General features: G+C 44.7%; 2 protein-coding genes across 2 annotated transcripts; both read right to left on the bottom strand.

The window, feature by feature from the left end:
* Positions 1 to 66,921: 66,921 nt before the first annotated feature.
* Positions 66,922 to 85,990, bottom strand: PLCXD2 (phosphatidylinositol specific phospholipase C X domain containing 2; the record flags this gene model as incomplete). Its single annotated transcript, XM_081997996.1, has 4 exons — positions 66,922 to 67,084; positions 69,792 to 70,033; positions 71,184 to 71,644; positions 85,846 to 85,990. 4 exons carry the CDS (start codon positions 85,988 to 85,990, stop codon positions 66,922 to 66,924), a joined length of 1,011 nt encoding a protein of 336 aa, XP_081854122.1.
* Positions 85,991 to 94,732: 8,742 nt separating this feature from the next.
* Positions 94,733 to 121,905, bottom strand: CD96 (CD96 molecule; the record flags this gene model as incomplete). The annotated part of the gene is made up of 14 exons (XM_082007344.1): positions 121,826 to 121,905; positions 118,442 to 118,867; positions 114,613 to 114,722; positions 112,904 to 113,126; positions 108,630 to 108,685; positions 106,257 to 106,347; positions 105,710 to 105,886; positions 104,444 to 104,497; positions 103,188 to 103,232; positions 102,199 to 102,273; positions 97,900 to 97,980; positions 97,169 to 97,258; positions 95,912 to 96,035; positions 94,733 to 94,841 (listed from the first exon to the last, which is right to left on the bottom strand). The coding sequence occupies exons 1-14, from the start codon at positions 121,881 to 121,883 to the stop codon at positions 94,733 to 94,735; spliced, it is 1,719 nt and encodes a 572-aa protein (XP_081863470.1). The 5' UTR covers positions 121,884 to 121,905.
* Positions 121,906 to 144,179: the final 22,274 nt, after the last annotated feature.

Genomic DNA, 144,179 nt, shown 5'->3' with positions numbered 1-144,179 from the left:
CAAACAATATAGCTGGCGTAGTAATAAATGCATATAAATATTCTAGACCAATATATAATTTTCACTCCTGAAGCCCAGGAAATACAGACCTTCTTCATCTAAAATTTCAGGAAGGGGGTTGAATGAAAAACAATTATGAATCCAAATTCATACTTATAGGAGCAGAAATTCTTACTGTACAAGAGCAGAAAGACCCTAAGGAAAAATTTCTCTTTTCCCATCCTACCTGACATGATAAACTTGCCTCTAGGTCACCCCTAACAAATTCAAGGAGAGTTTGCCATACACAGCAGGTAGGTAAGTCCCAGAAAATCTAAGCGGCTAGAAAAACTAATCAGAACAGCTTCAAAAATCATCTATTACCTTTTTCTTTTTATTGGGCCATCTCAGATTATGGTCCTTACCATTTTTTTTCGTGTCTGATGCATTTTCCCACTCAAGCAACCTTTGCCCACGATCTGCTTTCCTCTGTGCCGATTTCTTTCGCTGCCACTCTGCGCCTGCCAGTTCCTTTCCTCAATCAGTTCCCTCCAGTGCCCACTTATTCTGACGGTTTCTGCCTCTCTTATTTCCTTTGTCCATTCCTCCTCAATTTGTCTCCTTCCCGAGGTGCTTGCCCCATATTTGCAGACGTCCCCTCTAGCTCTTTAACGCTTCTTCATTTTCCAGCACTCCCGGGGCAGCGAGCATGCCCCCAGACTACATGTTTCTCATCACGCTTGCCTGGCAAACCACATCGTGACAGCGGCAGCTCAAGTGGCATCCGCCGCGGCTGCGGTGCCACCAAGCCGTGGGCCTGCATGCACCGAATACGGGGCAGCATTCATCAGCAAGTCCCAGGACTGCGCTCCCTCAAGCAAGGAATACAGCTACTATACCTGCTGTTACACCATTTAAAATAATTAAGGAAGTTAAATAAAATGGTTCACTTAAAAACTGATCCCAGCTGCACAAGATCCGAGTAAGAAGAAACAACCTGGTCACTTTTGCGGAGTTCACTCCTGTATCGCAGTCTCTGGAGGACCTTCTACAGGGGAAACTCCCCTTGGATTTCCGTGGCATCTTGGACGTGCCCCGCAGGTCTAAAACAAAACCTAAATGAACAGCATCTGTTCTGAACACCCGAAACAGGGCACTGCCTTAGAGCTGTTTAGTTAATTCAGTGGGAAGCAGTGTTTGCTACACTGGCAGTTACTGCACATCAGAATTAACTGTTTGTTTTAACAAATGAAAATGGAGAGAACGCACCCCACGTGCAGTGAACACAGCATTAATTCCTTCATAAATGATCAGCAGCACTTGCCCCCACCCACTTTCATTATTTCAGCTTTTCTCTGGATCTTCAGGTGGAAAAGACAGACAAGATCTTCCCATCCAAACCCCTTTAGTCCTGATCTGACTCCAGCCTCCAAGCAGACCTGTAATCTTTACCTCACCCATCCTCTGCTTCCTATCTAAAAACTAAATACTCCAGATTTTTCATTATGGACTTTGTTCCTTCCCAACAATGGTCAACTGGTGTCTTCGCATACTTTCAAGGAGCTGGTTGCTAATTGTATCTGATAAGCACAGACAGTAACCGATATGGAAAAAATTATGATGACTCCTGTCCTAGTTGCTGCCAAAGATAGCCATTCCCTCAGTGAAAAAATGGACACCCAAAAGAGTCAATTTAGCACCTGTCAAAATGGAAGGGAAATAAATTTCTTGCGTGAAGAATGAACTGCACAAAACGAACAACAAAAATGGTACTATGGGCTCTGGAAATGAGACGGTGTAACCATTCGACTGCCCTGAAAGTATTCCTTTCTCTGTTACTCTCTTCGTTCAGCCCCTCCCCTCGACAGCGAAGGTAAGCATTTTCTGACGACTTCATCTCCTTTCTCTCCTACATTGCTTCCTTCTGTTGTGGGGAAGCAAGCCCATCCTCGTCCATTTGGCACGACCATGCCTTACCTCCTCCCATCTCTCTTCCTTTCCCCATGTTAATGTCTTATTTTTGGGGACCTTGCCTATGAGAATACAGAGAAAGGAAAAACTGAGAAGTTCACCAAATGCGAGAGCTTGCAAAACGGCCTCTTTCATCTCTCTCTTCCCCCAAAAGACAGGGGACGTGCGGCACAAAGATGAAGTATTCACCACGTTCTGAGTGGCAACGTGTCCACCCAGCTGCCCTGGAGGGGCAGAGATGGAGGATGCGGGCAGGTGCAGAGCCGGGGCGAGCCGACAAGGCGACAAGTTGACCAGATGAGCATTGGGGCGGGGGGAAGGAGCTGGTGACAAGAGCTCTGTGTTTAAGATCACCCAAGCACCCGGAGGCGGGAGCAGAAAGCCCATCTCTTGAGCCTTTATGTAAGCACAGCCCGTCTATTTACACTTCTGCTCATGGGGAAATTCCTCAGGCAGCTTTGGGGCAGGAGGAGAAGGAGCGGGGTCTGTTAAGTTTCCAGCCCGTTCCTCCCTTTGCTGGTGGGCAGCAGGCAGCTTTCCGAGAAGGGTCCGGTGTCCAAACCGAATTCACCCCAGCGTGGCGGAGGGCCGCTGGCAGGGCTGCAGGGGGGTGACTTACCAGCGCTAAACCTGCCAGGGGAGACCAAGCCCCAAACCCTTCGGTCTCCGCAAACCCGTCAGACGTAAATGCCGGATTCCTGTCGCCAAACTCCAGCGATGCCGAGGCGGCGTCCGTCCCCAGAGCCGCGCTGGGAGAAGCACGGCCCCGCCGGGCACGGCAGCCTTCGCACAGCCGCGGGAGGCTTTAAACGCCACCAGCCTAACAAAGAAGCGCGGACAAAGAGCCCCGTCCTACGCCTTCTCCTCCGTCAGGTAGATTATTGACGATGGAAAACCAAATCGAGCCCAGCCCAGCCCCGCGGTTTCTCCCTTGCCTCCTCGCCCCCACGGACGCGCGGGGACGGACGCCCTCGCCGCCGGCCAGGGCAGAGGCTTTGTTCGCCGGCGGGGAAGCGGCAGCGCCCGACAGCACCCGGGGGGAAACACCCGGACAAAGAGGGAGACGCGGCCGGCGCCGAATGGGACGCGGGGGGAGCCCCGTACCTTTTAGCCGCAGGGTCTCTGCCGAGCCGGGCGGCAAGGGGGGGACCCCGCCGCCCCCACCCGTCAGAAACGCGAGGGGGCCAGGAAGGGTGGGTGATTGGCACAAACTCCCCTAAAAGTGGCCAAAACCCGGGGACAGCTGTGAGCAGCTGGGCCGGCGTCAGCCCGTGCTCTGCGCGCCCGGGAAGGACCCTCTCCCCAGTCCCGGCGGGCAGGAGCCGAGCCGCCGCGGCCCGGGAGCGTTGCACCCACCCCGCGGGACGGCGCTTCCCCCGGCCCCGCACTCACCGCCGCCGCCTCCTGCCGCCTCCCGCCGGCGCCGCCGCCCCCCGCGCATCCCGCCGCCGGGAGCCGCCCCTGCCCGGCAGCCAGCGCCGCCCCGCGCAGGGGCGCGCCCGCCCCGCCGACGGGGCTGGGGCGTGGGGCACCCCCGCGGGCGGAATGGTTTGCTCCCCTCAGGCCGGGGTCGGGGGAGCGGGGCGGCCGAAGGGGAGCCGGAAGGGGGGGGGCGGTAAAGGTGGACGGGCGAAAAAGAGGAAACACGCACACAGGTACCCATAGCGCGGGGGGGCCTCGGCTGAAGAGGCGGCGGGGTCTTGCCGGGGCTTCCCCATCCGTAAATACGAATGGCAGGCGGTTCCCCGCCCGCGACATTAGCTGAGCGAACAGGGCGGCGCTGGGAGGGAGCGGGCCCGGTTTCCCTTCCCTGGGGCTGGGGGTGCGTTTACCTGCGCCCTCCCTCCTCCTCCTCCTCCTCCTCCTCCCCGGGGGAGCCGTGTTGGAGAGAGGGCTGCCCTCCGCCCTCCCAGCTCCGGAGGGAAGCCGGGTTGCCCCCGTGCCCTGGTGGGGTGTCCCCGCCGCTCACCCCAGCGGCGGGGTCACACCCTGCCGGAAGCCCTTCCTGCAGTTTAGCCTTAGCTGATAAAGATACTCATGGGCACGTATGTGTGTGTACATATATATGTGTATACGCACACAGGCTCCCCAAAAAACGGCGTCCGGGCCCCACACATGGGCGAAGGATGCGCGCAGGTGGCAGCTAGCACCACCAGCATTTCGCCGTCCCAAAGTGAGGAGGGGGCCGGTGGGCCCGGCCAGGCCTCGCTGGCAGGGCTTTCCGACTGAAGCAAGCGTGCAAACCAACACCGTTTGTCTCGCCCCTCCTGTGTTTGGCGGGAGGCTGGGGGCACTGATCCAGACCCCTTCAGCCGTCCCCGTTTGGGCGGCTGCTTGGTGGCAGAGGCAGGGAGGCTCACCGCGGGGCTGCAGCCCTTACCGAGGAAAGCAAAAAGGGTGGCAAAAAGGGTGAAGAGCCCGCGGGGAGGTGTCGTCCCACCCCCGGGATCGGCGGGTGCTGGCAGGTAACGAACCTTCGCTTTCCGAGCGTACGGGTAGCGTCAGCGTGGTAAGGAGGACTCCCGCGATGAGAGACGCGAGTCAGCCCAAGGACTGTGCTCAGGGCAGCGAGCCAGAGTATCCTGCGTAGCGATCTTGTTTCGTGCTGTGTGGCCTCATCGCTCTACCTTTCCCCGTTCACTTCCCAAAGAGGAAATTCGGGGACTGCAGCACGTACCTGCTGTGCAGGGGCCCTGCGGGGTGAGTCGAAACCCACATGGCGCTCGGCAGGTGTAAACAGCTACCGCGATCGCCGACTGCTCCCCTCTGCCATGGGGAAACGGGGTTACGTTGTGACCTGGTCCCCGCCTTGCATATTGCAGGGGATATTTTACTTGGCTGAAACCGTTGCTTTACAACAATATGAACTTTGTAATAACTCATTAAAATCTGGAATCTGTATAGTAACACCCACACTACCAGGTATATTAAAAAAAAACCCAAACAAAAAAAGAAATGGCCTTGGCTGTCCTGGTGTCTACTGTAGTGTGCGTATAAAAAGACAGGCTTTTGAGACAAATTACCCCAATAGGCCAGAACCTGGATGAATTCTTCTTCTGTGATGCCTCCACAAACCTCCGAGTGCTATGTTTACTACTGGCATCAAACCTGGCTCTTCTGTTCTGTTCACTGAAGGAGCCAGAAGAAGTACATGCAGTTAATAAAATAAAGGCATATCCGTGTAAGGAATGCAGAGTTAAGGACGTGCCCACAGCTGGAAGAGGCGAGAATGACTTTTAACCCTGCCAGAGCCAAAAGCAGCCAGCCTTCCCTTCGTCTCACATGATCTTTCTTTTCCTTTTAAGTGGGAAAACTGTAAGTAATAGTCTGCAAAAATCTCCCTAGGGAAAATAAAGCCTAATGGTAGGGAAAGGAATAACTTTGCACTTGCGGTTAAACTGTTACTCTGAAGGACTTTCGATATGGCGGCTGAAATGTTCCTTTAGCTGGTTCTTACACGGTAGGTGAGGTGGCAGCAAAGCTGGGTCAGGCAGAGCATGTGTTTCCCCTCATACATGTATGCTGGGAGAATTTTATCTGAGTCAGTGTCATCTGTTTCTTGGCAGCAAAGGAGAGAAAAATAAGGAATAAAGCTTATTTCTAAAATAACAAGAGCTACTCAAAACCAGCCATAGCCGAGGCCCTAAAATAACTTGATAAGTTGGAATGTCTAACTGGCAAGAGTCTGGAAATTTAAAAACAAAAAAATACTCTCTTGGACATTTTATGAGTAGGAAATACTTCAAAACTGGCAAACTAGTGAAACTCCAAAAACTAAAGAGCTGAAAACTCCTGTTGGAACAAAAGCAACAATACTACTATTAAAGAAAGTCAGGAAAAAGGGTATGGAAACTTGCACGAGAGCTACAAGTCGCAGATGGGTTCAACCCAGCTTTAAACAGCTTTAGCTGTTTTCATGGCAGTTGCATGGCTACATCAACTGTACTGCATATCACAGAGGCTTTTAAAATTCTCCGCCCCTGAGCATGCAAGCATGCCCAATAAAAGTTTAGTTTCCATGGTAATTCATATAAGTAGAAATCAAATGTTGGAATGTTTGCAAAAAGTATGCTTTAATCAGGAGCATTGAAAATGGTAATAAAATACTGCCGTGCTGTGCTTCTGTAGGAGGGAAGGAGGGATCACTTTCAGCCGCTTCAGAACTGAAGTCACCTCTGCATTACCTGGTCCCTTACCTTTACAGATTTTATCCACACCAGGTGTGGACATGACTTCATTTCTGTCTAATGAGCCAGAGCCCACAGCTGGGAGCTGGTTCAGGCTTTATGCTACCTGCAGGAGGCGAGACAATACCCAGCCTGACAAAAGCAGTTGAGATAAAGCTACTCGTTGATGACGGGGTGTAGTTACACCCGGACTTTTCTGTGGTGGCAAAACTGGTCCAGTTTCTTCCCTTTCCTGCCTTAACTATTCATTTGGTTCCCAATCTATAGTTTGTGACATTCTTTGGTGGGCTGACGCAGTTATTTCTGAAAATCAGATGAAGAAAATGATCCAGGTGAAGCCTCTTCCTTCCCTGCACCTCTCCCCCTTCTGAAAAGGATCCAACAAGTACTTGCATTAGCGTGACCGATGCGAAGAGGAACAACATAGGTCTGAACAGCTGTGCTTGAGACCGAGCCTCTGTTCCTTGAACCTGCATCACCAATACACCAATGGATTAATAAATTGCACCCTTTTTGAACAAACATGTCACAACAAATGAAGTCGTAAGGATTCAGTGCTTTCCAGCATGTAACCAGAGCATTTTGAACCACTGCCTCAGTGAAGAAACCCAGCTGTCGCTTGCCATTGCAGAATAAAACTGCTATTATTTATAGCCTGAAAATAATAACAACAACGGTCACAACCACTGCTTCTGGTGAAACTTCAAAGCAAGCAGTGATTCTTCTGTTGTAACTTCCGGAAAGACATTTTGAGGCAGTGGATCAGGCTGGATTCTAGGTACTGAAAGAAACTTGATTTTTAAGGCTCATTGGGAATCTCTGCAAAATAAAAAGGCAACCTGGAGGATGTCTGCGTTCGCCAGTACCATTCCAGTGAAAAAATCACACCTAGTAGTTACACTGGTCGTCTGTGTTAAAAATTTAAAAATCTGTTAATGCAGCACGCAGTAAAGAGGTATATCAAACGATAATAAAATAATGTAAACTGAGGTTCAACCAGTGGAGTGTCCTTGTGCCTTGGCCTGAAACTTTCTTAAATTGTCACACGAGAGTTATCAAAAAGAAACTGCCTGGAGAAAACAAGTTACATGAGTAATCAAATCTCATGCTCCAGGGCACAAGTCAATTGCTGGAAGGGTCAAGAAAGGAATTTCCTCACTCTCTTCCTTTGCACAGTTGTACACAATTAACTAGGTTGTAATTGCAAGGCAAGAGAGCGGTTAGGTTTTACATTCCTCTGAATCATCAAGTGCTGGCTGCTTTTGCAGCTGAATTCAGAGCTTAAGGGACAGGTCTGGTAGGTGGGTTTTGTTGCGCTTCTGTGAGGCTTTGCCTAGACTGGCAGTGCAGTTGTGAGGTCTGCTCTTCCTCTGATGCCGACTGCCTAGCTCAGGGTATGGCTGCGTTGCAGAACTACCCTTAAAGCGAGGACTCGACTAATTTAGGCCGTTAGTTTTCTGTTAATACTAAGTAGTTACCTTAAAAATGTCTCTATCGAGAAACTGCACAACTCACAATGACTCATTTAAGTAGTAGCGATGCTGTAGCCATAGTGACCTAGAGACATAAACAAGACAAGGTTTGTTGGAAAGGTAACCATTTTTATTAAAGCAACTGGACCATTTAGTGCAATAAAAGATCATGCGATTTCTTCTTTAAATGGAACATTTTAGTAATCAAAAGGATTTTTGCTAACACAGGCCAGTCATTACACTCAAATCACAAGAGCACTACCCTATTAGCTTGTGTATGGCTATCTGTCTTTGCAGCTGATTAATTGCTTCCCTTTGCTGGAATCAGCATGCCTCTGAGGATGGGGGTGGCGTAGGGCTGAATTAGGTAACTCTGATACCACAGCTAAGCTCACTACGGTGTTACTGAAGTTTTCCTGTACACAAGTACATTTTTGATATACGATCTGTGAGCAAACATGTTGAAAACTGCAAGCACTAGGTCTACAGGCAAAGCCTTGGTCCCCGCTCCTCATAGATGCTACGTCAGTAGGCAAACAGCTGGCAGAAGACACGGTGCAAACGCCACAACCACGAATTGCACTGGTTTACGACTACAGTCACAGATTAGGGCAGCTAATAATTTTGTTCTCGGTGGTTGCATGCAAGGGTATCATCATCCTACAGCTGCCCCTTCCAGACTTCTCTTTTTCCCAGCAAGCAATAAGCTGATTCGTAAGGTCCCATATGCACCTTAGTTTGGGGCCTTATGATTTGCCTCTGTGGCCAAGCCAGGGAAATTTTCTGTTCTCCTTTGGTCTCCTTATTTATCAAATCTGGATGCAGAGACCTTTTATATAACTAACATTGCGGTGGGTCACGTCAGCGAGGTAGTACTTTCTTTAGCAAGAAATGAAATCTAAAAGCAATTTAAGCCGCTTGTCCAAGGTTACACAAGAAATCTCAGTGGGAGCAAGGTGTGGAATGTGAAAGAACCCAAGATACTACTTTAATTTTGCAGTTAGTCTGTTGTAAAGATAGATCTCTGTGTTGAAATAAATACTCATTTGGTTTCTACCTCCTGCAAAAAAAATATTCTTCCCCTTCACGTGAAAGTCAATTAATTAGTACAGAGTCAAAAGAGGTAAAACAATGAATTTCTACCAAAAGGAAAGATGGTTGACAAAACTTCATTCATTCTGTTTGGAGTCATTTAGGCTGGAATTGATGTAGTGGCTTTCATAAAGGAAAAAGCTCCGCCTAACAAAGTTGAGATAAAATATATCCTCTCAACCGATTCCTGAGGCTGCCTTTGCTGACAAGTTTTTGTATGTGCATCGAGAAGGGTTGTAGAGGTTTTTTCTCAGCAGGTGGCCTCCAAATGTGAAATTAAGTCCCATTAGCCACACAAAGGATGATACAATATAGCTACTACTTTCCTGAGCTTATAGGGGCAGAATAAGATGCAGAGATGTATTTTAGCCTCAGCTTTATAGGATTTTTCTCCAAATAGAGGTGGGATTAAAAGCAACTGAAAAATATAAGTTATAACCATTTTCTCCCTATGTAGCCCTTACTCGAAACTGCCTTACGTGCTTAGACAAAATAAACAAAACCCAGAGATAAACATCCTGAAGATGCACTAATGCCCAATGCCAAATCAACCTCAACCAAAACAGTCGTCAAGTGACAACCCACCATCTGACCTCCCCACCGCGCTTGCACCCCTTCAACAAAATCCTAAAAATATAGTCGGGTAGGGAAAAGGCTTGCAGAATCGAATACATTTGGCTCCTGTCAGGATGTGCAGGGGAAGATGGACCAGCATCTCCTTGCAGGTGTTTTAACTGATGTGCGCTGCAGGAATCTGGCTCCTGAGGCCAGGACAGCTTCTCTCCCAGGCAGCTTCTTGGCGTGCAAGGCACGGTACGGCACCTGCACCTCGTGTGTGCCCGCTGCCAGATTTATCCGTATCCCATTCTTCCCTTTTCCCCTTATGTCAGGACCATTTTGGGTTACCCTAGGGAATAACGGGGGAGCATCCTATCGGTAATGCTGCTTCCCTGTGCCCGCTGTTGGGTATGCCACCTTCCTCAGGGGGTCTGTCGGCATGCCGGTGAGAGGATCGGCCTCCGGCAGGCAGGGCAGGGGGTGAGCCGCGGGAGGCCCCCCGCGCCTGCGAGGAGGCTGCAGGCTGCTGGAAGAGCTGCCGGCGCAGGGAGCTTACTCTAAAGAAAGTAAAGCAGTTGGGTACTTGAGAGTCAAAGCTCCGCATCTCCCCGCCTGCGGTGGCCAGGACCCCTACCTAAAGCTGAAGCTTTACGGGGCAACACCTCAGCTAACGGTACGAGGTTAAACTGAAAAGCGACCAACCTCAGCTGTTCGGGGAACACGAGAAGTTTGGAAATGCTATTTTACAGGAGCTGGACCGTGTAAAGCCTGCTGGCTTACGCACGTATTCGTGTCCGTGTTGCTCACCCGAGAGCATCCCTCTCCATCCCTGCAGCCTGGGTAGCCTGTTGGCGAAGAAGCGCTAGACGTGCTCTTCACGTGGGCTTGCACCGCTGTGGCCATGACACCACGCGCTCCCAGTGAAATTCCCACTGACTGGTGTAGGATTAGGCCCACAGGAAGCAATAAAATATGCTTGCTGATCCCAGAGTATCACAGGAAATTAACATGCGACAATCTTTAACACATTGTTTTAATAAATTATAGTTTTTTACTGTAGTTTAAAGACCACTGTGAAATCTGAGATAGGAAGCTGGGGGTGGTCTCGCCGCTTTTTCATAATGCCTTGTTTGCACATTGCATTTTTTTTCCTTCCTCTTTGTACTACTGAAACCTTAAAACAGCCGGGGAGGCATCCCAGCGTTCGTGACCGACAGCCTTCTTCTTGGTTGCAAGCTCCCCAGACCGCCCTGTATACTAGAAGCCCATTCTAACCAAGAGGAGAAATGCACTTAGTGATACGCTTTGCTGACAGGACATAAATTAGGTAGCAATATGAAATGGGGACACAAAAATGGCCCCTCGGAGCCAAGCGACTAATGCATAAAGAGAGGAAAGGGCTGACAGCGGATCCTCATTAGACTTCGGAACAGTTTGTCATTAGCATGCTTTTTTAAACCTCAGAAGTTTAACGGGAGAAAAAAATGTTTCTTTATGCCTCAGATCTCCTCTTTGGTTAAGGAAAGTTTCAGGTTCCCCCTCCCCCCTTCATTTCTGGAGAGGCTGCCAAGTTTTCCCAGAGCTAAAAGCAACAACTTTTTGTTAAACGTTACTTCATGCTTCTGGTATTAATCTAATAGGAGGCTAGATGGGGAGGAGGGGGAAGCAGCAATGAAAGCTGATTTCCTGCCATGCAGTGGGAAATCCATAGAAAATTCAGGTCTAACACTAATTTTAACAGCTGGATGACTGCTTTGGCTTTTACTTGCCGTAGGAACATGCAACTCCATACTTTGTTGTTGTTGTTGTTATAAAAGGAAAACAGACGTCAAGCAAAAGGCAAAATGAAAAGAAGGCTTGCAATTGTAAATACCCTGATTAAACCATCCTATTCAAATATCAACACATTTTGCAAATTGCCTCTCATTTCTGTTAACATTTCTAATACGAATGTTCATGGAAACAGAAAATATACAAGGAAATCGTCTTGCTAATAAGCACTTCAACAAATATTTACTCAGGAAGTGCTCCAGCAACCACTTTGAAAGGAGACTTAGCGGGTTTGAGAATCACGCAATGGGGACATTGAAATAAAACTCCCTGATGGAGGTGAAAAAAAATCATAGCAAAAAGAGCAGATTGCGAACACTCAACATGTAAGTCAGAGACAAGAGTCCTGTAGCAGTTCATGGCCAGGTGTAACATACACCCGAGAACTGTTAGCAGCACCTCTCGCAAGCGTGCAGCATGCCGGCGGATATCTTCTTATGTTCGGCCTCCGTTCGCTGGCTAAGTTCTTTATTAGGAGGGGCTTGACTATTTAGTCTGAGAGTAATTGTTGGGAGTGTGATGGCCACAAGTGTAGTTCTTTATCTTCACTATTAAAAAAAAAAAAGGTTTTTTTTCCTCCTTTTATGCTTTTTGCTCAGCTTTTGCTCCACCTGTTTCTCACACGCCATATGGCTCAAATCACGACATATTGCAGAAGATTTTTTTACACTGATGCAAAGAAAGCTTAATACAGTACACATGCTGAAATGGAACCTTGTTTTATAGATAAAGCAGGGCTGTAGCTTGTTTGTGCATGCGGGGTATACCAGGAAGGATGCTTACCGCAGACTATCTTGGTTATAAAGCTTTACCTGCCCACTGATGCATGCCATCAGCAGAACACGGCAGCTGGTTTTTATGTCACGAGCTGCAGCCAGCTGTCAGACTGAAAGTGTTAATAACCATTTTCATCGGTCCCAGGCTTGCATTAAGCCAACTGGAAGACTCCAAGACTCTTGGGGGTGGTGATGGCAGAAAAATCCCAGAAGCTAACACACAAAACACAAAATAGAAGCTACGCTATGTGAGCCGGGAGGCTTCTCACGGGGCAGATAAACACAGGGCTGGAACATCTGATAGCTTGAAGTACCGATGGGCAGGAGAGACGGAAAATAAAAGCCTTGAAAACAAGTGAGAGAATGACAAAAGTTGATGTGGATATCACATTAGAAAGAAGTTTAAGGAGATGGAGCTTCTTAGGGGTGCAGTACTGCTGAAAAGGCAGAGGCATCTAAAAAGAAAACTGTTTCCAGTTTCTTTATTCTGTGTTCATAAAAATCAGGACATTATGCACAGTTTTTGAGTCAACAGGACCATTGCCATTGCTCCCTCTGTGCTCCAAAAATTCCAGCTGGTATCAGGTTTTCCTTGTAATGGAAACAAGCTGGCAGAACTTCAAAGACTTGATAACAGCTTATACAGAGAAAGGACAGCAATAGTTAGTTATACTTCACTATTAAAAATTGTTTGCACCTTTTTTTTTTTTTTAAGAAGTTGGATAGAATTTGGCAATGCTTAAAACGGTGCCACTTGTATCTGGTCACAACTCATGAAGAGAACGTAAAAATGCATCTGTACTGGAATTTGTTTGGGAAAGGCTATCCAGCAGCTCGACTTTCGTCAAATATGCCGTGGACAGGGGCTACAAGCACCATGATATCGCTCAGCTCAGTCGGACAGCTTTTAAATGACTGCAAAACTGAAATGGGAGTTTTGAAAAATAGGGATATATGAGTACCCTATTTATTTCATTATTTGAAGGCACAGAAATCACCCAACCCTGATAAACATTGTCTTAAGAGCACAAACACTCCAAAGAACATAGGAAGCAGAGTGAAAAAAAAAAGTTAAGTAAATAGAAATAAGCCTTTAATTTATAATTTGATATATCAAATTATCAATTTGCCTTTGGTGGACAAATTCAGGTCTCGGTCTTAATGTTGCATCTTTTCTTTTCTAATTTTTGACCACAGTGGGATTGTAGGTTCAGTTTCAGAACTGTCCCAACTTCCCATGTAGTGCCAAACCGCATCTGTACTGCGTTAAAGCAATGTGATCCGTGCCACTTCGCAGAGATTTGAGAATTGTGCTGGGGCTCACAGTAACCAGAGGCTGAGTATCTATATAAATGAGACATTTTTACTTCTCTGGAAAAAATGTTTCTCTCTCAAAAATATTACAGTCCCTCCTTTCTTTTCTTCCTCCTCCCCTTCTTCCCTGATCATATGCAACTGAAGAAACGGCCTTTGTTAGTTCTCTTTCTGGGCTGGCAAGAAGCCCAAAGATCCAGCTGACAAAAACCTCAAGTCAGCAAACCCAACGGGAGGAATGTCCCTTTCACAGCCCCCGTTTCACAGCCTCCCTCTCACGGAGCGTCTCGGCAGGGCCACACGGGAGAGCCTGGCGTGGCCCTTCCTTACGGGGCCACCCCTCCCCACCCCGTTCCCTGTGCTTAAGTAATTAGCGCTCGTTACCCACCCCGCGCCGCCCGCCGCTCGCACGCCGGGCGGGCGCGACGCCGTCGCTCCGGAGGGCAGCTCCCGCCAGCGGGCTCGCGGAGCGACTGCCGCGCGTGACGCGGCTCCCCGCGCCCGGGGGGGAGCGGCCTGCGGGGGCTGCCTCGGCCCAGGCAGCGCGCGCGCAGCGAAGGGCCCCCGGGCTAAAACACGCGCGTGCCGCCGCGAGCCCTAGCCCGCCGCCGGGCCACCGAGCGTGCGCCAGCATTGCGGGACGCGCGGGGGGTCGAGGGCTTCACAGGAGCTGCGGGTTCACGGCGGTCAGTAGTCAGGAAAACAGGCGCTGCAAACAAACTCAAGGGCCCGTCTCGCGCATTAGTTGGATAAGATGAATTTTAAAATTTTTTCTCCAACGGAATTCAGTGCTTTTGAAGGAAATAGAGAACACGGGAAATAAAGATTTTACCAGGCGGCACAGCGATCTGCACTATGGCTTTGCAGCACGGAAGTGGTGCGTCCTGCAATCAGAGCGCTCCATATAACATCAAAATAAGGCCTTATTTCTCACGCGGTTTTCTTTCCTGAGCCTTTCCTTAGCCAACGAAACACGCAAACACTGTTCCTTCTGTTCTTTCTCCTCCCCTTTCCTCAGCGGTCCTTTGGTATTTACCTCCTCTTATTTTGGATTTCCTGTCTGCACCCTAGGGAAAGGATTTTCCTGTGAGAAACAAATGTCACACTGCTGATCGGTTTTGGATGCCAATAGACCAAGTCTCTCATCTTCCATGTGAAGCAAAGCTCTCATCTACCTGCTCTCAGAATAGTACTGCCCGCAGATTTATTTTTGTTTTCCCTGGCCCATCTTATTTAGAACTAGCTTTAGAGAAATAGTTTTCTGGTCCCTAGCACAGCTGCTATTTCTATGTATTAAATTAAGATGAATGCAACTGTTCTGGGTAAATGAAGACCTAAACTGGACTAAATCTCAAAATTAAAACCAAACACCAAACATTTTGAAAATGTACCTGCATAGCACATATCTTTATGGTTACTGTATTTGATGTTTTGGTCTGGGAGGGTGAGAAAAGCAAGGGAGAACATTCCGTATCTCTTCTGCACCTGTACAGAGAGCAGGGCACAGCGACTCCACCAGAAGCATCCAGATATGGTGATATTAAACATATGCAACTGTTTCTGAAATTACAGAAGGTGCTTCTCCATGAGGGAAGAAATCTTCCTGGCGATTCAAACCTAATTATTCATGGAAATGAGAGACACCAGCAGGATATGGGAGGAAAAAAAGCTCTGCATCTGAGCAGCGAAAGTCCCGGGAGATGTGTCTGTTCAAATAGCTGGGACCCAAAGCTTGCTTCACCTCAAACACAGATTAGAGCTTTTGTCTTTCCCCAGCTTCCAAGGAGAGCGGTAAACCTTTAGCCTCTGGGCCACAGCCACGGCTGCCAAGCCCCCAGGCAGCTTGCTGACAGGCTTTGGAAGTGCTTGGCAAGGATGGAGGTGCCACCTCTCTTCTCTGGCCCTGCAGAGGCCCAAAGACACAACACAGTTGTGCCATAAAGGCAGAAAAGTAATTTCTGGAAGACCATCAGGGGATACGTTTATGCACATGCATGCTCCAGTAGAAGGTGTGCGTGCTATATTGAGCATACGTAATACCAGCAGAGTGCAAAAGCCTGGCTAAAGAACGTGGTGGGATATATTGCTCAGTGCTTTTTCCTTGAGTTTACTTCAGGGTGTTTGGTGCTTAGGATGTTGAAAACGCCTTAGATCTCTTTGCTCTCCTCTTGTGGTACGTTGTAGGAGAAGCTATATAGCCATGATTGCAACGGCCTGACTGACAACAGTCTGTGGCTTTGAATGGGTTGTACTATATATCTTCAAGCTGTTATAGGGCATTGGGGAGTGTTTTGTGGCTTGTGGTATATGCCGAATGGGTGATTTGTAGACCTTCTGGGTCTAACCAGCTATTACCCCTGTGCTTGTGAGGCACTGGATTGGATGACCCTGGTGGCTTATTCCACGTACGGTGTGCGGTATCTCACACTGCTCCCTATTTTGTAAGAAATAAATAATCGCCTTCGCTGAATTCTCACTTTGAAAGTTGACTGAAAACTTCTTTATTACATATGAAAGGATTTTTGCTTACAACAGTCTAGAGGTTCAACTCTGTGTAATGCATTCTGGAAAGCGCAGAAGAGCCAATACTCTGTCCAGTGCATCACCAGAGAGCTAGCTGGGGCTCAGAAGAACGCAGCAGAATTATGTACAGCCTTCCTTCAATTTTACCTTACGCCCATTCACTTTGCATTTTCTGCAATGTAAGCGTAAGAAGAATCTAAGTCTACACTTAGATCATTCATGGGACTAATAAAAGTCAGACCCAGTTGTACAGGAAATTACATGGAGCCTGCGGACACTTTAAAACCAGAGGAACTATCTGTGGAAGGCACTGTTTAGATGGTCTTGAACTTTGTCTCAGTTGTAGCCCAAACTCATAATGTTAGAAATCTCTTAAGGTCACGCTTATAAATAGACTGTCAAAAGTCTTTTTCAATTAAAGACATAAGGGGCAACCTTTCTGTCACAGCCAGACAACCCATTCACATGCTAAATCTAGTCAAGAAAGCAAACGTTTGTGCAAAAAAAATCTGGTCTCTTCTCAGCAATGAGACAGGTGAATAATGAAGTAAAGCTCATTCAAGAGAGCGAGCATGTGGGACACTGTAGTAATCGGAAAGATGGGTAAAGGTTAACTGTGGTCAAGCTGACCGTACAACAAAGAGAGAAAGCAAGCCTCCAAACCCAAGTGCAAGTCTCACTTTGCCAAATTCAACTCTGTAGCAAGTAAATATTCCTACATGGAAAGCTCCAGTAGAATCTACTTAGGCCAGGTGGGCCTGGTTTGTGTTTTATTCTGACCTGGCCTTTCCCTTCTAATTGATGTTCGTTTATATTTTCCACACTGAAATCTGAAGTTGCATTCCCTATAAAAGATTCACTTGCCTAACTACAGCAAGAAGCAGAGATACCTGCTGCTTTGCCATTGCAGTAATGAGGAGATCCATCAGAGAGTTGCCATGTTCTGAGCTGGTCAATGCTTCTGCATCATTTCTTTCTGGCAGATGGACAGATGTTGGAAGCCGGTACTGCATTTTTCTGATACAAAGCCTTCTGATTTCAGAGCAACTCCTTAAACACAAGTTCTCACATATCAGTAAGAACTTCAGAGCAGGTAACACCTTGCTTGCTTGGAGCTCCAGGTGCCTGACTTTTGAAAACTCAGCTTTTATTCAGTCAGGCAGTAAATATTTATTTTGCTGCGACATTCTTGATGTCTTTCTAGTTTCTCTTCCACATGAACAACATTCAGACACCTGCATGTTAACTCAGCCTGTTATCAAACCCTCCACCTACACAACACAATCTTAAACAGCTTTGTATGTACCCTCATTTTTGGGGTGGTGGCTCCTATTGTTTCAGCTATCTGTTCCATAAAGCTTAATTGCACTTTGTAGCTGACTCAAATGAAGGGTGGTTGTTACACCCACTACCTTCAGCGAGACTTTGTGCGACTGCTGGCATCACAAGATGTGCATTTTTAGTACCCAGGCAAGCCATTGCATTTATGTCCCTCAGAACTACTCAACAGGACACAAACCAATGACAAGAAGTTTTCTCAGACACACAAATCTCTTCCCATAAAACTTCTGGAGCTGCAGATCACCACCTTCTAGCCTCTTACAGTAAAGATGCCCTGTATTTAAATGCAGCAGCTCCCTTTTCCTTGACAAACGGTAGAATCTGAGTACTACAGGAAAACAGCCGGTTCCATTCGTCCTCCTGCCCTCTAAGTTACTCTCTTCTCCCCAGCTCATTCTCTTTTCCAGTTACATCTGCCAATGGGCTCTTCCCTTTGCTACAAGAGCTAGATTTTCCCTTACTGCGGATTCATAACTTTATGAAACACAACTCTATGCCTTTCAAAACTAACCTGTATCGTCAGCTAGCCTCAATCTGGTAAAACACAGTGTAGCCAGAATATCTTGGGGGTGGGGGGGGGAGGAAGGGAATTTTTACCTTTCAGTCAAAGCTGGTATTTTTGGCAATGAGAAGAGGCCGTTTTCGTTCTCTGGAGAGCTCTTGACAGTGGGACACCCACGTTCAAGTTCCTGCTGTGTTGGTCTGAGAAGGCCTGGAGTTTAAAACCTCTGCTCCAAGTTAGGCAGAATTACCGCTTTGAAGTGGGATGCATCCCGTATCAGGTCAGTGTCTGATACCACAAAACAAACGTTCACAGATTAAAACATCCCATTAGCATCCAACAGCAGACATTAACGCAATTGAGTTAAGAAGAAAAATACATATGTGAAAGAGAGTAACATTTCGGCCCGTCATCCTTTCACTCCAGCATGGAATAAACAAACTTCAAACCTCCGGCGCTGCCAAGGAGCAAGCGTCGTACTCCAGCAGTGACAGATCTGCAATGCTGGTAGCAACACAGTTCAGGCAGAAACCTTCAGGCTTCCGCTGTTCCTGTGGTATTTCCAGACTTTTGGATGATGCTTCAGACAGGAGCCTCCTAGGAACTGACTTGTGCTGACTCGGCGCTCCCCAGCTCGTTCAGGATTTTTTTAGTGCCTTTGCTCGCTGGGCAGGGGCCGGCGGGCGATGGAAGGAGGACCGCTGCCCCTTGCGGAGCTCCGCACAGCACAGCACGGCGCTCTCCTCCCCGGGCCACGCGCCCGCGTAGCGCGGCATACCCCCCACCGCAGTCCTGCCCTTTGCCGATCGTCCCCCTTCGCGCAGCTTCCGAACGCTCACCTCTAGATTGGGCCGGTTCCCAGGCCGAGGAACAACCCTCGTTTACCTAAAGACACCCTCCTGGCCTCGAACAGGGATGTCCTTTCTCTGACCCATTTTGACACAGGAAATTTATCAGCTTTGGAGCTTTTCCACTGAAAACAGAGAGGCTTGTGCGAACGCCGCTTGCCAAGACCTGCTGCAGAGAGCACACAAAGGAGCACAGTGTCACGGGAATAAATGAGCCGCTTCCTTGCACAAGCGCGGTGGTATTCTTCAGCCTGGCGGTCATGCCCTGGCAGGAACCTCACCTGGCACCTATTCTTGCCAACCAACAGGTCATAACCTGGAGGCAACACGCTGATGAGAACAGACACAAGCTCTTCACGGGAACAAAGAAAACTGAACGCATGGGCAGGCTTCGGAAATCCCATGGAAGTTTCATCCGATGAGTGACGAGCAGATTGTATAAATTGCTTAAGTATTTCTGGGAAGTACCAGGTCCCATAATTGCTCCATCCCAGGAAACTGCCTCATCGTTAGGCAGAACAGTCGTGCTACCTCTTGCTTTTCTCTCTGTGGCTTGATGAGTCTTCCTTCCTTTCCTGGCCAGATCACGACTCCACATCCACAGGTGAGGTGGAAAGTGTCTCTGTGCCAGTTCGTTCACTGGATAAGCCAATTATCCTGCACACGAGGTGTAAATTTGAGCTGCCTCAGGCAGGGGAAGGAAGCTCATGCTGAATCGGTACCCCTGGCTTCCCAGATGAGAGGTGGGCACCGCCACAACTCGGAAGAGAGCATCAAATCCCCCGTGCATAAAGAGACGACGCAGGTGCCTGAGCCAAAGCCATGAATCCTGATTTCAAATAATCCCTTATTTCAAAGTTGTGAGTATGCAGTCAGCCTGGGAAAGCACAGGAATTTTTGGCACATTTTTGTTCTTGCCAACAGCCTTTCCTTGGCCGTTTGCTCTCTCCAGCAGGCTATGAAGCCCCTTTTTGGGCACCCGGACCAGGACTGGGAATTGCAGTACAAGCCCTGAGTTTTTTAAAAGTTGGGCATCTCGCAGCTCAGTGTTCCCGTGCCTGAGCTGCTGCGGTCTGTAACGGCTTGTGCTGCAGCACAGACCTGCAAAGGGTTCGCCCAGGTGACTGCCAGCTGGGAATTTCCTGACTTTCAAGTGCTCAGCTCTCTTTTAACAAGATTTTAGAAACACAGCTTGATATGTTTCTGAAGGAAAGTTTAAAAGTCTGGAAATGATGTCATAGAAACTTCAGAACTTAGTGCGCACCTCTGATCCCTGGGTTTAATGGTAAAATATGCTCATGAGCCAATATCACATCTCTGCTTTAAAGCATGAGGTACTAATACTTCCCTCCAAAAAGGTTCAAAGAATTTGTATCAATCACAAGCACGTGCATTTCCCAACCTAAGCTCAGTAGCCTTTGGTGAAATGACCTGTAAAATTCAGCGTGAGGCAGTCGTCCATTTACTGAGTAGTTCATCCTTGGCTTTTGAAATTCATAACATCCTAAACAATCAAATGGAGCCCTTAATGTGTACATTTTAAAGTAGCCCTGAACGCATACCTTTGTACCTGCTCTTTCCATAACACTACAGTGCTCCTCAAGGAATGGCTGGCAAAGCATGGATCCTTACTACACTTTAAAAATTGGCAGTCTAGAAGAGAGCGTGCTTTTGCCATTCAGTCACAGAGGAGCTGGCAGAGGAGAGGAGGTAACAAAACCGGCTGTTCTACCTAACTGGCTCGTCAACACCTTGTCCCCATAATTAGCCATGCCCTCTGCAACCTCTTATTAGGCCAGCTGGCCTGCGAAATACCAGCATCTCCTCAGAGCGGAAATGTGGAGAGTCCCACTCAAGAAATGGCGTGAGCTCACCTTCCCAGCGACGTGGTAATCCTTGGTGTGAGCGACCCGCGCCCCTCGAGTCTAATCGTCACTCTCTGAAGGCTGGGGTCAGGGCGCAGGACCCCATCGATGAAGACACACTAAACCCTCTCTGGCTCAGAGCACACTGAGCTGGAAGGCAGAATAACCACGCAGACGGAGCCAAGTCACACTGATACTGTATGGAGTCTACTTGGAGGCTTGGCCTCAATTAGCATGTAAATGAAGTGATACACGCAGCCGCAGCTTGCCAGAAAACGAGACAGAATAATCTCCCCAATTTGGCAGCTCTCTAGAGCATTTAGTTTGTGAATGAAGAGCCAGGAGCACTTTGAAGCCAAGCTGGGTCCACAGCTTACAGCCAATTGACTTTACATGGTCTGGAGAAGTCGTGAAGCAGACCAGCGCTTTTCCTCCCCTTAAACTAAGTTGCTATTATAGGAAAGTGACTTTAAAGGTACTCATCACTGTTCCAGTAGACCGATAGCGTTTCACCTATTGCATCCACAGGCCCAGATGAGCCGTGGTATGGCCCTCCCGCTGCAGGCTTCTGGCCATTAACAGAGTGCTTGATTTTATTCCAAGTAAAGGAGAAGGAACTCAAAGTTCACAGGAAAAATGATACGGGGAAGATGTGACCACATGAGCTTAGACATAGACAGAAATTTTACTTACGGATCTTTACCAGAGTAAAGAATGAGGAGGCAAAAATAGAAACAAAGACTTTCAAAGCCGGCACACAAGAGCATGGAGGGAACCGGTAGTTGTATCTGTTTGTATAGCCTATGAAAGCCTTTTAAGGTATTTCAATTAAGACAGAGGGAAGAAGGCTTGTATTTTTTTTACAAATGCCTTTCACATTTATTAGGGTTTAGTTTTCCTTCTTTAAATATTTTCAATTGTCAGGGGCTCAGCTCAGACGCAAAAGCAAGGAAATCTAAGCACAAAGGCATGCAGATTTTTCCAAGAACAGTGCAGTCTTGCTCCTATAGCTGCGTAGTCTGGGGAGGATTGAATTTCTAGGGGAAAAAGCAAAACAGATTTAAACGTAGGTAAAATGTAAAAGTAAATTCCGTGCTAGGCTAGGATAGTCTTTTTCCTTCAGACATTTTAACTCTGGTTTAAATACACTGACTTGAAAAAAAAAATCCATTCTCCACTTACATTAGCAACTGCAGTCAAGCCTAGCTTGACTACGCATGTAGCTGTATCTTGTTTTCCATCCTGGGACAAATACTTCTCTTCATTAAAGGCTTGGAGTGACAAGAAAATCTTACGGGTCTCTCTTAGAAACCTCTTCGCTTCCCTCAGCTAGCTTGTACTTTCTTTGTGTACTGAGTTTGTCCTGTCCCCTCATTTTGAAGCGCCAGTTTAGTGCTTTCCTACCACGCCGTAGCAGCTGCCGCCTGGAACTGCACCGATGACTCGTTCTTTGCAAGTGCCCCGGGCCCGCTGCTCAGCTGGGGTGAGGTAGGTGCTGGGCTCCTGCCCCTTTCGCCTTGTAGGCATCTGAACACGTGCATTCCTGTAAAAATCCACAAAGTCACTACCTGGTCCTGGACTTGCTTTAGCAGTCAGGTAGATAGGATCCCATCTGCTGTTCACAACTAGGAAAGCCATGATCTGAATAACCACTTCTTCCTATGACATGAAATAGTCAAACAACCTTAATGAAAAGCAGGAATGACAGCCTGCTTGAGCAAGAGCTGGGAATTTTAACAACTTGGACCAAAGAAATGTGTGACATTCAACTTGATTCAGTGCAAAAAAAAAAAAAAAAAATTAATGTCACAAGACAAGAAACATCAAAATATAAATACTCCTTGAAAAGCCCCCCTTGTCCATTTCATTAATGCTACCCACCCCTAGGCAATCTGCTTTCCTGGTAAGCCATTTCTGGCACAGCTATTGTGTGAAGGGTGGTTTCTGATCTTGCGCTCTGGAAAATATCCCATTCAAGTTTCAACAGGGGAGAAGTATTTCATTGAGGAATTAACATTTGCTTAACCCACCCTTACAAAAAAAAGGAGCAAAGTGGTTCATCAAAAACGAACATAGCAGAATGAAATAATCCCATGACTCAGGGTTGAACCAGAGTTATGATGCAAATCTACTAGTGACTCCAACTTACATCTGTTCAAATTAAAGGGCAAAACTGCTCTAATCTTGTTAGGTCTTGCATATTCTGACAACACCACCTGAACTGGAACAGCAACATAATTTTCCAGTTGTCTCCACACTTTGCTTTCTTGTGGTCAGAACCTAAGAGTAGCTCTGACAAAAAGAGAGGGCTGCTTCCCAAAATTTTTGCTTTGTAAATACAGTTCTTATTCATGCTTCTAGGCACATAACATCACCTCCAGGATCATGAACCTTTTATGACCATGACCTATAGCTTGGAAATTACCGTTTATTATGAAATGAAGATGCTAGCGCTGTCCTGAACTCAGCCACAAAAGGTCCTACACAGATTCCTTCATTAAATCTTGTCTCTGTCTCTCTTCCCCACCACAAAAAGCAGAGCAACATAGCCCAGTAGAGCTGGAATAATGATAACCACGTGGAGATTTTGCTTGGTTTGTATTACCTCAGCACTGCAAGGCCCCAACTCTGTTCACAGGTGAGGAGCCTTCAGGGGACCAGCTCTGTTTGGCTGAACCTTCTGCATGCTCCGTAGTGAAATGAGACCATGCAACACGAGCACCCTTGTTTGGGCTTAAGCTACCTGTCTCAAGTGAGTTAAGTAGCAGGCTGCAGAGGAAGTCTGGTACTGAGCTACTGAAGCTCTTTATGGGCTCCGTTACTGAGCACGTGACTAATGACCTTCACCACACGAGACGTAGCCTGGGGACATGTGCGCCTCAAGGGTGTTACCCCATGGACAAGTGCCACACACGTCTTTCTCGTCTGACACAATTTCCAGCCTCTGGCTCACCCCAATTTTAATTGCTTCCCTTGCTGTCCAAGAGCAGGGGAGCGGCAGAGGCACGCTGGCAGGTCTCACACCACCTTCCCAGGGACCACCGTGGGGACAACCTGTCAGACGATCGCGTCGGTCATCCCCTTCCCCTGCTCCCCTCGACGGCTGCCGGTGCCGCGTCCAGCCCGGACAGCAGCTCCTGCCTCTGGTGCAGCTCCCAGTTCGGAAAGTGTGCGCGGTGAACGGTTTGCAAGCCTTAACAAAGCGCCCGCTGTGTTCAGCGAGCCTTCCGGTACCTGTAGCCTGTAGAAACGAGCGTCGGGAAAGGCCAGGAGCAAGGCTGATTCCTTGTCCAAAAGGACCCAATGCGCAAAACAAAGAGCTTGGAGAAGCTAACAATCTGCTGTGAGGTTCAGCATGAACTACAGAGACCAGCTGCAAAGTAGCTGTTGGCTTTCAGCTGTAAACAGACTGAGTTTTACAGCGGGTTTATATATTTCTATTTGGGTGAAGTTATTTATTCTACAGGAAAAATGCTATTTCTAAGGCCCCCGGAAAGGCTGGGGGGACAAGAAGAGAAAAGGAAGTCGTGCTTGTGTTGTTAGAAGAAGTTTCACTTCTAGACTCGGAAGGCAACTCTAAAATAAACATTTCACACAGCTATAAATTTGGAGAGTCTTCAAGAAAACCGTGCTTTTTTTTTTTTTTTTTTTTTTTTTTTTAAGATAGGATATTTAAAGCTACTTTCCTGCCTTTAAAAGCACACCCTGTTTTTTGTTTCCTGGCTGGGGGTGGGGAAAAAAAAAAATCCCACAGAGATACAGAAATAACAGCCCAAGGTAAATAAGAATAGTATGTGTTTTAGTATCTGCGTGAGGCAGCGAGGTAAATGGAACGAAAACTAGACTGAATATAAAGATGAGGAGAAGACAGACACAGACTGCCCAAGTCAAAGAATCTTTGAAGATTCAGGTTAAAAACTGTTAAGACAGGAAAATCTACCCGAAGCTGTAAATTCTGTGCAGACTTAATACAAACTGTCTACTTTAAATTATTAATTTCACGCAGTAAGTTGCCGTGTAAAGGTAAATTCCACACTGAAACCAGGGTGGCTCTAGCCAAAGGAGGCTTCTAAACAAAAACAAGCAATATGTGTCATCTTTATCTAGTGTAAAACAAGCAAATACTAAAGCTTGGCATTTCTCATGCTATCCTATTTTGTCCCTCAGAGAAGGCCAGCTTCTTCCATAGCTAAAAATGAAAAGCAGGCTAGTTTGTTTTCTGTAAAAACATTTCAAATGAAAAACAAAAGGTGAGGGTTTTTTTTTTTTTTATTCTCAGATTCCTCCAAAACATGAACAATGATGAAGTGGTCTGGAAACTTAATCATGAGTAACAGGCACCCAAGCAGCATCAAGACAGGAAAAAATTTCCAGAAGCTCTCAAGCCTGTAGGATCCAGAGAAACCAGCACAGCTTCACTGGAAGACCTTACTTATTCCTTCCAAAGATGAGTTTTGGGGCACGAGGAGCCGTAAGTTGTAAGTCTTAAGACTATGCCAGCCACTGATTTGTCGGTTACTTGGTTTCCTCTCCCACCATGACCTATTCTACAGACATTTGTTGTTTTGGGTTTTTTTTCCCTTCTTAATTTTTAATCAGATTCAACAGTAACACAATAGCATTGAGGTAATGATAATGGAAAAAATAGAGCATCCTTGGCTCAACGCATCCTAAGAAAGTGCCATCACCTCAGTCATTCAAAAACCCAGCCACCTATTCACAATGCAAGATGAACATGCCAATAAATGTGCATTCACCCCTCTGAAAGTTGTTACGAATCACCGCATTATCAACATATTATATGTTGCCCCCAGGTGAAATTACATCAAAATTAATATGATCAGCACATCTAGAGTTCACTCTACAAGATACCAGGCTCTCTGCTCAGTTTGCTGCAAATAGCTATCTGGACTTTAATGGGGAAGACCAAGGCACATTTCTTCCTCATACCAGAGTTTTTCATCATAATTGTAGAATTGAATTTGCAGTGTGCATATTTACAATTTTAAGTAGCACATTTTGGCTTCTCAAGATCCAATGACAGCCAGCGACCAGTACAGGTCCTATCAGCTTTTTGCTTTCAGATCCCAATTTTAACAAATGCCCCATTATTTTTGCTGCAGAGAACGGCAAGCAGGAGAGCCTCTGCCAAAGGCAGGAATGCTCATAGCACACCAGGCTCACAGAAGATCTCCACTTCGCATGTTCCCTGACTCAGTGCCACAAGAAGACGTCAAAACACAAAATCACAGAAGTACTGTGATTTTGAAATGAAGATGTAATGAGCTTCCCTGGTCAATAAAAACATTTCTCTATCTTTTTCTTTACTCAGGACTGTCATTTCTTCTGCACAATTAGATTGTTTCTTCAGAAGCTAAAGTCATCTGTGATGCATTTTCTGCCTTCAAAGCTCCCCGTGCAAAGGTAGGCATATAGCTTTGTTGTTGGAGGGACACAACTGGGGGCCTGGTGAGAAGAGCTCTACACCTTCTGCCTTGCAAGGTAAGGTTTTAATGTTGAATTTGTCCCTTTGATTTTGGGGAGTGGAGGGGGTGCGAGGTGATTTAGGAGATAGGATTTGCATTTAAAGAATTTAATATTCCTTTAAACATTACTTAAGCTAGTATTTACAAATCTAATGTTGTGGTTTTTTTCCTCTGATTCTTGACTTTATTCTCTCTCCTGTATTAATCATGACTGAAGTCTTTTTCTCATTTAACATACAATAGATACCATATATAAATTGCTTTACCCTGCTATTTCTGTCATTTGTGTATAACACGACATTTAATAATTTAAGCCCAGAGCATGCTCTGCACTCCTGCTTCATGAAATTTGATGCACAAAGAAAAGTCTTTTCTTGTTCAGTGTTAGCAACAAAAATGAGTATTAGCGTAATATAGTGACAAATTTATTTGCAGAAATACACAGGTTTGTGGGAACTAAAAGCACAAGTTCAGATCAAATTTGCTAAACCATTTTAGGCTAAAAACAAAGCGCACAAGGACCAACATGTTAGTTTTGCGTGCTCCTCTTGATGGGCTCCAAATGCACACTATTAGAAAGAAAAGCAAACCATGGAAATATTTTAGTTTCACTTTCTAGAAGGCAAATTAATGACATTTTAAGACTGCCTAGCTCATTCAGAGTCCGTTAGAGTCACGTTTCAGCAGGAGGCAGTTCCATTTTAGTATCTCCAGCAGCAAACCTCTCCGATTTTGGTTATTTTTGGGCAGGAACCACTCGGACAAACAGCGTCCCTGCCCACCACCCAAGCTGCTGTGCTGCCGCTCCGGAAGGGGCGAACAACCGAGCGGGGGTCCTTCCACAAAGGATTGGCCCCGGAGAGACACTAACCTCGACAGGGTACCTGCCGTGTGCGTGAGCTGACGTCCTACGGGCTTTACGTGAATTTCACATGTTATCTTTTTTCTCAGCACACCAGCTCAAGGCTCAGGAGGTATCCTGCTGTGTCTGGGGAACTTGGTAAAGTGATACGTGCAATCAGGGATTTACATGAAGCAAATAACTCCCATTTTCTAGGAACCATTGTAAGGACTGTAACTGAAGAAATGTTCAGTATTTTACCTTTCTTTGGGTGGGTTTTTTTTTGGGGTGTGTGTGTTTTTTTTCTTTTTTCTTTTTTTTAAAGAATTTCAGATTTTCTGTCTGTTTTTAACTAGCAGGTTGTTCTTTTAGACATTAAGCCAAAATGACACTTCACTATTACCATTTTAATTTGAAGTCTTCGTCCTCATTGGTTACTATTTCTAAGGCTCCATGCCGGCAACTAGGCTGTTAAAAACAAATTCAATTGATGGTATATTACACATCCATGTATCTCCAAATAAGCAGCTTTTCTTTCTTTTTCTTAAATGTAGCTTTCCACTTACTGTTAAATTTCAGAAAATATTTTAGCAGGATGTAACCAGTATCAATTAAAACATGGCTTTCTTTTCCACAGACTGCTCTACACTCTCTTTCAATTTGAAATGATGAACCAACAAACATAGATTTTAAGACTAATGTAAACCTTTTAAAAGCTTAATCTGAGGTGATTCATCGGAGAGAACTAGAATCTTTTATCAAAGTTGCAGAAAGTACCTGAGCAATATTCAGCTCACTTGCCTGAATAGCAGTGTAACTATGGGTTAGTTACTGATTTTGGAAGATTTCTTACAGATCTTCAGTCTGAGTAGGGAACTTAGACCTTAACAGTGTAAGGGAAAGGACTCAGAATAATTTCCTATCTCTGCACAAAATGTTTTCTTTTTCCCATTTAGTCTTTGGCAATTAACAAAATTTATTTTAATTCATCCCAAATGTCTTTGACATCTTGGTAGCAAGCCAAAAGCCTTTTCTTTGAACAGTTGTGCTCAAGTGTCACATCTGGAAAAGCTAACATTTTAAAGTCTTGCTACACTTCACTTTTAGTTTTTGATTTGTGATATACAAGAAACAATCTAGATTTGCAGAAAAAGGTTGTTAAAAGTCACCATTTAACCAAACTTCTAGTTATGATATCCAAACCAAACAAAAGTGAAAGCTAGGATTTTCTCTGAATTCAGTCAGAGCAAACAAGTCTTTTAAAAAAGGTTGGGATTTTCTTTGCATTATAAGAGTTGGAAGTAATGCTCCCATTGCTATGGTACCCACAGTGATGGTAATGAAATTGGAAGACTGACAGTTTCAATGTCAGTGGTGATATCAACAGAATTACTCCCCAAAATTAAAAGATGAAGAATTCATTTTTAAATATTCCAGTCAATATTTTCTAAAGTAACTGTGAGTTTGGATCTCTCTGATTCTGCATATGCAACACAAAGCATCTCAGAAGGCTTTGGTTTTCACACAGCATTGAGGACTTCCCCTCTGAAAACCCAGATCCTACATGGTCCCTTTTAAGACACCACTGGGAAGACAACGCCAATAGTCACTTTAGAAAATCATACCATGCAATTTCAGCCTGTGCCTTCAACAGGGACTTCGTTGTAGATCACCCATGATCCACATGCGGGTTTTGGTCACAATACTCAAAGTAAATTTTAAACAGCTGTTTTCATTGCCAAGGGAAGGATGGGGTCATTGCACCACCTGAGGGACCTACCACAGGAGGTTACATGCCAGGACCAGTCTCCTCATGTGCCCCCTTCAGTCTTTCATTTTTCACATCAGGGATATATAAGCAAATGGTGACACCAATAAACCTTTGGAGAAGGGACAAGAGAGTATCTGAGGGCTGTCATGAGAATCCTTTTTTGCTTCCTTTGTGAGCTGACAGATACCCATCCAACTGCCCCATGCCATAGGATGGGGCAGCTCTGGTCCAAGGGGAATTTTAATTCCCTCAATTTTAGGAATTGAGGAATTTTAATTTGAGGAATTTTAATTCCTCAACAGCATGAGGTGGCCACCTCTGCAGATCATTCTGTCACAGGTTGCCTGGGGCAGCAATGGCCTGAACTCTACGTGTGAGCCCCATGGGACTGCTGGCTGCTGTAAGAGTACTCACCCCTAGCCAGCTGCTACAACAGCTACTGACCACCCACCACTTCTAGGACATAGGGTATAGCCAAGTCCTTCACTAAAGCAACACACCTGCTTCAAGCTGCCTGCCTGAGGAAAGGCTTTCCCAGCCTTGCCCCACTATTTCGGTGGGCCCAGTGCCCTTGGCACTTGGCTGAATGATATAAAACCCCTGCAGACATCCAGCCAAGTCCTGGATTTTCTGCCCAGCTGACATTTGCCTTCAGGAGTATCGTGCTTGACCTTCACAGCATCCAATGTGTGTAGGGATTTATTGGGTGTCTCGCCCTCTCCCACCACCCGTCATAGCTGTCTACCTTCCCATCACTGCAGACACCTCTTGCGTGCCCACATCCTTCAGAATGCCAGAGGAGCCGCATGGCTGCGGAGAAGCTGGGCACGGACATGGGTGAGTGCATCCCTGCAGTGTCTTCTCCCAGCTCCAGGCCCCCAGGCCATCCCTATGCTGTAAGCCAGGATGGGAGGAGTTGTTCAGCTGCCTCCCTTTCGGTTCCCCATATATATATGGGGAATATACCAGGGCTGCCCATGTTCACTGACACCAACCAGGAGTCCAATATGGTCAGACACATTAAAAAAAAAAATCGGGAATATCTTCTAGAGGTGCAGAGAAGGTAAGGACACGGAATGGGATGACTTGGATGAAGGAAAATATGTTAGGAGTGTCAGTGTTTAAAGCCAGAATAAAGAATGAGATGTAAAATTGAAAACAGATCTTGTATAAGCTTAAGAACTGTTCCTATGCAAAAACCATCGGTCAGCAGAAATAGCCTAAGGAATGTTCCTATTGGTTCAAACCCTAAATCAGTCACAGGCTTTATGCAGGTGTATCTTAAATCCTTAATAAATTGAAAAGACTGCTTTTCTGACTGACTCTTTAATCATGACTAATACATGTGTTTTTAACCGATCAGAAGCAGCTGTCCCTAGCAGCTGGGAGGCACTGGGCAGAGGTTCTGCTATCACACAGCAGGCATCTCAGCTTTTGGTAGGTACCGGAGAAGCCCAAGCTAGACAGCATGAGCAGGCAATACCTCGCAGTACCAGACCAAATTCAGCCATACTGGAGTCCATCCTCACTCTTTTTCTTTAGGTTTTGCTTTAGTAATGAAGAACGATGACAGATTAAACATCCTCCTCCAGACTATTTACTCCCTGTGCCAGTCGCAGGGTTGTTTAAGCTCACAAACCAAATCATCTTGGAAAACCATCTTCAAATACTAACAAAGTAAAATAATCATGTACCTATGCCAAACGAGTCCACAAACACACACAATCCTTTCCAAGCAGAAGTAATGGCTTGCCAAAAAGATATAGTCCAGTTTAGGTAAGTTCTACTGCTTATTAGAGACAGGCACATGCGTAATTATCAAAACTGATGACATTGGAAAAATTGAGACTGCGATGTAATAACTTCTGGAGACCAGTGACTCTCTGAGGGATGGAAGATTACTTTTTTCGCCTATGCTACTAATCTTCTCCCTCAACCATATCATATACCCTCACGGAGAGACTGCTACCGCCTATATATCCCTTTACCTTATTTATCCTCTGCGGCTGCAGCAGTATTCAGCATGAGACTGAGGCACTTTAACCCATGTGCTCAATGGATCATCAGAATTTGTTTGCCAAATGATCCATTAAGACAAAGCATGGCTTTACAAGACGAAGAATCACATCCTTAATTGCTTTCTCTGAACAAGCAGAGGTAATTGCAAAGTATCTTGTATTGATGACTCCTCTACGCATAGGCCCAAAAGGAGGAATGAGTCTGAGATGTATTCAGCATGGGGCTAGAGAAAGTGGTGACTCTGCAAAGCTGCTTTTCTTATAAGAAAAAAAGATTACTCAACCAATGCTGACTGTTTAAGAAGCAAAAAAGAACTTCAAGGAGCAAATGAGCAATACATTCAGCTGAATATTGTTGCACTCCAGTGGGGAAGAGTGAAGTTTTTACTGTTAATTGTTTAACCATACAATTTGCCCCTCAAGTATAGCAAACCATTTGCATGGTCCATTCAGAGACAGAGCCATTTGCCTACCGCTGAGACACAGCAGGAGATTTATTATGCTCATGTACATCAGACATTTCCAAAACATTGTGCAAAGTTACACAAATATCCAAGGAGGTCTCAGCTAGGGTAAAGTTTAATTTTATTGCCTGATATTATAAAGCTGTATTTTCCTCCTCAGATCAGAACAGCCGTATTTTTCCTCCCCAGGTTAGCAGGACCTAACAGCAAAATTATTTTGACTTTCAAAGGCTAAGGGACTTGTATAATTATATACTCTGCTTAGTTTGTATTTCAAGTAATTAACCCTAAATTTTAAAAGCCAAACAAAACAAACTGTAGCTTCCCAAGAAGCAACAGTTAAAATTCTTGCAAAGTTTTGAGCCCGTGCCTCTTAGTTGCCTGTTCCACTCTTAAAGTCTCCTTCGGTAGTCATAGATCCGTTATTCGCGTGCCAAGAGAGATGTGCAAGACAGATGTCACTTGTTTCTTAACTTTTTTCAAGGGGTCAAGAAAAGCAAAGATTAGTTTGAGCTCTGGCACCAAGAGTGAGAGCTCACAGCTGAGGCTCTAGGGGTAGGTCCATGACATCTCCTCCATTTTCTACAAGCAGCCACAGATGACCAATGCTGCGGGACCTGAATGATCTTAATTAGGGTTTCCCAGACAAGCTGCATGCCAAATACTTCACATGTTACAGAAACACTGCCTCAACTGACGACCACCTCTTTCTGCTCACACACAAAGCTCAGATCCCAGAGCTGCTGCTGTTACCAGTGGCAATACTGGTGTATACTTTTGGGAACCATGCTTCTGAGCAAAGATCTAGCATCAGCGATGAGCAATTAGGAGATGGTGGAGAGCGGACGGGGTTCCAGCAGGAAGATAAAGGATCTATGTGGGAAGCAGTGCTTGCTGTTAACAGGCATGAGGGCTGTCTGGGGACACTGGTCAGGAGCTTCCACCAAAAGCTTCCACCAAAAGCTGTTGCACCACCCAACAGGTACGAGGACCTGTGCCAAAAAATGCATTTCTTGTGCTCAGTTGAGTTCACGTAATAGCAACAAAAAAGAAAAGAAGCCAGCAAAGCAATTGTGCGCACAGCCTTGCTTATGGCAGAGACCACTAGAGCGAAGTGCTGTACAGCAGTGCAGCAGGAGAGCTCCCCGCCTCGTGAACCCGAAGGCTTTAGCTTCCTGTGGAAAATGATACCCTGCAACAAACGCAAACCCCTGTGGCTAGTGGCAATTTCCTCAAACGCAGCAGCATGGGAGCAGAAGAGGAAGCTAAAAATAAAGCACGACTCTAAAAAAAAAAAAAAAAAAAAAAAAAAAAAAAAATTAAATCCATAGCTTAGCTTATGTTCATTTACCAGACCAGAATATTAATTGCTTATAAATATTTGGAGATTGCCAAGTATTTGTAAAAGTGTTTGTGGCTGCTAAAACATTGATCGATATTAACAAAATCGATCATGAAATTTAGAATGCCCAAGTGCATTTCCTTTTTTCTGCTAATGCTCTCTCCAGCATCTATCAGTCATGGAGTAGGGGAATAGAAATAGCATCATCGGGATTACTACACCAAGCCCACAGTAAGAATAGCAAATAATCAAAAAAATATTAAGCAAACTATATATACCATACAAAAATGACTAATGCCACATACATCTGGAAGAAATTAGAGTTAATTTGAAATAATGAACTAACCAAGCAGGGCCAACTTCATAGTCACTGTTATTTGTGGTGGCCAGCACTAGCAACAGTCAAAAGATACGTCCATATTTGTATGCTCCATTTTTTAGCTGTCACTGCAGGTCTGCATAATTAATTCTATCACATCCCCCATCATCCAGACATATTGCCTAATACTTAAATATAAATTGCTGCATTTCTTCTCATCCCTCACATCCAAACCACAGATATCTCCCGTATGCAGCATATTATTAAAACTTTGACAAAGGCACAAGTTAATAACTGGTTTCTGCACAGGAAAAACATTTTATGCTACAGAGGGATTTATTATCTGAAGTCAGGCAGGCTGCAAAGTTTGCTGATGAGAAACAACCCCTCTGCCATATTCAACTGTTTTGACAACGGTTAAATACAAGCGATAACACACTTGAAACACCTAGTCTGAAACAAGATAAGATGAATACTTCATATTAAAAGCTTTCTTGTACTAACGCCTGTTTTTGCATGTATTAGTGCCAATAGCAGAACAGCACTTGATACAGATGAAAGCAGAATTGGACTTGTGACCTTTAACGTGAGTCAGACGTGATTCATAGCTCAAGCTATGTCATTCCTATCTGGACTTGCTTATTTTATAATAAATAATGGACCCTTTAAATACTGCCTAGCTGGCATGGGATTCATAGCCCTGCAGTTACATGTTGGCAGTTCAAGCCTAGGACGGGGCATGAATGCAAAAAGCTGTTGCTGCTGAAGGGGGGGCTCAAAGGTACCCCAGAGCCCCACCTGAATCTACAGCGGGCCAAACACGGGGATCCCTCCACCTCTGCCGGCTTCCAGCCTGAAGCCACCCCGTTCCCTCCACTGCCCTTTTTGAGCAGCAAAACCACTGAATTGGGTAAAGGAGGCAGGCCAGAGGCTCAGAGCCTGCTTCAGCTCATGAGAGAAAATCCCTGCGCTCAGCAGCGAGACCTGCCCAGCGTGACGGCAGCTCTCCAGCATCCCTCCAGAATTTCCTCAAGGACCCAAGCAGACTGGAAAAAAAGCCCTAAACTATCTCAGTGCACAGATTTATGCTTGAAAAGATATTAATACGTCAATAATGCGATAGAAAAGGGCAATATGCAAGCAGAATGGAATCTCTTTGTAGGTAGCTTGCCAATAGTCCACACAATAGCTTGTGCGAAATGAATATTGAAAAGATAAAAATAAGTTTGTTTTCAAAGGCCAGTGGAAAGACTCTGAGAAAGACTAAGAGTAAAGACTATTAGTCTTCATAACTGTAATGTATCTGCTGTGTAGCATTTTATAGGCAGGTGGAAAACACCATTCTGTCTGCAGATAGACCAGCCACATATTAGCAGACCCCCAAACTAAAGCTGATTTTTTTTTTTTTTTTTTTTTGTACTGTGTGGATTTCTTTAAGTCTAGCTTCCAGGTTTAGCTAAAGCAATGTTTGTTTGTTTTTTCCTTTGATACGGACCATCGATCTCATGAATATTATAACATGTCCAAGACCAAGCAACTGCAAGCAAAGTCAAGTGCTTGCAAGTAGTCAGTTACAGCAAACAGAACTATGAATGTTGGTAGTTATGGGATTTGTCTCTCTAAAGACCATCACAGGATGCCAGTGCACTAAGATGAAACCACACTTAAAACCAAAACATTTCACACAGCTGCTTCCAGAGCTGGGCAGCGACTCTTCTGACTCTAGAAAGCTACCATAACTGGTTAGATAACCGTGGAAATTCAGTCTAGAAAAGTAAAGCGATTGAAGAAGCAACAGAAAATTTCACTTGGTATTTCAACGACAACCACCACTAGTTTTCAGCTGTTCTCATTTACACGTTTCTAGCCCAATATGTACAGTTTGGCAAATACCATGGCTCCTCCATGAAGCTCACAGCTCAAATGGCAGGAGAGGCTCAAGAGAAAGGTTATCCAACCCCAAAGTGAGCTTCCCAGCCTCATGGTGTGAAAAGCACCAGCATTAGATCAACAGCAAAGCACACCAGGTTTGCTTTGTTTTAATAGAAATTAGTTAGCACCAGAAACCTTTCGGGGCAGGGTAGGGGAAGGAGCTCCAAGTCAGTGCATTGCAAACTGAAGCCCACTGTCAGTAGTATTTTCTGTACTTCTGTAGACACACCTGTATCTGTTTCATTTAGACATTGTGTAAAACACTTTTTCGGGCAAAACTGACAGCTATATGTCAGTTCAGAGCAATACCATAAGGCAGCCCCATTTCTGTTCTACAGCAGAGAGAAGAGCTGGTAGTCTTTCCACATCACTGCTCCTACTCAGCTACAGCAGCATCACAACCCTGCCAAAGCAGACAGGGTATCTTGTCAACTATTTAAATATGAAACAAAGTCCTGTCAACTTCTCTCCTAATATAACCAGCAGGCCCACTCAAAATGGATGAGGTTAACAGGGGAAAAAGTAATCTGCAAATGCAGGTTAATTCACAGGCAGCTGCTCTCTGACTTTTGTGCCAACAAACAGATGTTCAGGTAAAGCCAAGATAAGACTGTGACCATATCTATGGCGTAAGTGGTTATGATCTGCACAAAGCCCGGCACTAGCTAAATGTTCATTTCCAAGTGTCTTGTTTTTCCCAAGAACTGATTTCCAATTCGTGGGGAAAGACTAACATGTAATTCATTTGGCCTTCGTAGCAGCTGTTGTCCATACTGCAGATCCATATTAAACCCGGCCGAGAATATTTTAACACTTCTATTTCATCACACTTAAGTCTCAGCCAGTAAATGGAAGAGGATTCTATTTCTGCCCTGCCTCAGAGACATGCAGAAGCATTGGTCTTGGTCTTTCTGCCTGTTTTCCCCTCCCTCATGCAAGCCAGATCGCTGAGCCTTTCCTTACAGCCCCCTAATTCAAACACTGGACAAGGGTAATCACATTTCACACTTCATGGTTTAAACTGTTCACCATATGGATTAGGAAAGAAACTGTGTCTCACTGCATATGCAACTATCACACAAGTTCATAGCTCTCTTAGTGGTTCCTTTGCTGTAGTCTCAAGAATTGGGTATTTGCCACAGCCGGACACATGAAGGCAGGACACGCACATCTTCTCCTTGCTGCTTTATTTTGCTGGCTCTGTATTTTTGAAACTTGTCCAGAGCAGAAATCATGAAGACAAGTTTTGTTGCTCTGAGCTGAGTGTACTTCGTTGATATTTAACATGTTGCACTTTCACATACTAATAATGACTTGCTAGGAAATTCCCTTGCTGTGCTGGTTAAAATGCACTGGAAGAGTGACTTTCATCATCTTCAGAGATATTCTCCTGTATTTAGTCTCTGGGGAAGATTTATCATTTCAGATTAAGACTTAACACAGTCCCCATTAAGACTTTTAGCCATTTGGGGTTTTTTTTGGTTGTTTGTTTTTGGTTGTTTGTTTTTAGTTTTGTTTTTAGCACAAATTCTGCATTTTAAAACTAGTTTTAGAGAAATCCAAAATTTTGTTTTAAGAATTTTTTTGCATATGTGTCTACCCAGGTGGCTGTCCTTAACAGCTTCGAGAGACCCACTAGGTAAAACACCTAGGGACCTTCTCAACAACTTCCACAGTTTTGGTGGGGAACATTACTGTGGTTTCCAGGGCCTCAATCCCCATTCAAGAGATGCTGCACCTCCAGCTGTCTGAAACAGGGCAGAAAATACAAATAATTATGCCTGGTTTCTGCCTGCCAACCCAGAAAGCAGATTTGGCAGGAACGTTTGGAGGCACACAGCAGCAGAGCAGAGAAGTGGAAGAGGAACAGGGATTTTGGCCCATTTCAAACAGCTGTGTATTCTTCAGTGCTTCGCCTAAGTGGTGCCCAAGCAGAGCTGCCATCTCTTCGGAGAACGTGTCCGAAGGGCGTCACTCAACTTCATACCCTGCATCTTCGGCCCCTATATCTCACCCCCTCCCCAGCAATTATCATTCATTTCATCTCACTTCAGAAACTCCAAAGACTCTTTTCTCCAGCTTCATCACCCCTTTTCCCGACAAACAGGCTCCTTCAGCCCTCTTTCCCATGGCTAGGCTTTGCGCTCCCTTTGGGAAGGCTGCGCATACGTTTCACACAATAGGCACCATCTCCATGACGCCGTGTGCTGTCTGCACAGGGAAGAACTGCAAGTTCGCCACATAAATCCTACCATGTAATCGATTTTCATGCCAACATTTGTGGGTCACAGCAAGCGCTCATGCTCTGGGGAGCCTTTCATAATCAAATGACTTCAGATTGCTCTGCTCTGAATAATCTACTCTGACAATGGTTATTGTTTATGCTTGAAGCACCAGTCAAAACTGGAGACCCACTGATGCCAGATAAATAGGCAGGTAAACACAGCCCCTGCCTGAAAGGACTTGCTGCATAATTTATGGCAACAAGCAGACAGAGCAAAGAAGAGGAGTCTGAGGTTGGGAATCGAAAGCATAGGGTTGAAGAAAGGCAGAAGAGAGTGCTGGCCAAAGTGCTGCATCAACGCAGGTTAAGGGTTCCCTCCGTGCCCCCCCGATTTGATCACAGAAGCACAAGACCGAGTGGGCCCTCATGAATTTGCGCCACATAGCCATGCCCCCAGGCAGGATCAGCTGCACCCACACCATCCCTGACAGACACGATCTACATGGTTTGAACAGAGATTCTGCAAACTGCCTATCCCAATGACTGTTACTCACCGCAAAATAATCTTGATGCCTGTTCTCACCACTGTGGACCAGAGAACAGATTGTTGCTTTTGTCTTTGCAAGCAATTCATTTATTTGAAAACTTTGATTTCTTTCAGCCTTACCTCCCTAAATTACACAACCCCATGCCTTCCTCTTCACAGTGTAGGGCCCTGGTCTTTCTTCTTGTTCTTTTCAAGCCCCTCCAGTTGGTTTTGCTGAAAAATTACTGCTATTATCTCCACATGGAGTAGCATCCCTTTGCATGTCCTGTCACCTCTGTCTGTCTAACCTTGTGGAATAACTGACTTTTTCGCTATAATATATTGTCTCAGTCACCGCCATTTTTGGATCTTTTTCTGCAGAACTGCAACCTATCCATTTGTTTCCCACCTTGTAACCAACTGACCAACTGTTCTGGTTTCATCTGGGATAGAGTTAATTTCCTTCACAGAAGCTAGCGTGAGGATATGTTTTGGATTTAGGATGAAAATAATGTTGATAACACACTGTTTTGGGTTGTTGCTGAGCAGACAAGGACAATCCAGCTTCTCACGCTACCCTGCCAGCGAGCAGGCTGGGGGTGCACGGGGAGCTGGGAGGGGGCACAGCCAGGACAGCTGGCCCAGGCTGGCCTAAGGGATATTCCATACCGTATGACGTCATGGGCAGTATATAAAGCTGGGGGGAAGAAAAAGGAAGTGGAGGACATTCAGAGCAACAGCGTTTGAATTCCCAAGTTGCCGTTCCACGGGACGGAGCCCTGCTGAGATGGCTGAGCACCTGCCTGCCGGCGGGAAGCAGCGAACAAATCCCTCGCTTTGCTTTGCTTGCGCGCGCGGCTTTTGCTTTACCCACTAAACTGAGTCTTTAGCTCAACCCGCCAGTTGACTCCCTTTGACCCTTCTGACTCTCTCCCCCATCCCAGCAGGGGCGAGTGAGGCAGCGGCTGCGTGGGGCTTCCTTGCTGGCTGGGGTTAAACCATGACACCAATTACTGCTTGTTACAATGTAGAAATTCACATTTGTCTTCCCTTGACTACAATCTATTTTCAAATAATTTTTCCAGTTTCTCTTAGTTCTTTTGAATTAGAAGCTTGTTGCCTAAAACTCCTGAGCCCCATCCCCTAGCCTGAATTTTCCATTATCAAATATATTTAAGCATGAATCACTGTTCCATCGTGCAAGTCATCAGAGAAAATACAAACTGACTTCAGGCATTTCTGATGCATTGCCTCATTTGGATGATGATCCCCTGACTACTACTCGAAGAGCTCTCTCCTCACCCACTGTTTTATTATATCATATTTCCCTCAACTTACCAAGAAAGACAATACCAATGTTTAGTTTGAAGGTTTGATTGATAAAAGACACATTGACAGTAGCTCTATCTTTTAAAGACTGATGTAAACTACTCTGGTGTTGAAAAGGGACTGTCAAAATGCTTCCCTCAGCAGAGGACTGGCAGAAAACTGGCAGATTAAAACATCTTCAGCGAGCATGGATTTACCAAGCGGAGGAGGGAGAGTGATAAGTGTCCCATGTTCCCTCTCTGAAGGTACAGCCACCTTTTGCCCTCTCTTCCAAAAACTGATCTCCTAATATCTATCCCCGAGTCCTCTCTGAAGCAAATCACGTTAGCCATTGCTCAGCTATTTCCCACTACTCCCTTGAAGAACAGGCCCTAAGATGTTCTTATAGAATCATAGAATGGTTTGGGTTGGAAGGGACCTTTGAAGATCATCTAGCCAACCCCCTTGCCATGGGCCAGGGCATCTTTCATTATATCAAGTTGCTCAAAGCTCTGTCCAACCTGATCTTGAACACTTGATGAGGCATCCACAAGTTCTTTGGGCAACCCGTTCCTGTGTCTCACAACCCTTACCAAAATCATCATTCTTCAAGAGGATCGGAGAGGTTTGCTTTGCTGCTGCATCAAACAAAACCTCCTTTTTTCCCCAGTTCAAGAGATTTGGCTGACAGCAAAACCCATGCTAGCTGCAGACCGAGGACATGCCTGCAGTGCTTACGAGGAGCAAGCCAGCCTCACAGGCAGCCACCGCTCCTTTGCATGCCAGATCCTGCTCCCTTTCACACACACGGCCAGGCTAGGTCTGGTGTTTGTGCTGGGTGGAACAAAATCATACTTTCGCTTGCTGTGCCCTGCAGAAGGCAGAGTAAAAGGAGAATCGCACCCATAAGCGTAAAGGCTTAGGGTCCAACCAGTTTCAACAAAGCCAGGATCCAAAAAGAACAGGAAAGGAACAGTGGCAAAAATACAGTGCAGCTTAACTTGAAAAACATCAGCTAACAGTATCAATAATCAACATGGTCTGCATATGCTTGGTTTTATTTCCCATTAATTTCCAAGGGGAATACAGTAGCATGATGAAAACACAGGTCTAAAAGGCCTGGATCTAAAATTAGTATTTGACACAAAAAAAAAAAATTCCATCACCTGAAGCTCAGAGAAATTCAAAATTTGGCTTTCCAAAACTGCTAAATTAAGCCCTTTTGCAACAAATTCTGTTCTACTGCTTGCAGTTGTACTGTTCTCTCCTACAGTCAAGCATGGCACTGCAGAAACTATTCCCTGTTGACTCTGAAAGCACCATTTCTCATTAGCATTGGTCAGTGGATCTTTCACTTTGAAGACTGAAGTGAGCACGGTCATTTGACTTGCATGAAAAACAATTATCTTTGCCTTCAAAAGGCATTTAAAGCTGGAAATCAAAAGAGGCACCTTGTCATAATGAAAACTTTTAGAATGTTACTCTCTCAATTATATTTAAAACCCGCTTACTGCAATTCCCTGTGGTTTTTTCCTTCACTTATAAACTTCAGTGTACTATAAATCTTACTATTTTGCTAAAGCCAAGAATTTAACACCGTTACATATTACTCCATAAAATAATACGGCTAACACATCACTTCCACAGTATAGGAAACAAACCATAAAGCAGTAACTTGGTCTTTATGAGAATCTTTCAAGACAGCACAGCTTTGCCACAGCTACAACCATTAGCAGCAAAACTGCCATTTACACTGTATTGCTGCTTTAGCAGGACTACCTGCCACAGCAAAATATTCCTATTTTGGCCGTCAACAGGAATATGCAAGCTCTGCTTGCTGAAGAACAGGCTTTACCCAGCTTCATAACTCAGCCGCCATGGTGTGGGGTACTTCAAGTTCACTCTTTTTGAGCATCATCCCAGCACGGTCACATCCTATCCCACCCTCACACAGGCTACGGGACACTTTGGAGCAGGTTTCTTCCCTGTAAGCACAAGGATGAGGCTTTGATCAGCCACAAGCAAGAGGAAGTGCCAACACCAGGATCATCACCCAACACTGAGTCACTCCACACAAACCACCAGAAGCTTGCAGGAGGTATTTTTCACCCCTCCCAAAGAGTCGCCCTCTCACTGAAAATCTGCAGTCACACATGCCACCTGAAAGGAACCACGGGCAACCCCCATGGCAGTAAGAAATGAATGCTCTGAAACCCAGCACTGCAATGAGATGCTTGAGAGTCAAGTTATGCAGGACCTCTAAATTGCACCTCTCCTTCGCAGGTCCAGTGAACAACCCCACCATCTAGTACTGGCAAAGCAGTACTAGGAAAAGTGTGCAGAAATGCGTTACTTTTTGCATCTGTGAAAAGCAACCTTGTAAAAGGCACGTTCTCTCCCCACCCCGCCCTTTCCCATTTTTTACACATTTACAGAATTTTTAAAGACAGAAGTAGCCTTAAATCTATCATCTTCCCCAGAAGACGGGACATAGAATCACTGTTAATAATATTCATCGAGTTAATAATGTGTTTAAATCAGAAGATTCTTTCAGAAAGACTGCAGACAGCAAGCAGTGGAGAGCCCAGTAGGGTCTCTGCAATAACCACTTCATACCCCACATCACTGGGGTGGGGATTTGCACATCTTGTCTTCACATTTGTTGCTAGAGGCACAATTTTTGCCCCCTGCCATGTTGCTGGTAGGGGCTCAGACAGATGAGCAGTCTTAGCTCTGTGTTCACAGTAGTTTGGGTATGTATTACCCTCAGCTTGCACGGAGGGGACAGTGCCCATCACTGCTGCCACACTCTACCATCTCCACTCGCCAACAAACGAGGCTCTGCTCAGCACATCATTGTCTGACCATCCCACTACAAACATTTTCCGTAAATATGAAATATGCTAAAAGAATCGAGCCTACCCCCAGTACAAAAGGTGGAAGTAACTGGCTGCTTCTCTCTCCCCTGACCGGTAGCAAGGTGGTGGTGGCAAGCGCATGGAGCCAGCAGCCACAGATAGCAGGGATAGCACCAGATTGACTACGCACACATAGCTGTTTGTTTTTTAATTGCTTCTTACGGCTTCTCTTTAGTTTCTTTTAATTGCGTCTTTTACAAATTGCTTCTTTTACCAAGCCTTATGGCATTTCCACATCTCTTCAAACACTGCCCATGCTCCTCTCTTACTAGATAGGGATCTCTCAGCTATACTAGAAGCAGTTCCCGAGGGAGAGGGGGCTGTGAAGCCCAAGGTAGGGACAGCAACCTCCCAAGGCAGCTTCCCCTGCAGCGGTGACATTCACAAGGGCTCCTCTGCAGGTATTCTCTGGTGCCCATGAAAGGTTGCAATCACCTCTCAGCTCTCTCTGGGGGACAGCAATGGCTCCTCCATCCTTTTGTTGGCTTTCATAAACCTTGGCAAAAGTTAATTACGCTGAGTACCTTCCTCCCTCTACCACACTTAAAGTTGGACAACAGATGCAAAGAGTTTTCAGGCAGACACATGCAGACATAGTAGCAGGTCTGACCAAACAGCTCTGCATCCTTAATAAATCATGTTATTTTTTACTTGTGTTAACCTCTTTTTGCTGCTAGTTTAGCCTTTCAAATTTCAGCGTTACTGGACTCTTCCATACAGCCTTGCCTATTTCTAGGTACAATGTAAGAATCAGTGCTTGATTCATATCACTTTGCAATGCTAAAACATGTTTAAAAATAACTGTGTACTAAAGCATTTCCTTTCACATGAAGGCTTAAGCCATTCCTCCCATTTTAAAATTAAACCTAGATTTCAGATCTAAGCAGTTCTAATTCACATTTACAAAAAGCTGGTACATGTAAAATATGCAACACTGGCTGTAACTGGCTACAGACTGGTGCCAGTTTAGAATATTTATGCAAGACGAGAATAGACAGAGGGAAATAGTTCTCAAACCCCACCGAAGAACATGCCCTTTCCCAGGCCCTATGTTTTGCTTAACGCTCAGTCCATAATCATTTTCCAATCTGCTGGAGGCCACTGGCCCCACTGCTAGGGACAGAGCCTCTGCTGACTCCTAAAGCAAGGTATGCTAGTCCTGCATTTCTCATTTCCACTCCTGCTTTGTCTCTCACACTTCATTTCCCCATCAGAAACACACTTTGAATCTTATAGTCTCATGGCTTTTCCCCCCGACCCTGGTATCCTCCTGGACCACTACAGCATAACCAAACACTAGTGTCCTCGCTATCCTATCTATGTTTGAGGACAATGAGCGTATCAAACAACAAAAAGGTGTCCACAAAGTGGTAATTTTAAAGTAAGTTCCCTGATGTCACAGGAAGCTATTGAGGAGAATCCTATTCACGTTCCTCCCTCTTCCAGCATTGCACCCCCGAGGTTCAGCCCTGGAAAAAGCTCTGCTCTTCCATTAAGGTTGCTGCTTCCCCCGCTTTCAGCAACATGATGTGAACAAAGCCCAAAATAACAGCTCCCCCCAGCGTGAGCTGCGCCATGAGGTCTGTACGCAGGTGCCCTGCAATAACAATAACTATCAACCTGTTCCAAATGTCATTTTTCACAGAAGAGTGGAAAAGGCATGTCATGGACCCACAGGGTCTCCCACGGGTGGTGTTTCAGTCTTCACAGCCACGTCCTTCCCTCTTCCTCTCTTCTGTGCCTTGGAAGGCAACAGAATCAACCCTACAAGACGTTGCAGAGCAGGTGGATCCACCAGCCAGCAATGGCAGACAGGGAGCCCAGGACATCCAAGCATTAGTACAGTCGCACTGACAAAAAGCTACTCCCACCGTCTGCCTCTCTGCGATCACTAACAGGGACACTGGTTTTGAGCCCACACAGCTTATCAGTGCTGCACCATTTTTTTTTCCTAGGTGCTGGGTGATGCTGGGCTGTTTACGTCTTCTCTGCCCGTCCCTTCTTCCCAGATGGTACAATAAGCTCTTGGTGAAGCACTGTGACTGGAGAGGGAGATGCTGTTTAAAGTTTAGAAGTTAACAGCCTAAATTAAATAATTAAAGACTAGTGTCCTGAAGGCTCTTAGCAGTTAGGTAGATATTTGAATTAAATACTTTATTGTAGATAAGCCAGTCAAAAATCAGTTCCTGTTCTCAAAAAACATTCTGATGTTTGGGTAGGTCTTAACAAGAATGAAAGGCTGAAAAATTCCCAATTTTAGGTTAAGACCAATAAAAACCTTTTAGATGCAATTTTCTGATTTCAGTAAAAGGTAACCATTGTCTTAAACATTCATTCTTCACTTTCAAATGCACCTTAAAATAGCAGATACAGTTTGGTTTAAGTATACTCCCTAATAAGCCAAACGAAGCATAATACCTTCAAAAAATATGATCGATTAGACACATTTCAGTTCAAAATAAGATATTCTGATTATATCCAGCTAAACTTAGAGGAAACTAACCACTCCAATATTTGCCAAGTATTTTCACCCCAAGATCCACAATTTCATAGGAAGTGTTTTAATTTTGGTAAAACTGCATTCTCTATCTCAGAGAAAACCTTTTCATCAAAGCTTTCCCAAGCATGTCAAACTGGAATGCTGGAGAAACCTTCCACCTGGGAAGGGCCTCATCTGTGGCCATCAGTGATGCCTCCCGCAGTGGATATGAGTGTTTGCTGGGAGCATTACAGTTTCATCCTTAAGCTGTCTGAATGCTCTTGGCAGACAGCTACTGGGTCTGCATCAATACAGCTGCTATCTGATAATCCGAATCCCACATTATTGTTTCGAAAGGAAAAGCATGCTTCCCTTCTTTCTTCTGATTTCCTGAAAAAAAGAACAAAAAAAAGCAACCCACAAAACCCCACTATTCCCTGATTCAAGAATCTGACACTCATTTATCCACGGAGTTGTTTCAAATTAACTATTCTGCTTGGAGTTAATATTCTACTTTACTATAGAATAAGGAGTTTGTTTTGTATGTTGGACATGATCTCATTCCCTAAGGCTGCTGCTCATCCTGCATGCCGCCCCTTCCACGTGACAGGCAGCAGCTCCCCCCTGTCCTCTCAAGACTACCTGAAGAGCAAGTGTTGGGTCCCAACTCAGATATTCCTCTCCCAAGTGTCATGCTTTGGCTGGTGTGGCCAACCACCATCAGCCGTGGCACGTTGCCTTGGGGAGATGGAGTCGCGCCCATCCTTCCAAGAGGAAGCCGGAAGGGTAGATGAGGTTATAAACAGTGACTAACTTGTAATTAGTGGCAGTACAATTACACATACAAAATACTGGTTTTGAGTGGGCTACACGGCTACTTCACAGCAACCCTCATACCTGACGAGCTTACGTGCCCAGCTCCAAGGCACTGTGCTTTATTAATACTTTAAAACAGACAGTAAAGGAGCCTCAGTGCTATAAAGGAGCACTGACAACACACCATTCAAACAACTTTCGACTTTGCACAGACACTTTAAACCATTCACCCACAACACAACGTGTCAAAGGCAGCACGGGTCAGATGCTGAATGGGAAGCACATTCCACCCCATAAATGTTTAAGCCACCAGTAATTAACTTATCGGAGGCCGTGAGGGCCCTTTGGTCTGCCGGTGCCTCCTCCAAACAGGCGGGCGGTAGGAGTGGGTTTGTTGGTATGCACCAAGCGTTTCGGGCATGAGTCCCAGCCTTGTCTCAACGTACCTCGGTACGTGGGCACGGCCAGCCGCCGCGGGGAAAGCCTCGCAAACCATCTCCATGCTCCGAGGACGTGGGCGGTGCTCGGAGTCAAAACAGAGGCAGCATGAAGAGCGATAACATTAGTGTTACAGAAATCCGATAACCACGTTACTGAAACTCACCGGAAAGCCCACGGTGGCTGCAGGAGCCGTTTCATTTCTGCGGCACGCTTTGCCCAAGCGAGAGGAATACCTTAGCTCCTGCTCAGGTCTTTCCCCTGTGAAAAGCCACAAGCCTGCTGCATCCCCATCTTTGCACAGATATATAGTTTCTCTGAGTGCATGAGAAGATACAGCTTATCCAAATCCTATTGCTTGTCTGTAGAGATGATGCAGAAGAAATACTCAAAATCACTGCCCTTGGGTACTGGCCCCAAGAAGTAAAACAAGCAACCATTTTAAGGGGACTTTGATGATACTCAACTCTCAGTTCTAAGTCATACAGCCAAGTGAAATCAGTCCCTAGCAGTCACCTTCTCCTAATACCAGCTCATCATCATGCAACAGTGGTGTAAAAACAGCACCAGCTGTGACCAAAAGTTGGAGCAAAACTTCCAGGACAAAGTCCCTAATCCTAGTGTGGAGCCTGAGCGGCCTTGAGCGTAAGTTGAGATAGTCCTGAACCACCTGAAACTCCAACCAAAGTCATCCACTCCTACAAATACTCAGGTACAAACCTGGGCACTGGAGGGGGAAAAAAAAAAAAAAAAAAAAGATAAAATCAATGGCCAGTAAAGTTCTGTTGTCCTCGGACATGCAAATACACGAGAGTAAGAATGCCAGCACTTGGCTTTATTGGAGCTCTTTGCTCTCTGTCTTTCAAAAACTTTTACAAAAAGACTGAGAAAGTAATTTGCACCAAAAATAATGGAGGGTTTTGTAACACTTCATGTGTTCAAAGGTCTGCTGACACTTTATTCCACACAACACTTAAGAGAACCAATACTGTCCTCCATCCCACCGCAGAGTACAAATCTTCACAGGAAGTCTGAAGGCAAGACTCCTTAACTTTAAAAATCCTTCTCTCATTTTAATGGAAACTATTTTGAACAAAGAGCAAGAAAACCCTCAAAGCAACTATCCAGGAAGAGTTTTCCTTTTCCATATGAAATTTTTATTTTTCAGTAAAGTCCTTGTCTGCAAGACTCTTCTCACAAAAAAATTTCTACCAGCTCTAATCAAAACATTTGTACAATCCAGGTGGTAATGTATAAGCATACGAAAATAAGACTGGCAAGTTTAAAATTACTTTCCCGAGAACAGACACCAAGACAGAGTTGCAGCCGTGGTGCAACGGACGCCCCATCTGCTTCTGTTCACGATGCAGCCGCGCTGACATGCGCCATATCGTCGGCACGCCTGCGAGCTCTTGTGGCTGTCAGGTTCCCAGCATCTCCAAAAAGCATTTTCACCACTTGCATAGTGAGCTCGTGAAGCAACTGAGCCTGAGATGTAATGTGTTCCTAACCCAAGCCTCACTGGGACCTACCCTCCCAGCCTTTCCTCCATGATTCACCTGAAGTCCCCCTTAATAGAACAGTTAAGCTTTTGCTGTGGGGTTTTTTTTTTTTTTCTTCTAAGAATTTTTTTGTGAGCAGAGAACCATCTATAAGGATTTTGGCCTGCAACTATTTCTAAGGAGCTAAATCTCTTTGTTAACTAGAATAAGGGTCTAGCTTATATTGTCCCATCAGCGGTGCCCAAGCAAGCAGTAGGAGCTGCTTCACTACCTACACCTTTTTCCTAACATCTGCTCTGGGCCTGAGGGCTCCCTGACAGCCTCTGGCCATACCCCCCTGCTTTGCTCCTGCAAGAATTCCCCAACCTCCTTGTTAGATTTTACAAAGTGGTTATACCGTTAATGCTTTATGCAACACATGCTTCTCCATTACTGTCCACCTTCAGCTTTTCAACTCAGCCCAAGCGTCAACAAGTTCCGTACCTAACAAAGCTCTCGCGGGCAATATTTTAGTCACAACACTTGTGAATAGCGAAATGAAGTGTGCAGCCAGCAGAGGTTTTTTAATCTGATACCGATGTCCCAAGAGCTACGTTTTATAAGGCACACTTCAATTGTATCACTTGACCAATATCAGACTAAGTCAATATTTATTCTCTAAAACTATGCATAGTATTTGGCCATCTTATGTTTTGTCTACTTGCATTTTTCAGATGGAGAGTAGTCATTCACAGGAAAGACTACTAAAAAAAGGAAAAATATTAACAAAAAAAGAAAAAACGATGACATACAGTCTAAGCTTACAAAAATCACTCAATTCTCATTCTCTGGCCTGCTTGGTTTCATTTCAAGTTGTTGTTTTAGACAACTCTAGCTATCTTGTACCCAAACTACATCTCACTGAAATCAAAACAAGCTTCATCACTGTCAGTGCTGGCACATCCCGCCGCTCCCCCCACCTTCCTATACAGTCGCTTGTCAAAGTCACAAAGCCTGATGCTGAAGGGCTGCTGCGCGCTCGCCTTCTTAACTTGAAGGACGTTGGGAGCCTGTAACTCTGCCAGAGAGCAGACTCGTTTGTTATTAACACGGCCCATATTTAGCCATGTGTCTCCAAAGTAAAAAAGCACATACTTGCATCTTAACAAAGCCCCATCTCCACACAGCCCAGTCCCCAGGGACTGCTGGATCCCATTTTGCATGGCCAAATAAGGTAAAACAAGAATTCGAAAAATGCAAACCTGGCCTGAAATCGCCCACAGCTTTGAGGAGCTATTTTTGGATTTGTTAACCTTTTGTTAAACAGAGGGTGCTGCAGGGCCTTCTTGTTACTGCTTTTCCCTGAATACCTAACTTCCAAAAACGTATTTTAGAACAGAAGTAGGCTTTAAGAAGATGAAGTAGCAGGAGGCCAGGGCTGAGCACAGCAATAGGAAGCAATGCTGAAGAAAAAAGTGCTAAAGCTTCACCCAAAATAAATACGGTGTGATTTGCAAACAGATACTGAAAGGACATTCTCCAGATTAGAGGCAAGCACTCTTCTGAAACGCACACAAGAGGGATTCCAGTAGGTTACATAACATACTGTAACATACCGAACGTGTCTCAGGATTTTACAGAATCACAGAAGCATTAAGGTTGGAAAAGACCTTCAAGATCATCAAGTCCAACCATTAATCCAGCGCCACCATGTCCCCTAAACCATGTCCTGAAGCGCCACATCCACATGTTTTTTGAACACTTCCAGAGATGGCGACTCCACCACCTCCCTGGGCAGCCTGTTCCAATGCCTGACTGTTCTCTCGGTGAAGAAATTTTTCCTAATATCCAGTCTAAACCTCCCCTGGCGCAACTTGAGGCCATTTCCTCTTGTCCTATCACTAGTTACTTGTGAGAAGAGACTAACACCCATGTTGCCACAACCCCAATTTTAACTCTGGCTTCTCCTTGAACTTCACTAGCTTCCTTCTGAAGGAGTGGCCAGAGATGTCTGTCTAATCAGACGAACTATTAGGCACTGAAAGTGGAAAAGATGGGATGAATATTCTGTGTCTACATGTGAAATATCTTCTTTGCAACGAGTTCCTGAGGAGGAACTCTGACTTGATTTTCCTCTGTGCCTCTTCAACCACAAATACATTACCTCTTGTCCTCCAGCACTCTTTGCTTCACGACCTGCCACATCTGAGAAGCATGCAGCTGTTTCATGGGAACCCAGAGGTTCAAGATCCCCATTATGAATGTGCATTGAAACTACAAGTATCTGAGACATGAGAAAAGCAAGCAGCTTCCTACCATTCCAGCTGAAGTACGTGTACACTGAAATTACTTAGCTTTACATACAGCAAGTGCGAGAAAACCACCATGGAGACTATTAATACACGGACCACATCTTTATTCAAGGGTGTGGAGAAAGCACAGATTCTTCAACAAGCTGGAATTGAAAGCAGAAACTCAGAAAAAATTGGGTTTTGCTATTTGTTCTAACTTGGGAGTTATGAGACATGATTAGGCATTTTGGGCATTGTGTGACTGAGAAGCTTCTCTCGGCTTCCCTAAGAAGTGAAGACATTGTCATGCCATGAAGCATTTTCTTTTTTTGATCATCAGTCTTCCATAAGGTGATTTTAATGCTGACTCAGCACCTCAGCCAAGTACTAGTTTTTGTGGTAGCACCACACCGCTTGAGTTACCTTGGCGCACTGCTTGCTATTTGCATGCAGATATTGAGGAAATACCCTGTATCCATGCAGAACAAGCAGTTGAAGGTCATTAGGGAGAAGAAGCAGTTATTCACTTCAAAAAACCCATGTTCTACATGAGATTAGCGACTGAAACTGTTAATGTGCTAACTAATTCCTTTAAGCAATCTCGTATTAACAGCACTCAGCCTACTTGCCCAAATTAAAGGTGAAAGAGCAGCTTTAAAGGTTCTTTTCCAGGAAATGATTCAAAAGAAAATTTAGCAAAGTGGAAAATCAACAAGTTTAAAAGTGAGAAAGACATACCTTTTGCCACATAGCATACAAGACACCAGGGACATAGATCAGGTTCAGTCCGGGTCACTGCGTTCAGATTCCTAAAACTGCAGACCTCATCATACTGTTTTGTACCTGAAGCCAAGACTGTGGCCTACAGAAAAGAATCAAACAGCTATATTGATGCAGCAGGACCGTCTAGGTTTCAAGTCAATAAAGGACTCAAGAGAAAACTCTAATCCAAACTCACTAATTTTGGAGAAATCAACATATGAGGAATTTGGAAATTCTTCTGCTATGGGCAAATGACATCATATATGTGGGCCTACTTGCAGGACTTCTGTTGGTCATGTCAACAGGAGAGCTTTGGAGTAGGCAAGAACAAATGGATTTTAAGAATCATGATGCAATTTTTTTTTTTTTTAAATAGTCAAATTGCGAAAACAGAGAGAGGCCTTGATTTATTTTGGGGTCTTCCTCAGCCAAAATACAGTTCTCATTTTGAAGACTGTAATGCTCTCGAGGTGAAAACTAGTATAATGATTTTAATAAACCTGTGAGCCTGAATATCACTCAGAGTTGGAGGCTCAGAGCTAACTTTGCAGCAGATTTCAGCCCTGTTCCACTCAGTATGGGATTAGGAAAGAGACATAGAAAACCCCCCATCCAGTCATGCATGATGGAGACACCTCCTTGCTTCCAAGCTGATGCTGGTATGAAGGTCCCAAGGGCAGTAGAGGCAGGCTCCTTAGAAACCCTCTCCCTGCTTCTGGGAGTGTCAGGTCTTGGCCTGCTGCATCTTTACCCAGCAGGGCCATAGCATGCCAAATTGGCCAGGACCCAACTCTCCTGCCCATGGCCAGCCTCCATGGCTGGGCTGCTGACCTGCAGAGAGCAGGACTCCATGGGGAGGCCTGAAAGCTACACCTCCGCCAGCTGGCTGGTGACCAAGGCAGCTCCTTCTCCAAGCCAAAGCAAGAAAATACAATGGAGGCTCTCACTGCAGAATGAAACTAAATGTAAAATTATAGAAGCTTCCTCTTGCTTTTTCACAAGGTTTTAAAAACTGAGCATAAAATGTGTACCTTTGCCTCTAATGTAGGGGAGCTCAGGGATGGAAATAAGGTTGAAGCTCATGGTTTTTTAGGTTTCAAATCACAGCAAACCAAAACCAAGGCAATTCTTGTGAACTGAAGGATCCAGAGGTGTTGGAAAGCTTTAGCCACGGTCACCTCATTCTTGGAAGCATTTGGGTTTTCTTTCAAACCAAGTCAAGCTAAGGAAGACAACCATGCCATAAATAAGGTCTCGTAACATAATGAACAGTTGTTTCCCTATTTAGTCTAACTCAGGATTTAAAAAAAAAGGTCCACGTGGAAACATGGATTCCATATATATAGACTTGGGAGACAGGGAAGGAAAAAGTGGTGGAACTTACCTGGATATCACCTCAGGCTCCAGGTCCAGGACAGAGCTGGCCAAGGTCTCCAGCAGAACTGGGCTCCACCAAGTTCAACCATGAACCGCTCTTCCAGAAGCAAGCTTGAAGCAGGAACAGAGGGTGGAAAGCATTTGGGCAAGAGGCAGCAGAAATTTCTTCCTACAGCTGGTCACATCTGGAACCTTCCCAGGTACATGCCACCAGCAGCCCCAAGGGATCTCCACTGAAAACTGCCAAGCCCAGTTCTTTGACTTACATTTCTCATACTACCACATCACTTCCACCCTCCCCTGGAAAACCACATCAAAACAGAACAAGACCAACCAAAAAAAAAAACTTACCCAAAAACCAAACCAATACTAGTCCTACTTCTGCTAGCTGGAGTGAACGGAATTAAATAGATCTTTGTGTATATTTTCTATCTGTTTTCTTCAGTACAGAATAAAATGCAACTTTATGTTTAAAATCTTCTATATAAATCCTGTTCTCATCAGGATGAAGGACTGGAGTAAGGACAAATTTTCAAATGGTGTACTGGAACCAGGGCTACACACATGCTTGAAGTTCAGGGTGTGCTTGTATGACAGGCTTGGGATGTAGATTGACAATCTGATGACTTCTTCCTCATAGTCAAGCAGGCTAATGCTCTGTGTGCTTGGCTAGGGCCTGGATCACAGCATCCAAGTGCAGGTCTTAAGTTACCCAGTCAAAGCAAACAAACTTAGGGTTTGGCTCCACACACTGCCCAGGCTGAACTTCATCTGGTTTTGCTTGCGGCCCACCTCCATTCCCTATTGCTCTCCAGGTTCAGCTCCACTCACAGGGCTTGTGCTCCTCTCCTTCACATGCCTGGCCACTTTCATCCTTGCATTGGGAGTTTCCAGTGAGTGCCCTGGGTAACTTCCCCACTGCCTGCCTTCTCGTGCAACTCATCACAGCAACACTCTCAAGAAGCAAAAGTGTTTGAAAGAAAACTATCCCCCTGTAGTTTTCTATCCATCCTTCACAAAGCAGCAATGTGGAGAAAGGAATCAATCCAGAGAAACTGGTAATGCTACCCAAGAGGTATCAAGGACAGGAAAGAAAAAAACCCAGGGAAACAGGGGAGACAAAAGAAAAAAAACAACCTACATCTAAAAGACTGTTTTGTTTAGTTTCTGAAAGCACGATTTTGGAAAAAAGATCTTTAGCTTTGGGCTGGGAGTACATATGGAGTTGGCCACTATATTTGTGCCCAAAGGGTACTCTGGGTCAGGGGTTCTCACAGCTGGGGAATATAGAGAGTTGGTGTGCCTGTGAGGGGGCCTGGAGACCGCACGACTGTTCTGAGGTTGGGAATTCAAAGCTCTATGACAAGGGACAAAATGAGGAAAAGCTGAGGATCGAAGAGGTTTGCTGGTCCAAGAAGTTTGGGAAACAGCGCTGCAGCTTGCAGCCATGCTCCTTCTGAGCAGCACACAGACATGCTTTAGTTTGCAGAGCTTCCCAAATGAATTGCAGTTACAAACATGCCAGTTTATAGGCAGAGGAAATCCTCCTTTTATGGTTTCCATATTCCCACTTGTTCCTCCTCCCTAGAAGTTTTTATCCTCTCAGTTGAGCCAAGCGTCAAATGATTTCAATGTGTGGTTATGCTCTGAGAAGGCAGGGACCCTGGGGAAGCAGACAGGGGTGGGGAATCCACAATCATCACCTTTGCTTTTCCCTGTGACGCAGTTGCAGGCTATTCCAACAAGACGAATTAAGTACTTTCAATTTACAGCAATTTTTAAATAAAAAAGTTGTTAAAATCAAAATAAGTATTTTCACATTGAACTGCAAAGCTTAAAGAAAGTAGTTCTTTGCTGGTCACCTTAATCTGTTTTACAAAGACATCTAAAAGGCATTTTATCAGCTGCTGAGTAGTATTTACTCATGAAACTGTTCTAATTGCTTTGGAATGTGCACCCTTGCTGCTGGAACAGCTCGATCCTGCTGATACACTGAGCAAAGTAATACTGGCTCATAGGACACGCCACTTCTATACAGCATTCAGTCTTCGTTCTCAAGGTAAACAGCATGACATTTAAAAAAAAGAGACCACATAAAAAATTATTTTTGTGGAGCTGCCCTACATGTTTACAAGAGCATCAACTCATCAGCAAAATAAATCACCACCATGACCGAAATCCCCACAGATCAGTAATTTAGTACAAAACCTATCTTGCAGCTGGATATTTCATGGCTGAATATTTATTCCTGGTGCTTACTAAATCAGTGCTGGAGTCAATATCCAGGATGAAAGTAGTGTGTCCTGGCCACAAGGAAGCCCTGCCATTAGCTTGCAGCCTTGCTCTCTCTTAGTAGTAAAACAATGGATGTCTTGGTAGATTGAAGGTAATCTTACTCAGTCTTGCCTTCATCTTCTAAAACTGAAGAACAGCTCTGGTCTGTATTACACATGCCCAGGCCCAGTAACAGCCTACCAAAAAAAATTGGTAATATCTGTATCTGCCTTTAAGAGAAAGCAATCGCAATACTGAGTCACAATCTGGAAGGTGCAGTGGTTTGAACAGCACTTTCTCTTTGCGTGTCCATATCTCCAAAGCCTGAGCTAACAAAGTCCTTGGAAAAAAGCAGCTTCAGACGAAACGAGGCCAGACTTGGGGATAAACAGCCCTGGCGACTGCTCAGAGCCCATGGGCCTGGCCATGACAGTCCTTCTTCAGTACTGAGTTGTCCAACACAAGATAAGCACTCTAGGGTGTGTGGTAGTTACCTTGAGTTACCTTCTGCAGGAAGCATCGCACATGCATCGAAGTCTGTGCGGACACAAGGGCTGTGGCTTTTTAAGAGCACGGTATTTCCTAAAAGGGCAGGTAGGATACGCATGTGGGAGTGGGCACATCTTGGAGAAGGGTGAGGCAGGGTTAGCGGCTCTCAGCCGAAAAGAGAGCGGGCTTTTCTTATTTCTGACTCATGCAACAAGAAAGCCTCTTGAGTTTTGTACCTGACATCCCCACCCAGGTCTCCTCTGATCCATGAGGGCACTGTTCGCAATTCTCTCTGCATCTCCTCTCCAGATCCAAGCTGTACAGGCAGTCCTCAGCCTCAACAGCAGCTTCCACTTTAGCTGCTGCACCTTTCCTCTCCTGCTGTCAATCACAGCCTGCCTCTCCTGCTGACCAAAGGAGCAGCTACATGCTCCACTCCTCTCCTGTCACCAGGGCAAGGGTAGATGTCTCCTGACCTCCTGCTTTCCCCTGCCTTCCCTCAACCATCCCACAGTTAACATTTCCTTTTGTTTTTTTCCCCTATAGCAAATTTCTTTTTTTCTTTTTTTAACAAGGGCTGGCTTGTTTTCTTATTGGAAAGCCTTTCGGCCATACGGCAGCATGAACTTCTCCCCGTTTTCTCCTGCTGTGAAGGGACCTGACCTACAGGAGAGAGCTTTGAGGCTGCAGAACAGATTTGCCCGCATGACCTTTTTAATCCTTGGCTTCCATTGCTTCAGTCAACACCGCAAGTGCCTTCTAGTATGACAATCACTATTTGTTGCTTAGGAATTAAACATTGACTAAACACATCATTCTGCATAGGCCATTGAACTGGAAGAATGTTTAGCAAACTCAGCAGCTAAAGCTTTATTAACCATCTCTGGTGACCGTCTCCTTGAGCAAGGCAAAGGCAACACTGGGGCTCAATCTCAAACCTTTTCCAAGGGCTCCTTCTGTAACCCACAATACTTTTAAAGCTCTAATATCCCCACAAAAAAGGTCTACCAGCTCATAGATGCTAACTTATCCATCCCACCATGATATAAAGTTTATAGTTCCACACTTCATGCCACTCCCAGTTCTCTCCAAACCAGTTTAGCACTGCCCACAGCACATCTACCGCTCTTTCTGCCACGCCAGTTAGTTTCAGTGCTGCACTCCAAGTTAAAAGGCAGATTGTTTTCCGTCCTTTAGCATGTCTGCAATGCTTCACAGTGCTCTAGAGCAGAGGTCAGCTCAAGGTGCGTTGAAACAGAGCAGCTAACAGACAGGAGAACAGCAAATGGGGTTTTACAAACAGCAGCAAACCCACTCATCCAGCAGGGTAACAGGAGTCCGAACTGCCCCTGGGGGAGGATGCCTCCTCCCCAAGTATCAAAACTAGGTTGAAATGTGTCATGGAGGAATTATATTCTGAATAGAAGTCTGGAAAGCCTGCTAAGGTACTGGCTTCTTGCTCTCAGGCACTTAAAAACGAGGAGGGAGAAAAGTGACATGAGAATTCCTTGAATTTTCTGCATTCTCCTCTTCCTTACTTGACACACAAAAGAGAAAAGCACAGGAGACAAGAACCCATAACATTTCTTTCAGACTCAATGCCAATATATCCTGCTCCCATCAAATTGGGAGGGAAAATTCTGATGGGTGTTAGGTTGTCTTTTGTGTTGTTATTTAAGAAAAACAAAGTAAGGTAGCAGCTCTACCACCTCGCTGGAACTGGACTCTGTCCCATTCAGTGGCATCTTGCCAATGCTAATAATTTAGTAGGATGGTTAAGTGCTTTTGAAACTAAAAGGCAGCTTTCAACACTAGTCCTAGACCAATCAGGTCTGGAAAAAAAAAAAAGCAGACTGAACACTGTCTCAATCTGGAGCCAGAAAGCCATTCCTAATCTCATTACATTCTCTTGGGGAACACAACTACACATACCAGCTACCTTAGATTTAGGAAAACAACAGCACCAGCATTAATGATGAGACTCACTGGGCAGAGCAGATATGTCCTGACCCATGGGAAACCAGGAAGACAAGGACAAGAGAGGTCTGAGCATGGGCTTCAGATTCCTCACTGGAGACACTATCTGATTGTCTTTCTTCGCTTGTTCTATCGCATACAGGAGTCTTCAAGGAGAGAAGAATAAGGTGTGGTGCCCTGAAATGTTACAGATGGTATCTCAAAGCATATGCTTGAGCCTAACTTTGACCCTGGGGGTCCACATTCCCCAGGGAGGTGTGTTGCACTCCTGCCTGCAGGAAGAGCCAGGTGGGACATGCACCCCTGCACTTTGCAGAAGGCATTCTTGAGTCCGTAGGTGGGAGTTCAGTTTCAGTCTGTTTAGCCTAGAGCCCGTGTTGGTCTACATATTTGCAGTCCTCAGTACTGTAGCAGCAGCAGCGTTCCTCAAGCTTTAATGAATGTAGTGTAACACCTCTGTGATCTGGGCAGGTATATAATGATCACCACTGTAATTTTCAGCATATTAGAAGGTAGTAATGGTTTTGGGTTTTTTTTTTTTAAATAAACATAATACAGTTTTTTCAGTTTTCCACTTTCAAAACTTTTCGTAGTTTTGGCAAGGCTTGAGACCCGCAAAGAAAATCCCACCTATTGGTTCCACAGGCACAAAGGGTGCATGAAGACTATTAAAGCCATACCGGCCCAAGCAAGGCAAGATCCCAGAACAGGAGAGGGCAACTGCACATCTCTAACAACAAAACACATGGTAGAGACCTGGGACATCACATTGGTGAGCCTCTGGATCTACCAGCCCATGCCTCTTGAGAGGTGGGGGCACAGCAGCGCATGCCTGTTTATTAAATATCACACTTCAGTGGGCATAAGGACAGTAAAAAGGATTTTCCTCCTCGTCTTTTCTAAATCATCCTAACCAACCACTCCCAGCCAGCGGGGCAGGAAAACAAGGATTTCAAGTTGACTGCTTGTTAGCCATCTACAGAAGCACACACATTTAGTGGGAGTTCTAATGTCCTCCAGAGGCTTGATTTTCAGCTTGTTTCCCTCATTCTCTGCTAAAAGCATTGCTGTAGCAGATTCTACAGCTTCTTCTGCTCCAAAGAGCCACAGTATAGTCATAGAGCAGAGAACAAATTCACTGGCCAATTCTTTCATTTCACTTTTGGGTAAACAGAATTTGGCTATAATTATGATCTTGAGAAGCCGGTTCCCTGGCGCATGTTATTAACACTGCCTGCATTATCCTTCAGGCTTGGAAAGGGAACAAACCTAGCCCCAAGACAGGAGGAAGGAACTAAATGCAGAAGGGAAATTAAGCTACGCAAAAGTTCCTTGTTCTTGGCAATAAATACAAGAAGAAAAGATTGTAATTGCTTAGTTTATTGCCATAAACAAGCAAATTTTCAGTAGTCTAGTTTTTAGTAATTTTTTCCAGGAGATGGCAGTCGAAGAACCATCCAAGAACGCAATCCTCCGTGTGCACAAAACCCCGGTGGCATGAAGACAGCACCACCACATCTCTTTCCAGATGTAGTACTATGAAAACAAACGATTACCTGGTAGGAGTTACTAGGATCCTCCAACTTACATTGGTTGTTGCTAGTGTAAACTATCCTTGCAGCAGCCTTGTTCTTCCTTTGCAGACATATTTCAGGAAACCTACACTGAGTTTTTGGATTATGTTCTGAATCTTAAAGTCTGGAAGGATATATCTGGTTTCAAGCGTTATTGTCAGCATCACGCCTGGCTGCACGGTGAACATATCCAGCATACGGGGAGGGGGGAGAGCCTTGAGAAATACCAGTTCATTGCTCTATAAACATGTTTGCAGTGTGCAACAAAGGAGGCAAAACCTGGTGAGACAGCTTATGTCATTCATCCTCAGACAATCCTGTTACTAAGGGCAGTTTTCAAGACAGATTTATTGAGGGACAGAAGAGGATTATCTTTGTGAGACGTGCTTTTTGTTTTGGCAATGACCAAAGCACATTTTCCAGCAATAACCACTATCACACAGGATAAGTTGACTGCCTCTAATGCTTCAGAGTTCAAATCACAATTCCTCTAAGAAATGCAAAGTTAGTGAAAAACTGTTGGCATTTGAGGTATTTGGGCTGAAATAGCGATTGTTATTTTTCTCCAGAGAAATGCCTGGCACATTGTATTTTATTTGCTGCCAGTGTAGTCTTTCAAAGGATGCAAGTTAAATCCAGCACTTTTGTAAACGTGCAACTGCATTTAACAGATCAGATGAACTTTGTACTGGATGTGACTCAGAGTGAAATTTGTGTAATAATTTGTTCTGTCTCAAAAAAGCCCCAAACCGAAAGAACTTTATTTTCCATTCCAAAGGGCAAGTTGCAGCACCATCTCTACTGCATACCTTTCCTCCTCCCTTTCCACTGCTCCAGCCTCTCTTTCTGAGGATGCTTTTTTGTTTGCTTCTTGCACACGTGATTTTTGGTTTCGCAATTTCAAGCTGGAAGAAAACCCAGGAATACTGAAACCCAACTCCTTTGCTCAGTTGCTCTGAACAAAAAGAAAAGTGAATGCTCAGTAGTACAAAGTTCAAGAGAAGTATTTTTACCATCTTTAATTCTCATGTACAGAGACCTCACCAAACAAACCATGTATGTTTTTCTCCACCCAGTCTGCCACATGATTACTTTGATGCAGGGAGGAACACCCCCTCAGGCAGTCTTTTATTTCCCTTTTCTTAAAGTGTATTTGCAAGAAGCAACATGATAGAAAACAACTCCGCTCTCAATTTCTTCTGTACTTTTCATTCCCAAATTTTCAACCCAAGAGGAACTGGTCTCAGAGTTACAAAAACATCTGAAGTGCCAAGGTGCTGTTCGCAGTACGAAGTGAAGGGCTGGGGGGACATCACTCAGCCTGCTGTTTGTCTGCCCCTCTGCAACCCAAACAGTATCTGCCACAAACAATCTCAAGACTTCCTCGTGATTATAACAGAGATGAAACACCGAAGGCATCTACAACTCTGATCAGACACAGAAATTACCCTTTCAAACCCAAGGATGAGATACCATCCGGGCTTTGCGCACACCAGTCAAGCTTTTGGCCATTTAAATGAAACCTGCAAGTCTTCGCATGAAGACCAACTCATTCGTTGTTCAGCATCTCCTGAGTCACTAGAACTCTTTCAAAGGTTCATCCAGCAGCTGTCTGCCTCAATTACAAAGGGGCAGTCTGTGCCGATACTGTGTCATACAGTTTCCACTTTATGCAACTACTGGCTAACTACCTTGATGCACTCGTGCCCACGGTACTGCCAGTGGCTTCCTTCCTTCCACCAAGAAACTGCTCACACAGATATGGCAGCACAAAGTCTCCCCTGTAGCCAATTCTGCCCCTAAATTAGAAGCCAGGCTGAGCAATGATACCTTGCAAACAAGGTTGTTTTTGTTTTCAGTAGTTTAAAAATAACAAACAAAAAAATCACAAAGCAGACAAGAGAAGCCTTCACCCCTCTGACGTACCACCTAGTTCACAACCGTACGCAATTTCAGCCCACAGGTAATTATGCTGAAAACTTTTTAATTCACAAACTGGGCAATGTAAGCAGTTCTTCCATGGGCACATGTTCTCACTGGTTGCTGAAAGTAATAGTACCTACTCACCGAGGGAGAGTTTTTGTTGAACCTACAGCTATAACCCTACACAGCTACACGCCTGACAGTAGCTTGTCCCTCAAGCAGACCCTGCATCATCCTGCAGTTATTCCCCCAAGGTATATTTATTTCTACTACAGATAAGAGATACCTGAGAAAGGACATAAAAAACCAACCAACCATTTTCTACTCTAAGCAACCTTTGCTTTTAATTTAAAGGTAATCTCTAAATTGAGGGACAGTAGATTCTAAGCACAATTATCTTAACAGCTTACCCATACAGCAAGTTACCTGTTAATGAACCTGGTCGCTCTCACTGTCTTCTCTGGAAGATTCCGCTTTTGACTTCAGGCAGTGGCACTGCTATCAGCCGAGCAGAGCAGGAACGAGCATAAAATTCTGGATCCCTGAGAAGAGCAGCTGGACTCACTAACGCGCAGTAGGTGAAAAATCACTTTTTTTTCCCCTGCATTCGCTCATCTGAGAGCTTGGCAAACTGGCCCCAATTACTACATTTATATTAGAGAGAGGGTTTTTGGTCCAATGCTTTTCTAGTCTAATGCAAATGACTGGTGTGTCAACCTAACTGATCAGAAGAATCGGTGACATTACTCAGCTCCAGAGCCTGCCAGCATTTTGCTCACCTTCCAGCTACATGTGGAACAGGAGCAGTTCACAGCAAAGAACACAGTTCAAGCTGACATTCTTTCAGACAGCATGGAAGTGTTTATGCTCAACAACTAAAGATCTGCACGCAGGTTCAGCAGTATCTCCTAAGAGGCAAATACTAAGCCACGTGCAATTCAGAAATGATTCTGTTTGAAGAGCTAATCACAGGTTTGTGGCAACAGCGAAACTCTGTATAAAGGGCATGCATAAATTTGTCACAGAACACGCATCTAGTTTTTGCAGTCTCATGCTTCATAAAACATATCTGCTTTGTGCATATACATGCACGTATATACACGCGTGCCCTTGTCAGCATTGCTGAAAGGCACACAGACTGAAAAAAAACCCCCATCAGACTGAAAAAAAACCCCCATCTATTAAACCCCCTAGGGAAGTAATATGATGAAATCACGCTCACTCTTGCACCCGAAGTCCCCTCTAAGGTATACAATCCCTGGCCTGGGGAAAGAATATCTGGGGGGGAAGTAACAAACCATCAGCATAAGCTGCCAGTGTGTAAAAATGTTATTTACATTAAACTTACACTACATTGGTATATATTGTGTAAAACATTAGTGGCACACTCCCTGCCCACAGCACATTTCAGACAGATTACTGAAAACATGGGCTAGCTATGTACATGACTCACTGCTGATCTAGTCTGGCTTGTAAACACTTACTTCAAGGTCTGAAACAACAGGTAGGGACAGTAGTGATTAGGCTCTGAACTCCCAGCTCTACCTTTAGGATTTAAAAATAAACCTACAAACACAGCACCCATCAGTTGCCAGTGTCTGAAAACACAAGGGAATCAGGGTCATCCATTCTCCCCTTCTCTCCACCCCTGGCACTCCCACATTCTCAAGACAGGCAGGCTGGAAGTAACCCAAAAGAAGGATGTTGCTGATCTCACTGAAACATCGAACATCAGCCCAGGCTCTGGGAATCATTACCAGTTTTTTGTTTCCTGATCAAGCGTTACCATGGAGCTTCATCACCTGTATTACAGCAGTAGAGGCTGCACCAAAGTTGTACTTGCCTTTCAAGGTACAACCGGATCCCTTGCATTGGCATGCTTTCATCCCGGTGTGTTCAGGCAGAGATACAGCTATGGATGCATGTGAGTGCATACAGTTTTCTAATCACTTTGCACTACTACCTCCACAGAGAAGTTTCTCAGCACATCCTCAAAATCAGCATGTTGTCCAGGTCCAACTACCCAGGGAACACAAGTGCAGCAAGATGCAGCACCTCAAAAAAACAACCTTTGATGACACCACTTCTGATGCAGAAAAGTAACTGAGCTCAACCGATGCTGATTGACTCACAATGTAATCATCGTGTATCAAACCAGTCAGCAGTACAGAACACGCAGTAGATGATTAACTCAAGTTTGTACATTTATTTTCAGGATTAAAACCCACAGTGATATAGATGCAGAGTAAAGCAGAAACAGATGTCAACCCCAAGTTTATCTGCAGTTCAGGTGAGGCATCCCTGTTTCACAAAACTGAATTGGACAGATACGTAGAGCACAAACTGCCAAGAGGAAGAAGAGAAACCACACAAAATATAAACTGAGAATTGGTAAATCCTCTTCACCTGGATCCCTCTGCCCCCTTCTACAGTATAAATAGCACAAATAAAAAAAAATCCAACTGCAAAATACATTTGACATTGAGAAAAATCAGAGCGCCACCAAAATTATTTTACATACGATGTACTGATGAATACTTTTTTCAGAATTAAGAATACACTGCAGTTCAATTTAATTGAGATACAGAAATTATCACAGGCCTAACAAAGGGTAAGAGAAGTCCTGTTTCAATGAAAACACACAGTAAATAAATATTCAGAAATATAAAATATAATCAGATTCAGCAAACAGTTCTAAAGCTGACATACCTATTCCAGTTCCTACAATTAAAAAAGTCAAAGCTTGTTTACATAAGACTTGTAGAGAAATAAATATGCTTACAGAAGTACACACAATTCTCCAAGACAGACACATTGAATAAGTGGGACTGATTTTTTTTTAAATACAAAAGAGACTTATTTAACAACCTAAACCAAACAACTAATAGGAATATCACTGAAGGGTGTGACTACATAAATCACTATACTTTTACCACGGTTAGACAAACATACATGTCCTTAGCATAAAATTTATTTGCTCTTCAACATATGCTCTGGCTCTTCTACCCATCTGTTGAGTCAAAAAATGAAGCTGGAATAAGAATTTGTCAGACACAGAAAAGCGAAAAATAAAATCTTGTTTTCCACAGATGAAAGGACTACATCTTGACCTGATCTGATTTTTGAATGAAGTGTCAGGTCAGTCCTGTTCTTCACATTGGATAATTCCCCTGTGCGTAAACAACCACTGAAAATTTGCCTGAAGTTTTATCCCACCAGTGGTCATCTGACCAAAGAATTTGCTTATTAGGGATTAGTAACAATATGCTGAAGTCTAGGTGAAAGTCTTAGTAAAATATGGACTTTGTATTAAATATTGTATATTCAAGTAAACCTCAAGTCACACATGCTCTGTCAGACTTCCATGGGTAAGCCAATTTTAAATCAAAATGGCCATGTCCTCTATCTATCTATAGAAGTTCTAAACCCTGGTCTGTAGATGATACAGCAATGAACTCTGACACCTGAGACAGGTACGCAAAGAAAATATTTCCAAAGGCTTAGCCAGATAGGAATAGACAAGCATCTTGGCAGACGCCCTACTTCTGTTTTGAGCCAAAATCCCTGCTCAAAAGTGCTTCTTCAGCTTTACAGCACAGGTGCTTTCTAAACTCCAACATATTAACTCAGTACCAACACAACAGAAAGCAGCATGTGTTAGGAGCAAAGATACCATTTTCCCATTATTGCTTTCTTCTCCAAAGAGTCTGTTTAGCAGAATAGGGGCCCTTTTGCAGTCAGCATTTCTGCTTTGAAGACTCCCAGACATCTCACTGACCACAGCACCCCTGAAACTTGCTGTCTCTGGCAGGATCCTCACCATCACAGCAAAGCACATGCTAAGTTGTTATCCCTTCAGTTCTCGAGATAAAGTTGGACAGCAGGAATGTGTCTTTCATTCTCAAGAAAATCAACATTATGACCCCAGAGCTCCACAGTTTTTAGATATATTAGGACAGTAGTTCCTAAAGAAGGAGCTGAGAGATTGTCAGTCTGCAAAATCTAGTGATACTTCCTCTTTGTTTTCACCTACAAGCACACAGTAAGATACTAAAAACTTATATATGCTTCCTAACAACCATCTTCCTACTGCTTCCCATCAGGAATACATACAGAGGTCCCCTGTGCCTCAGGTATGCCCTTGAATTGCACACAGCAGTGATCAGCACGAAGAGAATGGGCATACCAGCAGTGTGCTTGGCATTCAATGACTGCACATTAGGAAAAGCAACGACAGTCATAAAACAATGTATAAGTAAACTGAATCTGTAATAACAAACTATACAAGTAATTATTCAAGAATATGCAATTCAAGTACTTTGCCTCAAGCAGCTACTAGTTCCCTGGCTTATCCTCTCCCAGCACATACAGAATGGCCAAGTCCTCAGAACAATTCTTCTGGGGGAGTTTTCCACCTGGACTGTTTAATAGTGAACCCTGCTGCTTTGGGAATACACAAGCAAGACTACAACACTGTATTCAACAGCTGCAGGTCTACACCAACAGCAAGGAACCCCCAGCCTTCTCCTGCATTCATGCCTACCTTTATTTTCCTCAAGCTCATATATACATGACCTTGCAGGTTGTTAGATGCTCCATACTCGGCTGCAGCCCACTCAGAGGCCAGACTCTCAGCAGAGTTTCTCAGTAGGAGCTGCAGTCACTGTCACTCACCTGCTAGACCTGCTCCACTCTGCTGCCTGAAACCTGGCTAAACACTGCCACACCTTCGATGTGGTCACTGGATGCAAACTACTGCCCTACTTCCTTGATTCTCCCTTCCTGCCCAGCTCACCTTTTTATTTTTATAATGCTGGAAAATAGAGTCCGCAGCCCAAAGTCCAAGCCTAGACGAGCTCTGCTTTGCAAAGTGCAGGGGAATCTGGATATGTTGTGGTGCCATGTCAGAGATATGCCTACTATACAGGTAGCTTTGTTATGGGCTAGAATGTGTAACAGGAGAAAGGTAGTTCATGTTGCTTAGGATGGTTTAGGACTTAGCCTAAAACCAATTCTAAACACCAGCAGTAACATTGCCCAGAGTATCCACAGGAGATATCCTGTTGCAGGCAATGGTATCTGCCAATTGCCCAACCTGCTATTGAGACTGCCAGGCTCCTTACAGAGGCGTAAGACCAAGCACTGCTCTGAAGTGACACACGAGTCTTCAGACAGGCCAAACTTACAGAAATGGGCTTTTTCCCCATTTTGTAATTAATCCTAACAATATTTTCCATTTCTTCTCCCTCTGCTAACACTCTTAACACCTAGCATGCCTTTGTCCTATTTCAAGAGGCAAGAGCTAACTCCGAGTATCTTAGAGAATCTTCTGAGTTTGTACTTAAAATACCTAACCAAAGCCCTGAGTTACAACCATCACATCTATTCAAATAAATACAACACAAGGACTAACAATGCAGTCGTTACTGTGCACACACACTATAAATATTGGTTAAACCTGATAAATCTCTTTTGAGGTAGATATATACAGTACAAAATATATTAAGGGTCAAATGCAAACATCATACTCGCTTCACCTTCTCGCCTTGTCCTCAAGTTCCGCAGGAAGCCTTGCAAACTTATTATTTCTGCCTCACCAGCATTCAAACCAAGTTTTGTTCTGAGCTCTAATAAAATTTGCAGCTAAAAGACCACTAAAAACCAAGCTCATAATTTAACACTATGGTGGAGTTTCATTTGGGGCCATGAGAACAACAGTTAACACAAAATTCAGCTAACAAAAATCCAGATATTTTAAATAACTTTGCAAACAAAATAGTGCTGTTCAAAACAGGTTCCAACAGTTTCATGAACAAGAAAAAAACCCAACCAAAATAAAAACCTTCTGCTGGGGGTTTTCAAAGGAAGTTTTAAAGTAAGAATTTGAGTTTTAGTTCCCAAAAACTGATTTTCATTACTTGCCCCCATCACTGAAACACAAGAGGAAAAGAGAAAGATGGCTTGAGACAGACACTCCCAACCACCAACTCCCTTAGAAAAAGGATTCAGTTAAAGAAAAAAAAAAAATCAAGGAACTCTAATGAAAACCATGCAACAAACAGATAAATCTATCCTGGCTGAAACCAGGACACTAGAACTCAGACAAGGTTCACACGGGAAGTTTGTAAAGCTTTAGATAAACTTGTCCTGAGTTCAGAGTTTGCGACAAGCAAGCAAAGAGGTTTTAAATTTTTCTGGGCTGTCAGACCATGATGGCAGACACAGGATACGATAACAAATAATAAATCTGGAGATCCACTTTTCTTTTGAATACAATATCTGTAAAGACAAACCATTCTATTATAAATAGCTTCGAGATTAAAACAAATTCATAATCGCTAAATAATTAGTGCACCTACAGTTGCTTTAGGAAGATGACTGAACAGAGAAGTATCTGCTAATCCCTCCCTTCTGTGGGTTTTCTTTTTTAACCAAAGAGAAATCAGACTGTAGGACGGCTATCAGCTAGTCAACTCAATGTTGATAAGTACCAACATGTGACTGCATTTGCTCAAGCAGACATAGTCACCTTTTGTTGTTAATCAACAGAAAAATTAGTATGACTATAAAAAGAAGCAGCAAGTGGGTCCAGGCTGGGGAAGTTTCTCCTCCATAGCTGTGGCTCTGACAAGCACAACTTTTGGGTCTGATTTTAGAATTCACAGTCACATTGCAAATCAGAGATTCAATATTTGGGTTTTGAGCAGTCCCTGTCAGCTCTAGTTCTTTGAATACCAAGCAAACTCCCACTTAGTCCACCTCCTTCCAGAGAAAGGCCATCTGGGTGGGAGACTTTCCCCAAAGAAAACTCAATGGATGGAAAAAACAAATGACCGGCAAGCAAAAGAGAAAGGTTGTGCTGTGGTTTCTCAAATGTCTCACAACAGGAATTCAGACTTGTGAGTTATGATCCTCATAGTTTGAAGACTGAAATATTCTCCAAATTAATGCCAAAAGAAACACACTTCAACATGGTTGCAATAAAAGTATTAAAGTAAAATAAGGAGGTCCAGAAGAAGAGGTTGGAGTCCAAGGAGGCAGAGCGTGCCAAGCCTTTGCCCCTCTCATATTCAACACAGTGTAACAGCTTCCCCCCTGAACACCACCAATATTGTTTCTTCAAGTCAGAGGTAGTGTCTAAAACTGCATGATGAATGCAGCAGCAGCCTCCAGCTGAGCCCAGCTATGCCTGAGGTGGCCAAAGAACAATACCGTCTCGGCCAGCCTGGTCACACTGCTGTTAAGGGATCAGCAGTGATCCGTGGTTTGAGCCCTGGCGTTGAGAAATAAGCAGGACGCACGCACGAGGGCACAGTGAGTCCAGTCACCAGGGAGACAGGCACCATAATCGGGTACATCTGCTCTAGAGGCCAGCCTCTTGTTGGCAGGCAGACATGCCAACACGTCGAACATGTAGCCACAGACATGCACAGAGCAGCACTCAGACAGCACTCTGTTCCACGCAGATCCACACATCACTGGGAGAAGGGACCCGCCTGTAGGTGATGTTTAACCACACTTCCACTAGAAAATTTTTAAATAAACAGCGATTACAATAGGTTTTACTTAACAAATAAAACATTTAGAGTAGTTCGAAGATGTCCACTGAGAGAGCACAAGTGGGGCACAGTAATCAGGATTTAGCTGCAGATTCATCCTCTTCTAGAAGGAGGTCATTTAATGCAATAACTGTAGCAGCAAAGTCAACCAGCTCCACAAAGTCTGATGTAATTATGTTAACACCCATAACACCTGGCTTCTGTGCTTTCACCCAATTCAAAATCATGGGCAGGTTCCTAAAGAAATTGAAATAAAGAAAATTAAACATTTTAAAAGAGACTCTTCTCTATACATGCTGTACTTACTTCCAATACAACATGCTGTTTACACATTATGTTATCTCACATTTCTGATCAGGTCCCAACTGCTGCCCAAAATGCAACCGATGAGAAGACTGCATGCGGTCATTAGCTATCAAATAGAAATATTGGTCAGTCATCAATTCCAACTACCATGCATACAAAACTTTGCATTCACTGAACAAACTGTGCTTCAGGATTTAATGCTGCACTACAATTTCCTCCAATCCTGATTTCTTTTTACCCAACTACGTGTTGAACCAAAAGCTTGATTTCACACAGCAGACTTCAGCGTAGCACAAAGCAATGCTCTTGAAGATGTTTGACTGCTCACCTCTGCCTTAGGGTGGGCAGGAAAGAAGTTGTTGGCAGCAGCATGCTGCTTTTCTGCCAAACTTCTTTCAGTCTCCAGACCCACCCAGAGCAACAGGATCAGGGAAACCAAACCCAGAATTGAGCCCTCAGCTCTACAGGGGTTGAACATCCCACCATACCTCACTGTAACCAGAGAAAGGCGAGGTGTCTTCAGGCATTGAGTTATATGGAGTTAACAATTCTACTGTGGGGAGAAATTTCAAGTAATTTCTTGGGCAGAGTGCAAGTCAGCAGCCTGCACGAGCTTTTTCGCACTCTAATATGCAAACACCAGGGTTTTCAGGACACAGACAAATGACTATATTAGAATTATTTAAATTAGTGCCATAATACACATACAAAATTATACAAGGCAGTGGTAGGCAAGTGAATTAGCTAACAGGATGGGGAAGGAAAAAAAAACCCTAAAAACACCCCACAGCTCTTGCTCCAGTAGAAAAAAAAAAAAAAGAATCTTGTCAAGAACCAAGAGAGAACTTGAATGAAAGCATGATTACTGTCCCTGTCAAGAGACAGACCAGACTTCAGCCAGTTAAGTGTGAATGTTGCACACTACTTTAGCAAGAGCTTAAGAACGCTTAAATATTCATATTCAGGGCAAAATTTCCATATAAGAAGGTAGACATTACACAGAGCTGCAAAGACAGATTTAGATATACAAATCAGCTAGCATGTGTAAATGTATACGAGCAATCATGCTTTAGCAAACAGCAGCATCTATTTTAAATTTTCACAGTTCACTTTCAAACAAGTGGTAACGATGGGGCTGAGGGAAAGGGATGGTGTGAAAGCAGGCTTACAGCCTACCAGTGGCTTACAGCCTGGATTTGTGCCAGGACTCACTTGAAAAAAACTGCTTGCCCATTCCATGAAATTAGATGATCCTTTACTAGTTTTAAAATAGAAATTCAGTATAACCTTTCCTTAACCATGAGACAACAGCACATTTAATATGCAGTACACAGGTGTAAGTTACCTCCGTGCTTTCTGTGAAGCAATCCCACCAAGCACACATATTTACATTTGTGCAACTTGTGACAGCAAACGCCCGTCTTAAAGCCCCTGAGCACCATCTAGTGTCTAATGCTGACCACACAGGTGTGGGCAAAAGCGCAAGCCAGAGGGGAGGCCTGAATATATTGTGGCAAATATCATTTGCATTTAATTATCTTTTGCTAGATTAATGTCTGTAAACATGAAGGAGACTGATTAATATACTTCACCTGGAATTTTCTTACTTCTGTCAACAACTGTTGTGACTGAAGAAGCACAACACTTGCTCTTTTCAGAAAGGATTTAAAACAAGTTACATTGACTTTGGCTTCGAAATAACAATACTGTAATTACTTCTAGAGTGGCCAGCGATTCTGCCAAAGGGAACATGAATTGGCTGCTGAAGATGTTTATTTATCTTGCTGCTTAGTGTTAAGCTCAGTTGCTGATCAAATTAGACCAGTTGTGACCACCTGCACAAGTGTAATTTAGAATTTACTAGCATTATGGCAAGATAAACTGTTAGTGACATCAAAACAGGCAATATTAAACAGTGAGCGAGGAGACCAGACCCCACCAGGACGGTTACAGTTCTAGCAATTTTTAGCAAACAGGCTACAATGTGATAATACCATAAAATGAAGTCACATGGATCCTACCCTGGTCATGCTGTTAACGCTCAAAAATCCCTGGCACTCTGTGCTACTGAAAACAAAACCCTCTTCTAATAATCTTACTCATGGGCAAATTAATTGCCCAACAGTCAGTGGTGTAAAAAGGTCAAATTGTTAATCTAATTTTCGGTAGAAAATCCCAAGATAATACTGCCCCATGTCATACATCTTTGGCCATTACCTAAGTTAGAGACAGATTTGTACAAACAAATACAAATCTGAGCCCACAAATATGCAATTTTCCTCTGTGGCACAAGCTTCCCCCCCCCCCGCCCTGCCAAAGTTGAGCCAATTTCAAATTAATTACTGGTTTAAAACAACAGGTCCAAGCCGTATTTTATGAAATCACATCACATTCAGAAAGAGCTCCAATTACCAGGAAACACACACTTACATATATACCCTGTTACTTCATTATTTTCAATAATTCTTTATTTTTAATGACTGCAAGTATCCCATGAGCAACAGTAATGAAGCTAAATTGAATGCTTTCATCAAGTTTTACTTCTAAGCAAAGACTTCATAGTTTATTGCTTACTCAGTGCCTCTTTCAACATGAAACACAGTAAGTAAAGAACTGAGAAATCAAGAAAAATCCTTACCTATGAACAAGTGTGTTCTTCAGACCACGAATTAGGTGCCGTGCAATCGTTTTCACTCGAGGCGTGAGAATTGCTTGAGAAACATGAAAAGTCCCGTAACGACTTCGTTCCTCAAGAGTGGTCTCCAGGAACTGCAACAGTTTGTGCACGTTGGTTGTATTAGCCCATGGTGCTGGCATTTTATTCCCTGGCCACAGGAAGGGGTATTCCCGATACAAAGGGTAGTGGTAGAATATAAGAACCTAACAGAACAAAGAAAAACAGGAGAAAAAAAATCAAAACCCACAACTATTTATCTTTAAACAGAATGTTGCATTAGTTTATGCTTATGCAGTATTGCCGTGGGTAGCATAGCACTTAAGAGGACCAAGCAAATAGAAACTGCTCCCAAGTTATAAGTGTCAGTAAATTTGTTGCACTGTTGCCAACAAAGGAGATGGAGGTCAGTTTGGTTAGCTATGAGGACAGGATTGCTTCAGGCTTTGAGGGTAATCAGTTTAAAAATGAAAAAGTTGCCAGGAGTATACTGAAATGTCATTCAAAGCACTGTCAGAGAACGTTACCACCTGTACTGGAAGTTAAGGATTTTAGCTGTCTTGCAATCTTATGCAGAACTCCTATTAAGTGGCTAAAGCGTACTGGGCTGACTGGCACAATGGCATTCCACTCGCACTTACTGCATGAGATGCCAAAGCCAGTGTTGCTGTCAGCAAAATCTTCTCTAAATCAGAGGTCTGTATTTTATGCCTTGTAAGGTGGTTCTATATCAGAGAGATGCAACAATTTTTATTAACACCCAAACTTAGAAATTATTCATTTTGGACCTTAGCACTGACAGCACCAGTTCAGAGGAACTCCTCAAAGCCTCACCTATTTTACAGTTTAGACATTACATGCAGTTGCTGAAACCCTTTTCTCAGTTTGTGCGTATACATGTGAGCAGCTACCACAAAGAGGCCTTTAAACCCTGCCACTATAGATTGGGGCAGCTGCAAAGAAGCTAAGACATTCTGTAGATACCTTAGTCATGTTAAAGCTTATATGCTTCACACTGGCAAAAAGACAATGGTTTATCAAACTCTCACCACCACAAGTCAGCATAACATGGTCTTCCAGAAAAGGGAATCATTGGTAAGGAGCACAAGGCCCTGTGGATACTATCATTTACTTAAGGAACATGCTTGGGAGCAGGACACAATCTAGCCACACTGTGGGTAGAGGGGCTACATAGCTGCAAATAAACAGAGCAAAACACGCACACTACATAGGAGGCCCTCGCAGGCTTTAAATTGGCTGTCAGCAGCATCCAATTCCTCTGAGTGGAACCAAGCCTAGCCTCTATTTAAATCTTAACCTTCTGGGTTTTAAAAACATTACACATCCTTTCCCTACCTGCTGTTTCTTCTCCCACATGTACTGTAACGTCACATACTCTACACATTCAACAGAACAAAGCTTGGATCCAAAGGCTGAGCGGATCCTGTTGATCAAGAAGAAGTGATGGCTGTCATCCATGGCATAGAAGTGATTGAAATCCAGGAAGATTACTTCCTTGGGGTGCTGCTCAAGAAAGGTGTTGATCTCCTTCAGTCCATCCCATACTTTGATGCCAAACAAGCCATGTATGAAGTAAATCTCTTGTCCTATTTCCCCAGGTTTGGAAGATACACGAAGATCAAAGTAGCGGATCCCACCTTCCAACTGCTCTTTGAAAGTCAGATTTTGAGTCACTGACCATTTCTTCATGATCTTTTTAACCAAAGAAATTCTGGCCAAACGTTTGATGGCTGTGGCTTGGTCTGGTCCCACAGGAGATTTCTCATCAACCCAGTAGCTGAAAGAATCATGTGAACCTAGAAACAAAAGCCAAGAATATTTAATTTTAGAAAACTGACTCCCCCGAAACACACATACCCATGTGCCCTGTAAACAAAAGAAGTCCTACATGCATGGCAGGGTCGCAGAAGTTATGCTCAAGTGTGCATCTTTAAGACTATCCTTTACATCTTAATCTTCCCTACCTGTACAACAAGAGCTATGCTTAAGGTTCTCCGTTTGAACCGTTTTCTTGCGTGAACTCCCCAGTTCAATGCATTCTGAAAATTGTGACCATAAGATAAACATCAGCAGTAAAAGAAACTTTCTTCTAACCTTCCTTCATTTACAAACCATCAGTCTACCTCCAAAGTTTTCCCAGAGCCTTTTACATCACTGATTTGAGATAAGACTCCAGCTTTATTTAAAGAATCTGAGGCTTTATTTTCATTCTACCTGGTAAACCAAATCTTGGCCTAATACACCAAAGTTCTTGGAACAGATATCATTACTCACGTGATAGAAGGATTTATACATGCATGTGCCTTACCAGTGCATCTCAATTTAGCCCCAAAATGGTAAATAAATGATTAGTAGTTTGAACAGTGGGCAACAACTGGCTGAGCTTAGAGGTGGAACAATTGAGTACACCACCAGTTACTGTGTGGTTCGATACCAAGCTCGTGTTAAACAAGTTCATGCACGCGTCTTTTACCTGGCAGTGCTTTTAAGTGACCACAGATATTGCGAATATAAAATTCACCAAAAGAGACGACCAACAATAAAAATTGCCAGTCCCTGCCAAAATAATGCATGTCCGACAAAGCTCCTGTAACACAACCTGTACCTTGGCAAAGAAACTGCATCTCTAGTATAAAATTTGTGCTAACCAGAGGAAAACCTCCAACTGAAAATTCAGTAGTAATTGGAAACAAAACTGAGAAATAACAAAACTCCTTCAAAATAACAGCTTCAGAGTCAATGAAAGATCCCTCGCTCAGCCAAATCAGTAACAGAACAAAGGGTAACAGGGCAGTGTATCTCAGTTTGCACTGTACCAAGGCAACATGAAGCAAAGATGGGCAGAAGCTGATGCACCACGGACTGAAGTTGACCAGGGATTTTAATAATTTACACCAGGCACTGACATTCTGGCCAAGAAGCTACAACCACTCCAGGCATGACTTCCCTGTGAAGCCCCTGCTAGGAAAAACACTGCAGGAGCTCTAACATCCCTGCTTCCCTTTCTTTGAGACAGCAGATGGGAAGTTCTCGACTGAGCCAAACCCCACTCCCTGCACACTCACTTTGCTGAAGTACAGGGAAAGCATCTTCACCCCCTGTCACCACAAGCAGCTCCTTTTCCAGCTGCCTTGGGGGTACAGTGACCCCATATCATGCTGCTGGCACCTGCCTTTTCCCTTGCTGCATGCCCCAGGGTTCCTGCCCCTGCTTTTGGGACTATCCTTCTCTCTAGAATTTCTTCCTCTACCTCAGCCTGCAACTCTTAAAATCCCATTTTGTCATTCCCAATTTTAAAACATTTGAGGCATCCACAGCCTCTTTTATCCAAACCTTTTATTTATGTACCAGTGCTCACTTGAAGACTGATGCATTTCCTGTGATGCAAGGTCAGAGCTATAAACAAGATTATGATCTCCACAGGATTATCTTGTCAGGACTTTTTAACCTAGACACAGGTACAGACTGTGTGCAAACCAAACCAGTTCACAATTACCTTAAATGCACTCTTTCTCCATGCATTTCAACTAGTTCAAAAGCACTGAAACTCAACCGTGAAGTTTAGTTTACTGCCTTTACAAGTGAACACTAAAAACTAATTCTGATCAACTCTTCACGAATTCTTCAGTCTTTGTAAAAGTGTGCCTCTTATGTGGCTTTCCATTCAGCCTTCTAGAAACAAGTAACAAGTAACAAAACAAGCAGTTTTCAAAAGATGTTAGCTTACAAAGCTGTTTAGTACCTGGGTCACAGTAAACTACATCAAAAAGTAGCTGTCAGTTTTGGATTACACCTAGATTTTTCCCATGTCCAAATATGTAACCCCAAGCAAAGTACAGGATCAAACATCTAGAAAACATTTCAGAAGTCATATAAGGCCTGGTCATACTGCTGCAGCTCACAGATGTTTGAGTTCCATACACCTCCCCATACAGCAGAAGGAGCCTTTTGAGCTTCTACAATATTTAGAAAGGAGACTTCAATTGCAGGGAGCTTATCTTCTGCCTCAGAATAGGTCACTTTGCATAAAGGAATCACAGGGGTTTTTGTTTTTCTTTGTGTGGGTGTTTGTTTGGGTTTAAGTTCTCAATTCTATCCATTTTAATTTCTTCCTCTATTTAGGCCTCTGTAGAAGATTGTTTAACATACTACTATAAGGCCATAAGAAACATTTTCTTTTCCTTTTAACTAAGGCTGTGCAGCAGCTGCTAGCACTGTCTACAGCAGTCAGTCACACTATTATGCTCCCTCAGACAGTGTCACTGATAAATCTGACTTAGGAAGGAATGACAATTTTATCTAGCACCAAATATATTGTTGCCAACTCAGAGTTGCCTACGCAAATCTGGGCCAAGAAACTACTTGTTTTCTCAAGCCTGATCATATACTTTATAGCTACAAAAGCCTTTCATTTGCAGATTGCCCCATACAAAGTACATTTAAGGACACAAACCTCAAATTTCTCCTTGCATTATCACAAACCAAATTCTATTCATAGCTCTAGAAAGTAACAAGAAAGAAAACAAGCCACATGCACATTGCAACTTTTTCAACACATACTTCAAGAACTGCAGTCCTTAACAGGGCAGCTATTTGAGAAACTGAACTATGTGACAATACTTATATAGTTAGAAAAGTTCCTTAAAACTGCACCTCTGCTTTTAAGCCTAGGAAATTGGACTTCTCATTTACAATGAAGTCAACATGTACACCTAGATATAACCAAATAGAACATGAGCTGGAGCATCTAAAAACAAGCCCTCCTTTTCACAGTTGGTAGAAGACCACCTTATAAGAAGGACAGGGGAGTATCATCAATAGTGAGGCTCGAAATACATAGCAGAAGTTCAATTAGATTTTCAGTGGTCATTTACAGAAGGCAGCCACCAACTATGAGAAATACCTAAGTCAAACCTGGACCCAGAACATTTTTACTCAGGTAAGAGAGAAAAGCAAACTGAAAACCTGAAGCAACAGAACTGGATACTTGTTGGGCTGAGAGGTAAGAGCTGGGTAAGGATCCACATCATCTACCAGACTCTTCTTAAATTAAAGATCACTGTGTTATGTTACCAGCTCAGCCACTGGCTTTTAATATAGCTTAGCTGTGATGTTAAGCTACATGCTAAGCTGATTGCATCATGACATCAAAATAATCCCTGCTCTCCTTCGCTCTATCCCTAAACTCCATGAAAGGCCTAGCCACTCTGTAGCCATGGCATGAGCCAGGCCGATTGCTGATCCAGCATGATTTCATTTTGAAAAAAGCATAGCGTACAGCAACCCAGTCCTGTACAATTTCAAAGGTGAAGGCCAGAACCTACACCAGAAGCATGGAGCAGACCAGCTGCATCTTCTTAGAAGCTCAGTGTTAGAGCTACTAACCACATTCTCAGTTAAAGTCTAACGCAAGAATGCGTGAAGATACTCAGATGTTGTAACATTGCACAGTAACAGCAAAGGGCCTGGCAGATGCTGAACAGAGCAAGCATCACAAAACTCACAGCAACATACACAGAGAAGTCTTTTCTGTGTATCCTTTATGGTTTGTGTTCCCCCCAGCCCAAATGGTGTGCATCTCCAAATTATACTGACCACCTTCTTAGGAAAATTAAAAAAGCTCAAGAAGTCTCATCAGCAAAACATTTCAGATAATACCTGACATCTTAAAAAGTAAGTAACACTCTGTATTGACTCAATAAATCCATTGTTTAAACTTGTTGATTGTGAACAAAGCAACTAACCCAGGTATTTATAATTTCCATCTTACAAGACTGCGAAATCAAAAGGCATAGAAAAGGCAAAAAAACAGTCTTTGTTGTCCTTTAGGCAAACAGAGGCCAGAACCCCAGTCTGAACTGCCTCAAGGGCATGTTCTTGCAGACGCAGCACACTTCTTGAATCACTGTACGTGAGAACGGATTAGCATTCAGGTTGCAGACCTTACTGAGCTGCTCCAGTGACATGACACCAATCTGTTGCTCGGCCCTTCCCAAAACCAAGCTAGGCACATGAAATAAAACAAAGAGACAATGATTTGCCAATTGCTTCCAATAGGCTGAAGATGCATAGTATGAACCAGCAAGCATTAAATTGAAGCATGAAAGCGTGCACATTCAAAGAAAAAAAAAATTCGGGGACTGCTAATCAGCTGGCAGCTCTTACAGAGTGACAGACAATGGATGCTCTACTTTGGTTTCATTTCTTTCATCTGACAAAGACTGGAAGCTTCAAGGAAAGCAGTCACATCCCATCAGATGCCCAGATATTTAACCATCAAAGGCTATGATATGATAGAATAGTATTAAGGAGCTATCTTCCAGATGCCAGATTGTTAAAATGATGGATAGTCCTCTCAATTTTATCCCACTAAGTGCAACTGTGGATTAGTTTTTATTAATATCTTTAAACCCTTTTTTATTCTCCTTACACTAATTTCTCAAGTTAATTGTATATTAACTAGATCACTTCTCAATTCAATTTGTATGTTAAATAGATTGTATTTCACTGCTCAGAATGACTTTTGTTGAAGTCTTTGTACTAATTGTTAGAAAGCAGCCTTTTATCATCACATCTGCAGCAAGGTCTAACTTTCTAGTGCGCCTACTTGTCATGCTACTTAGTCACAGATAGTCAAATTAACCCATATTGTAGCTCAAACAAATGACACTAATCAACAGAATGTTACCAACCCTTGAATTTCAACAATTACTAGGCATATCACTTTGTGTTATCTTTTGTTTCCACACCAGTACTTTCTCCATATACAGCTGCAGCACAGGGATAAGAATCGGCATCATCTCACCAACACTGGTGTCCTTTTACAAGCCTGTAAATTTACCTTCAAGAAATGTTAAAAATATGTTTACAAGGCATGAAAAGTGCAGAGATCTTCCAACATAGATCATACTTGTGCACTACCAATTACTTGAAAACAAGACAAGAACTCCTGTTTTTTCAGATACAAGCATGTCTATAGTTGTATCACTAGTCTCCCTGGTTGCAAGGCTGAGGACTAGGCAGAAGCTGCAGTTAAAGACACTTTCTGCAAAAGTCTATCCAAGAAACAAGCATGAAAACAGAAAGGCAGGAAGGTGTGCGGTCAGTAAGGTTAACTAAATCGGACTAATTTGTTTTGATCTTCACATTAATGGAATAAACAGAACGAAAAAATTCAAGAAAATCTCTTCTATTACGTTAAACATTTGTAAGAAGCAAGGTCAATGTACTGTCCAACCCACTAAAAGCATTAAAGGGTCATTTACATCACCCTAGCTGTAGTGATGCCAAATTTCTTAGAGCAAGCTTTGCTCACTAGATGAAGTACATTCCCCATATATTACAAAACACCACACATGACAGCATAGCAAGCATTACATAGCCAAGACATCTAGAAGCACAGTAAGCAAGTTCCAAAAACAGAGGATACAAGTGCTAGCAAGTTAAGGCTGTCCCACAAACATTCTTCTAAACCAGATGTCCTGTGTGTGCCAGAACTGAGGGGAAAAAAGGTATAAAAAGTGCTTCTCAAAGCCCAAAAGCCCTCAGGATTCAGGTCACTAACAATCCAGATTTTCCAATCAAAAGATTAACATCTTAAAAACTCTTCACTAATGAAAAGCAAATCAAATAGTTCCTATTAACTTGCCCAGCAGAAAGAGGAGAGGCAGGCATATAAAACATCCCATTGATAATTAATTATTAAAACTATTGAGATAAGTATTTATATTTTAATAGAATCCCAGAACCACCCTTTAGGTATTCTTAATGCAGTCTCATTAGGCAGGACAAAGACTAGTACAGGTCAAATCCTCTTAAGAAAACTTCCTCTCCCTATCAAAGAATTACCCTAATTTCCCCCACTGCCCCTTTCAGGGTGGGAAGTGGAGTAGGATGGAATGAGGTACAAAAAGAAAGCGAGAAAGAGACTGCTTAAAACTGTCTCAAACACGATATCACTTAGTAGTTTGCTTCTCAGTCAGGAAAAAGCCATTTGGCATTGGTAGGAGTTATTGCCATTAATTTTTTTGTGATTTAGCAATGACTTCCCAGTTATCAGCAACCTCAGCTGTCTGCACTGGGAAAGCAGAAAGTAGCAGTACTTCTCTACCATTTCAAAGCCTAAATGGATCCACCTACTCTGAAAAGAAAAAACCTTCAGTTTAGAGCCCTATATTCCTCTGTTTTCACCACTCGAATGTGTGGACCAATGGCTCATTCTCTTTTGAAAAGGCTCTAGGGAAATTTTTTTCTGGTTTTCATTACACAGTACTTTTCCCTCTTCATACATCTTTTCCAGAAGTGCAAGCAAACTGGAACTTTCACACCACACAGGAGAGCAACAACCATTTCTGTCAACATTATGATTGGGTTTTTCTGTTTGAAGTAAAACTTTCGCACATTCTGCATTCGTTTACCAGGCAGTTACGTCACTCTAAGGCACAGATTTTAACAAAAGGAGGAAAAAAGTTTTTCCCCGATTAAAAAAAAAAAAAAAAAAAATCAAGATCTTCATACTGTCTGAAGAAAATTGTGCCATTTTGAGAACAATTTGGTTTTGGCTGAGCCGATGACAGCAGTCTTTTAAAAAGAGAAACCCCAATATCTGAGGCAGGCTTTCCATGGCAACTTCTGCATACACTGTCTGCCACACTAGTTCCTCACATAGGGACATAGAAAGGGAATACTTTATTAACCAGGAATAGTGGAACAACTTCCATTAGATATTCTCATCAGTATAGCAGTCCAATAGCTCTCTACCAAGAGTTGAGATTTGCTGTGACAATGAAGTAGAGTACCAAGGTATTAAAATAACTCGTCCTTTCAGGAAAAGTTCATCCTGAAAACTCTGTTTTTACAAATCGTATCCAACACCACCATACTTATGCAGATGCTTTCTTCTAATGCTTACTACCTCATTGATTGATAGATGCCAATTAAATTGGGAAGGAAAATAAAGCTTGGTGAATCAGAATATTAACCTTATATATTTCCTCCCTTTGAGCTTTAACCCAACAGATGGCCAGTTTAGGTAATCCAATGATCCCTTTAATTAGGACTTCAAAGGAGTACTGTTTGGAAGGAGGATGCTGTCTCTAGCTCACCACTGTTTCTCCTCTCAGGAGGCACATCCATAGCACACACCAGCCCATGAACAAAGAAACAAGAAAGCTGCAAGTTCAGCAGCTCGCCTCAGGGTCATGCAGCCAAAGAGAAAAATAAATCAAGTCTAATAAGGTCTAGTGGCCAGTTCTTAACTGGACACGGCTGCTGCTTCTTTTAAGAACCGTTTCAGTTCTGCCTTGGCCAACTGAAAGGCAAGCAGCCCACAGGGCTTTTGGTGAGCAGTCACACTGGACAGCAGAGCTGGCTGGAGCTGGTGGGTGGGGAGATGAGAAGATGCCCAGGGCTCCAGCAGCTCCAGGCGTTCCTCGCGTGCCTGACATGAGCACAGCAAGCACCCAGCAGTCAGGCTACAGCACCACGCAGCCACTCACAGCTGCTCACCATGACAGGAAACACCTCGCCACCCTTCGTGTCCCCCCTTTAGGCTTTACTACAGGCTTGGTTAGCAGGGCTACTGCTCATTAAGACTGCCTGCTGGCCATATTTGTAAAGCTCTGCCTTACAAGACTGATCATTTTGTAGGACTTTGATCATTTGGATCAAAACCATTAGGTTTCTGCCTCAGGCTTGTGGGGTGATCCTCTTGGCAAAAAGCAAACAGTGGCATGTTGTAGTACCAACAGTTTCAGCTACAGTCATACTGACACTACCATGAACAAACTATGGAAATTCATTAAATTAGAAGTTTTTTGAAAAGTTACTTTAGAAAGTGTGTGTGTTGGGGTGGGGGGGTGGGGAGTTGAGCAGCTTGACAAATGCTGAGGTTTAGAGCAGAAGACCAACATTTACTATTTTAGAAGGCCAGGGACATCTCAGATATCAGTGAAAAACAAATTAAAGACATTTCAACACCTTTTTAATCTCTCCCATATAGTCTTATTTTAGCCATATTTGAGACAAAATTATTTCCTCTGTTAAAAAAATGCTTCTGGAACTGTAAAACTCCATTCTTCAATCAACTTTAGCTACTTATAACCCAGCATCCCACAGGCAACTCTCCACCAATCATCCAGTGCAGGTACAGCAGTTGCAACATGCTCCTGCATTGCTTAGAAATGAGATCCTAGCCATCCTTCCACATACCTTCAGAGGACAAACGAATACATAATATATTGGGCAGGAGTGTTGATCTGCTGGAGGGTAGGAGGGCTCTGCAGAGGGATCTGGACAGGCTGGATTGATGGGCCACGGTCAACTGTATGAGGTTTAACAAGGCCAAGTGCCAGGTCCTGCACTTGGGTCACAACAACGCCATGCAACGCTACAGGCTTGGGGAGTAGTGGCTGGAGAGCTGCCGGGCGGAAAGGGACATGGGGGTGCTGGTTGACAGCCGGCTGAACATGAGCCAGCAGTGTGCCCAGGTGGCCAAGAAAGCCAACAGCGTCCTGGCCTGTATCAGAAATAGTGTGGCCAGCAGGAGTAGGGAAGTGATTGTGCCCCTGTACTCGGCACTGGTGAGGCCGCACCTCGAATACTGTGTTCAGTTTTGGGCCCCTCACTACAAGAAGGACATTGAGGTGCTGGAGCATGTCCAAAGAAGGGCAATGAAGCTAGTGAGGGGTCTGGAGCACAAGTCTTATGAGGAGCATCTAAGGGAACTGGGGTTGTTCACCCTGGAGAAGAGGAGGCTGAGGGGAGACCTCATCGCGCTCTACAACTACCTGAAAGGGGGTTGTGGGGAGGTGGGTGTTGGTTTCTTCTCCCAAGTAACTAGTGATAGGACAAGAGGAAATGGCCTCAAGTTGCACCAGGGGAGGTTTAGGCTAGATATCAGGAAAAATTTCTTTACCGAGAGAGTGATCAAGCATTGGAACAGGCTGCCCAGGGAAGTAGTGGAGTCACCATCACTGGAAGTATTCAAAAACCATGTAGACATGGCACTTCAGGACATGGTTTAGTGGGCATGGTGGTGTTGGGTTGATGGTTGGACTTGATGATCTTGAAGGTCTTTTGCAACCTTAGTGATTTTGTGATAAGATGACAGAAAAGGCTCTCTGTGCCACCAGAAGCCTTCACTGAAGAGCTGCCCTACCTTTCCTCAGAGATGCAGGCTGCCCGTGTATGTTCCACACCAGCAGGACACCCTGCCTAGCGTTACGTAGAGCTTTAGGCATACCAGTACCTGAAAAATTAATTTTTGATGGCAAAAACATTAGTGTTTCAAATCAGACTCAGATGTAAAAAATTCATCCTACAACACAGGAACATTTATATTTCAAGATTAAAAAAAAACTGGGACATAAACATTGGTGTTAACTGACCTCTTTTAATACCACATTTCAAAGTGATGAACTACAACATTTTACTTTTTCCAAATTTTCTGTTTTTCAACTCTCTAATTCTTTAGAGACTCAATTCAAATTGAGCTTAGTTCAGATTCAAATTAATTGGTTCCTGGCTAAGCTTAATTCTTTCCTCAACAACAGGTTCACTAAAGCTATGTGAAAGTAAATATAATCCCCCATGTTTTCTGAATACAGCCATCCTACCTCTTCTTCTTTCCTGCCTACATCTACAGCACTGTTACATACCATGTTAACCATCACAGTCCCTCAGGACAGCTGCATGCTTCAACACCCATCCTGGGGTTTTTCCAAGCACATGAACAGGTGTTTTGGGAAGCTTTTTTGGAAGGGATCACTTCAACAAAATCTCCCCCCAAACCATTATCATCAACACAGACAAGCTTTCCATCAGGTTAACTCGCCAAATGCACTAATTTATGCTTGTAGGACCAAACAAGCACCAATGAAGGGAAATGGGAGTCCTGGTCTTTTTTTTTCAGGCGGTGGGAGATCAAAGAAACAGAAGAGGGCAGGCAGGGGACAGAAGCAGCATTTGACTAGCTTACTCGATTATGAAGTGGCACCCATAAATATTCTGGGTGCTCCTGCAAGAAGGAGCTTGCTTATCCTCCCATATACTAGTAGATCCTTACCTAAGTAATCATAAATTTCCTCTAGAAGACAAAGAAAGAAAATCAGCACCAGGGAAAAACTCACAGCTAACTATCCTGACCAAAATGGGTGACCAATCCAGGAATACAGTTTGATCAAAAATAGCAAGTATGCCTTCCTGTTGTGTCATGGCTCTTAGTTACTCTAGAATTGAATAACCCAGACAGGATTAAGTAAATGCGTTATTACCAAGACCCAAAGGAAAACAGAACTGCCTACTCTTCTGCTCATCACATTCATCCAGCAGCACCTTGGAGGTTGGACTAATAGAACACTCTATTAGCATCTGCTAGATTGCTTTGCTGTCTAAAGACAACAGGCACAAGCTTATCACAACTGCAGAAAGTGGACCTTGAGAGAGAAAAAGTGTTTCAGCTGTCCTAACAGAAGTATTCATGTGAAAGTTTGATGAAACTGGAAAGCAGTGCTGTATCTTCAGAAGCAGACAGACTTATCAGACTTTAGCACCTAGCTAATTGTGATACTGCAAAAATTACTTAGAAAGGCAAGTAGTCAAAGTGAAACAGTACAAACTGGACATGCCACAGTGCTATGAATTATTAGCAGGCAAGTACAAGCAAGAAACAGGTTAGGCTCCTCCAGCAAATTCATTAAATAGCTGATTTACTTCTAAAGCAGACTAGTGACAGCACTGCAGCTTTTCCTTATGTTCTATTTCTCAAGGGGGGTAAAAAAGAAAACCAACAGATGCAGATTAAGAGATGACCAAAGAAAGTAGTCAGTGTCACAGCTGTATACTATTTAATAAAATTGTTTGAAGAAAACCAGCTTGAGATTAAACACCTACTATAATATACAATACATTACCCTGCCAAAGGTCATTTTCACAATCAAAATGTTTAACAGTTCATTTTTAAATCCACATTCAAAGAGGATTAGTCTGGAATATAATTAAGAGAAAACCCTCAGAGCTTCACACAAGGTCACCACTTGTTGAAGGTGGTTAATTTGTTGACTATACTCTATGCATGGAAGTTGATGACATTTTAGTTACTTGATTTTTGGCAATTTCTCATTGTAAAGATTACTTCTCTCATCACATTGCACAGAAAATCTCATGCCTTTTCCTTGGACGAGACTATGCTGGTTTAGAATTTAGCCTAGAGTTTTTCCAGCAGAAACAACAGAAAAGACTGAACTCTGGAACTGATGGCACACAAGCCTTGGAAGATGACTCCAAATTTTTCAAAGTCTCTCCTCTGTTTTGAGCACAGACTCAAATCAGCATGTAAAAACCAAACTGGCATACCTCATGAAAGACCCATCTTAAACATTAATTGTTACCAGTCAGTTCTAAAAATTGAGCAAATAATTACTTTCTCTGTCCTCAGGTAGCATGTTTCACACCACATTTAATAGCTCAGGGAATCATAGAATAGTGTACGTAACAGAAGACTCACAGAGGTCACTGCTACATTTTTTTTAAAGCCAGTGAAAACAAGCAGCTCTAAAAACAAAGCTGTTTGCAACAGATAAAGAAGCAGAACTCTACACAGACCATCCTTAGCTTCATACAAGAGGGTTACTAAGACTTTCCCCGTACAATACCATATGATGAATTATATCTAAACAGTTTCTTTTCTGTGTATACTACTAATTCTTTCACTTGAAATAGTCCCATCATGCCAACATTTTACCCCCTTTTTTTTTAAAAAAAAAAAGTAGAATCTTTTAACCTTCAAATGCTGCATTTTGCCAAAGTACAACAAGGTAAAAAAACAAAATGAAACAACAGTTTCAGGGTGTTGAATGCTGACTTGTTTTAACTTTATTTAAATTTGTACAGTTGTAACTGCTCCAGCACCTTCACTACTTACATCTCTGCCCCTATGCACAAAGGGTGATTGGGAGGAAGGAGGGAAACAAAAAAATCCCCCGAAAGTTGAGTCCATCAGCCCAGCAGTGAAAACAAATGCATCTGAAGATGGACAAAAGCAGGTCACACCTGTCATATGCACACACAGGTATTAAGCAGAGACAAAAATGCTTCTCATTTGACCTGTAGCCTACCTTTCATCTCTCTTTTGAAGGTAGCATTGGCCTTCATTGCTGTTCAGCATCTGTAAACAGATGCCTCAACAGTAACCTGTTTTGTTATGCAATTCTTTCCTTGCTAGCAACATCGCCTTGGCCCCCAAAAAGCCCCCCCACCCTTTGCTTTCTTCAGCAAAAGAATCACTGGACTGAAGGTAAAAAAAATATCCCCAAACATCTACCCAAAATGTCTTTTCCCTGCTCACAGGTTGCATGAGGTACATACAGGAAGGGGGTGAGAAAATACAGCAACTTTGACTACAGAAAAACATACACTGCAAGCTTTTTCAAAAAACATTAGTCATTTTAAAAACAGTGCAGCATTACTGAAACAACAACTCCTTTTCTTGGTTCTTCTGCTACAAACATCCCACAACCAATATTTTAAGTGATGGACAGCGACAACACACCTAACACAAATCAGTATCATAATCTTCTGCAAACAAAGTTTTACAGTCCTTAAAACTACTACAGCCACAAAAAGTTATTTATTACTGTTCACCAAACCAGAATGAAATTCCAAAATCCAGAGGCTAGAATTTTACATGAAGACTGAACTTCCTTTCTGTCCCCCCAAATGAACAGTGTTACAGAAAATGATCTTGCTACTGTTGGGGCCAGGGGAAAGGTGTTACTTTTGATTAAAACAAGGGATTTCAACTGTTCTAGTTCAGGAACTACAGCAGTGAGCGAGTGCTGTAGTACCCCACAGGAGGTGTGTAGCACCTTCTCTACATGCTTCAAATGCCATTTGGTTCTCTCTGTTGGCAGAAAGGAAGTCACTCTGTTTCTAGGGAAGTGTCTCCGCATGTCCTCTATACAACACACACCCAAAAGGTTTTGACAAGCTAAGGCACTATCACGAAAATCAAGCCTGTACTGCTAATGACCAGCCTGACATCCACTATTAGAATGAACTGCTACAATAGTCATCCCTAGTCTTCTCTACTGACATCTACAAGCAATACTAGATTATTGTTTGTCATTCGCAGACTGAAATCCAGCCTATTCCTAAGTAACTTTAGGGTCATATGTTGTCTTCCTCATCTGTCAGTTTATCTATCTGTAAACCAGAAGTGTTGACACTCACCAACTTCTTAACCTAGAAGCTCTCTGCAAGAGCTAGGAGTTAGTTATTTTACTAACTGGAGAATAAGTTAAAAGAAAAGGGGAACACTTTGTATGTATTTACAGTATTTTATAGTCTTTGGTGTAACATCATGCACTGGGATATTTCACAACAGTGCTGTACTCTTTTACTTTCTGACAAGCCATACATAGGTGCTGCTATAAAAGACAGTTCCATCTGATGGCCCTCCAGCTGGTAGAGTCAATATAAACAAACCCTTCTCCCTACCTGCTTTTAGCCTTGCTTAAACAATGCAAGAAACCTTAAACAGGACCTACAGAGATCACAGCTACCTTCATTTTTTTTTTAAAGCCAATGAAAACAAGCAGGTCCACGGGTTAGAGATTCAGAGTTGTACTGACAGAAGATTAAGCCTCCCTTCCTCTCCTGCAACGGAGGGGGTGCCTGCTAGCCCTTACTCACAGACAGGAGCTGAGACCCCACCAGGCTTCTCCACACGGTGGCTACAGTTCAAGCAAACACCCAGCACCCAGCTCCCCAGCACGGGCAAACGCCTCACGGCCGAGCCAACGGCAAGAGCACTGGAGACAGCAGCACCCGCCCGAGCACCTATGAGCGCTTCACTACGGGGGGACATGCCGCCGCCACGACTCTCCTCAGCGCCTGGCCCCGCCACCCCCGGGGCCGCCCCGGTGGGCGCAGGCCCTGCCGGCCGGGACAGGTCCTGGCACCCAAACAACCCCTTCCCCTCCCGGCCCCGCCGCCCTACCCGGGATGGCCAGGTTGGAGAGCGGGTAGGAGCGCAGCGCCGCCGGCAGCGAGCCCATCCAGTCCGCGTTGCTCTCTGGCATGGCCCCCGCAGCCCGACGCCGCCGCCGCCGCCGGCCGCCCTCCCTCCCGGCCGGCGGCCTCATCCCCGGGCTGGGGAGCCGAGCCGGGCCGGGCCGGGCCGGGCCAGGCCGCAGCGGCGGGTCAGGGACAGGGCCGGCAGCCGCCGACCGCCCACCTTTATGTAACAGGTGCGGCCCGGCCGGGCGCGGTGCTGTCACAGCTGCCCGACGGCCAGCCATTGGCTGCCCGCTGCTCGCCCCGCCCACGGCCCTGCCCCGGCGGCGGCGGCGGCCGCTGGAGGCGCGTCCTGGTGCTGCTTCGGCCTCTCTGTGAGGGCGGGGTAAATCCGCCTCTCCGGGGCTCTGTCGCGGTACTGCCCACGGCACGCGGCAGCGACCGAACTACCCGTCACCGTCGCTTGTCTTCTCTTTCCGCGCCACCTCACCGGTGAAACCGGCATGGCGTCTGTCCGGGGGAGGGAGGAGAGGGACGGTCTGGGGCTGGAGAAATGTCTGCTGAGGGCCGAAACGTCCTCCCGCCGCCGGTGGCGCCGCGCAGCGCCTCGACAGCCCTAGTCACCCGAAATTCAAAACCCTCTGAGCCAGCTGGCTCTCCCTCCACTGCCGGCGGCGCCGGCTGCGGAGCTTTGCACGTGCCCGTGACTTTCTGCCACCGCACCGTGAGGTGACGCGGCGCGGGGGACGCGCTCACTTGTTCGGCGTGCCTGCGTACGTGCGGGCACTCGCACAGGCGCACACAGCTACCCCCCGTAATACCGGGAAGCGGCTGTGAGCTTGGGTTCTCATACCCACTCTACTGTGTTACCAGAGAAGCTACCCCCAGTGTAGAGAGCCTACGCCATGGCTTTATGATGTCGACCGGTTAATAAGTGCGTTCGCTAGAGCAGTTTATGGACTGCACCCGACAAGAGTCAACACGGCCGCAGAATATTTAAGGAGCAAGAGAGGGCAGCCTCAATCGCTTCCACCTCCTCTTTGAGCAACTCCCTTTCCGTGACGGCCCCGCACTCAGCCTCACACTGCATTCAGCTGTCAGGTAAAGCATTTTGTCCAAAATGATTTCTGGATTTGCTGTGATACACAGAATGGATCCTCCAAGATCTATTTTTGATCCCTTGCGTTATTACATATCTTCAAAGGATAATGCCTTGTGAGCAAGTTCTCTTAACTGCTTGTTACAAATATGTACAAACATATTATGTCCATACTCTTCACACAGGACACAGAGACAACCAGGTGTACAACAGTGAGGTCTACTCCATCATATGCTAGTGAAAAAGGAACCAAACAATGCTCTGAAAGATAATTTTTCACTGTCAAATTACTAAAGGCTGAATACTAAATACCAAGGGTATATCTTTCAGAAGTCCTCTGTTTTGTCTGTAAGGAAGTATTTTTTAAATAAACAGGTATTTTTCATTTGCTGTATTAAACTTCAAACATTATTCACAAAATGCGTTCCTTAATATACAGTAAAACTGCTAATTGAACTGTAAAGAACACATCAAGTATCTGTAAATACATATATGTTAACTCTGTATTTTCACTTAATACAACCAGAATCTATCTCCTCCATAAATCTGCACTTTCCTTTTCAAGGAAGCAAAGACAGGCATTTTGCTTTTAGAGCTTTCATATTGACCAATCTTAAAAATAGTGCAATTTCTATAGAGCAAGTCTTGTCTGACCAACCCAGTGGCCTTCTATGATGGAGTGACCACATCAGTTGACAAGGGAAGAGCTATGGATGCCATCTGTCTGGACTTCTGTAAGGCTTTTGACACGGTCCCCCACAATATCCTTCTCTCTAAATTGGAGAGAGATGAATTTGATGTGTGGACTGTTTGGTGGATGAGGAATTGGTTGGATGGTCACATCCGGAGGGCAGTGGTCAATGGCTGAACGCCCAGGTGGAGGTGGTGACGAGCGGTGTCCCTCAGCGGTCCGCACTGGGACCAGCACTCTTTAATACCCACTCTTTAATACCTTTGTCAATGACAGAGACAGCGCGATCGCGTGCACCCTCCGCCGGGTTGCAGCCGACGCTGAGCTGAGCGCTGCGGCTGACATGCCTGCGGGACAGGATGCCTTCCAGAGGGACCTGGGCAAGCTCGAGTCGAGAAGTGGGCCCGTGTGAACCTCGTGAGGTTCAACAAGGCCACGGGCAGGGTCCCGCTCCTGGGTCAGGGCAAGCCCCACTATCAGTACAGGCTGGGGGATGTGAGGGGATTGAGAGCAGCCCTGCCCAGAAGGACTGGGGTGGGGGTAAAGGTGGACAAAAAGCTGGACATGAGCTGGCAACGTGGGCTTGCAGCCCAGAAGGCCAACCATCTCCTGGGCTGCTTCAGAAGGAGCATGACCAGCAGGTTGATGGAGGTGTTTCTGCATCCTGCGTCCGGCTCTGGAGCCCTCAGCACAGACAAGACATGGAGCCCTCAGCACAGACAAGACATGGACCTGTTGGGGCGGGTCCAGAGGAGGGCCACAAAACTGATCAGAGGGTTGGAACCCCTCTGCTATGAGGACAGGCTGAGAGAGTTGGGCTTGTTCCGCCTGGTAAAAGAGAAGGCGCCGGGGAGACCTTCCTGCAGCCTTCCAGTACTTCCCCGGGGCTTCTAAGAAAGACGGGGACAGGCTTTTTAGCCGGGCCTGTGGTGACAGGACAAGGGCTAATGGTTGCAAATTAAAAGAGGGTGGATTTCTACTAGATAGACGGAAGAAACGTTCCACAATGAGGGTGGTGAGACACTGGCACAGGTTGCCCAGAGGGGTGGGGAGATGCCCCATCCCCGGAAACATTCCAGGTCAGGTTGGACGGGGCTCAGAGCAACCTGAGCTCATTGAAGATGTCCCTGCTCATTGCAGGGGGGTTGGACTAGATGACCTTAGAAGGTCCCTTCCAACCCAAACTATTCTATGATTCTATGATTTAGCTGAAAACCAGAATGAAGAGGGAAGGAGGAGATGCATCCATTCAGCACTGCAGGGTGAGACTGGCTGTGAGCATCAGATGCGATGCACAGATACTTGCTGGCAGCAACCACAAGCAGAACTTTCTTATGGTCCAAAAATCCTTCCTGTGCTTTGCTAGAAAAGAGCATTCAATTTTCTGTTCCCTTCCCCAAAACCTCAACCCCTTTCCATCTCCACAAAACTCTGTAATTTTGTTCAGTTACAAATCAGTACCAAACCCTGCAATGATGAACATTAATTGTGATGGCCAGAGGGAACAAATATGCATTAATAATGCAATTTTATTTTCCACAGACTAAACCCACAAATTATCTAGGGTCTTGTCACTTGAGACCATTCAAATGCTCCACTGTAAGCATGTGTTTTAGTGGCTGCAAAAATGAATGCCTAAGCAAGCAGGAAAAACATCCTACTATCAACTTTTTTTAAAATTCTGTATCAAGGTCAGTAGGTTGTTGTATTTTTCCACGTTGCTGGAGCATTCACACATGAATCGCATTCAGCAGTGAGGATGGCCTGGCTAAAACTTTACTCTCTATTTTTCCCCATGGATTATATAGCCATATTTATGCCTTGTGTAGATTTACTGAAAGAGCTCAGCTATTCCCTTGTGCCTTGGTGCAGAGTACAAGCCAATGTCACGGGCAGCCCAGACAATCTAGCAGCTCAAATCCCATTCCCACACCCCTAGCCCTCCTATTTTCAAGTACGTGGTAAAAAGATTAGCTGTGCGGATCAGGCTGATGCTATTTAAGCACTAAGAGGCATATGGTTTCTGCTCTTAGCCAATTCCAAACACACAAGTATGTTTTATTTCAATTTTAACACGTGGCTCTTGGGCTGCCTTATATAGAATATAAAGCCAGAACAATGAGCTTCTTTTAAAAGTGCTTTAAAGCAGCTGAAAACAAGTTGATACCATCAAGTGCTACAGGGAGCTTAGCCTCCTTCTCCTTACCACGTGGAATATGCTGATAACACATTACTCAACAGGGCGCATTGCTACTGTTAAAAAGCTTTTGGTTAATGTTTTCAAAATCTTCCATTGCAGTCCAATATCTACTGTGCCATGTAAATTCCAAATCCTTACATGCAATTTATCAGCAGACAAAAGATCAAATAAGTTATTGAAACAGCTTCTGTGTCATCCGCGTATTTTAAAGGTCACTTTGCTACTGATGAGAAGAAAACTGCAGGATTCACTGTCACAGAGGGAAGCTAATTGCTCAACATTTCATTAAGTATACTCAGACTCTTCCAAGCTGTTCATTACCATTTTTACCCTGACTGTAATGGAATTATTTAACATTTAAAACCATCAGGCGCACTCAATCATAAAACTCTGCAGCCATCACTGCATTTAAAGCGCTGCTTCGTCAAGTGCAGTAGACCAAATAGCAAATGTAATTTCCCATTTTACAACAAGTCAGAAAAACACCATGGCCCTCACAGCACTTTTTTGCATTTCCTAAGCCCACTGCAAATACTTCAATGTCTATCATATAATATACCCTGCGTAATATTTACTTCCCCATCTTTTTCTGTCCACTGCTCATAGCCTGGGTGTCAGTTCCTATCAATATATTACCTGCTTTTCTCTCTTGCCTTTGTTTGCTCATTTCTTTAAGCCTACCCCTGGCATCTGCGAGTCACCTGTTTGACAATAGTGAGCTATTCAGTACTTTATTTACACCACATGAGGGTGTTTCAAGCCGTGTAGGATGCCAGAGGTAATTTGGAAGTCCTCCTGTTTGGAAAGGAACCAAGGGGCAAACAGATACATATATATATATATTTTTTTTCCCACTGATTAAAATCTAACAGGGGCAACCTGGTATAGGAGACTTTGAAAGGAAAGAGATGAAACATCACACACTAGAAAACAGATGGAAGAGGAGTTTTAAAGACATAATCTGATGTTCTCTGAAATCAAATAATCTTTGCTGGGGACTTGCCCGAGCTTTGTCTTGTTCTTAAGGAATCATTTAAAATATAATATGATTTTATATTATTTCCATTAAAATCTCCTTAGACAGGATTAAGTAATCATTATCCCCCCGTGGAGCTTTTTAGAAGCTTTCCTTGGCTTATTGCTCAAAGTTAATTGCAGAGTCAGGAAGAATTACCTACTAACAGAAACAATAAATAAAACAAAATTGCTCCTTCATATACTGCTTCTTCTAGAGTGTTACAGCACACAAATCTTTCTAATGCTTGCTTGCTCTGATAAGTGATGGCTTTAAATCCAACAAAGACCACATCAGGTAACTAACACCCCGTTCTGCTTAGCAGGTATAATTTCTGTACACAGCTTTTAAAAACAAACGGGTACGTTAAAATGAAGCCGGAACACTTTACAAGGCTTTCTACACAGCTGCAATGAGGAAAACATCTTCCCAAAAGAGAAAACTCTGTGGGTCCGTATTAAGATTGGCTGTTTCCCCAGGGAATCCCAGGTGGCAAAGCCTATTACCGGCAACTCTGAACTCATGAGTCCGGCTCTGGGATCACCAGGCAGCCTGTGCCCTCCCGCCTCCTTTTTAAAAACCAGACACGTGACTCAGAGCGAGGCAAAAGGTAATTCAGGAGGGTTCAGGCTTGGTGGGACAGCTGTCAGGCATGCTAGGACCAGGGCATCCTCTAAGCTCACAGCTGTCCCCTCGGCTGCCAGAGAGGTGGAAACCAGGCAGCGGCTGGGGACAGCCGCCTGCCCCACGCACCCCGCGGGCCCGGGGCTGGCAGCCTGGGAGAAGTCGCCCCCTCCGCTGAAGTCCCCAGGCCCTGCCACTGACTTCACCGGGCACATTAGTAACTGAAAACAAATACTGAAAACAAATTTCTTCCTTTTATCCTTCCCCCCCTCCCTTTTTTTCCTTTTCTTTTTTTCCCTGGACCGTTTTCTCTCTCCGCAGAAGCAGATGAAAACCACTTGTACATAAAAAGACCTTGCTGCTTAGCTTTCCGGTGCGCTGCTTTTGCGGCTGCGTAAGGCACATGTTAAAGACCGTATACGGGAGACCCAGCTAACTCCACAGTATTATATTTGTGTTACACGTGACCTCACATTCTGACTCAGGTCTGCTCTACAGGTTTCGTTGTGCCATGGATTCGCATTTAGCAACAGAATGCTCAAGCCTCCCTTAAGAAATCTTTTCTGTACCCATGTAACAAACTTTGAACATCTTCCTCTTATAGAAGAGCTTTTATCTGACAGTCTGACAATTTAAGGTTTAATCTGTGCCAAATTGTTCCAGGGTTGACAGAACCCCAATCCAAGCTGAACAATTTAAGCCCAGATACTGGGGTTGCTGGTGTCAAAAATAATGTCTTGAAAGGTTTGGTTTTTTTTTTTTCTCTATAAATTAAAGCAAGGGTCAATTTTGAACCTAATCACAATTCTTGAGTCACTATATGTTACATGCTTACCCTGGTGAGGGCCAGGACCAAACAGAAATATAAACTATTTATAGAAAATATTTTTTAATATTTATATATCTTTTTTATATTTATATGAAAAATTTAGCTGCAGAAAAAATGGAAAGATGAGGGCTGGCAGGTGGGCCGGGCCGGCGGGGAGGGGCGGGGCCAGGGCGGGCGGGGCGGGGCCGGGCGGAGGGGGCGGCCACCGGCCCCGCTCGCCGCCGGCTGCGGTGCTGCGGCGCCACCTGCTGGGCAGCAGCGGGAGAGCGGCTGCCGTGCCCACCGGTATTTCCCCACGCGGGGGCGGGGGGGGGTGGTGTGAGGAAGACCCCCCTGGGGAGGCGGGAGTCGCCTTCCATTGCTGATCCAGATTTGTGGAAGCTGCAGCAAGCATCCTTCGGGGATGGATGGGTCAGCGCCCGGGGACGAAGCGCCTGTTCGCTCTCCTGGTGGTCTGGCTCCCTTAGCAAGGTGGCGGTGGAAATAATCACGCCAAGCCTGAGCGCTTCTCAAGGCGCCTGGCAGCACCTCAGTGTCAGGGGGGACATCTCTGACCTGAAGCAACCGTGGGGCTTAAAATATCCGATGGTAAAATAACCACTCTTCCACAGGTCTGCTACAGACAGTCATCCTCATCTAATGACGAGGAAGAAAGTCCTGGTTCTCCACATCCTTTGGAATATGGCTATCCAGTTTTTTGGGGTTTTTTTTTCCGATTTCTTTTTTTAAGAGCAAAAAGCTGCCTTCTTTTGCAGTGATTCATAGTATGACAAAAGTTAAACTACTTCGCTTCTACAAACCCATCCAGACAAGAAACTCTCAAATTAATATTGAGCCTTCCATGCATGCAAAGTCTGTATAGTTCTGTAGGAAGGAGAGTGTTTTCTGTTCAGCACAGATATTCTCTTAATGATGGATTTAGAACTGCTTGCGCTATAAGGTAAATAATACAACAAAATACTTTTAAAAGGTCTGTCCAATCATTCTTTCCAGTAAGTTCTTAATTCATTGAAAGTCCTGGGAAATACAGTGCTCTGAACCCTGATACTCATCGACCAGTGTTTATCATTAAATAAAGCAAATCCCATTCCTAAATCAGAAGACCAATTTTAAGCTTGACATGATTGATTTTTAGTTGATTTGCATTAATTACAGAAATACCATAGTGGTAACAATACATTTTCAAACAAGCTTGGAGGGACAGTTTCTTGGCTGGCTGAAGGTAATGCAAGACCACGCTGCTGCCAAAAGCAGTGCTCCTGTTGCAGGTCTTGTGCCTTGAATTAGCTATCACACAGCTGCTGACTTGGCTGAGAACTGTGCAGCGGGCTGAGCTGATCCCACCCTCGGCACGGTCATTTGGTCATTAGTGTCAACACAGGGAAATACACAGCCCAGGCAGGATGGGGGTGAGACAGGACCATCCCTTTCTCAGGCTTAAGCCACCTGGGAAACTACCCCTGAGGTCTTGACAAATGTGAATATAGCAAATGACTGACCCTCATTAAGCCCAGAGGAGAATAAAATTATTATATTCCTTTTTTTCTTCATGTGTACCATAAATATGATTTCAGACAAGCAGACTCAAGAGTAATTATTATTTCAAAGGCACAGCACTTCCAAAAGGACTGGCATTTTCCATTATCTTTAGGGTCCTTATTCACTTCAGTCTGTAAGTCTCTGGTCCACGGGTGGCTTGTACATGAGCCCAAAGTTGACTTTCTCTTGTGACTTCACCAACGGCGGCTGAGTCTTCTTCACAAACACTTCCACCAGGCCTGCACTATGCCCTTCCATCTCACCAGCCCCTCCCTGTGATCCTGTGCTGCAATCCGGTGACGACAGATGCAGCCCACTTTCTTTCCATGTAAGGTACTGATGATTATTTTTTGTTTGGTTTCACAGTGATGGGAAATTACATATTGGGTTATATTAGTCCATATTTGTATAGTAAAAAATAATAATTGTAAGAATGGCTCATGCAGGTATCAAAAAGCTTGTGTCAAGCCAACATTTCCTGTGTAATCATGATGTCCATATGGCAGAGCTGTCGTCTCTATACACTTAGTAAAACGAAAAGTTTCAACACTCTGCAGGCAGGCTGTCTGAGTGATGTGTTAATCTGCTCCCATTGACAAGACAGCAAATTCCCAGTTCACCGAATTCAAATTAAGCACATGTAATCTCACGGTGACACGCACGACGGTGTTAACGTAATGCATACATAGAGATAGTATGTAAGTGATGAAGTAAGTGTCCTCAGGAGTGCTCAGCTTCCAACATTAATGTCATTTAGGCACTCTGAATTTTAATATGGGTCATTAACATCAAACTCCTGTAATCACTGTTTTAAAGACAGAGCCTTTTAACCATGTCAGTCTTCTGCGCACTACACAAGGGATGCAGGCGATGTTACAGGTTTTCCAGTTCATGGCAGGATGGGGGAGTCCCATCAGACTCCACCATGGAGATGTACTTTATTGGAGGTGGTGGTGGCTTGAAAGATGGAGGTCTGTTCATGCTGAAATAGAAGAGAAAAAAATGCACTATCACACAAAAGCCGTGTAAAAGACTGTTGTAAAACGTTCGCAGGAGGAGGTAGATGGGCACTAAGTCATTATGAGAGCACCTGATATTTGCTCTCACATACTGTGACTTCCCTGTTTCTGTTCTATAACCCCAGCACACCTCCTGGTATTCATTTGGCTTTCTCAGCTCCCACCTCACAATTTTACTTTACTCATGCTTTAAAAGAACAGATCATGGTCCTGGTGAACCATTCAAAACCCTTGAAGAGAACTTTTGCTCACACTGCTCTCTGAGGGTATATTTAAAGACTCATAACTTTTTTTTTTGGTCAATTTATAGGCCAAGATAAAGAAAGGACCCATCCCAAATCAATGAAAAAAATCAATCCCATTTTTACCTTCCGTATACAGGATTTGCAGTCATGTTTCAAAAGGGTTTCTAGAACCTGAAATGATTCATTATCACCATGATTTTTCTAACATTTTAGTAATGTTAGATTAAAAATAATTGGTTCTTAGATACTGTTTTCATCAGTAGATCTCCAAGTGCTTTAGTAGGGAATTAAACTTTGGTAATAATTACAAACTCAATGCTTCTTTAACTGGGATTGAGTTTCAGGTAGCCTACTTTCACGTATATTATTCACAACTCAAATAGAGTTGCCCTAGAAGTACAATTTCATTAAAACATGTCCTCAAGTAACCATGCAAAATGAGAGAGCAAGAGCAGCTGGCAGGGAGGCTAACAGAAGAGGGGGGCTCTGGGGGAAAAAACTGACTTGTATTCTTCCCTCACACCCTGAAGCTGCACCACAGCTCTTTTTTTTGAAAAAAATCTGGTTATTTTTCCAGATAACCCACAGAACAGATGAAAGAACTGAGAACACACCACATTTCATACTGCTGTATGAAAAAAACGGCCTGTGAGCTGTGTACTTAAAGGCCTCGTGCACTGTACGTACTCTCAAATGAAAATGTATAAATCCATACAGCTGGGTTGGAGTTTGTGATGTCCCTCCGTGCCACCCCTCCCGCCCCTGTCGTTCCTCTCCCTAGTACTTACATCTCTCTCTGGTACTGACACCATTTCCTGATGCCTAAAGCTATTAGAAAACTGCAGAAGAGGAGCAGGACGGCTACCACTGTTGGCCAGGGGAAGTGACCAGCTTTCGTGTTCCTCATGCTGCCTGGAAGGGACACAGAAGACAGAACTCAGCCGAATGTCCTCAGAGAGGAGGGAGACCTGGGTTTGCTGCCTGTGGCTCGCCGCTCCCCGCTCCCCGCCAGGTACAGCACCGGTGACAACGCAACCCCAGCTCAACGCCAGGTTCCCGAGCTGAGGATCCCAAACTCGGGAGCATTGCAGCTCTAATCTATGGACTTAACCCACTTTTGGTCTGGCTGGGTTTGCGGGCTGGTTTCAGCCACCCATCAGTTCAGGTGATGAGATTATTGAGGCACAGCCCGGCAAGCGCTTCCTCTGGAAACCATTGGTTTTCTCTGGTCCCCCGCCAACTTCGCTGCCAAGAGGAAGCACGTCGTGGTGCAACCGGGCACAGCTGCCCGCCCCAGCCCTCCTTCCCATTGGCTTATTTTTCACGCCACTGACACCAAACCCTGCCAAAACACCTGGCCAAGGGTGCAGCCGCCTCTTGGGGTGGGCTCTCGTTGGTGTCACAGCATCCCTGCCTCTCCCCAGCTGCCTCTCCCCACCGTGGCGCTGGGCTCCCCCCACCGCCCCCTTCTGCACGGCCACCCTTGGGGGTGCTGGCAGCTGAAGGAGGTGCCCTTGGGGTCCCAGCTACGGGGAGAAAGGAGAGAAGGAGCACGGTCCTCCTCCAGCCACCGCGGAGGGTGCCGCGGTGGTCTGGGTGCCAGAGAGGGCTGGAGCACCGGGCAATACAGCCTCAGCGTCACCTCCCGTTGTGCTGGTGTCACAACCCTTTGCAAGGTTGGTCATACTGGTACGTCCCACAGCCTGGGTCCTAGCCACAGCCGCAGCCAGCGCCACGCCCACCACGCTGCATGAGCCGTGGGTGGCCCCTGGGGCACAGGAGTGTGACTGGCCAAATTTTGATGCTGGAAGAAAACATGCGCTGGGGCGTTACTTGTGGATGCAGGGAGAAGGCAGGAATGCCGAAAGCCTGCGACAGCCCACGGTGTGGGGACGCCGCAGCCGTGACTCCTCTTGTCACCTCTTTTCCCTTTGTGAACTCCCCTGGTCACGTGTACACGATGCTCCAGGTTTCATGCTTCTCTGCTTTTCTTGCTTACTGCAGTGGCACGCTGAAAGAAGAGGACTTGTTGGATAATGCCTCACCAGTATTATTGAGCAGACTGCCGGGAGTAAAGAAATCTTTCTCTCTGGTAGCTGAAATTGGGTGGTCTGTGATACTGAAGGACAGGTTACCTAAAAAGATATGGGGACAGAACATTTTTAGTAACTTATTTGTTTTTTTTTTTTTAAAGAAGGTTGTGTTTTGAAGCCACTGTTATTCACCCTGCTGAAGACTGGAAATCAAATTCCAAAACCAGGGTGTCAAGATTCACTTGGCAAGACGCCTACATTTCTGGCCTATAACCCGGTGTTAGACAAAAAAATGTGCTTTTATCAAAGTAGAGAATATTAGAAGAAAGAAAGAACAACTATTCGAAAACAGCTATTAAGATGGTCCAGCAAGCCAGCGTTGAGCTGCACAGTGGTCTGGGAGAACGGTGAGCTTTTTACCTCTTTGACGGTAATGAAAAAGCCAAAGATATTAAGTGGCTTAGCAGCAACACAAAGAGTCTGCCTCTGCCGTGACTGAGTGAAACCTCAGTCTCCTCTGTCAAGTACTGTGTCTGAACCACAAAAATCATCTTTCATCTGTTTGCAGATAGGTATTTCACCTTTCCTGATACAGCTACGCTATCTATGTTTAAGTTCAGTGCTGCCTAAGGATACATTCCTGTTTTTTTCTAGCCATCTCCATGTTCGCATCTCCCAAAATAATAGCTAAAATATGCGACTAGATGATGGCACAGCGTTTCCAGAGCCGCCATGGCACTTACGATGCGCCAGGGTTGTATTCTCGGAGGAGCGCGTGGCATTCCTGAGGCTTTGCGGGGATTCGGTGGTGGAATTGTTCAAATCTGTACAAAAAGAAATAATATCCTTCAATTATCTTACAAGCTTGTATGTGACTGCTCCATTAGGCTTAACTGTGGCTATTTTATATCCTTCACTTTTCTCTGATGCTGCAAACAACAAAAGAAATAACAAAGATACCTGAAAGTCTCTAGTATAATTGCTGATTTATAAATTCAAGAAAAAAAATCCACTGTTGAAGTTATGTAAATGAATATCCAGACAGAGCCAGGAAAATCTTTCTTATGAGATGCTGGTTCTGATTGAAATTGAGTACCCAAGCATACATATGTATATATGTATGTATGTGTGCATGTATTAAAAAGCCATATCAAAATCAGCCCGATTTTAGAGCACTCTAAAAATTCACTAGGAGTTTTGGACATTAATTCAATTCAGTTCTTCTTTTCTCCTTGTTTAGTAGGTGTTTTAATTTTATAGGGATAAGCATGGTAGAGATGGCATTTTAGAAAGTTATATATATATATATATATGAAAAAAGGATATGCTCTTAGAGATCCCATAGCAGTGTGCTCTATACAGTATGCTGATGAGCACGACTTATTATTATTTACATAATGGCTTGCGTTAGAGCCTCTGAGGATTGAACTGATAACGGCAATCCCTGTTGTGCGAGCCCGGTGGCCCTGGGAGTGCACAAGGACGCATGTTGGTATGCTTCAGCAGGCGCACCGGTGCCCGTGTGCTCTGAAATTGCCCCTAATTACAGCTGCCGGCTTGAGGACCCTTCAAGACCATGCCTCAGCTGGTGGTCAGGCAGGCAAGGCTGTAGGGAAGCCAATGAGTGGTGCAACACACGGTACCTCCTGCAAATAGTAGTGTAATTCAGCATGCTTTTAGCAAAAATTGCAAGCAGCAAGCTGTGCAAGAGCGGGATCGTGAAGCATTAGGAGTTGTCAGATGGCTTCGGTCTAAATGCGTGGTTGTGGGTTATACGTGGGTAAATAAGCACCGGAGTGCTGCCAAAAATATATTCAGAAAATGGAAAGCGTCTGCTATGTTTGCGCTTCTGCCAAAAGACGACCGCCATGCAAATGCAAAAGCGCATTGACAGGTCCTGCCTGTTCCGAAAGCACAAAGACAAACCAAGATGTTAAAAAAGAAAGTAACTTCTGGCTTTCTACTGCTGAGCAGATATTTCCTAAAGGGAAAGTTTTGTGAAAAAAATGTCCACCCCCTAGGGTTTTTTTATTGATTTATTGATCTTTAATGAGGCTGCCTTTCAATGTTCTATTAGCCAGCCTTTATTGCCCCACATTATCTCCTTATTTCATTGCTGCTCTGTGATTTTATTCAGCTCCTCCAGTAATTCATTTCAGCTATAAACTACCCTTGGTACTCACTACATTTACCTAACAACTCTTTCAATTTTAATATTATCATATTAAATATATCTAATAAAACCAGGATACTCAAATATTTTTTTGTTCCTCTTTTGCCACGGCAAATCCTTGATGGCTTGGAAGACTCAAGCCTTTTTCTTATAACTCTGTGGAACTCAACAGGGGAATTGCTTCTCTGAAGTATTGGAAAGCTGGTACAAATGACACCATCTGACTTTTGGCCTCTGCTCAGACCTAACTTTTCCATGCTTAGTAATAATTTTTGCATGGTGATGTGGTGACTGTCAACTAGCAGCTGAAAATAAGCACCACAGAGCTAATGTTCTTGGCAAAGGCATCACAAACTGAGTACCATGTAGAGCCAAGTACCTGCTGCTGTACTTTTTGCAAGATACTCCAGACTGGCTTCATCGTGCTGTGGCACTGGTAAATTTTTTTGTCTCTGCAGTAGAAATCAGCAGTCTTGCCAAAAAACACACAAGCTTGTAAAAATTGCTGTAGAGGACCACATCACTTGTTTTTCATTTTTCCCTCTTTCTTCCCTGTTTCCTGACCAACGAGGTCAAACACTTGTAACCTACTACTTGAGATGCTGGCTTCCCTCAGGCAAGCACAACCCTGTGTCTGGTTTGAAAAATCTATCGCAAGCTAGAAACTCAAGAGGAGTTTGGTGAGATGAACGAATAAACTTTGAGCAAACATATCAGAAATTTAAGCATGCATTTTTGGGTTTCAGATGAGTTTCATCTGAAACTCAGTAGTTCCGAGAGCACTGGCATGTTGCGACCTGAAGCCAGTAAAGCAATGAACAAACATAGATAAATCAGAATTTAGACAGGGTTTCACCAGCTCCAATGAGACAAAACTGTTTTCCCAACTAGCAAAGGGAAGTTTTGAAGAAGTTAGTATACAGAGGTCACACCTGCAATGCCTGGTGCCAACTTATTTAACATTTTCCTATAATCTTTTTTTGAAGTGCTAAGTGTTCTACAGCTCAACTAGCTATTTATCTGATAATCAAACACAGACAGATGGTGGTTAGCAAGTAGACCTCTATTTTCCCAATAGGGGACTATTTCACATTTAACTAAAAAGAGTCCATCTCTCCTAACACCTGTCTCATTTTTGTAAAAGTATCATTAAGCCACCTGAACAAACCTGAGAGGGTGAAATGCAGCTGTAACCCAGCACTCGAAGCCTGAGCCTCTCTGGGCTCAGAGATGGAGCTGTCATGGAAGCTAAAAGACCAGGCTGCAGTTCTAACAGCCTTGGTCTTGTCTCCACTCCTCTTTCTCCTGCCTATATCTGCGAGCTCTTCCTTTGTATTAAGCTGTCTCTTGGATTTTCATTAAAGACTTGCAAAATAACAGGAACTGAACCAAACCCCTTTTTACAATGGTAGACTTGGCCTCCTGACTCAGCTGCAGCCCAAAGGGTCTCCTCAAGAAGGTGATGGTGGCACCAGAGTAGGAACCAGCAGTGAGCCAGAGAGGAGAAGCAATAACCCGTGGTTAGCACACCACGGCTGCCACATGCCAGGGGCATTGGCTAAAAGGCTGTTTTTTCCTGGGCTATTCACAGAAGAGAAACGGCTCAGCTCCGCCTTACACTATGACTTTGACCTCGTACCTCCTCAACCAGCAGAGATATATAATCTCCTCCAGTATTACCCCACACGCCACCTGTCGCATTACTCGCTCATCTCTCGGTGAATACCGCTATAAGTGAAGGTTGCAGGATTGAGTTACACAGCTTACAGAGGATGTTTAGTGCCCCACCGGCTCATGACAGTTAGTCTGTTGCAGTCGTTTTGTTGTTGTTGTTTGGGAGAACAAGGCTGCTGCAAGTACCAAGGGCCAAATCCACTCTGGCCGGCTGTGGCCTCAGCGGTGGATCATTTCTGAGCCAAAGCTTTGGCACTGCTCTGGAGGCGAAGGTGGTGCTTGGCGACGACTTGCCACGTGGCCTCTTCCCCCTGCTGCCTGCGTTGCCGTTCCGCACGTGCTGTTTTGTCACGCAGCGGGAGCGTGCGCCACGCCTGCGCTTACTGCGGCCGCGTGGCAGCGAGCACGCACCTTGCTGCCGGTGAGGGCAGCCCCCATGCCCTGCTAAGCACTGCTTAAAGCCAGCCAGTCCTGTGGGGATCAGCAGCTGGGCTTCGGCATGGAAAGAGACTTTAAGGAAAAAAGGGTTCGCAGGCAGGCTGGGCTGCGAGAAAATGCACACTGCTGGGATGGGCGGGCATCAACCCTGTATTTTGGGGTCGGCAGGCAGGAGGTTCGCAGCTTCACCCGCTCTCGGTTCAGACTGCTGCCGCGCTGTTGAGTGCGTGCCAGCTGCGGGTGCACGTACCTCTCCCCAGGGAAGCGAGGTTAAACCCTTCCGAATGAGTTACCCTGCCCTCCACTGGCCTCGGCATCACCAGCCTGGAGAAGAAATCACGGAGTTGAGTCATCTGCTGTAAATATTTTTTTAATCCGTGCTTTGTATTTGTACTCCTGTGCTCCAGTGTTTGGGTTGCACTTTTTCTAGGTCTAATGTCATCCTATTTCTGTATGATATTTAATTAAAGAGGTACAAAGAATAAGTATTGTAAAAATATATACTTTATACCTGTTCATCTGCTGAAATTAATCCGTACATCCTGAAGGGAGCATTAAAGAAGATGAAATCAAGACATCATCTTCTCATATATTTATTTTTGAACTGTGGACTTCCTAGTGTATAATGCACCAGGAAAAGGGCTTCAGTGGACATTAAATTTTTTGCTACAAAAAATGCAAAGCGGTTATCGAGTTTATGTATCTTTCTCTTACGTTCCTGAAGCAATACAGAAAACATTTTAGCTGAATCGATTACCTGGTGTTGTGGAAGCAGGAGCCAAGCTTGCTTGACTTGTGAAATTCAGAGACGCTGAAGATGTCAACCGGCGCTCTAAAGACAAAAAGATTACATGATATCACATTTAGTCGATAGGCTCTTTTTAAAATAATATTAATAAATCATAAAACAACCTGGATCAAAGAGCTTGCAGTAGCTGTTGGGTAACTGCAGACTCTGCAGCGGGAATCCTGCTGTCAGAGTTAAGGTTAAATGCTCAAAACACATCCCACAAATTCAAGTAGCACTCGGACCCGGCTGACATTATTAATGCTGACCCTTTCATGCAGGCTAGCTGTGTGTGTTATTTATTTTCGTTTTTATACACAGGGTTCAGTTTAACTGCTGTGGGGTGGGTTATGCACTTGATGGTGGTGCTCCCCCGCCTAGCCAGGGCCTTTCCAGAAATGGTCCTGACAAGATGCGGCAGCCTTAGAAGCCCAGGAGGTCCCTTGGGGAAAACTCTTGTGGGTTTTCCTCTCAATTGCTGACGAAAGTTTTATATAGTTATCCATATGTATGCTCTGGTAAAGCAACATTATTATCTTCTATCATTAGTGAATGGGAACGATACGCTACTACTGGGTCAAGGAAAAGCGGTGGTTTTAACTTTTCTGTCATCACATGCATTTCTCTCTCATAATAGGACAGATTTATTCATAGTTGTAGAGGGGTTTTTATTCCATTTTATAAGAAGGCATAAGAATAATATATGATATTCAGCACGCCATTTTACATGCCATCCTAACATGACAGTTTTAGCAGGGTTTGTGTCAGATCTCTTCTTGAGTAACTTCCTAGCTCACAGAGTCCCATCCAGCAGCACACAGGGTACCTGTCGGTACCAGAGCACACTGGCCTTTCCCCGGCACGCCTCTGGCTGTATACCTGACATTTAAGCAATGGTCAAGCAGAGATCCTACATATATTTACTGAGTAATAAAGAAAGCATTTTTTCCCCCCCTTACCTGAGGTAGTCATGACAGCTGATGGAAGTGCTGAATTTCCAAGGTCTATAACAAATCAAAGCAAACACTTTTACTCAGGGTGAGAAAGGTGTTTGTTCTGCTTTAAAAAAGTGGGTGATTCAAAGGTTCAAGAGTGAGAGAGTCCATCACACTTAATTTTCAAATAATCTTTCAATGCACAACTCAGCCAAGTGGTCCAGTGAGAAACATGAAGCACTCTCCAGCTGCTTTCCTTTGCAAGCATTTGCACCTCCGTTGTTTTGAGCGTTGCTCTTCCATTTGCATTTCTTCCTAGCCTCACCCGAGCTAACAGGGATTTCCTCGTCGCTGGCTGACAGAAAAGGGCTACTTACCAAAGACGCAGCAGGCCTAAGAACCAGGGTAGTGGGGCACATCGAGGCGTGCCCAGCTCATGGTACCTTTCTGCAGAGAGTGCAAGGCAAAGCAGGGTGCTGACCTGACGCAAGCTGCAAGGGCTGCTTTGAGAGGTCACCTTGCGGTGGCCAGTGGAGGACAAAGTCTCTCTTTCAGAGACCTCCGGTACCTGGGATGGCTTTCTGGTGCCCAGCAGGGTACTGGTTGAACCCGCAGAGCCCACCACAACCTGCACTCGCAGAAGCAAGGTTACATAGAAGACCAAGCTTCTTTCCATGCCCTTTGCCTGCAGCGTTTCTCTGATGCACTCACGTAACCCACTGCTGAAATGGAGCTGTATCCCATGGGGAGCAGAGCAAGACGCTCCAGGAGAGGCATCTCCAAAGGGCTTCAGCTGAGGTGTGGAGAGAATGATTTATCGGTCTGCTGTAAGCTGATAATAAGACAAACTTGCAGGGGCAGAGCACGGATTTACCAAATTTCCACAAATTAAGAAACAACCCATCAGTTCCTTAATTATGCAAACGTGTTGAGGATCTTGGCTGTGTGGTTAAGCAGAAGGTAGAACCATTAGTAGGGCTGTTATTTTTAATTATCAGTTCAGTGCTGAAAGAGCTATATTCAAATGCCAGCTGAAGCATCAGAAATAACATTAAGTGCCCCTCAAAGCTGTAGTTTAATTATGCTTGGGCTTAATTATGATAGATTACATCACCAAAATATCTGTTTATTGAATGTTCTCTGAAGTCATAGCTGCAGAAAGGGGCACCTTACTACCCACCCAGAAACGAGTTTGCAAAACCATTCCTCCAACAGCTTTAGGAATTTATAGACACACCTCTAACATAACTCAAGTTATTTTGCTCTCTAATTTATCCTACCTTCTGAAGCCATGGTGGTAAAAGCTTCGGATGAAGCTTCATTAGTCTTATTGTCTATGAAGAAAAAAAAAAGAAAGATGAAAGCAGTTTTCAAAAGTAGTTAGGCTTTTGTTACAAAGGCTGAAAATTTAGTTTGAGGTTTGTGTTGTGCTGTGCATTACTATGGCACCTTCAACAGAACATAGCCGAGAATTAATTTGATTCTTTCCTTTTTGTCACATCTAAATATGTTAACATCTTTACGTAGAGTGGATCTATCTTAGCATTAGCATAGCCTGCGGGCAAGAACATAGACTTCTTTAATTGACAGCTCTCCGATTTGAAAATATTTCTACAAAGCTGCAGATTGGGTGAAATGAGTCATTTTGGAGAAAAATTATCATTCATCTCCCTTCCCTTGGAAGCTGTATTTCCAGAGGAGTCAGCTCTGGCTTTTATGTAGCCTTTCTTTGTGGAAAAACATACCAGTAAGTGTATCCACAGCCACAAGTGAACACAGCTGAGCTGCAAGTAGTCACCACGCTACATACGTGATCTACCCATGGGGGCTGCTGAGGGGCCAGCAGTTCAGTGGATTTATCTGTGCAGCAGGAGCATGCCGAGTAAAAAAAGTGTAACTGTGCACTTGCACCTGAAGAGGAGGCTAAAGGAAATCAGTTTGCCCTTCTCGCCGGCCATCCTTCATCCTCAGAAATGCCATAAACCTCTGCACCGCTGCGTCTCCTGCTTTCACCGAGTACTTGAGACAGTATTTCTCCACACTTCCCTAATTGTGTAGCTAGTTCTTATAGTGCAGCTTATAGGGGAGTTTCTCCATTGTCCAAACGGTTTTAGGGGCTTTTTGCGAGTTTTACTCAAGGTGTACAACATAGCCCTGACTCTGAGGGTTTGATTTTCCAGAGAGCTGCACTGCACACATGCAGACTTTCTGCCAGGAGTGCTCAGTGAGAAACACATGATTATAATAGCTCACTGGTGCCATGTGGCTAAGTTAGTGTATTTTTGGGTATGGGAAGTGCAGCGAGATACTGCCTAAACAAACAGCAAGCGTCTTATGTTTGTGAGGAGTTTCTTAGCTCATTTAGAGGCTTGAGCAAAGAATTGAGCTAAAAAACCTGCCAGAAAGTTCAAGCTGTGTGATGAACTTGTACAACAAAGCTTCCATACTCCTGGCATTTCTTCAGTATTTTAAATAACAGAGAATACACAAGTTTGGTGTTCTTAATGTTTTACATTTCAGATGTGTTCTGTCTATGAAAAACCTACCAAAGGAAACAAGTATTTCTTCTGATGAAATATTCCACGTTTCATTCCCGAGGAAGGAAAACAGGCATGCACACGAGAACATCTTATGTGTCTTCTGGATCCCTTGCAGCATCAGCACTGATCTCAGCTGATAGAAACCTTCACTGTCTTGCAAGTCTTCCTGTTCAACAGAAATTTCTTGGGGAAAGAAAAAAAAGAAAAGCTGCAAGACCCTCTCATTACACTCCAAACTACAAATCAGAGCTGTGCAAAACATCGGTACTGAAAAGCAAGCTCATAAGTCTGCAGGTTTCTTTGCTGAGACGCTACCAAAGATTAGGCAAGAACAGCGTGGTTATGCCAAGCCATCGTTGCCATCACTGGTGATTGCAGGGGGCTATGGTCACGGCTGTTTGCCACCTGTTCCCTTTGAGGAGGCCTGATACTCTCCCCTTCACCCAGACAGACACCTACAAGCTCCCCGTGGCAGGAGCGGAGGAGCAACCATTGCTTTTCTTGGGAACCTCTTCTACAGTTGAGCCATCGTCCTATCGACAGGTTGCGTTACCTCCAGGCTGCTGCGTCAGGCTCGCTCTGTCCACATACCACACGAGACTTGGCTTGGGAAATGCCTTCCTCACGACGCAGCTCACGTTGGGCTATGGGGCAGTAAAAGCCAGCGGTCAGCCTCCATCATTTCTCACCCGGCTCCCCGCTTCCAAAGTCCCATATGGACAAAGCTTATTTACTCACCATCCTGCTTGGGAAGGAAGCACTTGCTTCTTCCCCCCTCCCCCCCATTTTTCTGGTTGCAGACACCACTGGATGAGAGCCTAGGGACCACCCTCATTGCCCTAGGCAAGGTGGGGGGTGACAGTGCTCCAACATCTTCCAGTCCTGTGGCTGGAGAGATGTAGGGTGACACCCCACCCTCCCTCCGCCAGCCCAGTGCCTCAGTGACGAGCCCCAGATGGAGAAACACTGGAATCAGTAATGGGCACAATGGGAGAGGGGGAGAATGAGACACCACCTGATTGCCATGTAAATCCTTCCTTCATTAGGCAGATAAAGAGGCAAATCTCATGAAGATGACTGCCTAGCACAATGATATGCTGAAGATACAAAATTAGATACCTTTGTAGATGGCACTGTATGTAAGAGGTTTCCAGAAGTCACAAGGAATCGCATACTTTAGATGTAGTAGTCTTGGCTGTATGTCAATGGCTCCAAAAATTTGTGTTTGTGCTCAATTTAATTTCTCATGAAGCAATAGATGAGAAAGACCTCAAAATCAAGGCTGGATGAAGGGCTGGGCACTAGCAGGGTGGGAGGTCTCATCCTCATGCTGCCTGGATGTTCCTAATTACATTTACTTAGCAGCTTATGGCATTAAGAGAAATTGCCTTGCTCATTTAAACAAAGAAAAAAAAAGAAAAAAGCATATGCCATTCATGCAGCACAAAGCCCTCTTGCTGCCACTTTTGAAGACAGTGGTTCACACATTTAGTTGAAAGCAAGCTTGATGCATTGCAGCCAGCAGAAGTCAGTCATTCAGTATGAAGACTGAAACTACCCAGCTGAAACTCTTTCCTTCCCATGGTGAATAACCTCTGAACTTGTAGTGTAATTAATTGCTTTCCCCTCTTTTCTTTTCATTATTCCCTTATTTTTCAGGCACTTTTAGTTCATAATATTTTTATAAATACTTCCTATGAAGAAACACAAATCTGACATCCAAAGTAAATTTAAGCCCTACAAGAAAGGGCAGAAAAGAGAAGGAAAGGAGTCGGTGTGTGTTTGGAGGTGAAGAACAGGCAGGGGCTCTTGGATGAGTTTCTGTTGTCCAGTCCCATGATAGCAGCACCCCTTGCTCTGCTCAACAGGACAGTGCAGACAAAAACCTCCAATGTCCAACACCACACCTGGAAATATGTCACCAGGAAAATTACACTGGTTTTGCAGAACCAGCTGACTCATGGCTTGTCTGAAACAGGTAGATATGGTTAATACACAGTTCTGCCTGCCCACAAGCACTGTTTCCAAGGAAAACTTTCTTAATTTGGGACGCTCACAGTTCAAAAGCTTCAACCTGGATGGATGCGATAAGAAGCAAGGCACCATACCTGGTAGCCAGAGTGGCTTGCTAGTTCAGTCATATGGGCCACAAAAATGCTTTATGTCAAGGATGGTCAGTGTGGTACAGCAGACCTTTCGGTTTTGCTGTTACCAAGCACGTGATAAAACAGAGGCCCCAAAACACCCGCGTAACTGCTCAGCTCTAAAGAGAGGCCCTCAGACTTAGTTGCCTTGTTGGCATCTGATTGCTCCAGCCGAGTTCTGCTTGCAGCACCAGACATTGTGCCTGGCGTGATCATCACCTTTCCATCGACACGCGAGGCCATGTCAGCGCCCCGAGCACTGCTTCCACAGCGCCTGCTCCTCCCTGTCCCCAGGGGGACGGAGCGGCGGCAGGCCGGGCCTGCCGCTGCCTGGCCCCTCAGAGCAGCGTCCTGGCGGTGGGTGGCCTTCTGCAGAGAGGGATCTTAAGCAGTGTGGAGAGGGCCGCTCCTGGCCGCCGGGTGGTGGCCAGCAGATGGGGAAGGAAAGGGAGCATCGCAGTCCCCCCGCAACACCATCAGCTCCTCACAGCCTCTCTGTCCTGCTCCGGAGCCTCCCCTAGGGCTAACGCTAAACCAGGCTTCGCCCACGCCGCGGAGAAGCCCTCAGCTTCGCTCCAGTTCCTGCTGGCTGCCGCGGGGTGGGAATCGCTCAGACGAAAGGGTGTGAACGGCTGACATTAACGCCTCGGCGCGCTCCTTGCCTGGTGAGCTTGGTGAGTTTGGAGGTCCCACCTGTGTCTGATTCAGCTTAGATTGCCTGGCCCTGCTGGGGTGGCACAGTGGCAGTCACCAGCATTATGTTTTGCTCCAAAATGGCTCACCTTCTGCGAGGTGCCAGCTGAGCCCTCCTGCAGGCTAACAGAGATCTCCGGGTAGGCTGGAGAGCAAGCAGAAATGCGTTAGTGAAATGGACACCAAAGGTCACGGTAAGAGCTGCTAATAAGACTTAACAGCCTTGGTTTGTAAAAAGAGTGGAAATTAAATCCTACATCCACCCACACACCGAGCAAGATAGATAAAAGCTTTCACAGCCCTGATTTGAGGTCAAGGAAGTGGTTTGCAAGCTGCTGCCACAGGTTCTGTGATGTATTTCACTGCCGATCTGAGCTACTCTTGGGCGGCTTTGCTGGAAGAACGAGCTGAAACCATCCTGCAGTCATGGCTCCGGCAGCAGACCGGCCTTTCACCGGCCTACCGAAATAAAACACTCCCCGGCTGTTGGTTCCTCCGGGTGTTTGCCAGTCGAAGTCATCTGCAAAGGCTTTAGCCATCCCCACAAGCGTGGGCTGATTTTGGGTACCATCTGTCCGCCTGCTCTCACCTGGGCAGACCTGCCACAGTGTCACACCACTGGTGCTTCCTGCCGTGCCCAGAGCTCGCCCTCACATCGGAGCAGCGGCTCTCTGAATACCACACCCACAAGAAATTAAAAAAAGTGTTTTCTTTTGTTTTCGCAGCGTTTTCATTCCAGGCGTGGCTGACTGTATAGGTAAAAGGTACCAGGTACCCTAAGCCTCTCTCAACCTGGCATTTCTAAATTAGCCATTGGGATCGCTGGTTTGCAGTAATTATTGACCGACTTAAGTAAGGACTGTTGAAACTGTGCTAATATATAGCAAACCTCAAAAGCCTGGGATAAATCGTGCTTCTGGCCCTTTCTAAACCTTAAAACTGGACTGGAAACAAGTGCAGCCCCTGGATTACTTAGGAGATCTGTAATTCTTTCTGACCTAAACCTCACTTTAATCTCTACCATTAAGAAAATTTTCTTTTCTTTCTTTTTTCCCTTACCCTGTTAATTGATACATGGTCACCTCCATTTATTACATTTCCCTCTGAGGTGAACTGCTCAAGTTTCCCTGTTGTTTTAGATAGCGAATCCATCAGGACTCTCCCACCTTCCTTTTTCTAATTTCCATTTTTCTGCCTAGTTTTACTGATGGATTATGCCTGGGAGTGACCTATATTTAATTAGTCTTATGGTTATCTGGGCTTAGGGTACTTTCTGGGTGGAATTTCCTTTTTTTTTTTCTTCTGGGTCTTTTTTTGGTGGATTCTTCCTACCAGAAAATGAATGTCTCAAGATTTCATCCTTGTTTCTGCCTTACCAAAATTGTACAGATGGTAGTGGGGGTGGCAGAAGACAAGCATACTTTTTGAGATATAAGAAAAAGTCTGGTAAAATGGATCTTCTAATCTCAGCTAAAAGTTGGCTGGGAGACTAAATAACATCTAGTCTAGTGCCTGCTCTTCCTTTTGTTTTTTTGAGGAGAACAGGTATGCTTTTCCATATCAGTATTGGATGCTGACCTCTGTTTTCTCAGAAGACATGTTTGCCATGTAACTCTTTTGGCAGGCAGCTCTCGAGCACAGCTCTGAATGATCTAATAGATCTTTTCCATTTAACATCTCAGCCCCTGTTAACAGTTTGACATTCATTTGTCTTGCTAGGATATTTACCAATGTTTTGGGTCTAGCAGAAATTCAATATTTAGTGTAGTAGTTTCTGCTGCTGAGCTTTTACTCTTACAAAAAGGAGAAATCAATATTTGGCAAAGTTAGACGTGAAAAGGCCATACATTTTCTCAGAAACTTGTATCTAAAAGAACTCTGTTCTAGAAAAGAAATATTTTAAAGCATTTCAGTCCAAAAGTACCCTCTTAAAAAAAAAAAACAACAACCACCCTCTCTCGATTGAATGCCTGTTTTTACTCAACCTATCAAGACTCTCCACTTCATTGAGAGAGTTGTTTATGCCTTCCCCATCCTCTCCTGCCCATAGTCTCAGTCCTACTGAGGATACCTCAAGCATCTGTGGGGAAAGACCACTGCTGCCCCTCAGACCTGAGCTGTCTCCGCTGTGTTTAGCCCTGAAGCATTCGTCAGAGGGATCCTGCACAAGGAGCTTTCAGGCGACTGCACCTTCCACTCCTCCTCCTCCTGCCCATTGCAGCACCGTGGTGCACGAGCTGTCTGCACTCCTTTCATGCCACCCAGCCCGTGGGGTTCGATTGCACGAGAGTTTGGATGATGGGGGATGCTGGCTTGATGAGATGGGAAAGTCTCCCCAGGTTTCAGTTGGCCTTGGTTCTCTAGCTATGTCCTTTCTAATGCCCAGGATGACAGATATAACCAATATTATGTGCTGTTGACATTCTAGAGGTTTACTATCATGGTTTAGATCCTGCCCTGGCCATTTGAGGCTGGGTCTACCTACTAGGACATAAGTGTTCATTTCTTCATTCCCTGGTCAGCTTTGGCACAAGGAACGAGACAGGTGTTGTTGTCTGAAGTGGCTGTTTGTCTGTCCCCAGATGTCAACTGGAGATTGCTGGATTATCCTGGCCACTGTCTCCGCCTGTTCTCTGCCAGCTCCTGCCCCGCCAGTGCATGTGGGCTGGTGCAGGGGCAGCTCTGGACCGTCTGCGCTCGGTCTCCCCTCCCGCTGCAGCACCAGAGGTAAATGGAGAAGAGCTGGTATGATGCAATCGCAAGCAGCATGACTTCAGCGAATGGTAACAGAAAAGAGTGAGACAGCATGTAAAACAGTTATTTCACCTGCAAAATATCAGATGTGAAAGGGCTCAGAGCACAAAAATGCACTTCCTTCAAGATCTGGACTCTACTGGCCTGAGGTCTGAGAGACCTTCCTCAGCACCCACCACAAACCAGCTCTCAGGGACCCCCTCCAAACAACCCTGCCCTCAGGACACCAGCAAGAGAGGCTGACGGCACAGCACCCCAGTCCAGAACCAGGCAGAACGTGCAGGGAGCATCACGGGCTGCTCACCACCAAGGGCCACGGCTGCTTTCTCTTGTTTGCCTCTCTCCCCATTGTACTAATACACTGATGTGGGTGCATGCACAGGCAGCCACACGTGACACAGTAATTGAGAGAATAAGCCAAATAAAGCAACCTCTTAGACTAACAGATACATAAACCAAGCATCAGCAGGGACGGAGGGGAGGGAGAGTTCAAGTATGTTAGTATACTTGAGCGATTACCCAGGTAACTCTGTAGCTATTTGACAAATGTTGATTTTTAAAATTAAGACCCACGTCTGAATCATGCAAACGCAAGAGGAAATTTCAGATCATTAAATTCTATTTTTATTTCTCTTGCGTCAGTGACCAACAGCCCCCAGACATAGGTTTTGCTTTTTTGTTGTTGTTGGTGGTTTTTTTTTTTTTTCCCCTGCTCCCTGTTGAATCTTTCTTTGCATTCAGAGCATCATCCTCACGTGGCCATGCTGTCCTCGAGCCGCAGGCTTCCTCGGGCAAGCAGCAACAGTCAAGGGACTGTTGACAGACCCACTGTTTAACAGTCATTCATTTTAGGACCATTGGGAATACGTTTTCCAGACCCACTGCTCTATAAGCAGAAAATACACCCCGGTTTTCAGTGGGCAGTATTTTTCCGATTTGGTTGCACCTCAGTGATTGTAGAGTAGTTCCTAAGCCACTAGAAAGGGAACAGAGCAAGTAATTAAAGACAGGGAAGGCTTCCAGCATGAAACGCCAGCCCATGGTTGTGGTACATGAGTCTCGCCAGTCCTGACCAGTTTGAGACCCCCAGGCAGGACCTCATTTTCAGAAGCAGAGCCTTTGGCAGCAGTTGAACATCACATGCCTTCGAGGATGTGACTTTGCAACAACGGTAGTTCCAAACTGCTTTAGCTGCTTACTAAATTTGAGCCACAATTTCCTAACCGCAGGCAGCATGGTCATTTTGTAACTGGGGCATTGGTATGTTGATGACCAAAGTGCTTACCTGTAACCCACAAAATGCCAACATAAGCTTACACCTCAGGGTGAGATAGTGGCAATGTGCATGCCAGAGATGTTGATATATGTGCAATGGATCTACTATTTTTGATGCCAAAAATTGAAGGAATGGCCTCAAATTCTTCCTAAGAACTACGGGGTTACTTACTAACATTTTAACTCATTGCAGATGAAACAAATACAATGTAAATAGGTATCTATAAAAAAAAAAAACCAAGCAGTGTCTTTCAAAAGCTATTGCCTTCAGCGCCAGACAGGAGCGTTACCTTTCCAAGTGCAAGTAAGTGGGCAATTGGCACAAGCCCCTTACCAAATACTCTCACAGTGGTGCTGCTCTTCTGGACTCTTTCCCGGTGGTACAGCACATGGCAGGAAAACACCCTTCCATCATCGGTGATTTTGGTGGGGAAAATCTTTAAAGCGTTATTCAAGCCCAGGTGGACTCTTTGCCTGTAGAGCACGCTGCCATTCCAATACACTGCAGGACAGGAGGGCTCCTTGGTCACAAGTTCCTCTTCCCTGCCGTTTGCCCCCTGTGAAAAGAGCAACCCACACAATGTGTGAAGACCAGACCCCCTCCCCAATATTTTTGCAGACTAGATCTATTCCCGCCATGAAAATCTTCCCTCACACCCTTAGCATTGAGTAGGAGTAAGTGGGCATTCGCAACATCTATTTTTTCCAAATACTTTCTTGTTTTATGAGAAGATCCCCCAGAACTCCAAACCAATAGGAGTCATCATCTTACCAATAAACTATGGAATAAGGAGCTGTGTCTTGTGAGTCCTGATCTCTGTAGCCTCTGTTGTAAAGAGAGCAACAGAGCTGCTTTCTCACTGCAGCAATCTTTAAGTTCTGCTGAACATCCCATACATATTAAATATGACTGAATTTCCAAGAAAATCCTTGCTCTTTTAGATTTCAGATAGCAAGAACCTGATAATAACAGCTAAAAGTCATCTCCTCTTAATGCCTGTGTGCCACCCACCCTTCGATACAGGTGCAGCCGGCACATCCTGGACATCTATGCCTCGGTAGATATTTGCAAGCTATACTCTGAATGATACATAGCGACTCACGGATGTCATTGTGCTGACCTTTGGGGTTTTTTTCCCCTTCCTCTGATACTTTGTAGAGTGAACTAGCAGCACAAAAAAATAGTAAGGATGTTCTCTACAAAAGTTTCAAGAATTTTAATGTTAAGAATGCACTGCAAGGGGGAGCTCTAAATAGATAATGAGCTGGGGCAAAAGACTAAGAAACCTAAAATATTTGAAAATCTCCTTTAAGAAAACCCTCAACAGTTACAGGTCCTCAGTGACAGTAGATAGAAATTAACAGGCAAAGCTCAAGGACACTGCTGGCTGATACTTATCTCTACATACTGAAATTAATGCTAAAATGTTACATTAAAAGATGCATACAAATATTTATCCAGAAAGTGAGATACAGTACAAAAATATAATGAGCTTTATGTCTCACAGCAAATTGCTTAAAAATTGTTTTTATGTGGTTAGCTAGATAGCTGGGTTTGCATGTCTTCGGCATACATCTGTGACACAGAGGTTTACAAAACCAAAAAACATTAGTCAGCCCCCCTTTTTTTCTGTTTCAAAGCAGCCTGATACCTCACTACCTTACATAGTAACCATGTATTTTTCAGAGATACTAAAGCTTCACTACAGCAAAAATTCCTGAAAAATCCAATGCAAGAAATATTTCAGTTCTGCTAAGTACTTTGCCACTTTCCATGGACCTGCTCTACATGTACTCCTGAAAAATTAAAAGCAATTAAGATGGAATTTTCCCTCTTTGTTTCTTTAACAGCTATTGTTTGTGGTGTCTATGTTGAAACACCGTGCTTGTACTTTTTCCCTTTATTATCACAGTCCAACAGGACTGATACCTTCTGATTAGCAGATTTTGCAGGGCGCAGTAAAGTCTAACATTTCTATTTCAATCTGCAAAAATACCCTGTAATCCCTTCTGAAATTTATACCTGAGATGAAAAATACTTACCACTAGCCATTTCAAAGGATAATTGGACAAATTTTCTGAGGTTGTGTCCTCAAAGCATGGAATTTCTAAAGTCTGGTTTAACTGCACTTCCTTCACGTAGTGCTGCTCCTCTTTTGTCATTGCAACAACAACAACAAAAAAAGCCCAGGAAGGAAAATCAGAAACATGATGTTCATTGTGCTTTAAAAAACCATTGCTAACCAGTCTTCTGTTCAAGGAATAGGCACTTTTTTGATTAGAAGAGAACTGTAATTTTCAACCATTACCCATAGACACATTTGTTAAGTGAAAGCCCTGCATCTGATTCTAGATGCAGTTCCATGACTAATTCACCGCTTTACCTGAGTTTTTGGGCAATCCATAAAACCCTTTACTTAACTGCAGGATCAAGATGTCTCCTTTTGGAGCTGAGAATAATTTGAAGCCTCAATTTTTCTCTTTCAATTTTTTTTTTTTCTGCAGCAATAGACCTTCACATCCATTTTGTGCAGCTGTATTTCCTTTTCGCTGAAGATATCTGCAGACCTTCTTTTCACTAAGCAAGGTGTTCAGCATGTCAGTCAGGTTAAGATTAACCCATTTTTTCAGCGCAAGCGCTCCTTTTATTATCCTCCAACCTGCCTGCTACCAGAAGCGGAGAACTTGTCGCCCTTTCCTTTGTTATCTATTTAAAGAAGCATTTCAGCACCTCCTGCCCTGCCCATTCCCAGCCCAGGGCTCCCGTCCATCTGTGGAAGGGCAGAGCGATGCACCGAGCGGGGCCAAGCAAGCGGGTCTGCGTGCGTGCGTTTAAACAGGAGGAGCGGCGGCGATGGGCAGGAGGTGCGACGGGCGCCTTGGTGAGCGCTGGTCTCCGCGACCCTCAGCCCGGCGGCGGGCGGCAGCGCCGCGCCGCCAGCCGCCCCGGCCAGCCTCCCCGCCGCAGCCCGCCTGCCCGTACGGCACAGACCCGCCCTCCGTCTTCCTGCTAGGCAGGCACAAGCCCACACCCTGGGGAAACTCGTCAACATTGCTCCCCTGGTAGCTCTGGCTTGCGTGTTGAGATAGAATAGCTATATATTGTATTTATTTTTTATCCTGCGGGGCGGGAGAATACCTAGCCGCCCAAGACTGTCAGGTTATTTGGCCGTGGGGACTTTCTGTTGACTCTAACTTCCTCTACGCCTGGCACCCAAGCGCGGCATGACAGTGCCAGCACACAGCCTGTGCCACAGGGACACAAAGAAGTGCAGCACCCAGAGCGGTGCCCAGGAGACACAACAGCAGAAGTGACTCATCTCCGCTCTCCACCGGAGCGAAGCAGCAGAGGAGCCAGCTGTCACAGCGGGACAAGGAGTGCACAAGCCCTGAAGCGGCTGAATAGTGAGGAAAGGATAAAAAAAGGGCAAAGGAAGCAAACCTATAGCTTCTCCAGGAAGAAAACTGGACCGGAGACTTTGCTGGGACAAGCTACCATGCAAAAGCGCCGTGCAGCGTACAAGAAGTATGAAGATGAGTAGTTGCCCCAGGAGCTCAGTCTGCAAACAGCCTCTGTCTGTTCTCACAGTCATATGTCCCAGCTTGCTTCTTTTCCCCCCATTTTTGACTCCCATTTCCATTAAAAGCCTGTTGGCTAAGGTCCTCTGTGTTTGTCAGTCCTATGTAGGCCTGCTGCTCTGCGAGCTTTTTGTAGCGTCTACAAGTTGAATCCATCTGGATTTGCTTCACTTTGATGTAGTTGGGAGCTGTACTTCATTAGTGACTAGCACCCTTCTCCATTCCACTTGTAGGCTGGATTAAGGTCTTTTGCTTTCTTTGGAGTGGAAGTGGTCCATTACAAAACATCTGGTTACCTTAATAAACAAATCTGCAAAGGAGGTATGTTGAAAACTGAATTTTTTAGCTCTTTCTAGCAAGCAGTTATCAGTAGCAAAGCTTGCTACAGCATGCCATTGCTGAAAAAAGCCACAATGATGCTGATACGAATGACACCTGTCCATGTTTAACATGTAAACAGCAATAACGGCATTAAACATGCTAGTATCAACCAAGGGCACCAGCAAGAGTAAAGGAGCAATGCATGATTAGCACTATTGCTAACTATATTAAGGAAGAAACAGAGAAAAATCATGCGAAGAACAGGAGCATGGGAGGGTTTCATGTGGTTACCAGCACTGTTTGTACCTTGATCCAGCCCATCTGCCCCGTGAAGTGCAGGAAAATTCCCAAAGCGGAGGCTGCCGCAGCACACCCCTGTACAGCAGGTAAAGCAGTAGCTTCACCCTCGACACAATTACGCAGCCATGTACTGTTTAAACACACCCATACTCTGTGGGACATGCAGAGATGCTGGCTCTAATTTTGCTTTTACAAGCTCATCAGGGTAGGAAGGTACCGCTGGATTTCCCCTGAGGGGTGACTCTGGGATAACAGCACTGAAGTGCTTGAAGCCACCGACATGCAGGGGCCACCAGGGAATGAGGCGGCAGCTTGGGTTAAATGTCCCTGCATATGAGACTTGCATAAGAGGTGGAGTTTGTTCGTCCAGAGTTGGCAGCCTGCTTCAGAGGAAGGCCATTGCTGTGGCTGCTGAGGAGCCGTGCCCTGTCCCTGACCCCATGGAGTCAAGGCTCCTTCTGCTGCAGGACCAATGTGATCTACCATGAGGACCAATGTCCCTCCTGCCACTGGTCTGGCCTCATGGTGCGGGCCAAAGAGGCAGTGGGGAGCACTGTGCCCATGGATGCTGCTGCCCCAGTGCTCTGCTGCCTTCTACCCCTAACGTCACCTGCGCCCACCCTGCTCCTAACCCTTGAACATGTGCTGCACCTAACAGCCCTGGGCACAAGTAGGCTCAGCATGCTGGCCTTGCAGCTCTGAACTGAAATCGTGCCAGGTTTGTTGCATTCACTTTAATCTTTCTTGGCTTGTTAACAGAAACCTGGGTCAGCAAAAGGTTTCTGGGGTCACCAAACCCAGTCTCCCATGTGCACAACAAGAAGCGTGCCCAGCATCCCTGCCCAGCTCCATCTTCATGGCAGTTTGGTTTTTTGCCCTCACTGCTGGCATTAAACAGTTGTTCCCAAAGTTGCTGCACTAATGGTTGCCACCATTGTTCAATTTGTAGTCAAATCCGTTCACGTCCTATTTAAACCCATTTGTTCCTTTGCCAGGATAATTTAAATATCCTCCCTGGAGTTCACACTCTCCCCTGAGGCTTACTTACCAGGAGCAGTCATGCTGCCTTCCAGCTTTCTTTTGGCTGATAGAAGCAGCCAACTCTCTGTTCCTGTGATTTTCCTAAGAAATCCCCCGCTTTGCTCCAGTTTGATTTTGATGGTGGGGACACACATCCCTCCATTGACCTAACGCCCAGCACACCCTGCAGATGCCAGCCCTCAGCCTTGACCAGACAAGGGTGTTTTCCCTTTCGTGTGCCCAGTGCTGCGCGCCTGTAGCAGCAGTGCAGTGTGGTTTGGAGACCCAGCATCCTTGGTCCCACCATATCCTGAGCTGCTCACCCAGACTTCTCTGCATCATGTGTCTCCAAACCAAAAATGTAGAAACTGCCCACCTCACCACTTTTTCTTCTTGCTATCTAACTTCATATTCCTCCAAACAAATAAGGTTTCCTAATCAGGAGCTGGATAACAACAGCTAAATTTTGCCTGGTAAATAGGAAACTGTGTAGAGAGCGGCATTCAGTGGCACCATTGTAACCCTCAAGCAAGTCACTATCACAGATCAAAGATTCTATGATTCTATGAAGAAACAGTCATCTATCTTCATATTCCACACCCCACCCACACCCCTATTATGAAAAAGCAACATCTCATTCGTAATCACTTACCTTCGGCCTTGACAATAAGTTGAATTTTTGCAGCCTTTGTCCCATATGGGTAGGTAGCAAAATTGCACTGGTACTGGCCGCTAAGGGAGACGGTAGCGTTTTTCAGATGCAGAGCCCACCAGCTGCACTCGGACGCGACATTTGGATCGGGGGAACACAAAGCCTCTGTACCATCCCGCTCGCAGCACTTCCTTGTGCTGAAGGACACCGAAAAGTTGTAAGAAGCCTCAGGAAATGTGAAGTAATGGGTGCCATAAACGGGGTGATGAACAGCTATTCTGGTAAGCTGGGTGTCATCAGCCTTGGACCACTGTGTCTGTACTAGGTAGGCGGTGTGTGGTTTGGAGAAGCTGCACGCCAGGGTCACGTCAGTACCGGGCAAAGCACGCACCACTCCTGTTTGTGTGACGACGTCCTCAGGCTGGCCTTAAAAACAAATGAAGGGGACCGTTTTCAGTGCAAGTAATGTTTCAACAAAGCTTTCTGCTAAGCTGCCTTTGACACCCGTTTGGTGCCTTAGCCACTGAGAACCACGAAGACCCTACAGCTGTGACAACAGGCTTTCCAGCGAGGAGCGTTACGGCAGATCTCCACCAGTACGGGGAGAGCAAAAGCGCACTTGTCTGGGAGAGGGTGGGGAGCTCCCGTGATGCTCATGGGTGAGAAATGTGAAGTCTGAGGGCCTCTGTGAAAATCAAAATCTTTCAAGTGATATAAATAAAGCAGAAGCTGAGCCCACTTCTTCCCCAGCTCTTTTTGCAAGAACAAAGGAGTTATCTCTGCTGGCTAATTCTGCCCCGCACTGTTCCCCTGCCCACTGCCATTGCCTTCGCTGCTTCAACAGAGAAGGCTATTCTTCTACCTCCACATTATTAAACAGCTCCTGCATGGCCCAAACGAGCGCCCGTTCCAGTGTCGGAGCGAGCTGCCACGGGAGGTATGGTTTCTTTCCCGATTAATTTCATAAAGCATGTTGGCAGTCCTTAGTGTGCCATATAAAGGAGTAACGGATCGGTGAAATGAAGGGGCTTTCAACGTGAGCCTCTACTACTTGGTTTTGCTGCTGCTGTAGTAGAATTGATTTCTCTCCCTTTCTCCCTCCTATGAACAAGAGGAGGCTTGCAGTCCCCAAACTCCTGGATGCAGGTCACCGACAAACTCAAGGGGATGAAGAATTTATGGATAGGGGAGTCGTAGCGAGACAAGTAATCAATCACACCCACAGAACCATAGACAGAAAAGCTCTTTTTCAAAAGGGCATGAAGGTCCCCAGAAAAAATAGGCTTGTGCAGATGTTCTTAGGTATGGACTTGTCGCCCCACATCTCCATTGGATTTTATCCTCCCTGTCTATCAAGGCATCACTGTAAATTTGCTTCGGGAACTTGCCCGCAGTCCCACCAGCCATACCGCTGACTCCTCACGGCAGCAAGCGCATGCTCCTCACCTTCTTTACTTGGAAAAAGGCGGGTGCCAATTTCTTAGCCTTAACGTCTGCTCTGCCGTGCGGTATGGGGCACCTGAGCCAGGGGATGACCCGCCTGGCCCCGACGGTGCCCGCGGCGGGGACGGCATGCCCCACGCTCTGCTGGCTGGGCCAGGAGCGAGACAGGGACCCGGTGCCCCCACAGCTCTGGTTTGACAGGGAAGAGGAGCAAGGGCAGAGTCCCACATGCCTGCGGAGCTGGCTGGGATTTGGTACCTAACCACTGAAGTGTGACATGAACGTGTAGAGACTAGGTGCATGGAGAACAAAGCTACCGAATGGCCTTGGCCAACATTAATCTCTGGTTTTTATTGCTGTGCATGCTCTGCTCATCTTTTAATTGACTTCCAAGAGATGGGATGATGTAAGAGGGTAAATAAAAATAAGCCTGAGTGACAAGTGCTGTGAGAAAAATTACTGAAAACTATTTTTGCCAGTCCAAGGAACTTATTATAGCAAATGCTCACTGATTTCACGGCAAGTTTTGCATCAGTAAAACGTAAGTAAAAAGTGATTAGCAATCTTGTAAGTAGACTAGCAAGCAAGGGACACCTAGCAAGTTATCTCTCGTACTCATACTGATGCTGTATTATGTCAAAAAGACCGTGTAAAGAATGCCTACCAAGAACTACTCGCATGTTTTATATTAAGATGAAAAAGTTACAGATGTAGAAACATTTTAATTTGTTTGTTTTTTTTTTTGTTAGTAGCCTAGTAGTTTAGGTTATTTTAGCTGAAACCCTTTCATGCAAAATTATTCTTAACTTTTTGTTAGCATCTCAGTATAATTAGTCTCATTTTATGCCAACTTTATTTTTCCAAATCAAATGCTGTCCACGAGCCCGTGAAATTTAATAGAGTAAACTCCCAGACATTTAGATGTCTGATCTCCACAAAGGGCATGGTGGGGTCCACTTTCACCTTTGAGTGTCTTCAGAGAGGATATCAGCCTCAGGGGAAAAAACCCAACAGTTCTATTTTTCCCTAAATAATATTGATTTCCTGCATGTGCATGTCTTGAGGCTTCTAGTTCTTTCTTTGCATTGGAGAACTTTTATTTTCTATGAATATACATATGAAATATTTTCCTTTCTTTTAGAATCCAGTTAGCCTGAGTGATGTACAAAATGGGAACAGCCTATGCCAGATTTTGAGACGCACCTTACCATGCCAGTCAAATACATGAACTTTTTTCTTTCTTAAGTGGAAAAAGGTGTATCCTACAAAATTCTTCTTCCTAGCTGGTAATAAGTACTCCTGCATTCAGCATGGTCAGTGTGTTGGGGGGCAGGTGGAGGGGGTTGTCAGCATCAGGCTTTTTCATGGTTTTCCACACGTCGTTTTTGGTTTGAACTCCTTCTGATGGGGATGCAGTTCTCCTTACTCAACTTTTCTGAAAGTTTTACTCTCAATGACAAACTTGTTTCACAAGCCTTTAACGCAGTTTGTAGGGCTGGGTGGGAAGAGGAAGAATCTATTTAAGGGGTTGCAGCTGTAGCATTTATCTTAGCCTCTAAGCATTTCATCTCTTCTTCTCTCTGCATACACAGGTATGTGTGTGTGTGTGTCTTTCTCTGAGAGAGAGAGAAAGAAATATTTTTCATTTGCTCTTTGAAAGCAGTTTTCTTTTTTGTTCATTGGAGATGAGCACATGTTGCCCTAAATACAAGTGAGCTCAATCTCAGTGATTATTCTGGTGAAAACAGGTTAGGCATTTTGGATAAACTAATCTGCCAGTCAGCACAAGCACATTATAACTAGGCTTATTAGAAAGTTGTCAGGAAACAGAAAATAATTACCAGTAGTTACAGCTTGCTCTAGTGAGACACACTAATGCCACCCTGCCCCTCGCCACCCTCCATCAGAAGCCGAGTCAAGGTGTCCCACTAACGCGCTTACCTGCAATGCTGGGCACGGAGAACAAATGAAAGAGGGAGAAGAGCCAGATTTTTTCCATCTTCACTTGATGAAGATTTTGGTAAATACGTAGCTGTCTTGGTCTGCTCCCAGCAGTGTCTCGGAAAAGGAAGTCGAAATGGTCTGTCCTGTGCAGACAGGCAGATGTGCAACACAGTCACACTCATCATTTTAGCGTGACTTCAAAGAAACTTTTGCTTCATTAAATGCAAAAACCTCAGTTTCCTGCCGGAGAGATAAAATTACTACATCTTGTGAAACCTTTACATTGAAAAAACTACCTATACTGTAAGCCCGTGTTCAAGACTTTTTTTTTTTCTTCCTTTGTCTTTTGAGATAAGCTCAAAGTAAGCAGTTTACTGGGTTAAACTCTCTTGAAAACTTGTCAGGTGTCTAAAGTTGAATATCTGGTACAAATCGTACAAAAAAGCTGACTTTTTTTTTAACCCTGCTTCATTTCCTTCACATGTTGTTACAAAATAGCTCAAATATACTATTTCCAGACTCTCTACACTCACTATCTTTTAAGAAAACAGCAAAATAACAAAAACAATCTCCCTAAATGAATACAGTGAATTGAGAGTTTTCCGGATTCACCTTTGCCCCCCCCGCCCCCCCGGGAAGGAGACCATTAATTTTCTGTAGGATTAAAAATTACTGCATCCCATGCGACAACGTGACTTGGTGTGGTTAACCCCTGTACGTCCCTCTGTTCAGCTGGTAGCTTTGGTGTTGGCACGTGGCTCCAGTCAGTCCCATGACCTCTCTTTATTGCAGGTCACCTCTAAATCCTTCGGAATTGTCCTGGAAGCATACTGCGTTTCCATAAACCGGGCATAGACCTGTCAGCAAAGCATATCACTGCAGACAGGTCTTATGCAAGTTGGACCTGCTGCTGGCAACTTTTCAGGAAGAAGCAGATTTGAGTTCTTGCTTATCACACTTCCTTCCCCAAAAGTAAAAGAGCAGGGCAGGACACCTCACGTACACAACATGGACATACGTTATCTGCTGTCTCTTCCCGGTATGGGATGGGCGTTTGGAAGCGCAGCTGGGCAGGAGTCCGGTTGCCCCAACAGCTCCCTCCCTGGGGTCCTGAGGGCAACCCACCCTTTGGCTCCGAGGAGAGCCGATTACAGCCCATCCACCAGGGCAGAGAAAGCGAGTGGCCTGAATGACACAGTCCCTTAAACAGGCACCTCTCTCCACCAGCAGTGCCTTCCCTTGGGTGCCTGGTCTATCCTTGGGTGATCCGCGTCCTGACATTTCTCTCCCAAAGCATTTCTAGGGAGCCTGGGTGCCTTTGTTGGCCCCTTTCTTTCATGGTGCCATTCTCTGCTGTTCAGGCAAAGCCTGTGGAAACTGCCAGTCTCTACCTGCAGTTTTCTTCCCCACTCTTTTCCATCTCCTTTCTGACCGTTGACTTTTTCTGACTATGGAGCTCCCCATAGCTCCAACGTGCAAGGCACAGAGTTCAAGGTAAAAAAGAAAGGTCACCGGTCGTTTCCCTATTTTATGCGCTACCAGATGCAAACAACATCTATACCACTTCCCTAATTTGTGCATGTGTAATCTTTTGGTTTTAAGCATTTAAGCAGGCTAAGGTCTCCAGCTGGAACAGCTGGCACAGCTGGCCAGGCTATGGTCAGGCCTCCAGACATATCTTGGAGGATAAGTGCTGATGCATAGTTCCTTTTTTGTTTGCATTTCTCCCCTACCTGAGGAAATGCACTAAAAGCAGTCATGGCAAATGCACTGGATGCCCGGGTTACTGCCAAGGGAATACTCTCTGGGGATGAAATCTCTGCTTGTCACTCAGAAGCCTGACAGAGAAAGACCTCTCTCAGAGGATCAAGAAGTCCTAAAGTTGAGGATGGACAGAGTATTCAAGCCATTGTAATCAACAGCCACAGAAGGGAGTAAAAAAATATTAAAAATGTGTATGTTCTGGTTTCCAGTTCAGAGCAGAGACCACAAAGAACCTGGAGATTATTTGCAGAGACTAAACTCCAAGAAAATCAGACTTCAACCTAGAATTTGGGCTTTCATTCATGAGTGCAGTTACCTTAGATTCTCCTGCTCATCAGTTCCTGCAAGCTTTGTACCATGAGAGAATATATTTTCTGTAACACTGAGGGGGGGGGGGGAAAATCTCAGATGAGCCTTCTTATTGATCTGAAACATACATCACAATTCAACAAGACAGCCCAAGTGCCATGTTGTATATTCAACAGCCTCAGAACTTCCTGAGCAGCTTGAGTTACTAGATCACTATGTCTTGCCCTTAGAATTTGCTTCCCTCCTAAAATAACATCCTAAAAATATACTGCTGCCATGTCGCATTGTGTTGGCTGAATGCAGCCACCCAGCATCATTGATGACCTTAGTGATCAAAGACAGACAAGAAAGAAACCCCCCAGTTCGATGGATTTTTGTTCACTTCAGAGATGTCTTTTGCCCCAATTCCCGTCTTAAGCCCAAAGTCTGAAACAGTCATTTGCTTTGCTGCTGACATTGATGTGCGTGAATAGGTAAGGCCTGCCTATGCATATGACATCAAAAAATACTCGGGAGACACGCCACTTAGCCACCACTTAGCCCACCGGCAGGGAGATGTCTCTTCCTTGGAGCAGGCCATGAGGTCCTGCTTACAGCAACACAAGTTATTATGAGAGGTTCCTGCCCCACCACCCCTTTCCTGAGGAGTTACTCACAGGCAGGTTGGTTGGTGCCACGGTGGGATGTTAAACACCAGGTTATGGATGGCGGGGATGAGAGGAGGTACGGACGCGTGCCCGGGGCAGCAGACCTCACTGGTAGCTGGAGGGAGGGCATATCTGTAATGGGCTTTTCCTTGGTGGGGCAACTGCAGGGATGTTTTTCCATCACGCTACATGTGCCTTTCCAGAGAGACGCAGAAAGCACAGCAAGGCTGAGCAGTTTTAAAGGAAAAGAAGCTCTGCCCAGGCAAGAACCACATGTTGTCAGGGGATATGTGAACCACAACGTCTTCTTTTGGGCTGGACAAGCAGTCAGTCTGACTGGTCCTCAGGGGTCCCTGTGTCCCAGGCGGTGGCAGTACTAGTTAGTGGGAAGGGATGGGCCCTGAACGTCCCCAGGGAGGGGGACCCTGGCAGTGACCTCTGCTGCCTCACGTGACATTATTTTTTTTTCCCCTTGAGTGGGAGCGGGGTTGGCAGTGGGGGGATCCTCTAATTATTTTCCGCAGATCCTTTAACCACTGGGGGAGGCATTTCGAGAGCTACAAATGACTCTTTCCGTGGCAATCACTCCTATTACGCGTCATGCTCACAAAACCCTCAACTGCAATACAATTCTTCTACCTCAATTATGGTAAGCTGCACCTAAGGAAGAAGCAGAGCTGCAGTCAGCCCCACAGAAAAAGAAATCTTGCACTCCAGAGACAAATTCAATCATTCGCAAAGAGAGCCTTTTCAGAAATGCTAGCGCGCGAGCTCTTCCTGCCAGAGGCGAGGATGATTACCCTTGCAGACTGGTGTCCTCTAAACATTGCTTAAAGAAAGTGCTGCTCCCCCGTGAAAGAGAGACGGAGACTTTGAAGCAGGAATTTCATTAAAGAGTAAACTAACCTTTCATGTTTCCTTGGCGCTGGGCAGAGAAACCGCCACTTTGTCATTGTGGTTTTGTTTCGAACTTCTTTGAAAACTGTACTGATGACTCTGTAGCTGGCGGGCAGCTTTGGTCACGGCACCTCGCGGAGGGGCGGGCGCGTGGGCGGCACAGGCTGGCAGGCGACAGGGCGCTGAGGTGGCCGTGGGAGCCCCACCGGGCTTTTTCAGTGACCCCCTGCTTCCTCCATCTCCCTCATCCTTAGATCTTGTGCCTCTCGCCTGCTTGCGGCACTGTCTCTTCTGCGCAGGGAGGAGAGGGTGAGGTCGTTTCTCACTCCGCTTCCTCCTCCTCCTCCTCCCTCACGGCTACGCGCGCACGTCCGCGCGCTGTGTTTGACATAACGCAGCCCCGGGTTCAGCCCGGGTGTTTAAGCAGCGTGGCGAGGCATACACGCTTCCCCCTCAACAACAATTTTTCCAACTGAAAGATGTTTAAAAGACCTGAACGGACTTTTCATCCCCACTCCCTCGTTGACGGCTCGGAGGGAGGGAGAACACCAAGAACACCAAGCCCCCGGCCGCCTCCCTGCCCCAGCCCGGCCCCGGGGCTGCTCCCGCTGCTCTCCTCAGCTCCAGCACTGACACCAGTGGAATTCAAGATGTCCCTTTCTACAAATGTTTCGTCTGCCATCATGCCCTGCAGACATTCTGGGGCCAAATCCAACCAGGCAACGGCTCTTTAATTGCACCTTTTGCTCATCCTGCTGGTAAATACTGCTTTCTTCATGTCGTGAGGTGGGAACTTGCTTTTGAATGGCCTTGCCCGAGACTACAAGTCAAAATGATAGGCAAGGGCTACAGCCCTTGAATCCTCTCTTCTTGCTGTCTGTGGGAAAAATCTCTTTGTGACTGCTCTGTGTTTACAGAGCCTTTCAGATAAGGCAACAGGGTGCCTTTTGGGAAAGCAGAAGGATCCCAGGGAAGTCTCTTCTCGTGCGGAGTTCCTCTGCATGCGTCTCTGACTCCGCGTTTCTGTGATGTAAGAAAGGGACCGCAAAAGCTGGCAGCAGTTCTTCCAATTACAAGGTCTAACTTACAGTTCATGTTTCAGAGAAAGAGAGCGTACGTTTGGGGATAAATTGGAGAAAACCAGTTCCCCCACTTTCTGTGGTCATTCCAGCCACAGGTTCCTGTGTGGTCCTCTGCTCCTATTTAATACCATTTCTGGTCAATGGTAGTCCGTCAATGTAAGCTGTTGAACATTACATTGTGCAAAGACTCTGCTTGAGAAAGGGCTTTTCATAAACATAGCTTGTGGGGCTTTAGCTTGAGGTCTGCGTGAAAGAGGGAGTTATCAAGACAAGCAACAGACCACTCGATCAGAAAGCAAAAGCTTAGATTCACATCCAAAGTGCTGTAAACCTAGATGGGTTGTACAGCTTATTTTACTGTGCAGACCATCTCAAACAGATTTTGTTCCCCAATTAATCTAAATTCCTCCATATTATTGCATGCAAATACCATTTTGCAGACACACAGCCGCCTGGCCCGAGCTTAACACAGCTGACTGGTTAGAATTCACTGCTGAAGAAATGCATCGAACAGAAAGGATTAAAGATGTGGAAGTTAACTTCAGATACAGTAGCAGTGACAATTTGAGGGCAGAAGCTGCCTTTTCATTATAAAAAAATTCAAATAATTTACAGTAATAAAAGGCCAAGTTACAGTGACAGCGAGAACCAGAACTGGGATTTTTTTTTTCCAACAGAATACTTTGAAAACATCAGATGTTAATGAATTTGTTTGTATGCAGTATCTTTATAGACCTATAAATACCTTTCATGCTATCAGCATTGCAGAAGAAACCACTGGGAAGTGCGATATCTCTCTCATCACATTCATCATCTATTAATTTGCCCACTATACCCTAATTCCACATCTCTTTAGAAAAGGTAGCGAAGTACAAATGAGAAAAGCAAAGCAGACGTTGTTTTTTCATGTTGAGCCTTACTCTGTAGAGAAGAAATTGCACCTCAGTGGAGCCCATGTTTGGACTCCTGAGGTAGTCACCTCCTCTAGCCCTCCTCCCAGTTCGACCCCTTGTCCTGGATACTATTTCCATCTCAGTCACTGATGTGTGACCTACCTGCTCCTGCAAGCCTGCTCCTGACCTACTGACCCACCAGCACCACTTGACTGAACACTGCTCTTCCTCCCGCCTGAAATGAAGTTATGCTTTAACTTCTCCACAGCTGATTAAGCTTAGCAATGCTGCTAATGTCAATGAAATAATTTGAGACCTCTACCAGAGCAGTTAACTTCTATTTTGCTTCCATTTTTTAAATGAATATGCAGTGGCTCAGTGGATTTAAGGGCCTCACCAGAGTACTGCCCAAGTCAGTAGGTGGCACCTGGGCACTTCCAGACTGTGTGTCCCAAAAAGAGCACCACTGTCTAAATAAGAGAAGCTGCTTGTGTTCCCCAAGTCTTGTTTCCCAAAAGGCTACTTTCTGCCCCTTGGAAAAATCAGTGATTCAGTAAATTAATTTCATTCTGTTACTGTAATTGGATTAAAAAAAAAAGAAGCATTTTACAAGACTTTCCTTGAAGTCAGTAAGCTGGAGGATTGCACTGTGACTGAGCACAAATCAAATACTTCTAGCGTTATTTGACATTTTAGTCGCGAAGAAGGAAACCTCTCTCATTACAGAACTGAGCCAAGTTGGCTTGCTGTGAATCAGACTCTCCAGAGGACACTTCCCTCTCCTACCCCCTGCTCAGCTGTACAGCAGCCTAAGCAGCAAACATCATGCAAACTAAGGCAGCCGCAGTCATCACCAGTCATCCTTTCTCCCTTTAAAATTACACTGACTCACATGGTGTATTTCTCTAACAGATGCTACCGTACAGCACAGAGCTTGTCAAGAAGGAAAGCGAGCCCACCGCAGAGTTGCACAAAAAAACGGCTTAGAAGCACCATAGATCTGTTTGCAGGAGGCTGGATCAAAATCCTTTCAGGCTCATTTTAGCGATTTACCTGAATACGCCAGAGGTGCATTTGGCTTGCAATGCTTCTGGAAAGTCTTGGCTGTGGTTTTTCAGGATGCAAGTACCAGGGCTTGGGATCACTACAGCTGACCAGCTGCTCAGAGTACAGGTACAATCTTAGAAGTCTGATTTAATATCTTGTTCTACCAGCAACGCTCGTGGCTAAATGGGAAATAAAACTAATTTATCCTTATTAGATTTGGGCTGTAATCTCATATCACCCTCAGATATTGGACTCCCCTGTCAGGCTTCCTGCTGTGCACTGGCTCTGGTTCCCAGGAAGCTCAAGAGGGCAAGGTGGATAATGAAAGAAATGTAAGTTCAAAGAAAATTCATATGTAGTTCAGTGGTTTGAACAGTAGAAACATTTAACAACCCATATATGAAACAAAAAGCAGCCTACAGATGTGGCCCATTCACCCAGAAGAAATGTTTTATTATACCAATGTGGATGCTGGCTGTGTCTGAAAATACTGGGTCCAATAAAAGCATTTCTTTGAATCCTAGGGAGCATTGCCCACTTTTCCTGAACAGAAAAAATACATGCCCAGTGTTACAGGATCAGCACCTACATCATAACTAGTTGCCCACAGGAAACAACTAGGATTTTTTTCAGGGAAGTAATCTGCTTTTTCAAAATATTGATCAGAGCAAGTATATGAGCTCTCTTATGCTTAGAATTATTATCTATATAAAAAATTAACCAAAAAATAGCTTGGGTGCAGTTAATCTTTCTTTGGTACGAAATGAAGAATAGATCTCCTGACAGGCTCTCCGTCATGTTTTCCTGCAACTTTCCATTTTTCAGTTGTAGTGGCAGTTCCCAGCAGTCTTTCTTTATAGGTGACTTCTTCTTTCACCAGAATCGTGTTTTGCCAACCCCTGACCTGCTCCTCACACAGTAGCTCAAGTAGTTGGGTGGTTCCTCTGGCAAGAGGGTTCCCAGACTTAGGAGAGAGTTACCTCTAAGTCCTCCCCTGCCACCTCTCAAAAGGCAGCGATGACCTCCTGTTTTACTTTGTTATTTACCTCCTGTTTTATTTTGTTATTTAAACCCCTCACACCATTTCTCAGAAAAAGCTTCGCCGTCCATCGTCTATACAAAACGACACAAGTTCCCTGCTAACAACAGCAGCTTTTTCAAAGGACATGGAGCGTACTTAAGAGCTCAACATTTACTGGTTTGCATTTTCTAGGAAGCAGGATTTGTCAGCCTGCATTCAAGGACCACAAAGGAGCCTATATTTTTTTTCCCGGTTCCCCATGCTGCGAACTTTCTCTTTGGGAAACTGCCAAAGCCTGTGTCAGGAGGTTGTTATTTTGCTCTCAGAGACCAAAATCAATCAATCAATCCGTGGCTTGGCAATGCCAGAACAGAAGATTAGGACTCTCAAGGCAGATTATAAACACAATCCCCTCAATTAACTTCTCCGGGATGGGCTAGAGGCAGTCAGATCCTCGTTAAGTCAATTATTAACACAGATGGTCAATGTGCATATTTTTTATGACAAATCTTATTAATTTCATGTGCAAACCAGTAAACCCAGAGAAAGGCTAAGGACCAGGGCTGCTGCCCTGCCTGCCGGGGCACCGAGGACAAGCCGCGGGAGCAGTTTGGCGCAGGTCCTGCTGCCACGTGCGAACACCCGTCCCCTTGGGCCAGCAGCGCCAGGGCTTTTGCCAACCCCCTTGTTTCTCAGGCCTGAGACCCTGCGCCCCTGCCTGTCCTTCCTGAGAGACATTATAGAGGCTTCAGGAATGGAGAGGGCTCCGAATTATGAACCTGATGTTGGGTTTTTTTTGTTTTGTTTTATTTTAAAGTTACTGTTTGCACGCCGAGGCTAGCGCTCTCGTTTTGGAGCGGGGAGGAAGGCTGGGTAGGGCGCCTCTAGCATCACCTTTCACAGACAACGTCTCTTCATAGAATCACAGCATGGTTTGGGTTGGAAGGGACCTTAAAGATCATCTAGTTCCAGCCCCGCTGCCATGAGCAGGGACGCCTTCCGCTAGACCAGGTTTCCCAAAGCCCCATCCAACCTGGCCTTGTCCCTCTCAAGGGAGAAAGCTCAACAGGCACCCACAGTCCCTACTCTTTGCCTGTATAGTTTTATCCATAACTAACTTAACTCTCAGTCAATTTTAAGTGCTCAGTTTTCTGGGCCTGAAAAAGCTTGCGAGTGCACGTGCGTTTTTTGCAGCTGGAAAGCAGGCACCAAAAACTTGCACTGAAATTACTCTGACAACTCAGCTCTGCTGCAGTTTTGCTGCCAACACAATCATCATCCTTAGAAAGCCCTTCCATAATACCCCATTGCATTTTTAACAACTGAACTTACCTGCCTTCTTCCAGATTTTTCCAGGATTGAGCCTTAAAATGGTGTCGGCTAGAGTTTATCTTAGTACAGAAACCAGCTACTTGTCAAGAGGAGAGAAGCTAAGTATGCAAGCCACACTTTCTGGGTCTCACACCCAGCACGTAAAGGCCAGATTCCCCTGCACATCCATGTCAAACCTATGAGGCAGCTTCCTCATACGAGTTGGGGGATCAGCCTCTCTGTTTGAAAAATGAAGGCATTCAAGGCTCTGCCAAAGGGGCAAAACCCCAAAACCTGCAGTGAGCAGAGACTGAATTCCCCTCCAGGAGTTCAAAGGAAAGAACTTGAACTGTGACCCAGAAAGACTGAAATTAGTTTAAAAATGCCCTGTTCTACAGCACAGCACTATATCCATGCTCCTTGCTTGCCAATAATCTATTAAAACTCCTTCCCGCCTGAGCAACAGTTAAGGGCGGCTAAATAAGCCCTGCACGGTCCTACTGAGTAATAAAAACCGTGCCAGGCAAGTGTCTGACTTAACCTTTTGTCAGGCTCCGGTAGTGCCTGTAGCACATCACGTCATACAGGACCCCGGCAGTACTGCTGACCTCCAGAAGGAGAGACCCAGATTGTCGCCCTGTGAAAGACCAGCAGATGGACCAGCTCCGGTGGCCGGTGTACTTGGCACAGCCTGAGGAGTGACTGGGAGCCACCCGGTGAAGAGAGAGAAGGGCTGGTGGGCAGCTGGAGACACCCTGATGCTCTCAGCACGGAAGACGGCATGTCAGCGAGACCCACCGGTGAAATACGTGGCTGGCTACGAGCGGTGACAGCTTAAGGCTGAAACTGATTCTTGCGTTCATCCATCTGGATAAATATTTGTTGCTGTTATGTGTGCTTACCAGTGGGAATACATGATTAAAACATTTCTAATTTGCAGCGCCTTCAAATGCATTCAAGTCAGGCTCCTTTCTCTAGGGGTTAAATGGCATTTATAAATCCTCAATCTTTTTCTAACTTCTAGGTATTACTGCAGGTGAAAAATCAGAATATTTGTAGTTTAGCAGTCTGTTAGACACATATTGCCATTTGATAAAAATTCAGATGTATATCTGCAACCCTGAGTCAAGCTCATCTTCCCACTGGCTATGTCGTTGGTATGGGTTGACAATGGAAAAAGGCAATAAGCAGTTTTTGTGAAGAAGTAATCTATCTGATCTTATTCATCTTTTCAGTCTCTGGCCCTGCGTTAGCACCTTTTTGATCTGCTCAACACCCCAGCTTTACAGGATTCAGCATCCGATGAGTATGACCTGAGTTCTTACCTTATACTGTTGACCGCTACCAACACTGACATTTTCTTTCTTACACCTCTTTTTTTCTACTCTCTTTATGTAGGCTAGGGTAGCACCATTCAGACCAAAAAAGCAGGAAGCCTAATTACTGGAGCTGTGCAACTGAAATGATGGAGTTCCTTAAGACTAAAACTGAGATAAGCTGCCTAATAAACAAACAAACAAGATGCCTGTAGTCTGTCAGAGGAGTAATCGAAGCTGGGATAAGGCACTTGGGGTACTTTAACACAAGGCTGTGCAGACTTGGAGAAGTCCAATTACAGCATCCCAATTTATACAGAATAAATTGAAGACAGGGCTGATGGTGAAGAGGCCCAGAATGAAAGCTGAGTGTTTGGCAGAAGGCAGTGACTGACAATGAAATGCACAGTTCCCTCTGTAAAGAACTTATTTAATTTATATAAAAGGAGAGCCCGGCTCCAGCCTTCAGAGAGGGATTTCTACAGTGCTGGACCCCACCAGGTACAGTGATGTGTTTGTCACTTTTCAGTCATTCTATCTGAATAAAGAAAGTTGGGGATGACAAATACAATACTGAATCAGATCTGTGCTTAAAGGCAGACGAGTAAATTAGGATTCCTGGCTAGGGAATAGGAGGAGGCAGAAGAGGCAAGGACAGCCTGCTGAGAACTCGTCATCAATAGCTGGTGATTTAAAGTGGCCAGCCTTAGAATCATAAAATAATTTAGGTTGGAAAAGACCTTTAAGGTTATCAAGATCAACTGTTAACCTAGCACTGCCAAGTCTACCACTAAACCATGATCCCAAGTACCTTGGCAGAGCTCATGGAGTGGTAGCTCTGGCGGTGAGAGCAGCAGCCGTGGCTGCATATCAGTGCTTGGAAAGTCCAGCACAGCCTCCTGACAAACAAAGTTTGAAGCAGTCGTAATTAGAGAGGCAGCACAATCATGAAGAATTTATCCATGTTAATTTCTGCTGGGCTTTTCAAAAAACGTAGGCAAGGCCACCCAATTTTTTCCTAATATAAAAAGTAACCTGGGAAAATGGAATCCTTTTAAAACTTTTTCTCCCATGTATACATCTTTATCACAAGAGGTCTGGTGGTACAGAAAAACAGAGTACAGATCTTGGGCTGCTCTGACTGAAATGAAAATACCTCTTCCCTGCTCCCCACCCAGTCTGCTGTACTTACAGGGCTGCTCCTGGGACACCAGCACAAGACATATCAGACTCCTGGATGCCTAAGAGGAACAGGGGGAAAACAACACAACCCCAGTCATTATGCCCTATGAAGGGACACAACCAGTCTCCATCCCAGCCCTCAGCATCCCCACAGCTGCTCCTCAGCTTTATCAGGCTGGTGACTACCCTTGAACTTTTCCCCCCTCAGCAAAGGTACAGGTAGCTGCTGCCTGTCACGTCATGGTACCACACTGCAGACCTCAAAGCAATAAACTATTTGGAGATCCAGAACCTCCTGAGGCCAGGCTCAGATAGACCCTCATGGCTCTGCTTGCCCCTCAGCCAAGGCAGCCCTGCTACAGATACACCTCCAGCCCTCGTCTCTGTAATCAGTGCCTCAACAAGGTGCTAATAAGACAAGCATTTCTGAGGGTTAAACTCTTTTGCAGCTCAGGATGCCATTCCTCCACAATTAAAGGTAAATGTCTCAAAGGTACCTAAATCCTTGTTTGCTGCCAAGACAACTACACTTCTTGGAATGATAGGCTTATATCTTTCAACAGAACTCACATTGCTGTGCCTCTGTCATTTATGGGCTTTCCAGAGATGTAGCAATTGTTATGCTTCAGGTGAAATGCTGTAAAACAAAAAACCTCCCATAAATCAGAAACATTTTTCTTCAGGAAAGGTAAAGTCATTAATAACAGCAACACTGTAATACATGCTAATTAGATTTTTAGGAAATCTTTTCAGGGATAGAGAACCAAGGCCACAGCTGAAGCCGTTAACATTCAAGGCTTCATCTTTAAAACAGAGGCTTGGCTTAGAGATATTTTGCCTGGCAGTAGCTTGTCTTACCACCTCAGCAGGGCCACCAGCTGGCTGCTCTTACATTTTTGTTAACACTTAGTGGCATTCTCCTAGCTCTGCTCTCCGTGGGGCCAGGCTGAGACGGGCTGCTGTGATTTACTTTCATTTCTCCTGTTAATTTCTTGGGGCTCTCCTTACCCCATACTGCTTTGAAAGCCAGGGACTATCTCAGTGCTGGTTACCTCACAGCAACCTCCTACCATTTTCAAAACTCTCCATCTTCTGTCCTTGGTGTTTGCTGTTGAGATCGGGAAGTAATTCCTTGAAATTAGATTTTTAATTATTATTGTTGGTTCTTTACAAAGGCGGCTTTGCTCTTTGGTTCCTCCACGGTAGGACTTTTTAGTATGGGAAGCTTGTTTGCAGGTTCAGTCTTTGCAGAGGACTTACAGAAAAATCAGCTTAGCTGAACTTAGGCTCAGCTCTGTCTACGCCCATCTCGGGGAGAGCAGATCCTTCCGAATGACAAGTACTGGCCTGAGTTATTTTACTATCATTTGTTCAGTTTCCAAGCCCTGTCCTCAAACCAAAAACCTACAGAAGACAAATCTAGCAGACCGTCCATCCTCTCAGTGCTTCGCGGAGTATTGACTCTCGGCTCAGCAAGCGGTAGCAACGCAGTCGGGTAACCCCATCGGCGCCCTACCCTCAGAGGCACCCAGGCACCCCGTGCCGGGTGTCCGGTCACCCGGGGAAGCACGCCTGCCCGAAAGCCACAGGCAGCGGGAGGGAGAGGTGGAGGCAGGCCGGCAGCCTTGTGCCGCCGCGAGCCACGCGCCTGCCTCGGCGGGAGAGGCGTCAGCAGAACGCTGCTCCTCCTTGACCACCTCAGAGGGTGGTCAGACATTGGAACAGGCTGCCCAGGGACGTGGTGGAGTCGCCATCTCTGGAAATATTCAAAAAACATGTGGATGTGGCACTTCAGGACATGGTTTAGGGGACATGGTGCTTTGAGTTAATGGTTGGACTTGATGATCTTGAACGTCCTTTCCAACCTTAGTGATCTGTGATTCCTCACCACCCGCGCTGCCGTGCGCGTAGTCAATAAGGTGTGTCAAAGCTGGGGGGGGAAAAGGTTGAACCGGGCACCCGCTCCCACCCTACTAAATCCCGTCAGCACCCTCTCATTGACTCCGCTTGGCAGGAACAGGGACTACACATTAAAAAACAAAACAAGAAGAAAAAAATCCCAGACGGCCTTTCAAGCGGGGGCATTCCCTGGCCCAGCTAGCGCGAGCGCCGTGGGGCCGGTTAAAGGGGGCAGGAGCGGGGATGGGGCAGGAGCAGGGACACGTTGAGCCCCCACGGTCACGGCTGCTGAAGCAGGGTGCTGGCACCGCCAGGCGGGGACACGGAGTAAAAAAACCCCACCAAACCACGCATAAATAACCTCTCTGAAAACGTGCCAGCAATTTCTTTGCACACGAAAATCAAAACATGCCTTACAGGAAAGCCTTCCCCACCCCTCCCTCAACGCTGCCCTGCCCGCCGAGCACAGGCTGTCTCTAAGCCTATGGTTCCCTGGTGCCTGCGGTTTTTCAACCACAGGGTTTTATCCCTCTTAGCCCTTGTTTGGGGCTTTGTCCGGAAAAGATATCTGTGACCTGCAGCAGAAGCTGTTTTTCCCCTTTCCACTTTTTCTGGCTATTGGGAGGCTCCATCTCGGAGCCCATCAGCTGGCCGTTTTCTCCCTGCCTGTCGTTCAGCCGTCACTTCTGCCGGTTCCGTAGACCTAGTGACAGTGCATTTTCAAACAGGTTTAAAATTCAAATTGACTCAAATTATCCCGAGGTAATTTACCCAAAAACTGCCAAGGTAAGAGCATCGGACTGTCCAGGTTTCACCGAAGCTAAGAAACAAAGCTGCCTTGAGTACGTGGGAGCAAGCTCCTTGTTGCTTGCGTTTGAATTGTTTTTAGTCCAACAATTCACCTTAAAGCAGACACAGAGCAGAATTTCACCCAGTCACTGCCTGCTAATGCATTTTGCAATGTATTTGATTTTGATATCGGAATATTACAGTTTCTAGTACCAAGAGATAATAGGCAAAACACACGGGTTTCCATGGGACATGGGTGTATTTTGTCTTTTATATTTGCTCTGTGCTTTGCTCTGGTGGTACAATACGCTTATATGCCATTACCATAAATTCAATTGTTTGCAAATTCTCTCTCAATTTTCCATCCTCTGGCAATAAAGCTACATTTAGAAAGGGCTGTCTTTAGCAATTGCTTGCCATCCTTTTATTGATGGATTCTCTGAACATCTCATTGCACTTTTATTCTATTATCCATTTAATGGTTTTTCATTTCCTCCAACACAGGCAGCCCAAGGAATGCTTTACCACAATAGATGCCACTTCCACTCTTCACTTGGGGGTAGGCCAGGGGATGGAGGGGGAAGAGTGAGGATTTCTTCCAATTTTTTCCAATAATTAATTTTAAAATGAACTCTACTTTTATACACTAAGTCTTTGGTGCCTTGGAGAGCCTTCTTCCTTATTTCTTCTCCTTAAAATATAGAGCTTATGCATCGAAACCGACATTTAAAATTCTACTAACATAAGTGTTGACTCTTTAAAACATCTGATCTGTATCACAAAGAACTCAAACTGAATAATTTATTTTGACAATCGTTTTAACCAGATTTAGTTTACTAAATTTACCCAAAGACATTGCTATTAATGGTAAAACCAGGTGATAGATACTTACTGAATTATTGTTATTTATTGTTTATTTCAGGGTCTCTCATTTCATCTGGTTGCCCAAATAGGATGTGCTTCAGTTAAAAGGGTGCGACTGTTTCTTAGAAGCATGGTGGCTTATAGATATAAGAGAGATATGCAAGGAAAGGCAATGTTTTTCACAAAAGCAGCTGATACAACTGTAAAAATCCAAGAGCCAGGCACACTGTTGGGCACACGAGACTCTGGTATGGAGTATAAGAAGCTATGAACAGTTTTAATTACGATACACAAAACTACTAAAAACAAAATTACAGTTGAGAAACCTCAGTTTTGTCCTTCTTAACTTATATATTTTATTAAGCCAAATTCTTCTGTTGTTTAATAAACACAGTCTAGTCTTACAATTTCTAGAGAAGTGGTATCTACTTCCTCTATGGTTTCAACAAATCCCACATTCTGAAGGAATCATTTCCCTTCATTAAGCCATTTAATGTCCATCTCCCCAAATATCAACAAGGTCAGCCCTTTCATGACAGCGAAAAAGTCTTGCCACTCTTTTGATGGTCTTGCATGGAGATGGCATTGCAACATTTAGACAAAACGCACCTATTTTCTGTTATATACAGCGGGATGTGTATTTCTTCAGGAAGCTCCATTCAGCCATAGTACTCCATGAGCTACCGCGTAATGAACAGTAACGTAGGAGTTATTCAAGGCATTTTCAGGATGAACCTTTCTTATTAAAAAAAACCTTTATTATTAAGTGCAGTTTGAAGAAGCTATTTTCCATCCTAATGGGGTGCTGTGAACAGAGGTTAGCTCCCAAGCTCCCGAACAGCTTAGGTTTCCATTCAGGTCTGTGGGAATCTCAGGCCCATGCGAGCAGTGCCGTTAGCCTCCGAGGGACCTATGCAATGCAGCCCGCCACTGGGAGGATTCCACCGCACGGGGTATGGAGGGAAGTAAGTCCTGGCCATTAGAAGGGCACATTGGCCAAAACGTTTAGCACAGCACACAAAATATTGTCTACTTAAAGATGAAGTAAAAACAGGCATGAATTAAATCAGGTATATTGAAGAAGTACAGTGAAATACCTAACATCAAAAATAAACAATTAAATACAAAATAAGCAATTAGATCTCATCTTGAGGTCAAATGATCACCAGTTCAATTCAATAATGTTTGAATTTTGGATTAAAAAATATCTACATGGTTGAAACTAGAAGCAGTCTTCAAAATAAATCTTCTACTGCAGATATTTGCCTGTCTTGTTTGAAGGGGTTTTTGTCATTCAAACATGAAGCTAAGGCACCCACTAGACGTCTTCTTCAAAAGTTTTCATAAAAAATAGCTGAAGGCTGAATAATTCTCCATAGCATTGTGGATGAAGAAAAAAAAAAAAGAGAGGCAAAAACCAACCAACTTCAAGAAACACTTACATGACAAGGAGAAGTAAAACAACAGCATTAGAAAACAAATGAACAAACAAAAATACCAGCCTTCTTCTACTGTTTTTTCTCACTCACAACAAAATGGTCTTCCGTTTCACAAGGGCCACGTACAGGTGACAGCGCCCTCGGGGCCCTGGGGGCTGATGCGTGTGTTTAGCAGAGGGACAAGCCTGGCACCCCTGGGCTGGTGGCCCTGATGCCACTTGCTTACAGTAATTACGGGTGAACAGAAAAAGGCAAATGGAATCTTCCTAGCAAATGGCACATTTATAGTACGACTTGACTGGGCTGGTTTGAAGACAACTGCTTATCCTCTATGAACCTAGCTGGGTTTTATTAACAGACATGGGCATTTTGCAGTTGTTTAGAAGATTGGTTCATTTCCCAGGGCAATCCTGCAGGACACAGACCACCTCATCTCACCTTAGCTTCAAACCGCACAAAAACTGGCTGACTGAACCCCAAGAAACTGAATAATCCTTCAAAGAGTGAGACCAGACTCCAGCGGGGTCAGAAGTTTCTGTTTGACCACAGAGATACAGTTTTATTTTCTTTTCACTGTTCTGTAACTGAGAAAATCATCATCTTGTCATGAATTTACAGATCATTTCATTCATGCAACAAAGGAAAAAAAACCTCCAGGAAGCACGATCTCTTTGTTTGAACTCAATCATTTATTCTGCTCAATACTGTTCCAGGCTGAAATTAAATATTTTCCTCTTCTCCACCTAAATAAAATGTGATCCAACATATTATGCAGTTCTAATCTATTTTGGCCAGCTACATTTTTATGCTGATAAGGGAAAATTAATTTAACCATATATGCACAGGAATATCATCACATTGTGCATGGAAGATAAAATCTCACAAGGCATTTGGCTTGTGAACGTTGCTTCTAGGAGGATGTTCATTTCCAATTGCATTTTCTCCCCAATAGATTCTTAATTTGCCTTGTTCTATATGGTTTCCAGTTATCATTTTGTACAGCAATAAAAATCAGTGAAGCAGCAAAAGCTTATGGGCCTATGCCTAGGTTTGATTTATATAATGGATGGTGCAGTATCGTTGGTCTGCATAATTGAAATTCATTCAGCTCCCACTGTTTATAATGCGGCTGTAAAGTGCATTATGTATTTATTGATAAACAATCATTTTATTTGCAATAGTGCTGGAAAAAGAAGGGTGTTGCCTTAATTTTCTTTTTCCATGTATGCTTTATGTGTATGAAACCTGTAGAGCTATGTAAAACCTGTTTATTACTATCACCTTCTGCTTCAAAGCCTCAAAATAGACTCGTATCTCCTTATAAAGCACAACCGGATAAAAAAACAGGCTGTGGCAAAAAGTCAGAATGTTAAGACTTGAAGTAACAATCATCTATATGTAAAAAATCTGAGTAATGAGTAAATTCAACAGCTGACCCGAACGTGCCTCAGATACCCTGCGTTCTCCCACAGCAGGAACGCTGCAGCTCCAACTACTTTCTGAAGTTCAATTTTCCCCTAATCAGGGGGAAAACAATCAAAATGTCATTTTCTGAGACATCTCCTGTAAGGATTTTTTTTAATAATATTTGTTGAAAGAAGACACTGAAGCCTCACTCAAGAAATTCGTAGCTGTCTCTTGCACAGATTTAATCAGGTGTCTTAATCCTACTGTCAGGCAAAATTGTATGCACTTTTTTTTTAATTTCCCGTCTTCTTTAGAAATGCTACGTGCTATATTTATATCTGTGAAGGCATCATTTTACAGTCACATTTCCCCCTTTATTTTCCTCTTTCCCTCATGGTGCAATTAAACAAAATCGTTTTTCCATAAAAGCTCTATTAATTCTGGTGAGGGTCATCAGACTGACAGTTTTGAAGGAAAGAATTTTCCATTTACCTTACAAGAAAGCAGCAGAAAAGCAATAACATGCCTTTACCCTAACCCTGCAAGAACCACATCTGAAGATTGGTCAGAGTAAATAGAGTCTCGAGGGCCTGCTCCAGTTCATGATACCTCTCTGGGAGTGCTTGCGAGGATCAATAGTATTTCCTGTACAATGAGAATTCAGTAATGTGTCCCTTTCTACACTGGATGTGCCTGTCTCCAAAAAAATTTATTTCACACTGGCCAAATCTAAGTCACTGAAAGGTGATCACTTTAATTTACCTCTGGATAGGACTGAGTATGTTTCAAGTCCTGTTTTCAAAAATGTGGCATTTTACTTCACCAGAACCTGGATTTACCACGTAAAGGTTTCAGCAGGTTTTACTACATAGAGGAAAACCCAAGCAATTTATTGCATTTTGTTCCATGGCTTCAACTCGAGCTCCTCTGGAGATGTCTCAGTTCAGAATTTAGACTTGGCAGTCTCCGGCACGGTGTCCTCACCTCAGGATCCGCAATCACAGCCTCCAACGTGTTCTGCTTCTCGGTAAATGGCGAAAAAGGGAGTTAATACCTTTGGTGCCTAGAAACAGTGCTGAGTCGTGCTGCAAGGGTAGGGTGAAGAAAATCAGGTTGTCCATTGCTTATCCATTTTCTCGTGGGGAGGAGAGGTGGTGATGAGGGGAGAGGAGACTTCCCTCTCCATAACAACTAAACTCACTTTTCAAAATCATCGACCGAAGCATCGAACACAAACGCGCGCCTTTACAGCAGGTGGTTTGCAGCGCTGCAGGCAGGATCTCTCTTTTACTGCTGCTTGGGGACAAAAAAAAATTTAAATCAGTTCTTTAAGTTTTCCTCATCAACAGGAAAGCCTAGATAATGACTCCGCTACCCGGATATTTATCTCTGGAAACATTCCGCCCGTGAATGCGAGGCAGGTGCCTTTGTGAGTTATTGCAGCCCGGTATCGCTCGACATCTTCTTACCAAACCTCCTCTCCGTCTAGCAACAGAGAGGATTGATTTATGGTGTTCAAAAGCCATTCCTGACATATATAGAGCCATTGGTATTGGCACGCAGTGCTATTTCAAACGGACCTTACTATTTTTGCTCTGCTAAATGTAGCTGGCTATTGGATTTATGGTCCCCTATTGAGGCGGCTTCGGCTGCTACACTCACAAGTGTACGTGGACTATGCTACTTGCTTATTTACCTTTGATTTCTCACCATTGATCAAAAGATTTAGGAAGTACACGGGGGAACTGATTGATACAGCAGGGTACCACACCACTGTTTTCAGGTACCAGGTCCCTTTTGTGGGGTTTCCTGTCGGTTTTTTTTGACTTCAGGAATCTGGCCCCAGGGCTTCCCTCCCATGCTGGCAGTGATGCTCTGAGGACAGGGAAAGCCCCCGCAGATCTGAGGGCTGGATGCAGAGAGCAGAAAGTCCTGAGACAAGAAAAACCTCAAGAATAAGCCTCTCTGAAAGCAGCCCTGGCAAGGAGCCACCCCACACCCCTTGGTCACGGTGTTTATGACAGAGGGAGCTGCAGGGACGGTGAGATGAGGAAACCAAAAGTATGTCAGGGAGCGGTTTTTCAGGGACATAGCTGTGCCCCGGTGGTTCATCTCACAGCGGCAAGGTGTCACCAGCACAAATGAGGAGCTATAGGGTGGCTCCGTCACGAGTGGAGGTGTGCTCCAGTTGGATTTGGTCTATGAGGTATCAGAACTGAGGCTGGGCCAGCCTGTTTTTTTTTTTTTTTGCTAGCTAGCAGTGATTCCCCTGTTCACCCATCTCACCCACAAATGGGGGAAAAAAAGGAACTAATTTTGCTTCACATGAAGAAAACTCTGTATTTAGGATGTTTTTAAAAATTAAAAGAAGTTGGAGCTTGAAGGGGCGTATGGTAATTTTTCACATATTGAAAAGTAACATTCTGTTGTACAAATATTTTCCTTTGTCAGATTAAAAGCTGAGTTTCTCAATTACTTTTGTTGTCTTTAAACTACTTGGACTATTCAAACATTCATTTGAAACTTCTCATGAACCTTTTGCTAACATTTAATGACATTAAAAAAAAAGGTTTTCTTTTGGAGAATGGATTGAGAGCAGCCCTGCTGGGAAGGACTTGGGGGTACTGGTTGGTGGATGAAAAGCTGGACATGAGCCAGCAATGTGCACTTGCAGCCCAGAAAGCCAACCATAGCCTGGGCTGCATCCAAAGCAACATGGCCAGCAGGTTGAGGGAGGTGGTTCTGCCCGTCTACTCTGCTCTCATGCGACCCCACTTGGAGTACTGCATCCAGCTCTGGAGCCCCTGACATAAGAAGGTCGTGGATCTGTTGGAGAAGGTCCACAGGATGTCCACAAAGATCATGAGGGCTACGTTCAGCTCTCCTATGAATGAGGACAGGCTGAGAGAGTTGGGGTTGTTCAGCCTGGAGAAGAGAAGGCTCTGAGGAAACCTTATAGCAGCCTTCTGAAGGGGGCCTACAAGAAACGTGAAGAGGAACTTTTTACAAGGGCACGTACTGATAGGACAAGGGGTAATGGCTTTAAACTGAAAGAGGGTCAATTTAGATTAGATATAAGGAAGAAATTCTTCGCTATGAGGGTGGTGAGGCACTGGAACAGGTTGCCCAGAGAAGTTGTGGATGCCCAATCACTGGAAGTGTTCAAGGTCTGGTTGGATGGGGCTTTGAGCAACCTGGTCTAGTGGAAGGTGTCCCTGCCCATGACAGGGAGGGTTAGAACTAGATGATCTTTTTGTTCCTTTCCAACGCAAACCATTCTATGATTCTATAATGATTCTTATACTTCCCAAGTCCTGAATTCTCTTTCCCTTTCCTATCCTGTATTTGATTTTCTTTCTTGAATCCTTCCATCTTGTACATACCGGCTTCATTGACAAATGTGGACCTGATATGTGATTTTTGACTCAAGGAAAATAATGTGACACAACATACTTAGTGCAGTGTAAAATCGAGCACAGAAATTTATAGGACAACCAGTGGGGAACACACAATCTGGAAGGAACATATTTGAATGTTTAGGGCTTAAAAAGAGATACCTGGGACTGGGGATTTTTTCTAGCACTTACTCTTTTCCACCCCTAGAGACTACAAGTCATTTTTTATAGTCGTCATTCAAATTTATGGCATGTATATTTATTAGTGCTTACCTTTCCTTCCCCTTCTTAACTATGAAACTTTGTGCTGATAATACAAAACAATCCTCAAAAAGTTTACCAAATTCTAAAAAAGTATTGTGAGAAATGGAGAATTCTCCCTCCCCACCTCCAAAGAATTTAAAAAACCCCACAACATTCATTGACTCTGCATGAGAATAACATAAAAACTCTTCTGGAAATTCAGGTATCTTGCAGATTGATGTAGTTTAGCATGCAGTTCTCAAGACACTCTAGCATGTACTCAGAAAAATAATCCTGCTTTCAATAATGTGCCAAAGTAAATAAGCATTTTTAATTTTAAAAACACATGCTGCAGAGAGATTGGTGATGTTTAATGGTAGAAGTTTTTACACCCTTTTAGAAATGTTTTTCTAGGAAAAAAGATTGTTACACACAAAAATTATTAAAACACAGTGGTTAGGCTTCTCTCTTTCAAGTGGGTGGTTTGCTTATGACTTACAAAACTCTACCCCAAGCAAGAATCTGGCTTTTGTAGCCCATCTTTTTACTAATTAAAATGGAAGAGAAGAACATACTTAAGCCCTTTACTGGCAGCATAACCAAAAGTTTGAGACTTCCTCCCCTTCCCTGCAGCAGTGCTGACTGACTGAATGTGCTATCCATATATGAGAGGGTCACAACCTAGCTGTACTTCATCAATGATGATGACAATCACAGGGAACTAGGTTTTTGAATGATTCATCACTTTGGAGACTAATTGTGCAGTAGTTGACTGGGATAGCTTGCTTGATGCCCAGCAAAACACGGCCAATACTTTTTAAAGAAGTTTCTGCAACTTTCTCCTTG

Source organism: Phaethon aethereus, assembly GCF_964289735.1.
Source record: "Phaethon aethereus genome assembly, chromosome: 1".
Classification (NCBI taxonomy): domain Eukaryota; kingdom Metazoa; phylum Chordata; class Aves; order Phaethontiformes; family Phaethontidae; genus Phaethon; species Phaethon aethereus.
This window is presented reverse-complemented; position numbering and strand designations above follow the sequence as displayed.